The 136,753-nt window shown below is 42.4% G+C and overlaps 6 protein-coding genes across 8 annotated transcripts; 4 read left to right on the forward strand and 2 right to left on the reverse strand.

Moving 5' to 3' along the window:
- Window positions 1-50,383: 50,383 nt before the first annotated feature.
- agtr1b (angiotensin II receptor, type 1b) lies at window positions 50,384-56,909 on the forward strand. Its single transcript, XM_041961654.1, has 2 exons — window positions 50,384-50,565; window positions 54,788-56,909. Exon 2 carries the CDS (start codon window positions 54,894-54,896, stop codon window positions 55,983-55,985), a length of 1,092 nt encoding a protein of 363 aa, XP_041817588.1. The 5' UTR covers window positions 50,384-50,565; window positions 54,788-54,893; the 3' UTR covers window positions 55,986-56,909.
- Window positions 56,910-57,270: 361 nt separating this feature from the next.
- Window positions 57,271-62,239, forward strand: cpb1 (carboxypeptidase B1 (tissue)). The gene is made up of 11 exons (XM_041961216.1): window positions 57,271-57,326; window positions 58,057-58,132; window positions 58,466-58,590; window positions 58,746-58,845; window positions 58,931-59,032; window positions 59,146-59,250; window positions 59,334-59,444; window positions 59,580-59,670; window positions 60,197-60,399; window positions 61,535-61,619; window positions 61,931-62,239. The coding sequence occupies exons 1-11, from the start codon at window positions 57,271-57,273 to the stop codon at window positions 62,116-62,118; spliced, it is 1,242 nt and encodes a 413-aa protein (XP_041817150.1). The 3' UTR covers window positions 62,119-62,239.
- Window positions 62,240-63,590: 1,351 nt separating this feature from the next.
- On the forward strand, window positions 63,591-74,206 carry gyg1b (glycogenin 1b). The gene is made up of 7 exons (XM_041961217.1): window positions 63,591-63,718; window positions 65,301-65,436; window positions 65,563-65,737; window positions 65,839-66,001; window positions 70,631-70,757; window positions 72,185-72,401; window positions 73,234-74,206. Exons 1-7 carry the CDS (start codon window positions 63,712-63,714, stop codon window positions 73,381-73,383), a joined length of 975 nt encoding a protein of 324 aa, XP_041817151.1. The 5' UTR covers window positions 63,591-63,711; the 3' UTR covers window positions 73,384-74,206.
- Window positions 74,207-75,177: 971 nt separating this feature from the next.
- On the forward strand, window positions 75,178-78,502 carry bdh1 (3-hydroxybutyrate dehydrogenase, type 1). Its single transcript, XM_041961339.1, has 5 exons — window positions 75,178-75,495; window positions 75,837-75,947; window positions 76,202-76,343; window positions 76,454-76,606; window positions 77,218-78,502. Exons 1-5 carry the CDS (start codon window positions 75,283-75,285, stop codon window positions 77,682-77,684), a joined length of 1,086 nt encoding a protein of 361 aa, XP_041817273.1. The 5' UTR covers window positions 75,178-75,282; the 3' UTR covers window positions 77,685-78,502.
- An 887-nt stretch (window positions 78,503-79,389) lies between these two features.
- nck1b (NCK adaptor protein 1b) lies at window positions 79,390-107,869 on the reverse strand. 3 transcript variants are annotated; one of them, XM_041961336.1, is made up of 5 exons: window positions 107,678-107,869; window positions 95,783-95,835; window positions 94,969-95,209; window positions 83,612-84,366; window positions 79,390-83,065 (listed from the first exon to the last, which is right to left on the reverse strand). In XM_041961336.1, the coding sequence occupies exons 3-5, from the start codon at window positions 95,192-95,194 to the stop codon at window positions 82,865-82,867; spliced, it is 1,182 nt and encodes a 393-aa protein (XP_041817270.1). In that variant the 5' UTR covers window positions 95,195-95,209; window positions 95,783-95,835; window positions 107,678-107,869; the 3' UTR covers window positions 79,390-82,864. The 3 variants fall into 3 exon arrangements, with proteins under 3 accessions (XP_041817270.1, XP_041817271.1, XP_041817272.1); XM_041961337.1 differs by lacking the exons at window positions 94,969-95,209; window positions 95,783-95,835; window positions 107,678-107,869 and adding an exon at window positions 94,520-94,584; XM_041961338.1 differs by lacking the exons at window positions 94,969-95,209; window positions 95,783-95,835; window positions 107,678-107,869 and adding an exon at window positions 91,939-92,040.
- A 2,593-nt stretch (window positions 107,870-110,462) lies between these two features.
- slc35g2b (solute carrier family 35 member G2b) lies at window positions 110,463-113,128 on the reverse strand. Its single transcript, XM_041961805.1, has 2 exons — window positions 113,013-113,128; window positions 110,463-111,761 (listed from the first exon to the last, which is right to left on the reverse strand). The coding sequence occupies exon 2, from the start codon at window positions 111,732-111,734 to the stop codon at window positions 110,484-110,486; it is 1,251 nt and encodes a 416-aa protein (XP_041817739.1). The 5' UTR covers window positions 111,735-111,761; window positions 113,013-113,128; the 3' UTR covers window positions 110,463-110,483.
- Window positions 113,129-136,753: the final 23,625 nt, after the last annotated feature.

A 136,753-nucleotide genomic window follows, 5' to 3' on the forward strand; every position in this document is an offset into this window, starting at 1 on the left:
AGCATGGGTTCGTATACTGTACAGTGATGTGCTCCTTTGACAAATATCCACACTTAATTTCTTATTTTTTTTAATTTCCCCTTTTATATTTAAAATAACAGAGCTGGACATGGTAGTAGTCACTAGTGGCGAGTTTCCTGTAAACCAGCCTTTATTTAGATATAACTAACATTTATTAAAACTTTTAAACCCTTCAGATGCCAAACTGTCCCTAGATGAGCAGTGAATATACAGAGCAGCATCTATGTGTGTATTCATTTCAGGTTGTAAACAGTAGTCTCTGACACTGGGTTGTTATCGAGTTGTGGCCCCCGGCGTAGGATTGATCCACTTCAGTCCAGCAGCAGGGGGGCGGGAGCTCTGGAGGGGCTCAGCAGGGCTCCAAATCAATAAGGTTAATAGATGTGGGGGCCACGCAGTCAGAGGTGTGCAGCCTGGCATTTTCGGTGCCAATGAGGAAAATTCCTGATGACGAGGTGTCTCTTTTGGAGGCTGCATTAATGTCAGTCTGATTACCTGGAGCCAGGATGTCAGATACAGTGGGTTAGCGGAGCCTTGTTCCCTGGCCATTAACTGGAATTAGCTTTACAAGGAGACCCTTCAGATTGGAGACTTTAACTTGCCACCTCTTCATCCGTAGTCCATTGAGAACAAATTGCCAACCCCCTCCCTCCTTCCCTCCTGACTCTATTCTTTCACTCTGATTTCTATAATGCCAACAGTTTCATAATCACTTGATGAGTAATTTCCTCTCATTTGGGATTTGGAGAGAGAGGTTTCATTAAGAAGTTTCTTTTCTTTTTTTTCCCCCTCCCGCGCTCATTTTTACGCTATTCCTCACATCACATTTAAGAGAGGAGAGGGTTTGGGGGGGGGGGGGGGGGGGGGAGATGATGGCATAGTACAAAAATTGAACGTTAAACAGAGTAAAGATGAAAAGAGAGTGTGGCTAAAATATTGTTTAACAGGCAAAATGGAAATGAAAGCTTTCGACTGTCGGATTTGCTCTACCACACTTGCTGCTGGATTTGGCGTTTGCCATATTACAGCCTCTCCTTCAGGAACTAAACTGAATTTCCTCCTATTATTTATTTCAGGGACAATGAGCTAACAGTTCACAGTAAGTCTTTTGTAAATTTTCCTCACACAGAAAGTTTGTGCTTAGCTTTCCCACACTGTGATACCCACTAGACTATTAAGATTTCTGAATAGGGCCCTTCAGTTTCTCGCAGACTTACAGCAGAGTTTGAATGGCGAAAATGCAAATGAGGCGCTTGCTGATCTATTCTCTCAGTACCTGGCTAATGTCTATACAGAAAACCAAGTGTCTGAGTGTGTGTGTGAGTGTGTGTGTGCATGTGTGTGTGTGCATGAGGATATACAGAAAGGTGGAGGCTGGGCAGTGCCACACCTGCAATTAGCCATGCACCTGCATCATCTGAATTAAAGTGTGCAGGCAGAAGTCATGCTGGCTTCACTACCCTCAGCCCCCCTAAACAAAACACTGAAGTCATTTGCAATAAAAGAATCAGTTGTCTCCTTTCCCCCCCTTTCAAAAGGTCCCTTTGCATAGGAAATCAGTTGTCTCTCCCTCCATGGACATCATGCAGTGTGGGCTCCCATGGAAATGAGTTTTGGCATTGTTGTGCCGAGGCACTCCCCCTCTAATAAATTGAGGAGGATTAAGGGAGAAGAATGTAATAAAGGATAGTCATTTCATCATGACAGCCATTTTTCGAGGGGGGTTGGGGCAGCGAGAGATTTAAAGGATAATCAGCCCTGGGTTTATTTCCATAACATGCATTACAATCTGCTTCTTTGAACTTTGCTGCCACTTAGGTTACTAGATTTGTAGGAGGAAAAAGAAAGAAAAGCATTATTATCAAATGTTTAGTGTTTGAGGCTTGAGTGACATATTAGAGACATCTGAGTGAGTTATTAAACCGTTATGGCTCTTGGAGATTATAACACATTAATCTAAGCACTTTGAAGCGTGTGTGTGTTTCTACAGTGGAAATATTAGCATACATTTTGGCTCGTAAAATGAGGCCGTCGTCGCAAATCATATTTAAGAAAGAGTCTTGCATGTTCTCACTTTGAAACTTACTGCTGGTCCTTCCCTCGACTCTTATTCAAATGCAAAGGAATATCATGTTCAAATGAAAAGGAACCTCAAGTGGCCAAAACATTTTGTTTAGTCTGATCACGCTGCCAAATTTCTCCACGCATGGTTTTAGTTTTTATTGATCATGAAGTCAGCTTCCACCCTGCCCCTCCTGACTGTTTGTTTAGTCTCTGTATGTGATTGGAAACACTTCAGAAAGGGTGACCAGCAGCAGGTGAAGGGGTGCCTGAGCTTTGAAGTCTGTGCTCCTTATTGATCCTGTGCATATTCTAAAAATCAAAGAAGGCATCAAAGGCATAGCTAAACTCTTAAAGACTCTGCACGCACCAAAAAAGGGCACCAATGACAGCGTGAACAAGCAAAGCAGGTGGTGGCTGCCGGTCGGAGCAATCACCCCTCCAACCCCCGTCACGCCCCAGACAGACTGCTGAAGGCTTCTATTTTAATGTTGGACAGCAGTATGGCTCCCACTTTGACTGGCACTTGTCTCTCATTAGAGGAAGGAAGAGCAGCTTGGGGAAATCTTCAGTTCAAATTAATTAGTCTGCTAAGCCAACACACTGCAGACACTTGGCTGCAAAGGATAAATGATTGGAATATAACATTTGGGGCAATTAGTAGACACAGATACTTTAGACAACATGATTCATCCCATCATACTAATACTATAAATTATAAAAGGTGCTAATCTTCATTGAGTAACATTGTGGGAGTGAAAATGATTGGAGTCTGACCGATATATCAGCTGGGGCGACATCTCAGCCATTGTTTTATCACAGAGAACTCTGTATGAGTGTATACGAGGCTAGATGATTAACTAGAATAACAAGAAAGTGCAGTGCAGAGATGCCAGACACCAAACTTAGAAAGAGTGCTGGCATTATAAAGTTTGCCCTCCACAGAGTACTATGACCAAGATCTTCAACAGAAAGGTTTATATATATTTTATATGCATGTAAAAAAATTTGAGCATCCACAGATAGATTTTTATCATATTTTTTAAACTCTGAAGTATTGATATTGGTGTCAGATGTACAAAATAAATCATTTTGTACTGCTGTAACTGGTGCAGGGTATGACTTATAAATAGAATAGAATTAAAACAGAAATATGTTTCATGAAGGACTATCAGCTCCATTTTCTTGCTGCTGTCTAGTCAGTTCTTTTAATCAGTCAAGTGTTTGTCATGTTTCTACATGCTACAAACACAGCTAAAAACAGAGTTTAGTCTGAAATTGTGTAACACAGTGTCAGCTAGACCTAGCTTTACGGTAACCAATCTCTGTGACAGCAGACAGTCCACGGAGCCATCAACACAGTCAATGACTCCGCTATTGGCAGAATTGATGACACAAAAGCAACTAGGTGCAGGCTGCAATTGGAACATCTCTCTGAAACTCCGGGATAAATCCACACTCCTTCAGCCTCCAGCCCCCCTCTGATGTATGCCTGTCCTCTGCTCTCCTTGGGTGCACATGGGAGTTATTTGAGCCTTTCTGGGACCAGCGGGAAGCGGCGCTGCCACACCGGCTCACTGTTGGATTACCCCCATTGCGTGAGTCTTTGGCCTCTTTCCTCTCGTGACGACACAGGGTCGAGTTCACGAGGCGCTGATTTAACTCATTCACCGCAGTCCACTGCCACTAGCCACATGCCTGCCAGCCCAGAGACTCCAACACAACACTAAGTGCTCCTGAATTGAGGAGACAAAATGCCTCTTTGACTCGATTCACAAAGATTGAAATTTTTTTTGGAGGGGGATGATGGGTTGATTTACGCCTAACGCTCTCCAGGGAGTTAATCCAAAAGAAATCTAGCCTGAAGCACTTTGAGGTCTTGTTTATATCTACTGTAAATGTGTATCTTACATATTGTGCCTTGTTTGCTTTCCTTTAAATGAGGTTTGGCTTTGAATACATTTGTAGTGCTTTTTACGGCTAGGTCCACACTAATACGTTTTCATTTCAAAGTGAAAACAATCTCCGTCCAGACGAGCGTTTCAGGTTCAGAGCATCTGAAAACACATATCACCTACCAATCACGCAAACTGGGCATGCAAAAGCTGGTGTTTGCAGTTTGCCTCATGCACACATGAGCAGGACTAGCATGATAAAATGCAGAATTTAACTGCACAACAGCGGCTAGCATAGACAACAATGACAGCAACCAAGTTAGCAATAAAAAGTGTGCTTTCAAAATAAAGCCTGTTGAGATACATTTCAGGTGGCAATCCCAGTTTGGCTAGCTTTTGGCACCAAAACCATTTGGTTGAAATAACTACTTCCTTAAAAAAAATCAATGCTGACTCTTGGTTACACTTGGGAATCGTACCCCAGTCTCCTTAGTGAAAGTCCTGTGTTTGACCCATCCACCCTAACACTGGGCTGTGAAGTCAGTTAAGTGCCAATGTGAGTAATCAAACCAGTCGTTTTGAATTAGAATATGTAGAAATGCAAACCAGCTACAGAAATGTATGTCTGGACTCACTGCAAAACATTGTAAAAATAAAACTTTTCTTGTACTAAATCAAATATTTTTGCTGTTGGAAAACTATCTTCCTAATTGCATGTGGATTATCTATCTCGTTTCACGGGATATTGTCACTGAGCTCAAGAGGGAAAAAAAACGCTTATCCTGCCTTTTCTCAAGAGACTTAACAATAATGCATACAATGAACCTACTGACCCTTGAAACCCTTTTTTGTAGTCAGTGTGAGGATGTCGTATTTTTATTGGCTGTGTTTCTTAAGTGCTCTGATTGCTGTAAGAAGCCTGTACAGCAAATGTCTTTGGCCTCCCTAACTGAGGCATCCCGTCAACTGAACAGAGGCGTCCCACTGACATCCCAGGAGACACAACTTGAGTAATGTTCTCACATTAACAGGGCAAACAAGGGATACTCTTTACATCTGGACTATTAATTCAAGATCCTGCAGCGTTCTGGCTGCACATCAAGATGGATCTCATGTGATGTAATTTTCCAGACGTGGTTACGATGTCAGTTACAGCAGATAATACAAGATGAGTTTAATTTCTAATGTTTTTCTTTTGCAAACTTTCAGCACTGCTGGTTGGGTAAAGATCAGAGAAAGCATCACTAATTCATTAGCAGGACAAGTGAACATCGGCTATGGGTGCGGTAGGATGTTTCCTGTGCTTTGGTGTTTGTGATCCGTGTCATGTAATTAAAGCCCAAACAAACCAAGTCAACTTTTTTTGCACACTGATTGACATCATTTCAGAAAATTGATGTCAAGTCAGAAAAAGTTCCAAATGAGCTGCGCATTTAAACTTTGTTTGACATAAAACATTCACTCTAACATATTTTTATTTCTTGACATACTTTCTTCCGCAGTGTTTCGGCGAGGGACAATCAGAACATTTAGAAAAGGGTGTGAAAAAGTCTGCTGCCTGTGGCCAAAAGAATGAACTATGGCAGACTGGAGATTGTGAATAGGCCTTTTACAGGTCACAGAATCCATTCAGCCCACTGACATTGTTATTATCTGACCGTCATAGATGGGCCTAATTAATATTCTAATCATAGGCCTCTGGAACATTGTAAACAAAATTATCCACTGAGTACCATTTGCTTATTCAGTTGCTCGTTGACTCTTAGTGAGAAACAAGCACTGTGGGGGAAATTAACACTAAGTAAAAGCTAACTTAAAGACAAGCAAATGCTCTTTTCATAGGCGAAAATTCTCATTTAATCTCTGCTATGTTTTTGATGTAAGTGAATAAAAAGTAAGGAGAAAAATATTTAACACTAAATAGAGTTCAAGGAAACAAATATGGAGGATTTTTGGCTTGATATGGGAATTCTACAGTATTAGTTATGTTCTTAGTAGATATCTTAAGTAGGTAAATGAATAAATACCAAGTTTGAGGTCTCGTTATCTACCTCTCTCTTTATTAAGTCATTTGTCCTACCTAATCAAGCTCAACTGAACAATGACAGGCAGCGCCTTCGTTATCTGTCACTACCAAATTGTATTTGAATGTGCCTATTTAGATTAATCAGACTTGATAAAGACCTACAAGCAGTTGAAACTTCTATATGTAAGTTGTAATATCTCATTAAATGCAGTTTTTAAGTGTCTCACAAGGCTTCAAAACTTCTTGTATATACCCAGGACGTGCAGAAAAGCTCACTTTTTCAGCTAAAAGTGAAGGATGAGCAGATAGTTTCATGTTCTCTTCCTTTCAGAAGTGTCTTATGGTAAGAAACCAAGCATTTACGTGGATTAATGCACATATCAACCACATTTAAATATCATTTCTGTGTTGGTGTCCCATGTTGGAACTGTTGCTTATGAAGTGCCTACAAAAGCCATGCTGCACATGTCCATCATTATTGTTCCCTGTCAACTTAGAGATCTCTCTCCGTGGGGTGTTGGGAGAGTTATGGAGTGTCGTGACGAAGAAGACCTGGAGTTGACAGACATCTTTTCGGGGCACACGGTCTCATGACGGAGCTCCTTCAGATGGGAAAGTGAACAGACTGAAATGCTAATTTCCACACGATGATAAATCTGCAGTATGAAATTGTCGGTACAGAGCCCACTCGCCCTGAGGCTGTGCGTTATTGCTTTATTCTATTAGTCAGTTATTACCAGCAATCACAGTCAACCCCCACTGCCCCCCGCACACAAAGCCCCTTTTACATTACATTTATCAGGCGTTGTACAAACGTTGAAAACATATGACGGCAGCCCTCAGAGCTGTGTTTCCTCCAGGGCTGGGGGGTGGGGGGCTATGCTGAGGGAGGGGACCTCCAGCTGGCCCATAGTGCATCTGTTCTCACTGGGCTGGGCGGCAGTGACACCATGAGGGCCACTTACATTATTCTCCATCGAGCTCTCACACATCCTCCTGTATAGATTCTAGTTTCTAACTCCTGTTCAGGTTTAAGGAGCCAACTCTGTTGAAGGCTCAGAGTCAAGTGTTCACAGTGAAGTGTGAACGGTGCTGTCGAATAAATGTTTCTGCTAACGCCTGTGTGATGTAGCTAATCACCTGACTGTACACTTCTAATTGTGCTACCTCTTTGGCCAGATGTTCAGCCCCGTGCCCTCTCTCCACTCCCTCATATGGGAGCAGCAGCCTGAGGCTATTTACATCGCTATCTGTGGAGTAATTACCATACTGTTTTATATAATGCCAAGGCAATCATAGGGTGATAACATGCAATTAAGCAGTGTTCTCTGATTCGTACGTAGGCAATCTTGTATCTCTCCAGCCCTGAAGATAAAGTGCCCATCTCAAAATGTCAGATTGTAGTGGGGCTTAATCTGATTATTTTCAATTAATATGCATGTCTCTCTATCCTGGGATTGCCGCCGTTATTGACATTGATAAATTGAGCTCATTTCGATCTGAATTTGGACCAGAGACACTCCATTTGGCTAAATGTCACCTGTTATACTCCACTCCTTCTTTGTTTTCTTCAGGCTACCACTGAACTCATCGCATTCAGATTAATTTTAGGATTAGGGAAGTCTTGAAAGGAGCAACATCGAGGAGGTGTTGGGATATAATTGTTTGTCGTGTCATTTCTCCACCTTGCAAATCCCCTTCGAGTCCTGTTGGAAGGGAGCAGGCAGCCGTGGATGACAGGTGCCAGGGGGCCGAGGTGTTTATAGTGTCGCCCATGAGAGTGGTGTCGGACTGGGCCTCGAGAGACAGCGCCGTCTGCCTGTCTTACCCAAGGAGCTCTGCATTACAGCTTCACAATCTCAGCTTCAAGGCTTGTGAATGTCAGGGAGGCTTGCAGAAGAGCTCTGTACAAATTCTTTGATTTTTTTTTTTCTGTTTGCAGTTGAATATACATTTATTTTGGAAGACATCTAATTTTCTGAGCATTAAAAATAAAAAGAGGTCTGATCTGTTCTAGTGAGCAGGCTGCTCAAACGGGTAGGCAGCTCCGTCACATTTGAGCAGATTCTTCCATCTAGCCTGAGGGAGCGTGGTGCTCACCGTTTGAAGATTAAAACATCCACTGTCATTTCCTGCTCCAGTGGTTGCTTTCCCAAGAAGAGTGGAGATATGAATTGTATTTTCCACCCCCTTCAGAGCTGATTATCGAGAGCCAGCCTTTCAGTGGCCTCCATGTTTCATGGTGGTCTCAGGAACAAGCCACCAAAGAGGCGGAATCGGAGGGGTGCAGATCAGCTGTGTGTTGTATTTGTGTAAGCCATTGTTCCAACCAAATACAAAAGGTGAAGCATGGCTAAATCCTTTCTGCTTCCTTGTGCAGTTCTTGTGTGTGTGTGCGCACAGCCGCGTCCACATGTCTCCCTTAACACGCATGTGCCAGGGTCTGTTTTTATGTGTGTTGGTCTCTTGGCGCTTCTCTGAATGTGGCTGTTGGTATGTTTAGACCCTCCATTTAGTCTTCCCCTTAGCCCATCAGTGCGTTGTCAGCAGCCTGTCCAGTCCGGAGAATGGCCCGGGATAGGACTAGGTGCCGTGGTGGGGGGCTCTAATAGAGCCATCAGTCAAGTGCCTGTCCAGCCGACCATACCGCGGGGCGTTAGCGTTAATGCTGAGGCACATGGCGTAAGCGCTGAGGAGCAGGGCCGTTTGTCAAAGTGCATCCAATGTGAAGGAAGTTGTTAGTTAAGTGTGTTCACACGGCTGCATGGCTATCCCACTGGAACATGTTCTGTGGCCGCTGTTTCTCCTCCTTTTCTTATGCTAGTGGTATTTCAGGGATTATTTTTAATAGTGCGGCGTTTCACAAGAAATGTAATGCAATTGTTTAATTGTTGAAACACAATAGCCACTGAAAGCATTTGTCAGTTAATTGAACTGAAAGCATTTGTCAGTTAATTGAACTGAAAGCATTTGTCAGTTAATTGAAAAATAATTGGCCAACTGACTCAAGTCAAAATGTGAAACATTTGCTGTTCCAATGTGAGAATTTTCTTCTTCTCTCTGTTTTATATCTTTTAAAAACCATTTTGGATCATTGGAAAAAAAACAAGCAGTATGAGGACGTTACCTTGACCTCTGGAAAACACAATTTACCGACATTGTTTAGTCCATATGATTAATCAGTAGAGCAAGACTGATAAATATCAGCTGATATTATTATATTACATCATTGTTATATTAATACATAACTTACCAATGCTGTTTGTTCATGTTAAAAACACTATTGGTCAATATAACGTTTTTTTATTTCACAATTATCTATATCAATATTGGCTCTAACCGTTAATTTGGCCTGTTACAAACTTAACCCAGCTATTTTTCAAACTCAAAAACGTATTTTTTGCTCTAGTGATACCAGGAAGTTTCCAAAGAAGCCAAACTGGCTGAATTTTGGGTAGATGTGTACAAAATGATGCACAAGGCATCTCATAGTATCTTCATTTGAAGGAGCCATAGAAAACAGTGCTCAACAAGAACTGGAACAAGCCAATACAAAATATGTATGATACTGTCAGACACTATGTGAATAAGATGATTTTAACAACCATAAAATCACTAACTGTGAAACCAAAGGGCTAAAATGGATGTTAAGGGCTTCATCAATGAAAAGAATCATTATTATAACACAATAACAATCAGAGCTACTTTACAGAGTAGCAGATTTCCAATGCAAGTGGCTTTAGCCTAAGACCTCTCCTGCTATTTTAAGAGGTTGGCCCAAACTCTGCGTGTGTGTGTGTGTGTGTCTGTGTGTGTGTGTGTCTGTGTGCAAGCCACTTCCTGTGTGACCTTCTGGAGTGTGAGAGGAGCCACAGTGAGACACACACCGACTCTGCATGGAGCAACAGCCAGCACTGCCCACTCTGCATCATCAGATCAGCATATCGCTCCAGTTCTGCTGCATCACACATCACCCCTCGCCACATTATTTGGCTATTTCTGCATGCCATTTTAACCCTGACATGGCCTTCTGCTGCCGCTTCTCCCTCTCTAATAGCTGTGTGCATCCTAAATCCTGTCAATGATCAGTACCACTGTTAAATAAACAAATAAACCACCACGATTTGTCACCAAGCAGATATGAAAATGCCTTTATTTTAGATCTGAGAACAGTGATAAAACCCAGAGCATCAGTATATCATTTTCACCTTTATTATTGTTTTTCTACAAATACAGACTTTCAGTAATTAGTATGTGAACCATGTGTTGTTGTGTGTGAACCACATACTATATATTTATATCATAACCTCCACTTAGACACCTTGTTTGACACCATTTCCAAAAGCACATACTCATATTCCACAGATTTGGTAGTTTTAAAATAGAACACAATTCAAATATATAACTGAGCTCATTAGCATAAAAAAACATGTTTTCTGATAAATTGCACGTTTGCACCTTGGGAAGCTGTACTGAAAAAGAAGCGGTTCAGTTCTTCCTGGAAAATATTTCTGACACATTGTACGGTGCATCAAGACACTTCTTTGAGAGGAGAACGTTGCCTCGGGCTGAAATTGAAATGGTTCAGCTGTTTCCAATACAACAGCCCTCTTTTAGCAAAAACAGAAGTCGAGATGTATAGATAGCACATGTTGGAGCATATAGATCTTATTTTCACATGGGACTTGCTGCTTGTTTAGAGAATCTCTGATCAAAGCCACCCCTCCTGAGAATGGCTTTATTAGATTTCACACCTTCCCCCTAGGAGCCGGGGAAAAACACAAAGCATACTTTCCTGCATCAATAAATATTCATTTTTCCCTCAGATCAGTCCCTTTTCAAGTTTGTCATTACATTGCAAGACATTATGGTTTATCAGGTCAGGGTGATGATGGTTTTGACACAAGTAGTTAATATATAAGCCCATATGTCCCTCCACCCATGCACAAAAAGAAAGCTCTACCTTCCCGGTGATGAACTGCAGCCTCATCAGCATAACGACGGAGGAGGAAAAGCAACACCATCTTTTAATTGGCTGGGATTAAGTTTGGATTGAGAAGACTTTTTGGTTGAATGAGATCTGGGCTCGCTGCCAAATGAATAGAAAATGGTGTTCTCTTCCTCTCGACTGGCCATGGCACTCCCTCGTCATTAGGAGGGGAGTACATGTGAGCCATTCCAGATTTGATTTTAATAATGCCAATGTCTTCATTTTGCCTCCCAGCCTCTTTAAATTGTGGGTTTTGGGTAAATGCAATACACCCCCCCGCCCTCCCCTACACATTTAGGAACTTAGATAAAACCACCTCTCAGTTCTTTTGATTCCACACTCAAGGAGTGTCAGGTGTGTCTGGCAGGAGTGTTTGAGGGCAATCCTCTGAAATTGAGGAATTGTATTAGCTTCCATGAAATAGAGCTTGCTTTCACTGAGGGGTGTTGAAACAGAGCGAGCCTCCCTCTGCCTTGTGATGATGTTATATCTCTTTGTTATGATAAAGGTGCTTCAGTGTTTTGGTTTTAAGATTGCTTTTAAATAAGACCTACTTAGTAATTCAACACCATCCTTATTGCCATTTACTGTAACACAGATATCCTGGTGTGTGGGTCCTACCCTTGATCCAACCCTTGGCTTTAAAAAACATATTAAAATCTAGGTTACATGCTGAAATTTGAACATTTGGGGCTGTACTGTGAGACAGAGATGTGGGGATTCCTGCGTTACTTTTATCTACTAACTGATTTATTATTCTACCTGCCTGCACAGGGATTACTGCTGGAAAATAAAAACTAAACCCTTTGCATTATATCTCTCCTTGTTTTATATAAGATAAATGTATTTTCTCATTGTCCCTGATTTGCATTGTACATAAACGCTACATAGCATTTGACAGATAGTGCCACAATGTCCCTGTTTCACCTTTGTCGAGTGCTGCTATTGTCAGCACGCAAACAAACAGGCAGAGTGCTGTTTCCTGCTCTCCCCAAATGAACCGTCTGGCCTGGGAGCCAGCTGAAGCCAGAGGTTAGCGCTCCCATTTTCCTCCCTCCTCGTCACATCACCATGACAACGGATATAGAAATCACACTGTCTCCTGGGAAGAAAGCCTGGGTGACACCACACAGTGGCACTTTTGTGGTACATGAGGAGAGCAGGGTTCATTTAGGCGAGCCGGTCAAGGATGAGTATTCAGCCTTCTGAAGAGGAAAGATCAGGCTGGACAGAGACAAGAAGGGGGGGGGCTTGGTCAAAGAGCTGTGATGCAGCTCCAACTGCTGAATTCACCAGCCGGAAAGAGAAAGGTGACTGACTCATTTATTCCTAAAATAGCCAACAAGCCTGTCAAGAGCAAAGGCTTGTCTGAGGGTCTTTAAAGACCCCCACAAAAGTCTGATGTTTTACTTCCGTTTTCTACATATTTTGCTTCACTTGTGATATTTGCAACTTAAATCATTCAAAAAAGCTCTATTTAGCTTTTAATCATTCTTTTCCTTAACTTCCATCAAGGGTTGCATAAGACATGAGAGGCCTCTACTGGCTGCTGAGGTCCTAACATCTGTCACATGAGTGGGAAGCAAACCACATCCTGCACAGGGGGACTATGACATCAGAGGTATTTGGAGGAAGTAGCTACTGTACAATAAGAACAGTGACGTCTGAAATCCAAGCGCAGCAGAGCATAGACTGACTTATAGCTGAGAAGCTTATTAAAATTCAATGCACACACGTTGTTTGATGGATTAAGAACTGAAAAAGTCTTCCTCCTCTCTGTGTTTAAGAGCATGTGTCTAAATCCGTTCAATAAACCAGTCAAAGTCTTCACACTGCTCGCCGAACAATAAAAATCGATACCATTAAACACTTCTTTAAGAAACCTTAAGTGTTTCCCCAGAGGCCTTGTCGGTTTCTATGTATCATATCTTTTTACAGTCTCTTGTCAATAAAACATTCGGAGGATCTTAAATTCTTCATTACATCTCTGAGCCAGAGGTCTCCACACGTCTTTTTTTTCTCCCACTCGCCAAACGTTTTGAAGATTCAGGTAACTCGTAGATCAATAGACTATATTCTTCGAGGAGCGAACGTACCTTTCATGCAGCGCTAACTTGTTTCTTCCTGCGCCCCAGGTGTCCGGAGCGTCCGTCCAATCAGGGGATCCCATAAGAAGCGGCCCGCCCGACCACAAGCCTGATCATTCGCTTCCTGAATGCATTCCAATTCCTTCACAGGCGTATAAGCAATTTTTACAGTAGTTAAGCAGAGGTGGAACTGCTTCACATAATCTCGCTTAGACCGTCTCCACTGTCGGCCCAGTGACAAATCGTGTTAAATCCCAGGCTGAGCTCAAGCACAAAGTGGAATAAGCTTTTTTTCTTTTTTGTGGCAATAAACATCCGAGTACGGACAGCGAAAACACTCCTGTGATCAGTGTTATCCATCCTTTCAGTGCACCAAAACATCCTCTACCCAGCAAGCGGCAGCTTGTGGTAATGGACGTTTAATTTGAGCCTGTTTTCCCTGGCCTTTTCACCAAATGTAACCAAACCATAATTCACAGCTTAAACAGCATGTCCTGACAGCATTTACAGCATATTCTGCTGGATTTCATCAGTGACGTTAGGCTGTGGTCTCAAGCTATTAGGGGTCTGGTTTGGTGTGATGGCTTGAGGGTGTCAGCAGGTCAGTTAACCATTAACCAAGATGGGTTGTTTACCTTTTTTTCCCCTCTTTTACTAACATCTAACCACTAGTTTCCACACCTAACTTGACATTAACTTGACTCTAGGGAGCTGCCTCAATTGCTTAACCTTACACTGACCATGACAAAGTAGCCCTTTCAAACTAGCCAACAGGCTTACTTCCACTGCAAATAACAATGCTGTGGCGAGAAAGGCACTCAAGCCCGGAAAACACACACAATTACACAAAACACAAACATAGCGTGAAAGTGACAACATCACATAATAAGACTTTTACACATGCAGTGGAGTTTCTAAATTAATACATAAATATTTATCTTTTTTATTTGTGTAGAATTTATGGTTTATTCTTCGTCTTGTACATCTCATCGTATCATTCAGTCTCATTTATTTGCACTTTTTGGCTAAATGCTGATCTGCATTTTGTTGTACTAAGGCAGTGCAATAACAATTCAGCTGAATCTAATCCAGTCATTATCGACTCATCTACCCATTATTTTTTCAATTAATCTGCTAATCGTTTCATCAGAAAATAGCAAGAGAAAGGCCATCACCATTTCCCACAGTCCCAGGGGACGTCTTCAAATTGCTTGTTTTGTCCAACCAAGAGTAGGGCTGAACGATAATGCAAAGAAAAAACAAAAAACCAAAACATATTGCAGTCATTCAGCTGAAATGGTCATTATTGCATTTAATTTCCACTTACAAAAAAATACTGAAATGAAAATGTGAAGTTTTGGGGTCTTTACATTTGGAGATTATGATCTGTAGGCCGCTGCATCTCTGTAGCACCACCCCGCTTCATTTGTAATGCTATGTTTTGACGTAAGACTGCGATTTTAATATTTCAATTCCTTGTTCAGTACCAACCAACAGTCTAATGCATGGTCAATATACACTGATGTAACAAAGTGAAAAGCAGCAAATCCTCACATTTAGAGGCTGGAGCGAGACAATATTTACCATTCTGACTTGATAATTAATTTTAACTATTAATCAATTACTAAACCTGTAGTCAATTAATTTTCTTTTGACTAATTGTTTCAGCTGTAACCTGTAACTTTAAAACTGCCATTTGACTGAAACTATGTAAGAACAGCAATATGAAGTATAAATGAGGAAGACCCTAATAAACAAGAGACCCTGCTGAAGCTAACCCAAACCCTTAACGGGCGACTGCAAAAGATATTTCAAACCTCTGAACCCAGAGTTGTGTTGTGATGCTGTGTGTACCCACACACTTTGTTTTTTCACGGCTGGGACTGACTCTTGACGCATCTTGGTCTTGGGGCCCTCTGAAGACCGTGGCATGCATCCCACCCCCTGCCTCATCGCCCATCCTCTCCCCCTCCCCCTTCACCCCATCCTGTTTGAGCTTCATCAAAGCAAAAGTAGCTCAAGGATTGCTAATGCTTCAGATGGTAGCACTAGTCCTAACAACCCTGAGGTTGAGGAATTCTTTGCGCCAGACTAAGGTCATTTTTGCCCCCCCATTCTCTCCCCCCGTCTCTCCCTCACTTTCTCTCTCCATCTAACCCCCTCTCTCCCCCAAAATGCTTTTCTCTATTAATCAGAGCTCACAGCTCAAACTGGTCTTCAACTTCCTCCCCAATCCTCGCTAAGCCTGTCATTTCTGGCTATTATTTACTTTAATGGGCTTTGGCTGATCCCTGGCGAAGCCTTGGATCTGAGAATAATGCGGCTGAGGGTAGCAGGCCCAGACGCAAGCGCGGGGCTGCCTGTAGATTAGCTATGGCAGATGGGCTTTACAGGGGCTTCCTGTGAGCAGGAGTGTTGATTGAGAGGGCATAATGAGAGAGGTGGTGTCCTCACAATGGACCCAGCCACCTCGCTGCACCTCTTGCGTCCAAACAACCTCCGAGCCCCTCAGCGCTCTCTCCCTCTGTCTCCCTCCCTTCCTCCCTCTCTTGGTCTCTCCCTCTCTCTCTCTCTCTCTCTGCTGTGTGGAAGTCGGGAGTGCAGAAACAAGCACAAAAGCAACTGTAAATAACCATGAATGTTAATCCAGCATTAATTGGTTCCCTCTTAAACTGGGTGTGCACTCTCACAGGCTGGGCTCCTCCGCGGGTCATTAAAGGCAAAGACCCCTTCTCATTGTTTACTTAACTAGCTTCTTCTATATTTCAAGAGACAGACTAATAAAATTGAGCATGGCTACAGTATCAAGACGACCTCGCTTGATTGTGTTTTGTCTGAAAGAGAGAGTGTACAATCTTAGCTGTGTGGGTTTCTCACATCACCCAAACGTCCTGTAAAAAGTCTCCTCAACCCCCCCACCCCCCCACCCCCCCTCAGAAGTTTCTATTTTAACACTTTGTCCACACTTCAAAATGTAGATAAAACCACAGCAGCATCATTGTTGTCTGGACTTGCTGCTCTCACCTGTTTCTCCACACACTGCAGTGTTGACACTGGGCCCCAGGCCACACTGGGGCAAACACTCTGTGGAAAACCCCGCAGTAGTCCCGGGGTCAAGTTTGTATACAAGAGTTTAAATTTTGTTGCGTCCGACTCTCTCTGTCTCCAGCTCTGGAAGTTTCCACACAAGGGCCACTACACAATCCACAGACTCCAATTATCCCCTTCCTCTGAGCGCCTTAAGCAAGTTTTTCTAAACTCCTTTCACTTCGCTCTTGTCAAGCAATGAAAGAAAAACTAACCACCATGTCAAGAGAACTCAGCTGCCTAGCAACAGGGCCACAGTTTAATTCTGATTTGCTTCAGGTTTTGAGTAATGGGAATTGACAATGTTAAGCCAGTCACAAGTGTTGTTTGTCACCTCTGAAATGCAAACAAAAATGCATTGTTTTTCCAAAGTATTGAGCATGATTGATGTTTAGAGACCACAATGGCATCATTCATTTCTCCCTTGTGTTTTTGCCAGGATTGATGTCATATCTTTTCATGGCAAGTTAAAGGTTTTGAAGGAGCATGAAAATGCACAGCTTTTCATCTCGCAGCAGACGGCAGCGCGGCGCATGCATTCTTATAACTGGTGAAGTTTAATGATTCTATTCAGCCTCCGCTCATCTCACCCAGAAATAATTTAATAAGAAACTTTAGCCTTTAGAAGTCTCTGTGTCGTGTCACAATAGTCGCAGGACGGACAAAAGACAACCTGAATACAACAAAGAGAAAGTCCTGAATGTGAAAGCCTTTGATACCCTCCATTTATTTGTTCTGTGACTTTTTGTGGGATTTGTATTTCATGACAGACTTTGATGGTAAAATATTTGGATTTACAGCTTAGCACTTGGTTATGCGAGTGTCAAGAGAAAATAAGTAAAGAGATGTGATTTCTCTGTTTTAAATTTGGGTTTAGAGTAGGAAAAAAGTTCAGAAATGTTCACATAAAAGCTATCTGCTTTGTATTTTGTGTACGAACTGTACTATTTATGTTTATTTACATTTATTATTTTATCACATATGCTACTATATACTGTACTTACACTGAATGCAACTGCAGATTTTTGGGAGACGATTTCTTGCTTTACTTTTTGACAGAGCAGCTCAACTGTATCAAATCAACAAAAATCTTTTTGTGTTATTGATAGAAGAAGAAAACAAATCATTTTGTGTCATAAAATTGCTCTTTCAATCTTTTTTCAGAATACACTGCTTGAAAGTTAGTGATTTTTACAGACTAAATTCTTCTTATTTAAAGCACTAAAAGCATTTTAAATCCACCACATCGGCAATGATTCTTCTGTAATTCAGAGCATTTTGGATAGTCCTCTGTGTCCTACGCTCAAGCTTTTTTTTCCACAGCACTGTGCTTGATTGTATGATTTGGGAGCTGGTAATTTCTTCTGCTCCAAGGAGCATTTTTCAAAGGCGCAAATGACACAATAAGAAAGCCATCCATCACAAAGGAAAATTAGTGTAGAAATAAATGGCAGTCTTTGCTCTCGCTCCTCTGTGTCCCATGTGAAGCTCGGATGAATATTGAGGCAGACAGCAGAGAATAGTCAACAATAACCTCAGTGACATCAAAGGCCCAGACAGTGGTACTGGGGAAGCCCACAGAGGGCCTAAGACAAAATAAACAGTGGCTATGTCAAAGCCCACATATCTCCACCTCGAACTCCCCCTTCAGACGTGTTAGTGGTGCAGGTCTTTTGCGTCCATGCCGCTGTGTTTCTACTGCCATCTGCAACAGATTGTAAAGCTTAATCTTTGCTGCAAATAATTTTCTCCCACCCGGGGATAGCACTGGCCCCAGTGATAATGCGCCATCTTATCCATAACAGACAATAGGAAAGACTTAATTTTCTTAATTGTGAAAAACCTCACTGTTCGTGTGTCTCGCATGGGTTGCCATCTCAAAGGACGTTTCTTCATATGGAAACTGTAATCTCTTACAAGCATTTAGGCTCTCCTTTATATTCATGTTGTATGAAGTGATAATGTATGTAACATCAGAGCAGAAGTCATGCATAGGGCGCATGTAATTTCACAAGCTCACATCACAACTGCTTCTACATCGCTTCTACATTTCTGTCTCAGCGATCACAATACATGCTTCCATATTTAACATGTGGGAGCATGTTTATCCTTTGATCAAACATACATAATTTTGTTAAAAGGTCTTGCAGTGATCAATGATATCATTTAATGCAACAGTACAAGGAAATGTGGCGGGATGATGAAATGTTACAAGTCTGTCATCAGTTAAACAAAAAAGAAAATGTATATCCCAACAAATGCATATCCATACGCCACAGTCGAGAAGTCTCTGCTCATTTAGAATCATCAACATGCTGAAATAATCAAGAACTACACCACCACAACAAATAGTGCTTGGTGTGAAAAACATATCTGATGTCTCTCAGGTTCTGACATTGTCTGAAATGTCTTCCTGCATCCATAACAAATGGCTTTCAGCGCTCATGCCATCTGTCCTTAATGAGTCCATTTTCTCTCCAAGCCATTTCCATACTGTATTGTGCATTGCCTTACATGCATTTGCATAATTGTTCAAAGATTTTGCGCCAAAATAGATATCCATGCTGAGAGTGAGTGTGAGAGGATGAAGCCGGAGAAGAAAAGAGAGGGAGAGAAAGAAGGCAGAGTGAAGATGTTTGTGAAATAATGTGCAGGGAAAATCCATTTTTTTCCCCTCCTCTAAGCCCTGCAGTAACCTAATCAGGAGTTGCTTTATCTGCTAATCCACATTTAAACTTTAACCTGTAGGGGGGCTCTTTGTGTTACTTAATGTAAGCATAAAAGCAGAGGCCGGCCTGAATGACTAATCAGATCCATCATACATTGTAAACCAAATAGCTTTTCCAAAAGGAAATCAGAATTACCGTGACTTCCATCTAAGGAGAAGCAGGGTAAACTTTAAATGAAACAATGGCCATATAACAGAATGGTGGAGTGGAATAAATTAGCGTTCAAAAGGTAACTTCTTAATCAGCTCAGCTGTCGAAGCCTGACAGAAACGGGGATGTTGGGTCATTTGGTAAATGTAGGCATGGAAGGGGCAAACCTCAAGATGCAGATGGGCAGCTGCTAATGGAGCCAAGTTCAAAAGGGAAATGCAAAGACAGGCAAATAAACAGGAACAAATGCTGGCAATTTAATAAAAAGTAATTTGACGGAAATCTTCGCAGGCCCACAGGACATGCTGCAGCTAAGATGATAAATGACAGTCATGACAGGTGACATATTAGGCTTTTAATATTTCAGTATATAAAGAGAATTAGAAGTTTGAGCTCAAAGCAGGACGTAAATGAGATCATCCAACAACAATGGTTAATTCATTGCAGTGTTTGAAATGTATCAGCTGCTGGCTTTCGTTCGCAGAGAAACGCCAGCTGAACAGAAGAGGGATGCTAAAATCTTGTTTTTGTGCTTAAAAAAAAAACCTTTTTTACAACAGGGGTTCATCTGATAACCAGTAGAAAAACAAAATGAAACATATATAAAAGCATTTGTTTAATGTTTCTTAATCAGCATACACTATGAATATTCATAAAGGCTGCGAAACAATGCATTATTTACCATGACACAAATACTCCTCGTTGGATTCTGAAGTCAATTACCTGTCACAACTGCTACATGCTAAATGGTGCGATTCACGTGAGAGATCAAGAGAAATGGTGATTTTTTTCCCCCCTTTTCACAGCATTAAACATCTGTTGACAGAGTTCACGTTTACTCCTGTGGGACTAGCACTTAAATTTGTTTTCCTTCAATCTTACATTACACTGTGTCAAGACACTAAACTGGTGTCTGAGGCACACATATGGAGCTTCAGATATAACGTACACCATATTTAAATAAATGCAGTGGTGCTAAAAGATGTCGTCTTTGCACCTAAACCTATATAAAAAAAATAATGTTTTTCATTTTATTGTATTATTCTTTGGGAACAGGCTGTACTATTTATATCTATGTAAAAACTGGACTGGTAATGCTCTCCAATTACAATCCTTTTTTTTGCTTTTATCCACCATTAACAGTAAAATGCTACTCTTGGGTTCAACGCAGAGAGAGAGGATTTAAAAAAAAAAGAATAGCATGTCACTTTCCCTTTATCGATGTATCTGACTATATAATTTTCTCTCCATTAGAGACTGGGACATGCTTCTGTATCAACATTATCATATCACACAGTAAGGCATGCCGTCAGCCCATTTCATGATCCTCTTTCTGTCCCTCCTCAAAAAAACAAAATCATCCAAATCATCATAATGATGGACCTTCAGTATAATCTTACAGAAATCCCTTAAAAAAAAGAAAATTGTTACAAATTACAAGCTCTAAGAAGGAGTGGATTTAACACCTTTTCTCTTAAACTAACAAACTTGTGCAGCGTTTAGAGTTTTTCAGCAGTTTAACTTAAAAAGAGAGTATGCAAGTATAATAACACAGGCCTTCGCTAAAAAACGCACTACGTACATATAGCTGTATGGATAGTCCAAACACTAGCATAGGTAATTAGCTCACTGTATGAGAGAGGCTGAAAGCTGGGGGATGCACTCAAGGTGATTATCATTTTCATTTTAATAAAAGGTAGCTGCTCCCATGGTATGTATGTGTACAGTCTATTTACGAATCATGCCTGCTCCTCGGATACTAAATAAGACCACGCCACTGCAAGATTGTGCTGTGGTCTCTGTGCAGGAAGCTATGCATTCTCGCTTCCCAAGGTCTGAGCACGTGAAGGGGGCTACGTGTCCTCTGCTTCACTTCTGCTGTTATTGTCTTGTTTCTGCCAAGGTCCCAAAGCTCTTCTGTAGGATCTAACTCCATCTAGTGGCCCAGCGGGCTCCTTTCAGCATGCGCAGCACCCCAAACCACAGTCAACCTATAGCTGTGTGCACACACTGCTTCACCTCCTGCAGCTTCTAAATGGTTTCAAAAATACACTTACAGGACACGTCCATATGTGTGCAATCAACTGTTCTTTGCATCTTTAGAAAATATTTTGTATTTTTGTTCTTTCTTTCAATAGAAATAGCCACTGAGGTCATGCTTATCCACGACCAGTCTGCCAGAGGCTGGGGGTAATAAAACAATTTTTCGGAGCCAACACTCGGAGCCTAATAATAAAAAGAAGCCATCTCAAGGGACATGTAATCTTTGTAAAGCTCATTATTACCATAATACCACAATAAAGTTGTCTCTGTCATATTAATGTTACCCACTTTTTTTTAATTTTTTTTTTTAGAATCCTAATGAAGTTGTCCGGTCCGTTTTCATTTAGCAGATTACGATATGTAAAGAAACAATAAGGGAGGCCAAGGCTTTGCGAATGTAATCACGCAATTTACCACCACTCTCAGGTCTTATATGACAGGTCAATTTCCACACTTATTAAGCCTCTGACACACTTGAAATAATCGTATTAGCGTTTTTTGGGGAAATTAGCCCAATTTCTGGGAGACATTCTTGAATCGACGTAATAGACTCTTATGCGTAACTTGTGATGTCTCTATTGCTGCTCAGCACCAGGCAGGGGGTGGAAAGGCCGGTCCTTACTTTAGCTATCAGTCAAACCCTTCTCTCTGCTTGGCCTGCTATATACACTGCACTTTAAGTTCCTTTATGAACATTTCTAATCAAGGACATGGTGCTAAACGAGTTAATTTGCCCTGGAATATTTTAACACTTCGAGCAGCTCCCTGCGGAGGGGGTCAAAGGCAAGCCTGAGACCTCTACTCTACAGCTGAGACCGAAAACAACTTCCCCACTTGTTTTTCACCCGCTATGTTTAACACGCCTGACATTTTGCCTTGGTGCCATTGGTAAACATTGCCAAAGTAGCAAGCACAAAACTTGTGGTGTCATAACTCACCACCGCAAAATGAGGCCGCTCACTGGGAGCGGTGGAAAGAAGAAACACAAGGCACTCTGCTCATCGCCCCCCTCCAGTGAGGAATGCACACACTGCAGACCGGTTTCTAGTTGGGGTACGCCACATCCTGGTACTTTTATCTTTAACCCCTGACCCCTGGCACATCTGGAAACATAGTTGGACTCAAACATGGGGAAGTTTTCTTTTCTCTTTGCTCAAAGCGATTATGGAAGAGAAGCTTTTAAGTTTTGCTGCGACACAGCAGACAAGGCTTTCTCAGAGCAGGGGCGTTTAATGGCGGCACCAGCTATGAACTCTGGGATACTGACCATTTGAGCAGTACAGTGAGCAAGCATGGGACACGGAGATGGTAAGAAAACACGATTGTTCTTTTTGGCTGGGTGGCTTTCAAGACTTGGAAGCAGATAAACATCTCAGCTGGAGCTGGACGCCTTTGATGTTTGACGATGATGATCTGGACGCCGAGCTGGAGCCAATGCAAACATGCCACGCTGGATATTTAGAAGTAACGCACAGAGACACCTTTTCTTCTTTGGATGAACTGTTTCCAATCAGCTATTTATTAGTCCTTTTATTACACAGCCGGTTTTTGCTAAGTGGCATAAGGTGGAAAATTCTGATGTTTCTTGCTGGGTGTTTCATTGTTTCTCAGAGACAGACCTTGTCTGTGCATCCTCTGCACACATAACAGTACACATTGTCATCCTTGTGCAAAATCAACTCCTTATCGTGGCTGCGATTGGGCCTCTTTTTGACAGCGTGAGTCAGCTTGAGGCTTTCTCAGGGATACAAACAAATAATATTCCCCTCTGCTAGCCTTCTCTGAATCAAAGCAGCAATCAAGGGGGATATAATTAGTAGAATATATGCAGGTATTGATTAGCCGTTTATTATCTGTACCAAGAGTGTCTGTCAGTATCATCTACTGAGGAGGTGGACATTTCAGAATAGAAGAAATGATTTGTTCATCAATCTGTCTTTTGGGATTTGTCAGCGTGGCTATGATTTGATCATTGAAATACTCCCGCAGAGATTGGTAACCTCTTTAGATTTTATGATCATTGTTATTTCAGTATTGTTTTTTTGGGGGGGTTAGGGCTGCGGTAATCCGGCCGTTTAGTATCGCTGACATTTACTGGAGCAACGGTTTTATGTGCCACCGCCTTCTGCTCCACGTCCAGCCACAGCTGCTTTCGTAATTCTGTATAAACGAGTATTTCAGAGATAACACCGGATCTCACAGTGATATGGAAAGGCAAGAGTGGGAAAGACAGGGCTATAATAAAGAGTCTAGATAGAAATATGGACTATAGGGAATTCTTTCATCAGTCCAGTGCTTGTCTCAGAGGAAATCTGTGAATTTTAAATTCTCCAAAGAAGCATTTTATACTGATCTTTCACTTTCTCTTGGGAATAAAAGGTATCTCTAAGGAAAATCCTCCATCCTCATCTGCCCTTTCAAGCATGAACAGACATAAATTGTTCACATTTATATATTTATTCATGTTTCTTCCCTGACTAATCTTCCACAACTTTGAACATGGCACCAAAAAGCAAGTGCGACATTTCAGTTGTCAATCCGTAGGTTTTAAAGAAATAAACTTTGAAAACAACGACGTCTTTCTTCTAAAATAAATAAATGTATTTAATGAGATATGAAATGCGTAGAAATGTCTTCTCACTGCACGGTTAATTGCAGCTTGTCACCCTAAAGCATTCAGTGATATATTGCGCATACACACAGAAAAGATTCTGTGTTTTCAGTGCATGACTTTTTATATCACATTTATGCTTTCGCAGTGTTTTCAAAATGTATACAGTGTCAGTATTGTCTGTTCAGTAATCTAAATATGTATAATCGTATTAATCATCAAAAGTTTAATATGTAGGTTTACATCATTCAGCATCACAGACACCAAATCATGCCCAGGGTTATTGTATTGCAGGAAAATAAAAGCTTCTCTTCCTTGAGAAAAGTGTGCAAGTTCCAAGTAAGGCAATCGCCGCCGCTGTTTACATCAAAAATTCACCAATAAAGTCAGTGTGGCGTAAAAAGAGGCCATATTTTTACATCTGTGGCCCTCGCTGAGCGACGCTGCACAGGGAAGACCATTTCACACATCTTACTACCCCGTGGTTTCCTGGCTTACAGTGTCAGAGTCCATGTTCTCCACATTTTCCTGTATGCTCTGCCTCGTTAACTTTTACTCAGACCTGACAGTGTGAAAAGACATTTTGCTTTGTTGTTCTTAATTGTTATCTGGCCAACTTTGTTTCCCAATTTCCTTTTTTTTTTTTTTTTTTTTTTTTACAGAAAGCAAAAAGAAGTTAGAGAACCTAAGTTGCATTCACCAGCCAATGTCTGAACATGCATGCTCCGTGAGAAGAAAAAGGAATGACCAGTATGTCCAAATGATTTGGAAAGCAATTGTAAAACATTTGATTGCTCATGCATGTCTTGGCTGTCAAGTGTTTACTATAAAAGAAAGTGCCAAACGCCGAATTCTGACCTCTGAGAGAGCAATGGAGAGAAAATGTGATTGAATGTGGCAAAAAAAAAAAAAAAAGACGACAGAAGTGCCAACTTCACAGCCACTCGCCCTTTCACATTAGACTTGTGTGCTCTATCAGAGGGAACACATCAGCAGCCATCAGAGGCCGGTTCACCATGCAAGACAAGAAATCCAGTAAAGAGTCTGGGAGGCAACAGATTAGAGGAGGTCACATCATGCTAATGAGAGTCATTACTATCACATGATAGCCAAATAAACTAATTGCCAGCTTATTTACGAGACAGAGTGTCCTAAATCAAAAGGTTAATTACATCTGAGACAGAGTCCTTCACTGGAAATTGACCTTTAGATTTTCTGTTTCTTGCTCTTTTTCTTTTCCCGTCCTCTTTCCTCTTTTCTGTACAAGATACAAAAGGCCATATCCAGATAGAGTTGCCTGCTTATTTCTTGATAAGCTTCAGGCGCAGACCCTTGCCTATTACTTTTTTGTGTTTTCCCAGGAAGTGCCTGGCTGCATAATTAGCAAACATCATCAGACAAGACTTGGTGCCACCAAGGACTTTATTTTTCCTGAAGTTTCTGCGCCCCGAAGCTTTCCCCCAGCCACCAAAGAATGTTTGTTCTTCTTGAAATTAGATGGGTTTAATTGCTGTGGAACAACAGCAAAACATCCACCACCCACCCCCCCAACTCCAAACACGCACACATGAACACACTCATACATAAAAAGTCTAAGATCAGGCTGGCTAATTATGCTAATAGCCAATTGTTCAACCATGGTGATATGTTTACTGAGGGAGTTGATGTGTTTCCTTTTGCTTCGTCATAAGCAGCCTGTCTACGGGTCCTCTGTGAGATCGCTGCACCTGAAGGCAAGAGGACTGTGCCCTCATCCATCCTGCCTAACCCATTACCCTTGGACAGGAAAGAAGATAAATATTGTTGCAGATGCCTAACTCTCTGCAAATGAGATTTTTCAGGCCAGATTTATCAAGCCTTGGCGGGGTGTTTAAGGCTCCAAAACTTGGCCCTCGGCATGATAAAATGGCAGCACATGTTTCTGAATCACCCACCACAGTGTTGTTGCCAAAGGGTTATGATGATATAGTCAACTGCTTTTTTCCTGTTGTGCATCATAGCCTTTGAGGTTCTCATATTCTGCTTTCTCAAAGCCTAAGATCTTAAATAATTTGGATAGAGTGGAATGTTAATCTTTTTTGCAAAAGTGGTGCTTTTTACTACTTTGATGGCATAATATTTCTTGTTTATAGCATGCACTGAGCGACAGTCTTCATACAGAATATTGCACTGAATAGAAATTCCTTCCTGTCTCCTGTCTTCCTGGTTAAAAAAAAAAGCTGGAGGCTTCAGTCAAAGAGAAAAACTCTTCTTGATCATGTGTTGTGTGTATGTATAGCATATTATTTAGATTTGAGTGGGAAAATGAGGTTCAGCTTCTCCACAGTGAATCAAGAAGTATCTCTCACTCCAGTGTGTTGGGTGCATCTGTTCTAACGGTGTGACTTACACACAAAAAAAATCAAATATAGAAGGAACAGAAAGAGTACATATTCTCCCTTGCGTTGAAGATACAAATCATTTCCCGTCAGCATCAGAAATTCAGATTTTTTTTTAAGGATACACAGTACGCGGCCACTGCTCACACCCAAACATGCCGAGAAGGCATTGATGGGAGAAATTCATAGGGCCCGCAGTAAAAGTTGTGTATCCGAACCTGTTGCTGCCAAGCCGATGGTCTTAACGACCCTCTGTAGAGCATCCCACGGTGAAGTTCCATATTTATGTTGGCAATATATGCGAAAGAATTAGGATCGTAAAACTCTACGGCCACACAAAAGCTCTTAAGGACCGCTGTTTTGTGCGGCCGCCTTTATTTATGCAACTGCGAGCTGAAGTCAAGTTATCCGCCTTTTCTTACGCTCAAAACAATATTTCCTTTCTTGCCCACCTTCTTGCTGTAATGACTGGATAAGATTTATGGCTTCAAATATTTCTTTGCTGTGACCATCATCACTGACTAATGCGCGTTTTGTTTTACCTATTTTTCCTCCAGTGTTTTGTTTACGTTTTGGACCACTGGTAGGAACCAGACCACACAACACTACACAGCAAGCGTGTGCAACGTAGCATATCTCCTGCAGACCATCATGCCTGAAGGACACAATGAAAAGCTGAAAAGCATACCTAAACAGTTGCCTGTTCTCCTTTAAACTTACGTAGGACTCTTGATTTCTATTTGAACAAAAATAAGGATCGTTTTTGTACAAGTATAACAGCAAAATGTATCTTTGTAAATGTAGAACTGAAGGTCAACCTCTACTGTATGTGAGCTATGGAAAAAATGACCCCTGCACTGACTAATGATCCCACCATCAGTTACCTTTCAGCCTCTTGGGTGACTTGTGGCACTTAGGTGTTGAAAATGACAAAGTTCATGACCAACTAAACCATATATCATATTCAGTTTTTCTAGGGAAAGAGGAGCTCGGAAACACGCTACAGTGTATTTCTAGTTGTGCATGAGTACGCATTCCTGTGTATGAAATGTCACTCATGTCGGAATTGTATATGTGGAGAATGTACAACCTCGATTCCAAAAAAGCTGGCAAGCTGTGAAAAACATGAATAAAAACAATGCAATCATTTGCAAATGAACTGAATTCCCGAGGTCATTTAGTAACATCCTTTATCCAATCATGTGTTCACAAAGTGGTGGCCCTCGCTCCATCCTTGCTTGTGAATGACTGAGCCTTTCCAGGATGCTCCTTTCATACCCAATCATGAAACTTTCACCTGTTACCAATCAACCTGTTTACCTGTGGAACGTTCCAAACAGGTGTTTTTGGAGCGTTCCACAACTTTCCCAGTCTTTTGTTGCCCCTGTCCCAACTTGCTTGAAAGGTGTTGCTGCATCAAATTCACACATAAATAAACATAGATTTACCAAAATCAATGAAGCTGATGAGGTAAAACATTAAATATATCGTCTTTGTACTGTTTTCAATTGAGTATATGTCAAAAGAGATTCCCAAATTATCACATTCTGTTTTATTTGTTTTACACAGCAGTTGTAGCATCACAAAATGTGGTTGGAGTCTCATACAAAACGCCTTTTTTAAACCTTGTAACTTTTTCAAGGGGGTCTGGTTGTCGTCAGGGTGTCATCTCACGATATCTCTGACTGTGCAGCAGGGAGGAAAACTAAGACCGTAGTCCAAGAATACTGTAACTCTAAACTGGAAAACACTCCCTGCCCACCCCATCATCTCCACCTCCAGGGGTAGCTCTAACCAGCAGCAGCAGCAGCAGCAGCAGCAGGGGTTGCTCGTAAAATAAACACAAAATTCAGGCTGAAGACTTTACCTGCCCTTTGAGCCGCAAGAGGAAATGCAGACAGGAAGGCTGCATTTTACCTCTTTTCCCCATCTTCACTGTGGGTAGGAGAACCAATAACATAAAAAGAATATTATAATGTCAAAACCTGAAATAAAAATCACAAAATAAAACTTTTACGCACTGGAGATACACAGGATGGACACTCAATTAAAGGATGGCGTGGTGTCTCCATAAAGGTGACCTTTGACACTGCATTTCCACTCCAAATCAACACTCTGCTCACACACTCTGCTCAAGCCAACAGGGAGCCTGGAGTTTCTGCAAATGAACGATCTGTCAGGAGGCTGTTTATATCCCCTCGCCCGCTCCTTTATTTAACACTCTCGCATTAAAAGGGAAGAGCTTTTTAATTAGCTATGGACTCTCCTATTTTAATCAACTCACAAGCGGAGTCCAGCTGTGACAGCCTTGACAGGCAAAGACTGGTGACGTTCCGACTGCTGACTTTCCTTCCCGAAAAATAAAAGAGAGAGAGCGAGAAAGAGGAGACCACTGAATTTGCAATCTCGAGCAGTTTAGCGAGATAGATGGGTTTTGAATTAAAGTGTAACAGCTTGTCTCTTTCCAGCTAGAAGGCTGTTTGCAGGGACTTTTAATTGAGTTTTTTTTTTTTTTTTAGTTCTTAAATATACACAAGTTGTCATAATGTTTTGGACTTCTGCCGTCTGTATGAAACCCAATCGCCAGAATAAACATTAGCGTTGTGCATTTCTGCATATTACAGAACTGTTGAAACTTTACGTTTCTTTACATTTAAATTTAATATTTCTTTACATTTCGGTTTTCAATCTTCTGTTGTGATGATGCCAGCATTAAGGTCTGGTTAGGTTAAGGCGTACAAAACAATTGGTTAGGGTTAGGAAAAGACCATGTTTTGCCTTTCAATACCTGGTTTAGTCGCCACAAGCATGGTTCAACCAGTAGTGTGCTGCGTGGCAGTCATCTCACTGCCATGCCACGACCATCCCCTGGTCCTCCTGCACATATACATGTGCTGCTAACCTGAGCGATGTGACATTGATATTGTAGAAATGCTAACATGCAAATTTAACATTCCATGCAGAAATGAACAAAGCCGACCCTCTTTTCTGGAGAATTGATAAAGGAGACATAAGTAAAAAGTCATATATAATATATCCTGTACTTCAGGCTGTCAGTCACATCATATTAGCGCATTAAAGCATTTGTAGCATTTCACCAGAGTGGACATTGTGCCAAAATGTGCAGAATGTAGCACGTTTGGTACATTAATCAGCTTGCTTTATCAACATTATTTGCTTCATCTTCCTTCACTTCCGCCACTGACTTCTTTTCTCTCTAATCCCTGGAGTGGCTTTAAGCTCTTAAGCAAAACACAACAAACAAAGAAAGTATAACAGAGGTTCTTATTTCAGCCATTTGATGTAGCTGCCAGGCGGCCAGTGGGATGCTTTGAATTTAATTTCCTCTATTCACGATACGGCTTTTATTTACATGACAAGACTGAACAGATTGCGTTGGCCTTGGAGAAGATAAATGAAAGAAAGGGGAAAAAAAAAAACAAACTTGGACAAATTAAAGCAGATATTTGCCAAATAGCGTAATGCAATTAAAACGGAGAGAGAGCTGTCGAGTGCGTGATGTTAGTCCTCTCACTTCAACCATCAGTGACTTTTTGATCCTTTATTACACATAGGAGAGTAGCCTACTGTTAGACTATGATGTGCAATCTGCTCGCCTCTCATACTGTCATGCAAATACATTAGCTTAGAAGATGGGTCCCTCCACAGTACCCTCAGTGGACAACACTCATTAAACTAATTACACATTGAACCTAAACTGAGTGGAGCGTAATGAGGTATGTGATATTCACAAGGAACTTGTGCCACTGGGAGCATGCCAATGGAAATTTGTGATGCCACCATCCAACACCTGCCTGAAACCACACATAGTGAAAACATAATGCTTTTCAGAGCTATTTGAGTTAGTAATTAGTTTAATTTGGGCTATCTGGGCCGCTGAAGGCCGAATCACTCCGAATCCAAAACCTCCTGGATATTAATTTCAAGCAATTTCATGGGGAAAATGAACACTTTTTGACTACAACCGTTTTGATTTTGAAGGAAAACTTCAACCTTTGGGAAACATTTTGGGTTCCTGAGAGTGAAAGAAGAAGATGGATACCACTGTAATTCTTGTACGCTCAACATGAAGCTACAGCCAGCAGTCTGTTAGCTTAGCCTAGCATAAGGACTAGAAACAGCTAGCATGGCTCTGTCCAAAGGTGAAGAAAACCTACATATCAGCAACTGTAAAGCTCAGTAATTAACATGTCATATTGCAATTGTTACGTTGATTTTTTTTTTTACCTTGTACAGAGAACAGCTAGCTGTTTCTGCCTGCTGCCAGGCTAAGCTAACTGTCACCTGGCTGCAGCCTTATATTTCATATCATTATCGTAGTATCATAAGTCTTTTCATCTAATTCTCTGCAAGAAACCCTACTATATAAAATGTCAAACTTTAAAGATCACAACCTTTTCTCAAATCTCACCATAAAAATGACAGTTTTAAAGTCTCAGAGTAGTAATACCATAATATACATGTGCATATAATGAACATTGTAGCTTCTGCTTGTGGGACTTTGGACTTTGATTTCTGTCTCTTTCTTGGTAAATGGTGAATCAAAGCTGTTAGTCACTGGTTTATGCATTTACTGTAACTGAACTTTTCATGAGCAGAACATAAAAGAATGGAGAATCAGTATTGCTTTATTCTTAATCTAATTTAAGTTTAGACTTTGCATAGGCCTGCCCTTCCTGTGTCCAAGAGAACAGTTACAATTGGCTGTAGGCAAGGACTGTTGGTGTCCTAAACAGAGGTCAAAGGAAACTCCAGAGGGGCCAATAGGGGATTTTCAAAGGCCAATATAATAACAATTTTTTGGACAAGGACATAATATGGTGCACCTCGCCTGTGATGCAAGTGATGATTAAGATTGTCAGAGTGATGTGATGTAAAATAGTGAGGTGATGTATCACATTTGTTGTCAGTGTTCAGTTGTCCTACTGTTGAAGGGGATATTAAAATAGGCACATATGAAGCTCTTGCTTTACCCACAGCATGAAAGCAGTTTTAGTTCAGGACCAATCAAGTTTATAATTAATGCTAAGAGTAACCAGCAACACACTAGTGGCACCAGGGTTTGTGGACTGCTCCCGCTACATGCTAACGCTAAGCTCAGGACTCGGTTGGTGTACTGGTGGAATAAAACAGACTGTTGGACTTTTAATGAACAAGATTACAACTAAAGATGACAAACACCTAAACGGCACCTCTACTACAGACTAACTGTGTGCAAATTTAGTAAGTGATTTGAATGTCCCTAAAACAAGAACAGCAAGGACGGAGGTCACTTTATACCACATCTAACTAAAACTGAAGAAGTGTCTGTCTCTTAGTACGTATGAAGGTCTATCCTTTGATTTTCTCGACAACCATTCATCCAATCATCTTCAAACAGCAAGTGTGTTGTTCAAGGAAGTACAGTGTCAAGTGAAAGCTCTACACATCTACGGGACATTCCTATTAGTAATGCGTTAGCACCAGTGGAAGTACCCACTCTGCAGTGTATTCAGAGGAGACCCAAATGAAATGTTACAGCACTGTACGGCAGACTGGAAAGTTTGCCATTTCGTTCAAACATTTTAAGCATCAGTGATGCAACTTTCAGAATGAACACTTTTTGGCTTCAAGAAAATAGCCTGGCCCCAACTAGGGGTGGCACACAAGCAAGTCAGGATGAAGGAAATTAGAGTCCCTCAGCAATGCTTCCACTCCTGGTAAAACTTAGAGAAGAGTCTAGATAGAAAAGTCTGCCATATTAGACAGTGTGAGGTTTCAATTTCCTGCATTCAGGAGGAGCCAAGCGATGACACACACATACAGGGTCGGTCCCTCCCACCACCTCCACAGCAGGCTGGTTCTGGTCCAGTGCTGTCTCAGAGGTACAGGTGATACAGGCAGAGTCAGGGTCCTGTGCTTGGGATGATGAAGCAGCATGAGTTCAAGCAGTCTTCTATACCAGGGGAGGTGCCGCTTTAGATGGAATCCATTAATTCCGGGTGCAAGAACCACTGTGGTTCTTCCAAAACCTAAGTATGGCGATTATTCTGCAGCCAAATCCTTGACCCTCTCCAAGTTACGTGATTAACCTATCCAGATATCCGTAAGAATCCTTTTGGCTAAAGTGGGGTTGTTGTTTGTGTCACAGCGTACAGGGACCTATCACACAGGTCTATGTTGTTGCAAGCTCTCACAGTCCGAGTTACCAGGGGGAACACTATGTTTAATATTCAACCGTTTCTTTGTCTCTGTCATCCAGCTGTGGGATACATGGATGCCAAAGGGCCAATTTTCCCACCGCTCAGAAGGCTAAAACAGGGAAATTTACACATAAGTACTGCTGCATGGTGAACAAATTACTGATTTACTGAACATGTAGATGCAAGTAACTGTGTGCTAACTCACAAAACCTGAAAAGAAATTGCATTATTGAAATTATGAGAAAACCTTTTCTTTCTCAGCCTTTTTCTGTTGGCTTCATCCTTATGACACCTCCACCGCTTCTGTATGTGTGTGGTGTGTGTGTGTGTGTGTGTGTGCGTGTGTGCGTGCGTGCGTGTGTGTGTGTGTGAGCATTAGTAGGAAAGCATTTAATTCTTTGTGCACTCCATGCAACCTTCTCAGAAGCATGAAGAATTAATTCATTGCTACTTTTATAAGTTGCTAATAAATTTGCACTGCTATGTTTATTACATCTCACACTGAGGAGAGGGTATCACATTTCATCTGGCAGGACCGTTTGTTAAAATGTTTTATTTCACTACAAACTCTCTAATTCTCAGGCTTTAGTTTCCGAGCCACCCTGCCTGCTTTCGTTCCCCTTTTATTTTTTTCCCTCCTCACTTCACTAAATGTATCCAGACTGGCTGTGATGGTGTGTGCTGGAAGTTTTCCATGCATCATAATTGTTTCGCTAATTTACTATGCTAATTGAGTAATTAATTCGGGAACAGGAGATTAGAAGGGGGCAAAAATACAGAAATAAATAAACAAGTAAAGCGTTGAGTGTTACCGCCGGGGCTACCGTTTTGTTCTGACATTAGGGATGCAAACTGACTCAAATACTCCAGCATGCTTGCTTCCTTTGCCCAAGGCTAGCTGGTTGATGTGCTTGGTGTGCAGGCTCAGAGTTAGCATCCCTAACTTCTCACCACGGGACTTGCAAACATTCAGCCGCTAACTGCATGCTGCGACGCATCAATTGAACTCCAGTGGTGTGGTCAAACGTAATAGTTCTCACTGCGTACACTTCCAGTGATTTAGCTGCCATTTTATTGCTGAGCACCTTAAAACTGAACGTATAAAGGACGGGGTCATTTAAGTGTCACTGTAATTTCAAGCATCCCAGTTGCGGAGAAATTTCATGAAGCAGAAAAGTAGGAAGGAGTTTAATGTGTGGGGGAGAGCTCAGCACAATGTGAGGAACATGAGGGAGAGAAAATAAATCTCGAGGCTCGTCTCAGCTTGTGCATCACTGTTGTAAAACTGTTTGACAATTTTTAACAATAAGGTCCGAAAGGTGTTCTATCACTGGCTCTTTGCATGTCTCCATCCTTTTATACTGTACAACTACAAAACACCAAATAAATCACACATTTGAACTGAGCAGGAACTGATGATGCTGTATCTCAGGATTTAGGACAGAAGAACTGCTGAAAGGAAATAGACTCTGTTTCTTCAATTCACTGAATGTCCGAGTTTGATGTAATGGAGATGAGAAACCACAAGATGGCAGCCATCCAATTCACATCTCAAATTCAACGCCTGCTTTGTTGCACACATTGAATAGCAATCTGATGTGATGTCTTCATTTTGGATAAAGATATTGATCCCCTTGTGAGAACTTGAGGGTTTTTTTTTTATTGATTTTCAGACTGGCAGATGTCCACTTAAAAAAAATGTTCATGGCTGCAATTATTGGTGCTAAATCCTAATATGCTTTTTTAATAACCCAAAGTGATAATCATTCTGTATTGCGTATTTTAATAAAGAAAAAATGCCTGAATAATTACACTACTTTACCTCTAAAAAACGTCTGTTTTCAAATGTGGCAGAGAGCGATTTTAATCTATTTTCTATGGACATGAAAGTCACAAGACTATTAGAAATGGAGGATTATCATTTTAAAGTTGCATGCTAAACTTACTGAAGAGAAAGAACTACAAAAATCAGACAAGTAAGCAAAGAGAGGCTCCCTTTCAGCTGTTAATTCATGCGTCCACCATGGGGCAGAGTTGAGACACGGGAAAGACTTCAGGAGTAGAAGTCAGTAGAGTGATACTTCACAATCAAACACAAAATCACTTCATACATCAAAATCGTGTGAATAAAATGAAAACGTGCTCTCTGAAGCTACGTAAGCTTTTACTTTTCAAACACTCCACACATGAAAAGGCCATCGACTATAAAGGTCCCATCTTTCCTCGTAGTAGCTGAAAACACACACATAAAACTGAGCGCATTGTGGCGAGGGTACGGAAAATTACAAATGTCATCAGTGGAAACATGTCCAACAGATTACGAGCTGTGACTGGAAGTGATCTAGTGTCCTGCTGCATATCTATCAAACAGCACATAACCTCCTTTCTCTAGGAACAGTGTTATTGTGTCACTGAGCTGTAATACACATCCTCTGCAGTGACATCAGCGCAGCCTGGTTACACACAGTTAACAATCGGGTGACGCCTTTGTTTCTCTGTGTTTCAGATGAGTGTCTTTAATGGATGTAAAGCTGAAATATGGTACAGTAAGGCCCTTTCAAGTGCCTGGCTTTGAAGGCCTTTTAGATGACGTCAGCAGAGTCCTCTTTATTGTTGCGTGCATGGTCTGAGCAGATGGCCTCCCGGGTGCTATATAATGGTATATATCATGGGTAAGGTATGGTAGTGTTTGACAGTTGTTGACTCTGTCTTTTAAATATTTAGGCAAGCTATGACAACGTAACTCCAAAACAGCACAATAATAACCTAGACTAATTCACTGTATTGAAACATTCCATTAATAACCATGTGTGACACCGTTTTTTGACAATATAATGTCAGCGTATCAGGATTTGGGCCTCAAATAAATAAAGAATGAAGAGGAGGAAGAGGTTGCACCCTTTTTTTTAATCCTTCTTTAATTCCTCCATAATTCCTTCTTCCTTTAATTCCCCTTTCCTTGATTTCTTTCTCTCTTGATTCCTTAAATCCTCCTTTCCTTAATTCCTTCTTTACTTGATTCCATCCTTTCTTGCTTGCTTAATGCCTTCCTTCTTTAATTCCATTACTCCTTCCTTCTCTTAATTCATTCCTTCCTCGTTTTCTTCCTCAACTCCTTCATGCTATCCTTAACTTCATTCATTTATTCATTCTACCTTTCTTTCCTTCATTCCTATCATCATCTCTAAATTCAAAAAGGCATTTTATACTGTTTTTCTATATAAGGTACACATATATACAAAGTTGATTTTCATTTGTATCCTTTTCATTATCTTTTTTATTTTTTTGCACCATCTTTTATTCTTGCCAAATGTAACAACTAAATATCCCAGATCCATAAAGTTTCATCTCATCATAACTTAAATTTTCCACCTTACTTCCTTCCTTTAGTCCTTCCTTTCTCCCTCTCTTAATCCACGTCTTCCCCAGACTCAAGGACTCAATCCTTGATTCAGGGTCACACATATCTATAGTAAGAAAATGCCTTTTTCAAATGTCTCTTGTCTCTGTTAAGATTATACCTTCAGATTGTCCTAAAAATCTAGCATGAAAACTATAGTTTAGGCAACTCTGACATACTTTAAGATAATGTGTGCAACTGTCCACTGCGACCTCCCTCATTGTGTACAGACTATTGCAGAATGGCCAGCCATGACGTAAACCAGTCATGATCATCAGCCTTTATATTGCGTGATGTGTGTGCTTTAGGCAATTACAGGATGGACTGTGCCTAAAAAGAGATACCTTAAATACCACATTTAAATCACATCTACTCAGTAAACTTAAGTCTCATTTTGAAACGTATGAGTTTCAGTTACAGTTTGTCATGCAACCTGTTGAGACATGCATGAGACATGCATATCCAGACCTCCACGCTTCCTCTGCACAAATTGTTGCACAACCTGCATGGTGGGAAACAGGCATGGGAAACTGCCTCTTTCAAAACAGACTGAACCTTGCAAACCGATGGCCAGAGAGCCCAACTTTACCGTGGAGGGAAACTGTTTAACACATGGCCTCGACTAAAGGCAGAGGTCAGGATAACAAAACCTAAACATCAGTTGCTGAGAGGAATATGGGAAGATGTCCCTCAAATGTCACTCGAACGCAATTATTGAGGGTTCCCTTTAAAGTAATTTGCCCTGGGGAGTCTAACTTATGCTATACATAATATGAAACAGATGTACGGTAAAGGAAATGACCCATGAGAGGAAGAATAACAGTTTGTCTGAATGTACAGAATCTATTAAGTTTTGCTGTTCTGGAAAATGTGAATGTGACTTTAATGGAGTTTGATACGCAGCCCATTTATTTAACGCAGACTGTGGTTAACACCCATATCTTTCATACCCACATCTTTAACTGGTTTCCTCTACTCTCAGTCCTACAGGTTGCCTCTCAACAAAGCAGATCATGAATAATAACAATCAAGAAGTCTTCAAAGAAAAACGTATATAATGGTGTAAAAATGGCTGCAGGCAACATATATTTCTAGAAAACGTGACTGAAACTCTTTGGAAGAAGATGTTGTTATGAAACCAGCCGGTCCGGGAGTGAAAAAATCAAACTTGTTGGAACTGGTTGACACAAAGAAACATGTGCAAATCCGTGCCAAAGAAAAAATGTTGGCTAGAAGTTCCTAGAAATTCTAAACATATCATACAGGAAAACAGTAACTCATACTGTTCGTTCTGTTGTTTTTAGTGAATGTTAAATCAGCACGCTTTGTCAGTCAAAGGGTGATCCCCAAAGCCGAGCCAAACTCAAAAACAATGCAAAAAATTATTTATGCAGTAATCAGCGGTATTACTCTCCCTCGTCTGCCTTGTTACAGCTTTTAATGGGTGTGAGTCATTGTAAATGATCATTGTTAGCGCTTTTGTCCTTTCTCTGATGTAATTAAGCAGGCGACAGAGACTAAAGGCTAATGACCATCGTCTGTCGTGCAGAAGGTCAGCGACAAACTAAACCCAGATATGAGGAAAAAGTGAGAAAGTGTGTGTGGAAGACAAAAGTGTGTGTGCATGTGTGCGTGTGTGTGTGTGTGTGCACGCGACAATCTGAACAGCAGGGCAGATGCACTTGGGGACTGATGTACCACGGTGTCTCATATCCAAATCTATATGGCCCTTTTAATCCAATGAAAAATGAGAAGTGTGCTGTAACTTTGTTAGAAGTGGGTAATGCAGCCAGGGGAAATGGAACAGGGGCCAGGTTTGCAGGCCTCCTCCACATTCAGTGTAAGAGCTAACCTGATTTGCACTGTGCTAGCTCTGAGACCAATATCTGCCTGCATCACCCAAAGCCCATCAGGAGTGATTAAATAAACATGATGGACAGTTTTCTGAGAACCTATTAACTGTGACGTCTGTTTAGCATGTGCTTGTCTTCACAAGCGTGTCCTATTACTGCCAAATTTGGCGTTTTACACTCTGAAGGTGTGACCCTCGCATCCACATGACCACGGGTTATTTACTTAGTCTTAAAAAACTAAATAGATACTGTTCATGAGCTAAATCATTTCAGATAAAGAGAAATAGACACAGTGCATTTGATACTAATATATAGAATATAGAAGAGACTGGAAACTATAAAAATAAGATGAGCGGTTTCTATCAGGTATGATGAAGACCCACATGCTATCCATCTGTGGTCTGGCTCCAAGTAACTGACATGAGGCTCCATGTGGAAACTGGACTTCATCAATCAGTCTCACTGGCATCAGTAAGTAATAATTTTCAAATTAACAGGATGACTGAAAGAGTTTAGGCTCTCAAAAGTTTGGAAGGAACACAGATTCAGCGGTTTCCTCAGCATGACTGGTGCATCTCACCTGTCAAAGAAGGATTACGCGTGCGAGTGTGTATTAATATGCTGTGCAGAGACGAGTCCAAGCATCCGTAACAAAGTTGGTGTATTATTTCAGTCAGGAACGCAATGATTCATCTTTTGCCATGAAAAAATCTGGAAATACTGTGTTCCAGTGTGCAGTTTAGTAATATTTTTCTTAATTCTACCATAACCCCTGCTGCAGATTAATCTTTATTAAAGACAACAGTGCCATCTTATAAAAGAGAGTACTATTTCCCCTATGTGAGGCTATCAGCAGCTTATTGCTGTGATAATTGTGGCCATTGAGACAATTAAATATCTAAATGCCTGTTTGGGAAAGAAACCAAACCAAGATTTTGAATCTCCAAGCAGCATGTCCTTAATAAATAGTCACTACAAGACATACAACAGTGTGATTGGGTGTGAAAAAAACAAAGGTTATGTGTAAATATTCACTTTATTATATTATAGAAACAAAGACATTTTTGTCCACAGTTTATACAGAGACAGTTATATCTATGTAAACGAAATCACAGTCAATGATACAAATCAATCAACAAGGCCTACAGTTCAGCTTCCGACTATTACCATCATTTTAAAATCAAAACAATGATTAAGCCATATTGATCCAAAGTGTTTTCAATTAGGACATTACTGAAGATGTAATCCAATAAGACCCAATGAGCACATTACTTTCATATTGAATCAGCTGAGGAAACTGTTATATATTGCCATGTTTTTCTTTTAAAAAAAGAGAGCTCTGATAACCATATGACGAAAAATGGAATTTTACCTGCATCTAACACTTAAATTTACACTTCAACTTATTTGGTTCAAATTTTTCAATTTATCTACCAATTATTTTCTTGTTTAATCATTTGTTCTATGAAATGTAGGAAATAGTGAAAAATGTCCAACACAGCTATTAAAACCCCAAAATTAGGTCTTGTCCAAGCGTACAAAACCCAAATATGTACGTTTTTCTATCGGACAAGACATAGAAGAGCAGCAAATACTCATAATTGGTAAACTGGAACCAGGTTATGTCTTGCTAGAAAAATGGCTAAAATATTCTCATACATTATCACAATCTTTGCCATTTAATTTTCTGCTGATTAATGGATTGATCGACTAATAATTTCAGCTCTGGATAGAGTTTGTGCATAAAATCAGAAAACAGAGTCTCCCTTAGAAAAAAAGCTGGTGTTAGCCCACGTGTCTTGGAAGATTTCAATGTTCCGGACATGTGGGAGAAATCCCAGTCAAATATTTTCTGTGTTGTTTACTAAGCTTAAAAAACAATTGTTAGGCAGCGTACATAAAGAATGATATCATGGTTTCAGAAAATCTCGGTAAGGGTTGACACCTCAACAGGTGTTCCTGATAAAGACCAGATAACAGACACTAGAAAATGCATTTCCTATAACATTTTTTTTTTAAATTGCTAAGCATCGCTGAAAGTGCAGAAATATGAAATAAAATTAGCTGAAAAACCTTCAAGCACAAATGCATTGCGTTGCACTGCTGTAGCTGAAAAGTACAACTGGCAGAAATGGAAGCTGAACTGCTTTAACCTGCAGAAGCAGAGAGCTGTAATACATTACTAGAAAAGCTGGAAGCTAAACTGTAACACTGTCGAAGCTGGAAGTAGAAATGAATGGCACTGCACTGCAGGAAAACCTGGCAGATGAAATGTAACCTTACCACCAGTATTGAATACATATGAAGGGCTATTTTTACCTGCCTGTGCACATGTGTTTATGTGTGTTTATGATTCGAGGACAAGATGGGGTCGCACGCAGGGTGTTGATGTGGACAGTTTCCAACAACAGTCGTGTGACCACTTACCCAGTTCCTCCCGTCCTTAGCCTAACTCCACTCCTCAGTGATTAATTAGGAAAGTGAGTGGAGTTAGTCTATCAGCAGGCTGAGGGAGAGGACGAAAATATTTACAGAGCTCCCCGGAAGGGAATTCATTAGGAGCTGACTCGTGGTGAGTCGCCTCCTCTCTCCTCATGCCGACACAGAGTGGGAGTGCTCTTGACCCTTTAATGTCAAGTCATGTGGTAACTGAGTTAACATGCCACAATGACGGCGACAATACAGACATCAGGCAGAAAATATGATGCTCATTTACTTATGGATTTAATCCTGCCAAATACAAGACGAGTCAAACAAAGCACATACAGTAATTGGAATTAAACGGCCTCAGAACACAAAAGGCTGAACTTACGGCATTAAATATCCAAGGAACCAAAGCATAATCCCACTGAGACAACAAGATTCAAGCTATCGTGGGCACATTAAGCACTCTCTCCTCTCAAGGGTAAAAACATCAACCCACACAGTCTTGGGAAATTGGTAGGCATCAGTCTTTTGGCAAATGCTTCTCACTTTGCTGTATGCTGATTGGCAGGAGATGCCCCGCTGCTGTGTTATTTCCTCTAGCTGTACTCCACCTCCCATCCACTCCAGCTCGCTCAGCAGGGGTTAACTGACCTCAGACACACACAGTAAGAGCACCCATGGGGCAGCTGAATGCCTCTGTGATTATCAGGGGACTAACAAAGTACAAGCGTCTTATGAGCAATTTAGGAACACTGGAAAAAATGGGAGCAAATAGGTTTCTTTTTGAACTATTCACTAGCATCTACGGCTAAATGATTTACACAGATAACACAATTGCTTGACGAGTTGATGTTCAATGAAGTCAGCCAAGAAACCATTCACGATTACTGACAAATCGATGGGACAATGGGACAACTATGATTCATCAACTCATCAATCATGCTGCTAAATCTCTATTAAATACTTTTCATATTTCCCTGTGCTTATATTAGCTCTGTTAAGCCTGTTGCCATGATGTATCAGTCATTAGTCAAAATGATGGTCATTGGCACTGAAAACATTTTGGCTCCAACTGAAGAATTCTTTGGCTTAATGTTTGACCAAGTTTTTCACTGAGTGGAGGGGCAGTTACAGACAGTGGTTCCTATACTGTGTCCTTGCAGAAATTATTCTGTTTTCTCTTGGTGCCTCAAAAAATATTTTTGATCATTCATTTCAATGCAACCGGTTAACCCCTTCCCTTATATAAAACCACACTGCTGAAGGTGGGTGTTGTAGATGTTGCTTGCAAGAAACAACCAAACTGCGTTGAAGTGCATGTCCAACTATGTCTGAAGGCAAAAGCGTTCATAGCTGTTTCAGATTTTTCTGTCCAACAACACAGGTGAGAAAGGCGTGGGTGGAAGATTAGTATCCATCTGAATCCCTGTGGTTCTCCAGAGACTCGTGTTCTCTGTGTCACACCCACTTTTGGGAGAACCATATGAAATCCCTGAATGATATGCTTAGATTCCATCTGAAATTATCCCATGTCAAAATCACACTGATACTCTAACTGTAATTTCTCTGAGCCTCAAAGTATCCGAATACAAACAGAAAACAAAATTAGAAACCAGTATGAGCTCCTCCTTCCCAGGGACTATGTGCTGATTACAAGAACTGGGTGCCATCCACTAACTGGCACTCCTCTAAAACAAGGCCAAGGCAAACTCCCGAAGCAAGGCCACCTCAGCAGAAAGCGCTGGGAATGGGCAGGAATACAGAAACTGCTGCTCTTCAGTAGAAAACAGGCAGACACATCAGGGACTCAAAGGAATTCTGATTAATTTAGAAGGTACATGACTAAGGACAAGTACTGGATTTTCTAACGTGCCTGTTATCTGCATCTCAGTGCACAAAAACAGGACGGGGGGGTGGACAGAAGACTGCTCGAGCTGGCTGGAACAAAGTTCTTGACCTGTTTCTTACTTTAGGTCAAGTGAACTCAGTGTCCCAGAGTACGCAGCAAACATGCAGGAACCTGATGACGAAGAGAGCGATGACTGAAGTATGCAAGTTAAGGCCATTTAGAGTCTGGTTTCCAGATTACAAATTGTTGTTTGTATTCAATGTCACCAGTAGAGCTCAGCTAAGAATTATGTTACAGCAAAACAGTATGCGCTTGTAAAAGGTTAATGCCGCCATTTACTGAGTCATGGTCCTTATAACACACAGGGGATGAAGATCTAAAGAGGAATTACAGGAAAATATATCAGTAGTACTTCTTTGAAGTTTATTACGGTACAGAGAATCAAAGCAGAGCACGGAGCAATCATAATCTTTAGGTTTCTCTTTAAAGCCAATAATTTCATGGCTTGTCGCTTGTGCATGATTTTCATAGCTTCCCATCATCTCTCCATCCAGATTTTCTAAATGTTTCGACAGGTTATTACATCAACTGAATTCTGTAAATGTTTAACTGGGTACTGAGCCTTTCGCATGTCTGCTTTATGACTGAGCTGATTCCCTAACTACCAACGGGATATTTATAAAGGATTGTCATGTATTTTTGCAACATTTTGGAGAATATATACTCTTACATACTCTTCCCAGAGCAAGTAATAAAGCTTACCATGTTTTGTTTTAAATGCATTATATACGGCTCCAATTACAAATCATGTTATAACAAAAGGAAGCCTGTTTATTTGTGATATGACACAGCCTTCAAAGACTGAACCACCTCCCTCCAAACACATCTGTCAAAGCCTAATCTGTTTGTTACTACAGAAATGAGGACATGACAAAACATCGCCAACATGGCGCGAGTCACCCTCTTCCCGGAGGACGGGGGTGTTTACGGATAGAGGGCCTTAGGGCTATTGACTCAGCTGAGCCCAAACTCCCCAGCAGCCCCAGAGAGTAACAACATGGCCGGAGGGGATTTTAATAGGGACGTGGGTACAAGCTGAGATACTGTACGCAGCCTCTGTGAGTATAAACTCACACACAGATGCATTTGAAAAGCACAACTTAGTGTCCAGATGTGATTTAGTTAATGTTTAGAATTAATACTTGTTTTAGTTTTGCATTTACTTTGGGTTGACATTACTTAAAAAAAACCCTTGATAATGTTTCCCAGCCTGGTTATGGGTCTTTTACAAGACACGGGATCATGGGTGAGAAAGAAAACTCAATGGCGTTCACATGCTGTTTATGTAAGGAAAGCCTGGCTGGGGATAAGAACAGGTTCCAGACCCTTCATACGCCAGCATGTGCGTGAAACTTTTCTGTCTTACGCTCACAAGTTCACATGCAGACAGAGCAGTTTAAGAGCAATAATGAGCATTTGGCTCAACACACACAGATGCTGACAGCCCACTGCTACCACATAAAAACATTAGAAAAGAAACTATTAGAATGAAATTCAAATTTATTTGTTTACACTCTTGCAATCTTTGTCTGAGATGTCTGAATGTCATGACAAATCACTTTAATAAACAGAACAAAGCCGTCAAAGGAACAAACTCACTTCCTTGCTTGAGGGCAACATTACCTCTTCCTCCATTACCTTAGTCTATAATGCTCCAGTGGCTGAGCAGATAGTACCTTAAGGAAGCAACACAGGTCTGCATGACAGCTCTCTGTTATTAAATTCAAATGTCATCCTATACAGATAAACCTCACAGGACGGGAGGGAAGTACAAATGCCTTTTTTTTAAATCCACCATAGATCTAATAAGGGGCTTAAAATATTCATGGGAGAGGTTACACTGAAGGAGAAGTAGCAAGCCTCCCTCAGCATCCCCCCTCAATATTTTCCCATCCCTCCCTGTGTGCAGATGTAAAAAGGCAACCTTGAGGAGCCCAGACCTAAACAATGTGATCTCTTAGAGGCCCATTACAGGCCTTCCCACCACTTTCCTCCCAATCTCTTGGACGCTTCCTGTTTGTGTAAAAGATTTGTTGTCTTTGACATATCTGGTCTTTTGCTCCAATCAAGAGGAGTGTGGCAGCCACATAATTTTACATCTCCAGAGTCAGCCTCTGGGTCAGTAATTTCCGTGACGTTAAGCAGGAATAGAAGCCAGGGGTCAAGGGTCAATTCAAAACCAGCATGCTTACAGGTTGTACACGTATTCCTGGCTCCTAACAACTAAAAAACTACATACAAACAAACACAGTTTGTGAAAAAAAAAAACACTTTCTGTTCTGTTACTCTTTGTCCACATCCCTCTCGTCCTCCCACACAAACACAGTTTTTTGAATTAGGCTCATACGGGCGACAGCGCTAACAAGGCAGGTCCATTCAGTGTGAGAGATGCAGTAAATATTTTCTGAGCCTTGACTGCACCAGAGGGATGGTGCTATAGCTGTCCTTGACACCTACGCGGCACACCGAGAAAATAAAAGCCTTGTTAAAGTCACATTGGACGGGTCCCTTGTGGGCCATCTGAGGGTGATATATGTAGTCCTGGATGTTTAGGACTGTCAGGAGCCCAGAAATTAGTTCTGTACAGATGGATGTTTGTTATGTCTATATAAAGCATGAGAGTGTTGAGTGTCCACTAGATATAATACATGTTATAAGACTTTCTGGTGGCTTACCGGAGTCTAGCCTTCCTGCCAGATCATCTGCACTACAAGGAAAAATATCTTTGTGAGAGATTTTTTAGCCTTTAACATCCAAGACCAGATGTAAATCAGTACAGTATTTGCCATTGAACCACCAGGCTCCCCTCTATGAACATCAGGCTTAAACACAAGGCTCATACGTTTTATTTATCATAATATTATAATCATCGCAACATAAATGTTTATCTTAATTAGGGTGTCTAACTAAGCTGATATATCCTATATAGATAAGATATATCTTAATTAACATCTGTATGTCTTAATTAACATCTGTATGTCAGCATGTTAATCAATATATGCTATTCTTTTTTAAGGTTTAGCATTTAAAAACCTGTTGTTGTTTTTTTTTTTTTCAAGTAACATAGATTTAAATGGAAAAACGCTCCAAATTTGAATCCTTTGTGTACAGCATTAAAATGGCTGATATGGGTGGTTTAGTGAGCCGACTGACATGACTGGGATTTATTATGTGAATGCAGAGTTGATGTTTGGCATCTGGACTCCGACCTCATCACTCCCTGCAAGCATTCACCAAGTTCAACACAGCAGGAATTGGGGAGCAATGATAATAAACTTTCCTCCTCACAGGAGAACTTAGGCTCTGCATGTGAGGGTGGAGCGTGTGAAATGCAACATGTATATGAACAGCGATGGAAGCAACAGACAACACTTATTGCAGGCGTTTGAAAGCAGAGTTTGCAAATAAGCTGCACAACAGTGGGTAGAGCAACTGAGCAGCATCGTCTCTTCTTCAGAAATGCTATGCAGCACTCATGCAGCGAATGACCATGTAAGATTAAGGTGGCAATAAATAGAGGCGAGTAGTAGCAGAGAAAAACTACAAACATTACTTACTAGAAGAAGAATATGAGAAGGAAAAGATAAGAATAAAGCAAGCTGTCACATAAAATAGTTGAAATATTTCTCTGGCTCTTAGACAAATATGTTAGGCCCCAATGAAACCAGAATACGTATGTGAAAAGGCTGTCCGCAAGACAACAATAAATCACAAGTACAATACACCTTTTCAGCATCTCAGACACTCAAGCTAGCATTGAGACAAGAAACCATCCCAAAACAACAGCAAGAAGTAGGGAGGGAGGATGATGCAGCACCAATTTAGCAAACAGCTCTCACAATAACCAGCACAAGCGTCCTCATTGAGAAAGCAACATAATTCAGGAGCGAAAACAAAAGCCAAATTCAACAAAAAAACAACAAATAAAATCACATTTCAGATCACATTTCAGATCAGTGCAAACACTACATGGCAGCAGCAGCAAAAGCCAGAACACAGGCCACAAACAGACGGTCAGCCAAACACACAAACAAAATCACAATATAAGCTTTATATAAGGAGAAGCAGCAGGTTCTTACCTTGTTGAAGAGTCACATCAGAACCAAACCTCCACATCAGAGACAGAAAACTGCACTTCCGGTTTGAAGTTCAGGTTCGAGGGCGACGAAGAAACGACGAGGACTGGGTTTACTTAATGGACCAGAAGCAGCAGGCAAGTATTTCCATAGAAAAGACGTCCTGGAGCAAGGGTGATAGCAAGTATGCCGGTGAGTTAGCTCATGAAATGCTACATTAATAAGAGCAACAGGCAGCTAGCTAGCGGCAAATGTTTGTAGCAGAGTTAGCATCTTCACGTTATTGCCAGAGCAACAGACGCCAGTTTGAACAGGCCGCCGTAACGTGAACGGGTGCGTTCAGGGTATGTAGGAGCAAATATAGTTGTGGAACATAACGCAGTAACTTACACTTACCCAAGTACTGTACATAAGTACAAATTTGAGTCGTATTTTCTTTTCATGCAACTTTCTACTTCCACTCCACCACATTTATTGTCCTTTTAACTCCATTTCATTTATATGACAGCTTTAGTTACTTTCCAAGTTGAGATTTTTGCGTACAAAACATATGAACAGCTTATGAAATGCAATGTTTTGTTATACACTAAAGTACACAACAGTATATACAAGTACAGCATTTAGGCAGTATGAGGGTGTTGTTTGGTTGAATAAGTTAGTCTAGTCTGCCTGATTTATTGATCCTTTTTCTGACTGAGGTTTGTGCAAATTAGAATCTATGTCCCCGACCATGGCTCTGAAATATCAGTAGTCTGACTGTGCTGTGTATTGATTAATCCATGGTGCTGTCTGTGGTGCTGAGGTAGCAGACACATTTGTTATTGCACCTTTTGTGACCTTCTGTCGCCTGTGTCTTGGATCTGTAATGTTCTGTAAACTATGTACTATAAGCATTCAATTCTATACTATATTATAGTCTATATACACTGTGGGTCATTTCTTGGTTCCAGCTGCACAAATGTGAACATTTTCTGCTTTTACTTGTAAATAGTTTAATAATTTTGATTGATTTTGAATAATTTTGTGGTCTGGGCTGTAAGTTGTACAAAACATTGTACAGACAACATTGTGAAGGTTCTGGGTGATTGTGATGGCATTTCTCACCATTTTCAGACCTTTTCTAAACTAACCAATCAATCGATTAATGGAGAAAATAACTCAGTGCATTTTGATAATTCAATCAGCCGATAGCAATAATCTAATGATATAAAATAATATCACAGTCACAGCTCTTCCCAGCCATTTTTAAGCATTGAGTACTGTTACTTTTAATACTTAAAGCACATTTTTCTGATTATACTTACATTGTTTTACTTAAGTGACATTTTCAATGCATGACTTTTACTTGTAACAGAATATTTTCACAGTATGGTATTTTACTTAAGTAAAGGATCTGAATACTTTCTCCACCGCTGGCGATACCTTAAAAGGTGAAGTTGCAATGACTAGTGGGAGTAGAAATCTTTAGTGTTAATAGTTCCACCTGTGTTTTTCCTGCTGTGATGAGTCAAAATGTCTGCGGTTGTGAAACGGGTTTATGAAAACAATTTATTTGGGAACGATGAGGAAAAGAGTTTCATGGTGAGATTTAAAACATGTGCAAGTACAAGACGAACAGACTTTTGAAGTAAAGCTGGCAAAGCTCCTAAAAACAACATCCAAAATATCTTGCTCTGCAAACTCTGGCAGTTTGGTAAAGTCTAATTTGCGTTTTTCAACAGAAACTAATGATAATCATGTGAGGAAACAAATATATTCTTGATGATTTTACTTTAATGAAATTCAGCCTGGCCTCTTGTGACCAGATAAAAATGCAAATTAATTCACGGGTGGAGTTTTGATGGAAACCATGCAGTGCTAACCTGTGACCTGCATAATATATTAATACAGGAACAAGAGATGAGTCAGCTACCTGTCACTCAGTGCTGGTCAGCAGTTTACGGTCGGAGCTCACTCTTCAGACCTCACAGAGTATTGTCTTTCTTCAGCAGGTGGGTATGTGATGGTTTGGCATTTTAGCGCCTGTGTTGTTCTGGTGTAAAAGGTCCGCCGTTCCCCGCAGTGCTCCGGGCTACCAGTAATTACCTCGGACATCAATTCATTCTACTACAGCTTAAGTGCTAACACAGCTAATCTTGTTAGAGTGATTTGATTAGCAAGAACATCGGCCACTATCACACCTCCAGGGTATGAGCACTTGAGATGAAGCCTTGTCTTCTTTTATGGCCTTACTCACCCAGAAATGATGTATAGATAGATAGATAAATGACCTCTTTCTTCGGATTTTATAGTTGCAGATTCCTAATTGTTGCACAACATGAATTTAGAAATAATCTTGGAAAGACCATTTATGTGTTGTTTTAGAGTGAACTATGGAGTTCATTTTCAGGACATGGAGTTTTACTTTGTAAACGCCCCGACCACAACCTGAAATAAACATCACCCATCCATTCTAAAAAGGTTCAGTCCCACAGGAAATTTCATTTCCCACCTAATCTTCTCCCTGCAGATCTCCATTTTTAAATCATCAACATCTGTTTCTGCTTGCACTCGAGGAGTGTAAATCAATGTTGTAGCGCCGGGTGTTGCAACAACATCCTGTCCCTGCTGAGAATTATTTGTTTTGTGGAAAATACAGTGCAGATTCAGAGCTGATACATAACTCTGTCCTCACTTCCTGAGGGGTCTCGTGGGTCAGATTTAAATTGTCGATAATTGTTGTGGTAGCCAGACCAAGGCTGCCCAGGTGATTTGATACCGTACGGGTGCTCACCGCTGTGACAGGATACGCAACAATATAACGCTCTCCTAATGGCTGATTCTTATCATTCACAGTAACTGAAGACGTAATGGAGCCTGATCATAATCCACTGGAGGTGTAAATGGCTTTGTTGCTGTGTTTCAGACAAAGTGATATACTGTCCTCCTCTCTGCAGCCTGCACTCTGGTGCATGTCATGTATTTTCAGAAACCTCTCCAGATCTCTGTACCTGCTGCTTTTTGACCCTGTGTGACCTCCAAGACGGTGCAAGCCATAGAAAGCTCGGTAAATGTGCTCATTCTCAAATGACTGGGTCACACATGAGCAAGCAAAAGCCACCAAACAGGACCTCCACTTAGCCCAAAATGTTTGTTTTTCCTTTCTTTCCTTGTTTGCCTTCGGACCAGGTGATGTCCTTCTTTGCCGTCAACCCTGCGGACACTGAAACTGAGGGGATTTAGGAGATGACAGGCACGCCGTCTCATCCGTCACTATCCATCTCCGTGACTGTTGCGATAGCTGCTTTGGACTGAGGCGGAGAGGTGAGGATGTGACCCACTTCTCAACACCTGTCAAGACCTTGAGAAAGAGAAGAATAGTGAGAAAGACAAATAACTTCAGTGCTTAGGTGTGTCTGATGGATGTTTGCCAAAAATAGAAATTCTTATTACAGCTGGATTACACAACCGTAAAGTGTGCAGGCTTCAAATTCCAATCAAAGTCTATAATCGCATGAAATTAATCTTTGCAGCACATTTTTACTAGTCACATTCATCAGCAATCACACTTAAATAGCCTCGACAAAGCCAGCTTGACCACGGGGAGTTGTCAGCTCGGTCACCCTGACACACATGCACACCCTGACTGCATATGTTCACACACTGACAATATATCCACTTCTTTAGCAAAAAAGAAAAAGCAGTTTGACAAATGAGTGACGGGAAATGTGCTAAGGAAGCCCAGCAAGAAGCGAAAGAAAAGCAGTAACCCAACTCTCTAGCTCCACCCCGCCAGTTTCCCCCTTACTCCTAGCCCCCGATCCAAGCCAAGGGCGAGCTTGTGGCAGCTATTAATACAGTGTGTCGACAGGCCCAATCACAATCAGAGCCTGGCCATTCCTTTCATGCTGTGCAGAGGACAAGGGACGGGGGACTGTCATGGCATGAGAGATGATCGCTAGTGGGGTGGATAGGTGCTCGAGATATTAAAGTGAGGTTAACCATAGTGCTGCCAATGCGAATGTGCATGCACTTGTGTGTGTGTGTGTGGTTAATTAAACTGAAACGCCAAATTGAGCACCCTCAAAAGATTGTGCAACAGGCCTAGATTTGGCGCTTTAATCAGCTCCACCTGTCAGAAGCGGCACTCAATTTCACATGAAAGCAAAAACGAGTGATTAAAAACAGACATTAAGAGGGAGAGAGGAGAGATGGTGCTTGGGGAGTAGGGTGGAATGAGGAGGAGGGGGAGGGGGAGGAGGAGGCGGCGAGGAGAGGTGCTATTGTGTAAGATCTTGTGTGTGTGTGTATGTGTCTGTGTTTTTGTTTGTGTGTGCGCAGGCTGTTGGCCACAGAGAGAGATGGGCTAGGACAATACATAGCTCCAATATAATTCATTCATCTTTGTTGTGTGTGTGTGTGCGAGCGCGAGAGAGAGAGAGAGAGAGAGAGAGAGAGAGAGAGAGAGTAGTGGGGGGGTGATGGGTGAGAGTGTTTGTGTGTCAGGCGGTATTCCTGCTCGTCTCGCTCCACCAGTTAAGTTAAATCAGAGGCAGCCACTGGCACACTGCGGTGGTCTCTCTGTGTCTCTGCCTGTCCTGCTCTGAAAGCATCAGCAGCCTCCTGCTTCTGCACCACAGGTAAGAGCTCACGTTACTTCATTCACAGGAAGGTGTTTTACCAACTTTTAAAAAGAACTGTTTTAGTCTGTAAACTCTGTAAAATGAAACTTTCTGCTCTCGTTGGAGAAACAAATCTGAACTTGTTACAGCTGCTTTTAGGGGTTCCTAATGTTCCAACACCGGCGCAAAAAGGTTTCAGTTTCTGTAAACGTTTATCTCATGAGCTCTTTATTGAAAATAGCTGGTATTGCCTTGGGATCCCACGTAATGTAGAGAATGCAAAGAACAAAATGTTGGGTGCATTCACTGACTTGATCGGCACTACCTGTTGTTGCTGTTTGTTCAAGTTGTTCATGTGAAAGTCCTGTGTGTGCAGAGCCTTTAAATGACCCGCTGTAGCTGGGGGTAGGCATGGGAGGAATCCAGGATCAAACAAGCTATACGAAGAGAGGGACGGGGTCTTATTGTGAAGTTTCCATCGTCTCATATTCCCTTAGAGAATTAGATCCACTTCCTGACAAACAGTAGCTGTGCGCCCCCGAAAAGTCCTCACTTACAGAGAATTTAATCTCAGGACAGGAGGGAAAAAGGGGAGCAGCAAGGAAAGGTGACTGAAAGCAGGTGAAATGTAATTTTCCACATTGTCAGTGAGAGACAGGTGTAAATCTGCTGAAGAGAAGAGAAACAGAGTGATGGACGGGAGAATGAGCATGTTGAGGAAGAGAGGAAAGCAGGCTTCCCCCTTTGGTTCCTCAGAGTGAGGTCTGCTCAGCATCATGCTCTTTGTATGGGTTCCACTTCTACAGGTACTCACCTCCTGTAATCACCTCTTCTAAACCATCCTGATGACTGAAAACAAGTGGGAGAGAACAGGATTTATAATCTGTTTTGTTATTGTAATTGAAAATAGCGGTGCCATGTTTTATCAAATACAGCACAGGAAGTGATGGGAAGCTTTAAAGGCTGACGTTTGTGCTGTTTAATTGCGCAAGTCACATGAAAGCACCGTTTTATAAACAGAAAATGCAGACATGGCTTCTGAAGCCAATATTTCCATTAGCCCCTTTCCTGCAAGCACAAGTCAAGTCCTCATTTAGGTCATGGACACTGTCACTGTATGTCTCTCTCCCTCTCTCTCTCTCTCTCTCTCTCTCTCACTCTCTCACACACACACGTTTCAACCCAAATCTTTATTAACAGTTATGTATGAAATGCACATACTTTAAATGCAGAATTGCATGGTTTGATGCATTTAAAAAATCCAATCATCTAATGGCACCTCCACACGTAACAGGTTAGAGTTTCTTTAGCCGTCAGTAAGTTTACTCTTGGTCAAGTTTCCTACTTCAAGAACTCTTCAGCTGAAGTGATGCCCTTGTAAGTTGAGATAGAGGAGGAAGTGAGTTGTGGGAGGCCACAGTTGAGGTGTGCTAGACTTTTAGACACCCATATTATTACTTTACTAGGAGTAATTGTGACAAATTAAGCTGCGTTGCCATTTGTTGGTGGTGTGTAGCTAGGTCTTAAATTTAAAGATGCAGGATGCAAAAAGGTGAGTTTGCGACAAGGGGAAGCACCCGTTGTAACACCCTTTTGACCGAACAGGCCTAAAACGAGGCCTAAACGAGCGGATGATCATGAGGTGGGCGGCTGAGGTGGTGTGTTTCTCGTAAGATGAGCCTCACTTCATAATGGGCTGATATAAATCATTAACTCCATCAAGCAGACATTTTAGTGGCTCTCTCTATGGGCAGCCAGATGGTGGTGCTCATGTCAGAGCAGCCGGGCGCTCAGGCCGAGGGCAGCCTCAGATAGCTCTGTTGATGGGAACCGCGATTCGCTCCACGCTCAGTCCAACTTGGCCAGCCTGGACTTTTCTAGGTTTAACTTTATAAGGAATTCCCATGATCTCAGGAAGAGGTTGCATTTAAATACCCCTGAAATAGGATTAGAAATGGAATGTCGCCACTACAGTGCCATTCAGGAGTCAGCCTCTGCACCATGGAGCAAAAATGTCCCCAAACTTCCTCCAAATCCTGATTTTATCGTCATTGTAAGCAGCTGTGTGTTTGCAAACACAGCGCGCAGGGCCCCGCAGTCCATTGTGGTGCCCGAGAGGATGCAGCTTGCTCATGGACCTTGTGAAGTGGGTGTTTACCTTCCTGTCTGTGGTCACCCAGGGTTTATGGCTGTCATCCAGTAATGTGCCATCTCACTCTGAACGATATCTCACTGGACACAGCCGCACTAAATCACCTGCTTCCGATTCGCCTTCTGTCTGTGCCACCTCACCTTTAGTATGAGGCTCACTTACATATATAGGCAGCAATAACTTTCACCCGTGTCTATATTCACCCCCCACGAACGCCCCCTCGCCTTGAGCATCTCCCTCACGGAAAAGTACTGGCGGTTAAAACGCAAACCGTAGGAATAACGGTTAAAGGTCTGTGGTGTCGAATTTCTCCCATATTTCCACTTGCGGTCGTGAGAAATCTTCTTCGCATCAAGAGATCGTCTTAAACGCTTTTAAATCCCTAAACTGTGTAACTGATACGTGTTTTGTTGCTCTCCTCTGTATAGTTTAAATTTACAGCCACCCACTGTTATAATCATTAAAGAAAGAAAACACATGTACAGTAAATCCAAGAAATGACATCTGTGCTGGTGCTTTACCCTGCCTACTACACCAGAGTCTGTGCAGGAAACTCACAGAGATATTTCATTATTCTGTTGCCCTTGGCACCCACACATCTTCCACACTCAACAATCCCCACATCTGCAACCGATATGGCTGTTGCTTTAGCGCACTGAGGGTTTTTTTTTCAAGGAATTCATCCACTGAAACCTGGTGGAAAATGTGGGGATCTTTGACTTGGAGATAAAATAGCTCGACAGCACTGGAAGGGCTCAGACTGTCTTAATGCCAACCAGAGACAATAGGAATGCAGATAGGTAAGATTTGTTTAGTTGGAGTCCACAGTGGCTGTAAGAGCAACAGCAGCAGCTGCAAAAGCAAAACTGCCATTTTTGAAGATTTTGCAAATAAATATAAATTTGGACCAGCTGAGGTAAAACTAAATGTATCAACACCTTTTCCACCCTCTTCCCTTGACTGTGTCAGCTGTGACATGGAAAGAGAGTAATATCTTAATGCTAGAATGCCATCTTGTGGCAAGACACCTGCTAAGTCACACTGCTAATCAGAGGATTTCCATTTCTATTGTGGCAGCTTACACAGTGGTCTTATACAGCCATAAATGTGCTGTTTTATTAGCTGTATGTGCTATTTTCCCACTTCTGACCTCCAAATTCAGTTTTCCTTTTTGGCATCTGTTTGGTTTAATGTAACCACAAACATGTTGTGATTTTCCTGTAATGAGCAGCAGAACCTATTTTTGCAGCCGTAATAATAGTATACATCAGGCTTATGCTAATATTATTACATCAGCCCCACTAATGATGCTCGCTAAGCTATTCTATTAAACATAAAGACTCTCAACAAAGGGGAGGATTTGTTTTTTCCTCCCATTCCACTGGTACAAATGGAGCAAAAAGTAGCCCAGAGGCAAATTTTCCGCAGCATGCAGGTTTGATTTTCTCACAGAGCAAAGTTTCCCCGAATCCCTGCTGTCCTGTTTGTTTAGGTGTGTGCTGATTAGAAGTTCTCACGCTGGGTACAATGTATCTCTGCACACCAAGGGTTTGAAACGTGACATGTCTTTTACAGTGACTGGAGCCTCAACCCTCTCTCTCTCTCTCCTCCCCGCTCCCGCACTACCTCTCTGTTTAATGGCGTTGTTATCCAAGCTCGCACTTTGCCATGCAGTCTTCATTAACACAGGTCGTAACACAAGGCATAAATGTTCTGCTTCCGGGTGCTGACAGTCCACCCAGATGGACGGACCATTTGATAAACACAGTACAGTTTTACTGTTGCCATTCATTAGCCGAGAGACGATTTAAAGGAGAAGGGAGAACGCAGACTGTCTGAATAATGATGTTTCAAAGGGCATTTTTGGAATATTGAATAACAAAGAACATCTGTTTTTCATGGCTCCTTATTTTACAGAAATAACATAAAGTGTCAGGATGGCTTTAATGTGCAGGTCTTTAATGAGTTGGTGTAGGGTGAGCACTTTCATGGGTGCTCGTGTGGATTAGCGTTTATGGGCCATGCCAGCGGTAATGACGGCTCTTCCCCGAGACTGCCTGTGACATTTTTGTTGTGTTTCTTTTATAGGACTCGCTGAGGCCCTCGCCCAAGGCCTGTATCAGTCACCACAGACGCACCCTGCCGACAGGGCCCCCTGTTTAAAAGTCCCGGGATCTGGCACTAAAAAGGGAAAATGCAGAATATAACGGCAGGAGCGACAGAAGGGATCGATCTGACATGCGGCATGTCTGGGAGCCATGAATTCATCTTCACCCTGGTACCCATCGTCTACGGCTGTAACTTTGTCATCGGCATCGTGGGAAACAGCATGGTGGTGGCTGTCATCTACTGCTACATGAAGCTCAAGACGGTGGCCAACATTTTCGTGCTCAATCTCGCCATTTCTGATCTCACCTTCCTCATCACTCTGCCCATGTGGGCCACCTTCACCGCCACAGGCTACCACTGGCCCTTCGGAGGATTCCTCTGCAAGGCCAGCGCAGGGCTGGTGATTTTCAACCTCTACACCAGCATCTTCTTCCTCACAGCGCTCAGCATCGACCGTTACCTTGCCATCGTCCTCCCGGTGCGATCGCGCCGGTTCCGCACCGTGGTGTATGCGCGCATCACCTGTGTGGTGATCTGGCTTTTTGCCTTTGTGCTCAGTGTGCCCACAGCGCTGACCAGAGATGTCCACAACATCACAAACTCTAACACCACGGTGTGTGGCATTCTGCACCCAAACATTGAAAACGACAAGAGGTTGAAGGAGCTCCTGCTGGCCATCAGCCTGATGAAAAGCCTGCTGGGCTTCCTGGTGCCCTTCATTATCATCATCACATGTTACTGCCTCATCGGCCGGGCGCTGCTGGGGGCGAGGCACATCCAGAAAAGCTCTCGTTCTCGCGATGACGAGGTACTGCGCATGCTTGCCGCGGCTGTCCTGGCATTCTTCCTTTGCTGGGCGCCCCATCAGGTGTTCCACTTAATGCAGGTGCTCACCCAGCTGATACTGGTGGAGAACTGTGCCATCCTGGAAATCATTGACACCGCCATGCCCTTCACCATCTGCATTGCCTATTTCAACAGCTGCGTGAACCCGATTGTGTACGGCTTCGTTGGGCACAACTTTCGCCGAAACTTACTGCGCCTGTTGCGTTGCTCGCCGGGCGGAGCGACAGGGCCTCACCCGAGCATCAGCTCCAAGATGAGCGCCCTCTCTTTTCGTGCCTCTGAGGCCCTGAGCCTCACGGCCAAAAGTAAAGCCTCCTCTGACGTTAAGTGAGGACAACCTAAAGAAAGAGGGTACGAGTTCACTCTCCCCGCTCTTTTGGTCTGTGGTTAAGGGGCCGGGGATGGAGACATTCCAAGCTTTTTAAAACCCCAACTGTATTACCAAGCACTGAACCATGCAGAATGGTTGAAATGTTGTATTCATGTCCCTCTGTAAGTATGTCCAAGAGACATTCACTACCTTGTGCAATGCTTATCTGCAGAATAATTATTCATAAGCCATCACATGTGACACAGCACTCACACTCACCACAGAAATGTGGTGAAGTATAAAATAAAATCCAGGACTGACTATATCAATGGAGTATTGTCCTGTTAGAAAAGACTATCCATAGTTACAGATTGCTTATCGCTTATATATTTATCCAAGATATGCATGTACTGCAGGATTTTGTGCCCACCTCAGGAAACAGTGCAGTAATATGTTGTCCAGTGATAACCATTCTGTGTGCTCAGCAGGTCGTTCGCCAGTTGGAACAGTGATAAAGTGCTCGGCGAAGATGCCACAGCTTAAAAAAAAAATTAAAAAAATCATAATCCACCATGCATGCTCTGCTAGCAGCTGTATACATGGAACAGTTGGAAAAGTGTAGCAAAAATGTGATGTGAGTTTATAACGGTTAACAACATATTTGACTGATAACTAGTGCCTGTATGCTATATGTGGTAATGTCAAAGGATGTGCTCCTTGTAATGTACTATAAATGTTGCATAATAAGAATGAAATGCTGAAACGTTGCCTTCTCTGGGAGTCACATGCTGTATAAGAGTGCTCCACAAACACTCCAGGTAGGGTGATCATTGTCAGTATCTCTGTTGGTTGTCTTTGTGGTATTTATACATGTTGATAGATTTTTTCCCCTACTCTGTAAGTGTACAATTTGTGAACATATGAATAAAAATGAAACAATCCACAGTCCGAAGTTGATTTTTCTTATCACCTCATGATTGAAAGAGTCAAAGAATCCTCACTAGTCATGAAAACATGCTGCTAGTGACCACACCATCCAGAAATAGCATCTGATCTGAGATTAAGTAACTATGAGGAATCTAAATCAAGTGATCCGGCCTCACAGAAGCTGTATCATCTGTTAATCATTACAAATCAAGCCGCCCTTGTTCCTGCACGTAGCGCCCAAAAGTAACAGGTGCACAGGACGACATCTTTTTGGGGAGGGTGTGTGACATGTTGCTGCATCACAGATGGGGATTGGTGGATGGGCGGCAGGTAGGGGTTATAAGTGCTGCTGAGCGGTGACATCAGCCTCACTGCCAACATGAGGGTCTTCCTGCTTTTTGGATTGGTGGCTGTTGCCCTGGCTGACTTCGAGGGGTAAATCTCTAGTCTTTGTTAGAGCAAAAATACATATATACAGAGAGAGATCTATCAGCTACGTATTCCTGTAAAAATGTTTGCAGTGCAACGACACACTGTACTATGACTTGTGGTCTGTTTGCAATGTATTAAAGGATATATTTAACTAATTTTTACCATGCTACTACTGTAAAGGTTAGCATACATTCTGGTTCAGTGTAATTAGCCTGCCATCAATTGAAAGTATGTGCCATTGAATATTTGTGGACAGCACTTGTGCAAAGTGGTAACATTTCAAGTACTAATTTGAGGTACTTCTACTTTACTTGAGCATTTCCAGTTAATGCAACACTGGACTTCTACTCCACTACATCTCAAGGGCAAATATACTTGAGTTGAATTTAAATGTGAATGTTTGTTATAAACCGAGGGGTCAAATGTTCCTTTATGGGTTGAGAAAATGTTCTCTTAAAATAAATAAATCTATTTAAAAACTTTCTTGGACAAGCTGGAAGCTGCGCCATCAGGAAGCTGAAAACAGGGCGGCTTGTCTGTGCTCGTGAGAAGTTGACTTTTTACAGATCTGTGGTTCTCAAAGGACAGCGACGATACAAACATATGATGATTTTGTAGAATATGATGCATTGCTGTAGATTACACTGCCCAGCAGTATATAAAGTAGTGGCTATTGCAGAACTGTGGCTGTTGCACTGTGTTTCTGATCACTCTGGCTTGGTTCTTTCACTAGAGAGAAAGTCTTCCGTCTGAAGCCTGTGCTTGATGAGCATGTGACCATCATTAAGCAGCTGGCGAGGAGCATCGAGGTGCCTTGTTGCCTTTTCTCACACACTGACACTCACACTTATAATGCTATATCACTCACTATGGAGTTCATTTGATTTGTTAATGGTGGAAAAGGCTGAATTTGACATATTTTTGGGGGTCATTCGGATAATTCACTTAATACTCATTCAGACATGCAAACAGTATCTTCCTGAACGCTTACATCTAGTACTGTCTACACTAACTGCCTGGCATCACATTTTCACTTCAGAGCTTTATCCAGCTCATCACACTTTGTCAAATGAGAGACTGAAATGATTTCATATCTGAAAAGCTCAACATGCTCATGTGTTTGGCTCTGGCGCCACCTGCAGGTTGATTTCTGGAGGCCCGACAGCCCTGAGCTCGTGACCATCGACATTGACGTCGACATCCGCGTGCCTGCCATCTACCTTGATATGGTGTACACCATCCTGCAGCAGAATGACATAGAGCATGAGTAAGTCATGAGACAAAGATGCAAAATAAAAGCATTTATCTGATTTCCCCTTGATCAGCACTCGCGAAATAAAAACATCTTTTTTTTTTTTTTTTTTCTTTTTTTTTTTTTACATATGATGCTTTAACCTTTTTTTAAAAAAAATCCCTCTTCAGGGTCCTTATTGAGGATGTGCAGGCTGCTGTTCACGCCCAGGTTGACAACAAGCCCTCTCCCAGAGCCCACAGCTACACCAAGTACAACACCTGGGACGTGGTAAGAGACTAAAAACACCACCAGCCACATTCTCTACCCTGAGTGGACTGTTTCCTCTTCTTATTTGTTCCCCCTTTGATTTCAGATCCAGTCCTGGATCAGCTCCATTTCCTCCTCCAACCCAAGTCTGATCAGCAGGCAGGTGATTGGAAACACCTACGAGGGACGCCCCATGACCATTCTCAAGGTATGCCAGGACTCATCTGCAATATCAATGCGTTGCGCTGAAGATTTTGAGATATATATATATACCAAAAATTACATTTAGCAAATGTTTGTGATTACTTTTAACAACCACAGCTCGGTCAGAAGTCCAGCGCCAACAAGCCTGCTATCTTCCTGGACTGTGGCATCCACGCTAGAGAGTGGATCTCTCCCGCTTTCTGCCAGTGGTTTGTCAAGGAGGTAAGGAAGACACTGGATGGACATGACAAGCATTTACACAGAGGCTTCCACAGAGTCCAGAACTGTTCTCCAATCTTCCTCAGGCTCTGTCCACCTATGGCAATGACGCTCAGATGACCAGCCTGCTCAACGACATGGATGTCTTTGTTCTGCCCGTCTTTAACATTGATGGCTACGACTACACCCACAAGAGCGTATGTTACAACCTCAAGCCAAAGTTCATAGTCTGGCCTAAGAGAGACCGTGCTGTCCTGTTTATCTTGAAGAATTCGTTGCTTTGTTTAAATACATGTCTGACATGTTTATTTTGTCCACTTTGGTGACTTTAGAACAGGATGTGGAGGAAAACTCGCTCCAAGAGATCTGGATCCAACTGCTTTGGAGCTGATCCTAACAGGAACTTTGATGCCGGGTGGTGCTGTAAGTGTAACATGTACACGGCTGTATCATAAAGGGGCACTGAAGCCATGTTATATCGCACTTCCATACAGATGAGGGGGACTTATGTGAAACAGAGTGGACAAAACTGTGCAGCAGAGGCCAAGACATCTTGACTTTTAGTGCCTCGAATAAGTTCCCAAAATCACACTATATTTCCCATGATGCAACTTGGTAGCAGATTTCATTAGACTAGTAAACAGCCACTTTAAAAAAAATCTTTTAAATCCACACTTACATGCTTTCTGTTATAAATGTGTGTTCTCATGCTGATGACCCCCAGATGACATCGCTATGACGTCGTCAGGGTTATTTTCTCTAACTTTAGGAAAAACCCTTCAGAGCCCCAGAAGACATTAAATCACTGTATTCACACTCTGTAGAGTTCTCCTCATGAGACATATTTTGCACTCAATGTGTACAATGCAGCTTTAACCATAGTCACGATGCATTTGAAGATATGTACTGTGTTAATTTCTGGTTTTCAACTTTGTAATTTTAACTGCAGCCATGGGAGCCTCCAACAACCCCTGCAGCGACACCTTCTGTGGGTACACTCCCGAGTCTGAGATCGAGGTCAAGAATGTTGCCGACTTTATCCGCAAGAACAGGTCCATCATCAAGGGCTACCTCACCATCCACTCCTACTCCCAGCTGCTGCTGTTCCCCTACTCCTACACCTACGACCTGGCTGCCGACCACAGTGAGCTGGTAAGTCGTCATCATCACAAATATACGGACATGCAGCGGAGTAAAGACTCATTAACTAACATGCTCGGTCAATCACAGTGACTTCATAATTATTCATCATGACAGTGTAGAGGAGTGTCATTATATGGATTATATTGGCAGCAGATTTGGGAATTTCTAAATTTGTGAAAGCTTTTAAATTACATTGCATCTATGGAGGAGTTATGTTCACAAGATGCAGACTGTACAGCACGAAAACTGTCTTTGTGTCTCTGGGAGCATTCGCCGTGAAGTGTGCGTCTCAATTCAAAGAATAGCAGCAACTCAAATCGTTCAGAATAAAGAATTCCAAAAGCTTAAGCAAGAAGTCAAACCAGTCCCATTATGACTCTTATCTAAAGGCCACTCTTAGCTGCTGCTAATCATTTACTCCCTGCTCGTGCACCTCATTCTCATGGCTCTTTTACCTCTCACCGGGGCGTCCGGGGGCTGCATAGTTAACACTCACACCCCTGCTCCAGCTCTCGCATTAACTGAGGCACATCACACGTCTCTGCCTCTCTATTACTCACTTGTAATTTAGGCTCTCTTCTGACACTTTACAGAACAAAAGAACTCTGGGGATCTGTCATAACTCATCTGTTCTGTCAGAAATATCATTTCCTGCTTGCGTATTTCTCCAGGGGTTTCATTTCCTGTTGGAACTCGCTGGAGCTGTTTCTGTAATATCAGTAAAAAGGTTTTGTTTGAACGAGTGCAGCGGATGGTGGATGCTTCAGGGCAAAAAACATATATTTACTATTTACTACCAGCTGTATTTTAATCGTTATTTGGTTCTGTTTAGTGTTGCTCCTTTATCAGATACTGTCTTTTGCTCTAATCCTCGAACATTTAACTTTTAAAAGGATGGGTAACTCAGTTTTACAGTTACAAAAGTGGAATTTATAAGCAATAAAACGCACCATTGTTCAATTCATTACACTCAGGTGTTCTGCTCATAGAGCCTGGTACGACTAGCAGCTTATGGTGACTAATGTAAGCTAAAGATAGCTAGCTTTAGAGAGATTACTCTTTGTGAATGACACATGTTTGGGCTCAGATTTACCAAAGTTTTCAATATTATATATGAACATTGTGTTTCTTCTTTGTATTGTAGATGAAGGTTGCTGAGGGGGCCTCTACTGCTCTGCGTAGTCTGTATGGTACTCGCTACACCAGTGGACCCGGTGCTACAACCATCTGTGAGTACAGTGAATATTCCAGCTGCATTTTGTCTCCATGGGGAAACAGTGTATTGAGAGGAAACTTGCTAGTCTATTTTCTGCCTATAATAACATGCATTATGATGTGCTCACAATTCACAAAGCTCTTTTGGAGACCTGGCCTCTAGAGGCAACAAAGGGCACTGTCTTATCATGAGAAAGAGCTATTTCTAGCAGACAAATGGTTTTTTTGGCCCTCAGAAGAAGCATTTGTATGAAAACACATCCAGGCCGTCCCTGGTCATCAGCATGTCCTGCTCTGAATCATTCCCCCCCTTATCTGCCCTCAGACCCCGCTGCTGGAGGCTCCGATGACTGGGCCTACGACCTGGGAGTGAAGTATTCCTTCACCTTCGAGTTGCGCGACACTGGTCGTTATGGCTTCCTGCTGCCCGAGTCTCAGATCAAGCCCACATGCGAGGAGACCATGCTGGCCGTCAAGTACATTGCCTCCTACGTGCAGAAGAACCTCTATTAAAGAGCGGAACTGCCAGGACCCCTGCCAACTCAGCTCCTCTGTACCAGCCCCCAGCCCCTCCAATCTCTCAGCCATCTCTAGCCCGTATCCATGGATACGGGCACCTCCTGCCATGTTTCCTCGCTGTGCTTGACAGAATGTCAAGATGAGTGCAAACAATAAAATCAATGATCCATCCCCACATGCTGAATCAATTTTTTATGTGTATTTGATAACATAGTGTCTGATGGACTGAGCCTTTGTCATTTGTATGAAAATATAAAACAGTGATGTATGGTGAATAAAATAGTGCTTACACTTTACAGTCCATCACTAATAGGCCAGAAAAGCTGCTTTCATGGCCCAAGAAAACATAGTGAGGCACTGAAATTTAACCAACACAAACCATCAAGAATGTTGGCTTGAGCAATCCAGCATCTACACGCTTAAACTCGACAAAGAAAGCAGGCGAGAAACAAAAGTGGCCTGTAATTTACTGTATCAGCCCCTTTGAACCCCGGTGATCCCTCTTGTTGAGCTGGCGTTGTTCCAGTGGTGGAGGCTGAACGGGTGGGGGTATCAGCCTTTTAAGGATTTTAGTCGAGCAGCACAGTACGTGACAGCCACAGAGTACTCCTTGGCAGCGTCTCCACTCGGCCAAGCATCTGCCCGAGTGGAGAAAATAAAGGAGCCAGAGATCAGTGGGGAATCGAACTGCACTGGCACACATTTCTGAAGCAGAAGGTGAGAAACTTCAATTTCAGTGGCTGCTTTTGTCAATATTTGTAAGTTAAAAGTTAAATATTATTCGTAGGATTTTGTCCCGCAACTATGACAGGCTAGGCTTCCCGATGTGTGTGTATTTTTCCAACAATCAGTAGTGCAGTTACAGGAATATTCCATTACATTTGCATTTAAAGATGATACATACAGAGAACAAATAGGTACAATCCCTAAAACCACCGCTACACCAGCTGATCTGAGTAGCTGCCCTCAGACCACTAAAAATAATTCCCTATTGTGTGATACAGTACAGGAGGACCAGGGGCCTCCACTCCTGCTATGCTCGCCTTGTTCCGCAAGATGGCGACAAAACACCAAACGTGCGCGACAGAACATCTTGTTCCTGATCTCAGCGGCTCATTACAGCATCATCACCGTCTGCGCATTGTCATCACCAGAGAAGATGACACCAGCCGAGGGAGCCACATGGCGGATGTCTGAAAGGTCAAGGCTGCAGAATGTAAAACTGTGTCTGACTAAGTTGTTGATAAGTTGTTGTCTCCTCCACCTTGAGATCAGCTGCAAAAAAGCAAACAAAGAAAAAACTGAAGGAGTGCAAAAAGAGGAGGAAGGCAGAAATATCAAATGCTAATTGTGCATTTATTTATGTTGAATGCCTGAATCAGTGGAGGGCTGAACTCCATGAACCTCCGAGGGGTGTGGTGGCTCATGCGGGGAGCAGGTGGGTGTGCGGCGGCCGTCACGTGACGCTGCGTCTGGCTCCTGTCACACTGGTATAAATCCACCTCTGTATATTTAGTCGGTCCTTTCCTCCACGCCGAGCCGCCGTCAAGTCCGGGCTACAGAGTAGCTTCGACTCCTTCTCAAGCCATGGCAGGTACGTGACATTTCAACCTTTCACTACGCGTTTTAACGCCGAGGAGCCACGCTCACGCGCTCTCCGAGAAGTTTTAAAAGCAGTCTCGCGGACCGTGTTGTGTTTGAGTGTAGCTGCGGTGAAAGCGGCTCTCTGTCGGTGAACTTGCTCGTCTGTTGTTCGCCTCTCGGCCGGAGGTGAGCCGACTGAAAGTACATTCTGTCTCCAATCTGCGCCTCGCCGTCTGTCAGAGAGCAGCTGACTTCAAAGCTGTCAGCCATGGCTGAAACATGATTACCACATGTGTCATTTGACCACAAGTTCGCCACTTGTCATGTTGTTAGTGCAGAGTCCCTCGTCATGTGAAGCAAGTCTAAGAACTACTAAATCTGGCTATGATTGGTTTATATTCTCTCCATGTGACAACTTTTAAAGAATGAAATAACAGCAAAATGAACTTTTTTTTCCAGCTATTCTAACACTGTGCTACTGTATGCCATGATTCTGCAGAACTCCCTCTCTTGGTACAGTCTTCCTGGGGTAAATGGAAGTGGGATGTGTGCAGCCTGTGCAGAACATTCACTGAATCTCCATGTAGGCTGTGGTTGAAATAATTGCTTTTTTTTCTTCCTTTAACTTGATTCATCATGTGTTTCATGTTAGGCTACAACACTGCAGAACTGGTTGTACCAATTGAAAAGGGGGTGTGAGAGGAAGGAGGTGTGGCGCTGCCTGCAGCCAGTGAGATGGAGCAACTTTTCCTGGCAGCTGATGGGCAATGCTGCCCTCTAAACTGGCTCATAATGATAGAAAAACACAATTTTATACAGACTGTACATACTGTCTTGCTTTTTTTTGCCCATTAGTGCAGCACCAAGAGGTTCATATACAATCCAAATGGGATTCATGTTGGCCCACATGCTGCAGTCACACAGCCTCTCCAGCGGCCTCGCTGACTTCGTCATCCCAAAATTTATAGGTCCTCTCACAGGCTGGTCATTGTTCTGAAACATGACTTGGCAGGTAGCTGATAGATTTTCCTCCCCGCTGTTGGAGGTGGTGGCATAGAGTAGGCACCACGCTGCAAATAAAATTCACCTTAATGAGACAATTAATCTGCTGCTGGCTACTTGTAGTCTTATTATTCTTGAAACAAGTGAGAAATCTTGCATTGAGGCCAGATATTGTTAGTGATCTGAAATTCAGTTACAATATAATTTAATTGCAGAAAAACTTTCAGCTATTTAAAGACAGTCAAATAATAATGGCTTTGTGTTAGACTCAACATTTATGCCCGCTGTGCTTCGTCTCAGCTTGCACTCACTTGCAGTTTGCACTTACTGTGCTTATGCCATTATTTGACTTGCATATCGTCATTTCACCCTGGATTTTAATTTAAATATTTGGGCAAATGTGTGATCTCACTGAGCAGAGGGAGCAAATCCTGTCAATCAATCTTCAAACAGGACATACTTGTCTAAAACGAGAGAAGTCTGCCATCAAATACGTTGAATTACATGATATCGAGTGCATGGATCTAGTGTCTAAGAGTGGAATCACCTTTGTCAAATCTGAATCTGTAATGTCTTCCTGTCCCCTGCAGACCAGGCTTTTGTGACGTTGGCCACCAATGACAAATATGCTCGCGGAGCCATGGTTTTGGGCAAGTCCCTCCGCAACCACAATACATCCAAGAAGCTGGTGGCGCTCATTGGTCCACAAGTGACAAAGGCTTTCCAGTAAGAAACCTAACCTCCAACCAGTGGGACGTCATTTCTGAATCCCACCCGACAGCGTTCGTGTAAGTCTTGTTCTCTACCTGGGCTGTTGATGGTCATTCATTCTGTAGCACTGTGACTCTTCAGGTCCGTGCTGGAGAGGATCTTTGACGAGGTGAAGGTGGTGGACGTGCTAGACAGCGGCGACACGGCACACCTGGCCATGATGAAGAGGCCCGATCTGGGCATCACCTTCACCAAACTCCACTGCTGGACTCTCACACATTACTCCAAATGTGTCTTCATGGACGCAGACACACTGGTGAGGCCAGCCGTGCATTTCTGTGTCGCGAGGATGTGTCGATGTTGTGCCGCGGCCGCATGTGTGGACATATTGTTCTGTGTTTGTTTCTGCATCTCTAGGTGCTCTCAAATATAGATGAGCTGTTTGACAGAGAGGAGCTGTCAGCTGCTCCCGACCCCGGCTGGCCTGACTGCTTCAATTCCGGTGTGTTTGTTTTTTGTCCTTCCATGGAGACTTACGGCAAACTGCTTCAGTATTGTACAGAACACGGCAGCTTTGATGGTAAGTCAACAAGAACACGTTGTGATGCTTTGAGTTTATGCTGAAACAGAGTGTTATATTGTAAATGGTAGCACAAAATATAACCCCCAATAAAACAATCTCATTTTTTTAACATTAGGATGAGCCATGCTAGCTGTTTCCCCCAGCTTCCAGTCTTTATGCTAAGCTAAGCTAACCATCTCCTTGCTGTAACTTCACATGTAACAGGCATCTACTATAAAGGAGTGGTATCAATTTTGTCATCTAACTCATAAGACAGCAAATAAATGCATTTCCAAAAATATATTTCCTGCTATTCCGGTTACTCAATATGCCCACTATCAGCTGTCCTTTGAACTTATTTCTGCATGTTGGTGTTCGATAAAAATGTCTCATTCACAAGTTTCCCTCACATTTTATTGCCAGATGCATTGCATGAATTTCGGTGTCTAGTTTTGCCAAACCAGATATGGTTCACCACCACCGTCCTGCTCAAACATTTAGGCTTTGACCAGCTCTGAGTAACATTTGAGTTCTTGGTAACGTGATGTTAAACCGAGCTTGTTTATCTTTTGCTCTAAGTAAGGCCTTTATCGAGCCCGGTGCCCGGACACAAGGCCCTCCTGTCACAGACCGTCTAGCTCTGCTGAGTTATTCTCAGGGGCTCGCCGGGGCGGGTGGAGGTTAAATTTGAGAGGCCCTGTTTTTGCACAGAGCGCCGGTTGACATTCAGCTCTTCTCCGTGAGGCGTACTGTAACTGAATTGTGGTCGTTGTTTTGGCTCCATATCAGGTTTACTGAGCAGCTCAAATCAGCGGCTGAAAAGATCGTCGCTCCATGCTTGTAGGGTGCTGAGGTTCTCATTTACTGCAAGTTTTGCAGGTCGTTCTAAAAGGTGTCCAGAAAACATTTCACCGCGGCAGAACATTCACTCATGGTGAGGTTGTGTTTAAGTATACAATTGCATCACTTCAGTCGAACTTCGGATACGCCTCCTAAAACCTTTGTGCGATGCTGTGTTGATCAGCTGTCATACAAAACCAGAACCAGGGACTTGATAACTCAAATAACATATACATATTCTTACATATCATACATGTGTTAATGGATTACTTTTTTGTCTATCTTGAGGCTTTGAACTTGTCACGTTATTGATACCAATACGAGTTGAAGGAGAGAAGTTATCCACACGTCACGCAGGTGCGAGATGATCAGAAAACGCCTGCACACTCACTCCACGCCACAAAATCTTTGACAACGATTCGATCCCACTTGGATCTTCCTCCAGTCAGACTCGAAACGTCATTATTAAACTTTTGTTTAGGCAGGTCACATACAAAAGTCATGTAGAGACATTTTTTGCTAAATAGCCTAAATACGTTATAAATGAATTGAAGCCCAGATAAAGAGACTTGTGGTTGATAAATAAACGTGTCAGTGCTCTCTGCTGGACAAACTGAGTAATCGCAACACTGTTTTAAAATGACCTCCAAACATATCTTTGGCAATCCTCTATTGTAATTTAAAGATTGCAAAGTTATCTTCGCATTTGTTTTCATAGCTTTTAACCACATATCTCATAATCACGTGGTAGGGGTTACATGATGACAGCATGATGAAAACCGAGATAAAGAGGTCGTCGAAAGCCCTCGAAAAAGATGGAAATTATCGTATGGTCACTTTAGGAGTTATGATCTTTAGTGCTCATGATAAGGGTGTGATAGGCTCAGATCACACCTGTTTATATATCTGTTGGGCTCTAATCAAACTCCTTGTATGCTCCGGCTGCTGTGACCTCAAACGCTACTAAAGCAACGAGTTGCGAGGTAAACAAAACAGGATGCAGCTCCAAAGCAGGGCTCGGCGAGCCGGGGCTTGTCCTTGTTAGCAGCGGCGGGCATTTTTACCGTTAAATGGCAGGCTGTTATCCCTTGTGATGCTGTGAAAGAGATTCCATCAGGGAGAGTTCATTGGAAAACCCAATTAGTTTGCTCCGTCGTGGCCAAATCTTTCAAGTGCCGACTCTTTCTGGCTGCCACGAGCGTTTGTTGGCATGAAGTTTTCCATCACAATGACAGCCTCAGACAAAAGATAGTATTGTCTTTATTTTTTTCCAGGAAAACTCCTCTTTGTCAATAATAACTCACTTGATTAAGTGTCATTTGATTTTATATTTTCACATCCAGTATTTCAGTGTGATGCCAGTCTGAATGCCTGATGGCATGCTAATGAATGAAGCTACCTTATTTATAGCTGTGGATGGGCTCTTCGTGTGCACTGGGGCATAAGTTGAAACTGCTCTGACCTTTAGCATTTCACTTCCACTCTACTGTAAGGACAACATGTGCACGTGCAGCTCAGTCTTCTCTGCAGTCATATTGGAAAAATAGCCGAGGAAAGACAACAGGAAAATGATTTCTGTGGTCCAACCCAGAGGCTCTATCTCCTCATCTGTAGCTCCAGTGTTGTCCGCTGCCAACACAAACTGGCAGGGTTCGATGCGCATTCTTGCTGAGCTCTGCTCATCCCCTCAAAATGAAGATCTTCGGCTCCATATTGAGTTTTGAAATCCCCAGTGGAGGTTGTGGGTTCGGACAAACAGCAGCTATGTGTGTTATTTTAAACTGCGGCAGTCTGCGGTTTCACAGGCCGTACAGTCCTGTGCTTTTCAACAGCTACTTGTGAAAGTTCTATTAAAGGCCAACATCTCACCTTGTGCTGGTGTCAGTCCAGTGACTTACTATGTGGCTAGTAGGTGAAGCAATACAGCATGAATAGTCAATGAGCTTGAGTCATGTTTTCGCTCGGTTTCAGCTCTCTGGCTGGTCAGTTGCAGACTTGATGATGTAACACAGGCGACGTTCACTGAAAAAACGGTTTTAATAAAGGCTCAGTTCAGACCTGGTTGTATACTTGAAGTGTACCTGACCCACTTAACGTCTAATGTGTCCCCACATCCCAAACTGTTCTCTGAATACTGTGTTTACGTAAGCCGCCGCCATGACAGTGCCCCACTTCTAAATTAGCCAAATTGAGCGAGGGCGAGTGGCTGCCCAGCCCTCCAGCCAGGCCCCGAGGACCTGAGGCAAACTTTAAAAACAAGCTAACCCAGAGGGCAACGATAATTCAAGTCACCAGCAAATATTGGTAAACTGGTAAATATTGTGCAAACATAGGAAGTGAGTCTAGAACTGGTCAAGTCATGATTTAAGACAAGAATGAATCTGTCCAGACAGTCGAGGCTTAAAGACGCAACGCAACAACAGGCAGGTGTGAATTCATTTGATGACGTCATTGTTTCATGGACGCACAGAAACTCAGTTTTGAAAAATCTGTACTTCAGAAAGCAAAAAAGTGGTTTTAGTGATCTGAAACGCTGCTTGCATGTGAACAAGAGGCCAAATGTAAAGGAAAATATTCGTTTTGCAAAATGTCCACATACTTGTAGACCAGGCTGTACACATCCAGGGTGCACCCATACAGGTGTTTCCACTTCAGACTTCACTTCTTCTCGTGCATGGGTGAGTGCAGTTTGTGTGCAGGTTGTGTGCAGGTTGTGTGCAGGTTGTGTGCAGGTTGTGTGCAGGTTGTGCTTGACTGATCAATCACCCTGTGCTGCATGTCTGAGCAGGAGCATATCAGCTAATATCATATCAAAATGTTCGAAATGTCCATTCACTGAACTTGAATTTTGACTTTGAGAGGGTTTCAAGCTGCACAAAACAATATACCTATTTCAACAATGGAACAGTTCTTCTTAGGTTAGCAAGTTAGCAACTAGCAGGTGAACACAGTGGAGCATTTAGCTGCTATTGAGCAACACTAAAGGGATGGTAAATACTGGAGTCAGGTTTCTCAGATGGCGTGAAACGCGACTCCAGATGAACGCTAACGTTGCTCAATTCGACTGGACGTGTAAATGGGCAACTGTTTCACATTTGTCGCATCAGCTTTTCAAGGTGATAATGACATAGTTGTGTTTACAGCATGTTCTGTACATCATGTCTCTTTAACTCTGTGCAGCTACTGTGAGCACTATAAATCTACACTGTGCACACACACCCAGGGATAAAATCCAGTGTGGGGAACTCACAGGTCTTCCTGTCTTCTAGCGAGTCATATCGCTTCATTTAAATAAAAAACAAAAAACATAGCTTGTAAAGGAGGAAATCCAGCTCTGCGCCCTGAATGTGTGGGATCATTAAGCTCGTCTGTGCTGATCTCAGCAGACTGCTGACTAATGTAAGGCCAAGCGGAAAGGCTAATTACTCTGGCTGTCACAGGTGGGCAGATCATTTGACTGCACTCTCACTCAGCTCTTCCTTTGAAAAGCTCTACCCAGTCATACACTGAACCTTTCAAAGCACTTTGGAAGCTGCGTTTGGAAGATAAGCTTGATTTTGTGTTATGCCACCAACAGTTTCTCACAGTGGCCTCGCTCCTAATGCAAATTAGACAAGAAAAACACCCCTACTCTCTCTTTTGACCTTATATTAACATCTGAAGTTTACCAGTTTGAGTGGATCACCTCTCAACCTCTACAGAGTTTTAACCACATCTGAAACTGTAGATTTGTACAGATGCTACCTGATGAGAAATACAGCGTTAGACTGATATAATGTCAGATTTCTTTCCTCCTCTCTGTCGCAGGAGGAGACCAAGGTGTCTTGAATGGCTTCTTCAGCGATTGGGCAACAGCTGACATATCCAAACACCTCCCCTTCATCTACAACCTCAGCAGCATAGCCATCTACACTTACCTTCCAGCATTCAAGCAGTAAGTGTCCCTCTACTGAGGAGGTCACATTAAAAAACAAAACAAAACAAAACATTCACACATTAGTTAGAGATGTAATTTTGTGTGTTTAGTGTGTTTCTGCTGTTTAAGCTCCTGCAGTGTGCACTTCCACAACACAGTTGTACTATCCTCCAGCAGCGGGTCTGTCACTGTGACTTGTGTCAAGTCTTGCGTATGGGATGCGAAGCCAAGGTGTAAGCAGATCCGAGATCACATGAAGGTGTAGTCACATCGTGACGTGACATCGGGTTACGAGCGAGATGAGAAAATTCCAGCGGCTGGAGAGCCAGGCCTCAGCGCTGGGTTGGATATCCATCGCTGAGCTCCCAACAGCTGAAACCAAATCCTAAAATAGAGCAGTGTATTTAAAGACCTTTTATGTTCACCTCCAGGACTGGTCATTGTGCACTCCGTCTTAAGCCCCCCCGCCCGTCCTTACCGCCTCGATAAACCTCTCTCCTCATAGAAACAAACCTCATCGACAAGCTCTTGGGTTTTGTATTTCCTGGGATCCAAATCAGGATGACAGGGGGGATAAACATGCATGTACTCGTTGGTAGTTGTCAGTAATAGTAGTGCTTCAGATGTGTGGCACCACAAAACAAGCCTCCAGGGCCACATTCATATTTATATATGTGTGTATGTATATAAGCAGTTTTGGCAACATTTGTAAAAGCCACTATTTAAGATGATGTAGTACAAGAGAAGCAAGATACTACTACTACTACTACTACTACTACTACAGGAACTGCAACCTTGAACCTCTTTTTAAAATGACAGTTTTATGTTGTGATTTTCTAAAACTGTTAATTTTCTAAAAATGTACTTCTGCTTGCTGACAACATGGAGACTTTGTGCAGACTGCAGCTGTAGATGCCTGTGATTTCCGCAATACAGAAAACATTGACGGAATCGCACAGTTTAAAAGTGGGCAAACAGACCGGGCACCAGCATTAGTCGAAGTTAGCCTGTAGCATTTTCGATTCCGACATTCATCTGTAAAACAGAAAAGAAACTTCAACACGTGAATATACTTTTCTTAAAGCAAGACCGTGTAGCTTCATAACACGTTGCTCCTCTCACAAATGAAAAGTTGAATGCAAAGGCAATGAAACGTGCAATTTCTCACTCCAGTACTCTGCTGCTAAAGCCTAGCCTGGTCTGGTATGACCACTAGCTGATGGTGGCTAATGTTAGCTAACTTTAGGTAAATATTGTTGTACAGCAGACATGACTGAGTCACCTTGCTAACGACTCTTCTTCACTTGTTACTGTTCCAATATCTTAGAATTTTAGCTAAATCAGTTTGGCTAAACGGTAGTTTATCATTTAGTTACATAGTGTTGCTTTAAATGTATTTTGATAAAAATGTAATTCAAAATCTAATTTACTATTTCTTATTCCAGCTATGGTGGCAATGCCAAGGTGGTCCATTTCCTAGGAAAGACCAAGCCATGGAGTTACACTTTTGACCCCAAAGCCAAACAGATCGCAGGGAGTGTGCACGAGGCCACCACACACCCCACCTTCCTCCTGGACTGGTGGACCCTGTACTCCAGCGCCGTGGTGCCCATGCTGCAGGAGCAGCACGGAGACCAGCCTTTCCAATCCGGATGTGTGGAGGTGAATGACCACGTTTGCCTTAACGAACCTGCAATCCTGCATTTACACTGCAAGCTACGTGTTACATCAGGCTTTATAATGTCACACCATGGCTTTACATTTATATGACTAGTTTGCAAGAAGAATCATAGAATTACATCAGAGCTGCAGCTTGACATCACATTCACGGTCAAGCGTACAAGCCAATGGAAACTTGCAGCCAATCGAACGGCTTCCTCAGGATTTCCAAAGTGTGATGACATAACCAACTTTTTCACACTAAACAAGGTTTCCTGGTCATCCAGCTCTATAAAAATAAGAATTTGTTCATTGTGGTGCTTGCAACGTTAATGCAGGAAAATATAGTTTGTTTAGAAATGCACTGTACCATAATTATACCATATTTATGTATTTTGCTGTCACATAGGTGTTATTTTCTTACTTTTAATTTATTTTACTTTAACCTTTTTTATTTTCTTTTGCTCCAATTCTGGATGATATACCTCTATTCTCTCTCCCTATTTATCTCACAAAGTTCCAGCACAGTGACACGGTCACTTTTGAGAGTGGACAGGTATGGTGTTGTGATGGTGTTGTTTGTTTTTTTGTTTTTTGTTTTTCCCAATAACAGTTTGTTGGCACCTGGTTTAATGCTTCTACTGCTCTTCCTCTAAAATCAGAGCTTTTGCCTGTGTTTGCCTGTGGCCATTAATTTGGAAAGGCTACGTATGGCGAGTTCAATGCTTTCATAAAGCAGGATGTGTTCTGTGCAGTCCATGTGTCTTGTCAGACATTATCTCTTCCCCTGCTCCTTGTTTCACTGTTGTGCATTGTTTTATGCTTTTTTGCTCAGGATAAGAGCCACTCTCTACATGCACAAGCGCTCGAACCCCAGCTGTCCTCAGAAGAACGGAAGCAGAAATGGGAGCAAGGTCAGGCAGACTACATGGGAATGGACTCATTTGACAATATCAAGAGAAAGCTTGACACTTTTCTCAAATAAAGAAGCAATGAAACGGGATGTCAAAAGATCACTCGCAGTTTAACAAACTATCACCACACGTCTCTCGAGAAGATACTGTAAGACAGGTTGCATTCTTCCTTCCTACCTGTTACTCAACCAGAAATGAGTTGAGTCTCTCCCACCACCAGCACGACCCCCTCCACACTCCAAAGACAGCCCCGTTTTAAATGGGAAAGAAAAAGTTAAATATTATGAGCGGCTTTAATTGTCTATGCAAGACTGTGATCATTCAGTTTACCCTCCCACAGGCTCTGCTACACTGTGACGAAGATCAGGAAAAATAAATTCAGTTTTGTTGAAGATACTTGCATTAGAAATGTTGCAATACTTTTTTATGCCAATGCTCTCTTTGTGAAAAGGAAAGGCAACAAGAGTTGGACTGGGCCTTTTGTACGTGTGTCTAAGAGTAGCAGTCATACATGAACATTCTTCATTTTCCTTTCTTTCTTTTTTTTTTTTTTACTATGCAGTCATCTAGCAGTCTTCTGAGTATTAATATTTCTTTGATTGTTGATTGCTCGTGCTTTTGAGTTGATAAGACCTCTGTTTAACATAGATATAAAAACATGTTTACAGCACTTCTAAGGCTAAAATGGTCATTTAGCCACACATATAACTAGATCCGTAGTGCCTTAGTGTCTTGCTCTCTCTCTATTGTCATCAGCCTGTCTGTTCTTGACTGCCAGCTTTTCTGTAGATGACTAGATTTTTAACTTGTGTTTTATTTGACCAGGATGTTGGCTGTACCACAGAGTCTTTCATCTGGACATATTAAAAACATCATTAAAAGTCTTGGATTCGCTCAGGTGTTTTTGCGTCAACATCTGTGATGTACCGCTGCAGTATGTCCATTTATATTTTTGTGTAAAATTAGGTTGTAATGACTCAGAGAGGATCCAGGGCAATGATACAAAATGCAGTCAGTCATGAAAATAAAGTGTGACATATTAGGAAAAGACTATTGAAATTCACAAGCTATCCAGTCATTAAAGCCCACCTTCAACATCAAAATGATACACACATTAATGCATCAATAATTGTAATCCAGTAATATAATACAATACTTTGTTCTGTAATGGGCCATTCTCCATGATGAGTACTTTTACGTTTGGTACTTAAAGTGTACTTTCATGCTAATGTTTTTCTACTTTTACTCTTTTACTGGTAACCTTTCTACGTTTTTGTTTTCTTCTAAGCACTTCTTCCACCTGTGGGTGTATATATATATATATATATATATATATATATATATATATATATATATATATATATATATATATATATATATATATATATATATATATATATATAGTTAGTACATCTGCATGACTGACCTTATTTTAATCCCTTTCCCGTCAGACCATGACTCAAAGAAGAAGAGGAAGACAAGAAATTTAACTGCTGACCACTTCCGGTTTCGCTTGACCTCGATTAAGTCTATTAACTTTTAAGAAATTGACAAAAAATGCTTTCATATATCTTATTTTGCAGCAGAAGCTGACTCCTTAAATGTAACAGTTGCACACTGCCGACGCTAGCTCCTATTAGCATGTTTTGTGGAGCGTTCCGGATGAACGACACAAGTAACGTTACGGACAGCCGTTAACAGCTAGCCAGCTTATCTAAGGCTACAAGTTTTAGTTTTACTCAGACAGAAAATAAATAACAAGGTGTGCTGACAAAAGTTTTAGTAACATGTTCGCAAACAACAACCGAACTCGTACAAGTTTTGTGCCGGTGACTCTCTGAGAACACAGTTTCCCTTGACTTGAACGCAGCCCGGGGACTTCGGTGATCTGATACGGGGGGCGTGTCGTGACCCCGCGGTGGGTGATGCAGACCGCTTCGCCAGGAAAGTAAACACACCATTCCGTCAAGATGGCCCCGCTGCCCGTGTTCCGAGTGGCGCTCCTGGTGTCGTTTTCGGTGTTTCTGACGGTTGTGTTGGGTTTGGGGCTGCCGGCTCTGCTGAACGCAGCGATGAGGATGTTGGGATTACCGGAGACGAGTGTCACCGAGTGCATTGTTATGCTGTATTTACTTTTTGTGCTGTATGTTGCGACGCCCCGGATTCCCAGAGGACTGGTGGAGGTAATGTTCCAGTATTCCCAACGCGAAATGAACATTTGTGCTGTATATAGATGACGGTATGTGATCCTGTAACACAGTTTAGAGGGATGCAACCACAGGAGTTATGCTACTGCATGCAAAATGCGTATTAGTTAAAGTAATTGCTGTATATAGTGAAATGGTGCTGTTTTGAATGTTCACGTTGTGCTAAATGAAGACAACTTTTAATTCCTTTAATGTTTCCTTGTGGAATAATTCTTGTTATTGCATGCATGTAATTAAGCTTTTTGTTCCTTCACAGCTTTTTATATCTTTTGGGGAAAGTTAGAAAAGCCTTTACTAAACTGTGCCTCTCTCTGCAGGTGAAGCAGAAGGCTGTGCTGGTTACAGGTTGTGACAGTGGATTTGGTCATGCACTTGCCAAACATCTGCACAAGCTTGGCTTCACCGTCTTCGCTGGATGCCTTCTTAAGGTACAGATAAAACATGCAGTGACCACTCATTTATCACGACAGCCCTGCAACGCCCTCATGAAAGCCAGAATGAGCTGCTCCTGCTGAAAGGTGAAGGCGCTGAGTCAACTCCACGGCCTGCAATCGCAGTGTGCTCTCAGTTTCCGTGCAAATGTGTGACTGTAACATGTTAGTCACACATTTAGATTTGAGTGCGTGCATTTAATTTTGATGTCATGTTTCGGTGTAAACGAGGAGGCATGTAATCCCTGCAGGATAAAGGCGGAGAGGGTGCGAACAAACTGGAGGAATTTCATTCAGATCGCATGAAGGTGGTCCAGCTGGATGTCTGCAGTGACGAGCAGGTGAACCAGGCTGTGGAATATATCAAAGACAACCTGGCTGACGCAGAAAGAGGTAAATAACCCTGTGCCTGTGTTCACTAACTCAGTCTAAAGAAGGTCAGCATGTGTGTTCATTCACAGACTTTTTACCTCTCGGACAATCTGTCACTACTCTTGACCCAGGTCTGTGGGCTGTGGTGAACAACGCTGGAGTGTCAACGTTTGGAGAAGTAGAGTTTACGTCCATGGACACCTACAAGCAGGTGTCAGAGGTCAACCTGTGGGGCACGATCAGGGTCACCAAAGCTGTTCTGCCATTAATCCGCAAGGCCAAAGGTCAGCAGCTGGAGAATAACACTGCACACTACACATTAATACATGGTGACATATAAACTTGAGAATGTAAAAGTTAGTTAAGAGAGTAAAATATTGTTGAAATTGACAGTGTCAAGCTGTTAAAGGGACCAGCACCTTGGATTTGACATTTTTCCCAGTTTCTTGATGAGGGATTATAAGAATTCTTAGAATTCCTGTTAGAACTAAAAACATTCATCCAACCAGTAAGTTTTTAGCTTCTGTGTCGCACTTTTCATAACAAAGTGCTTCAGCAAGAAACACAAGAAACATCTAAAATAAATAAATACAATATAATATTACCCAGTCATGCTGGTTGTCTAAAAGTCACTTTAAACAGGTGTGTTTGTAGCAGGAGTGCTGTGGACTGTGTCTGGTCGTTCTTCCACAGCTCAGGTGCAATAACATCTCAATAGTGTTTTAAAGTGGAGGCTTACCAGGATTTGAGTTTGAAGCTTTTGCACTTGTTTATCAGTGGTGATGCTGCATTAACTTGTCATTGTATCACACTATTCGTGCAAAGAGAAATATCCTCAGATTCTTGCTTGCTGGAGAACATATAACCCTGACTGTGCTGTTGCCCACGTCTGCAGGCCGTGTTGTGAACCTGGCCAGCATGTACGGGAGGATGGGAAATGTCATGCGGTCGCCTTATTGTGTGTCCAAATACGGCGTGGAAGCTTTTTCTGATTGCCTTCGCTATGAGATGAAAGCCTGGGGAGTAAAAGTGTCCGTAGTCGAACCGGGGAACTTCATCGTGGCCACTGGCATCCTGACCCGTGACATTGTGGCCAGCACGGCCAATAAGCTCTGGAGTGAGGCACCCTCGCACGTGAAGGAGGATTATGGGAAATCCCACTTCCAGCACTACATGGCTCTGATGCGTTCTTACTGCAACAGCGGGCAGAAGGATGTGGCCCCTGTTCTGGAAGACATCACCGACGCCGTCATGTCCAAGCGTCCTTACACACGATACAACCCCATGGAGCCTCACTGGTGGATCAGGGTGCAGCTCATGACCCATCTGCCCAGCGCCATATCCGACTTCCTGTACTTTTAAACGGGAAGTTGTGCAAGCGCCCTCCGTTTCAAACCCTTCGGATCACAGATAGCAGCATATTCCTCAACTATGTAGCACTACGCAGATCTACAAACTCACCCTCGGGGGGGGTCTCTGCTATGCATTCCTCAGCACTTGCAATCACTCACTGATCAAACAGTTTTTTTTAAAACTCCCAAGTGCACTTTTTGTATGTCAAACAGAAACCATAACTATCTATACAGATATATTCCGTGATAAGTAGTAACTACTTTGTGTTGGATATCTGCAGGGCTATGACACTCGTAGCTATAAATACTGCGTCATTATTGCTTGTGTTTCTATTTAGAAAAAAAAAATTTTGGATTGTGTTTGTCCCCTTATATCTTTTCTTTTTATTTCCCTATGATACTTGTAATGTTTTGCCTTATGGGAATCTTTTGGTGCCCCACTGGTACGAGGACCAAAGCTGGTAGAGCTCAAGAGAAGGCCCCTGCTGGTCTGTTGTGGCTGACGCCGGAACAAGCCAAGGTCGGCTACTGTAAGACCGTGGTGAGATTTGGCTCGACTCGCCCCAAAGTTACGTAACAACCAACACAAGCCCACTTTGTCTCACATGCGGCATGAGATCCTGCGTGCCACTTCGACAGTGAGGTTGATTGATGTGGTTAATGGGCATGATTGAACGCGAAGGCCCCTCCCGTCCCACCCTCCTTGGTGGAAAAGCATTTTGTACAAAGAATAATGTGAATGAATAGAGCATTTTATTTTGCAAAATACTACAATCGCACTTTCATTTTCTTCTAAGAATGATTTGAAATAAAGTGACCAAAATGCGATGCTGTTTCATTGGTGTGATTAGAGGCAGGCCTGGGTGGCGCCGGTGCTTGCAATGATACAAATGGCCACCAAGTGGCACACATGCATCATACAAAACTACCGCTGCCGTCCTCATGCATGAATCATCTGCTGTCTATCAGATAATTTCCTAGTGTAAGCTGCATGATAATCACATTACAGCAAAGGTGAAACACAGAGAGGAAAAGTCTGCCCAGTTCTCATACAGTTAGGAGAATCACGCACCAGGTCGAGTCCAGAAAACATTTAGCCAGCTGCTGTATTTTATAATTCAGTAAAATACAGCTTCAAGTAAAATTGAAAGTGGAAGTATGAACATTTAAAGACTCATTCAAACACTGTGGCAGATAAAAACAAGACGTTATCATTTTTTGTATCGTTTATTACATCTTTTGAACACTCTAATAAACTCTTCTAAATTATTACACCTGAAGACGATCTCCCCTCCATAAAAACAGTATTAAGAGCATGACATTAAATTTCACAGCACTGCCTTTATCATTCCACAGCATGGATCTGTTTTCTTCACTCTCTCATACAGAAAAAAAAAAAAGTAAAATAAAATAAAAGCTTCGTGAGACAAAGAACACCATAGAAATGTAAGCAGCACAAAAGCACCAAAGTATAACACGGGGGTCATTTGTTCGGATATCATCAAGACATCGATCTGAAAAGAGCGGCGGCGATCTCGGGCTTGTTTAGCGGTCAAGGAGCGAAGAGTTCTCCATCATGAAAAACAGTTTGATACACGATATCTTGATAATATCTGTCACAACTGACGTCAATGTCTTTTTAAGCAGATTTAAAATCAGTTCTGTACAGCTACAGGGCTCTGCTCATGCGGCCTCCGTTGGTGTAGAATGAAAAAGATCCTAGTTCATAACATCTATGCAGGGAGATACTGTAGTTCTGTATTTGAATATCAAGTAAAACATTTAAGTATTGAGGGTTTTTTTTTTGTTTTTGCTTTTTTACATATTTAAGTGGCTAAACTGCAAAAGTGAATGTCTTACACTAGTCTTATATGAAATGCATACAGACATAAAAAAAAAACTATCTCCTTGGAAACCATGACAGTTTCTTCACAACCAACAATATGTGATGCCGTTACTTGAGGTGCTCATAACATGAGATTCAGGTCATGATTGCATCACACCTGGGGTTACGTTTCTGAATGAAGATCAGCACATACTTTATACTGTACATGTAGGCAGTCACTGTTCAATTAAGAAGTTATACTTGATGAGATCAGCAAAGGTAAGGTCACTTGAAACTACACACAAAATCACCTAGTGGACATTTTATGCGCGACAAAAGAAAAAAAAAAAGTTAGACAATGACATGAGAGCTCAGTGAGGAAATACCCTTCAGTGTAAGGATGTTTTCAGACGTCGCCCATCGGTCAGACTCAGCTGACGCACATGCAAAGCTTTAACCAATAACTCAATAGCACGCAGCGGTGACAAGAGAAGTGGGAAGAACAAGATAAAGAATAAAAAAAAAAAAAAAAGGGACGCTAAACCTTTGGTTGACAGAAAGCTGTGAAGGCACATTAAAATCTCCTCCTAAATCCTTCAAACTGGGGCACATTGCATTGGTGTTTGTCACTTTAATGCTGCGTAATGTCGCAGATGCTGTAAAACTGGAAGTCAGGGAGGAAATTTCACAAAAGAAAAAAAACAACACTTGGTTACTACTGTGGGCAAACACTTTCTCACATGAAGTGTGAGAAAAGATGGCACCGATACAACAGCCAGGGACTGGACCTAAGAAATGACACGTTTGACAGGCCTCATCTGGCGACTGTTGACTCCAACCACAAGGGGGAGGGGGGGGAGTGAAGGAGAAGGAATACAGGCACAAATGTCCTACACCACTTTGAAATTATGTTTACAGGTTAGATTGAAATAAACCAAAGCACTCAAGCCACGCTGAGGAACAATCCTGTGATGAACATTTTGAACCATGCAGACGTACAATTTATCAGGCATCAAACAGGATCTCTCTCATCCTGACAGGAGCTCCTCTGAACCCTGGAATGTTTTTGTACTGTTTCATAAAATGGAATCTCAAATTAAGATCTCAAATCGTCCTGCAGGTGGACAATAAACTCTGGCCATTTTAACCCCTCATGAATTAAACTGAAAGTTGTTTGTATTTCATCTCCAGAGCAGAGAGAAGCTGTCACACAGCTCTTGTATGAGTATGTCTGTTAATCACCTGGGGAACGGAGAGGAAAAAAAAGAAGTTCACACCCATGCTCTTTGTGGCATGATTGACTTTTTCATGCTTGGCTTGGCTCGACCTTAAAAGGCCCTCCCAAAATACTGCCATCCAAAAAAAAAAAAAAAAATCCTTTATTCTCTATTATGATACATCAGCGTTGGCCTCCGTTCATTTCCCCGCCCGTGTACGCCTGGGAGCGCTAATCCAGATACTCCATTCAGTGGAAGATTCAGATTCTCCGAGTCTCCTCCCCAGATCCTACTTTTGTTTTTTAGGGTCCGTTTTTCCATTCCTCCTCTATGAAATCCCTCTTCCTCCCTCCCTCCCTCTCTTTCTCTGTGCTCGGGTCCAACTGGTCACAGCTGGAGAACTCATCATCGCAAGCGTCGTGATCATCGTCATCATCCCCCTTGAGCCCACTGCCGCAGCGGCTCCCTGCCAGCGCCGCTGCGGCTTTGATTGCAGGCGCTGGCGCGAGCTGCTCTTCGAACACTACTTGGTCCATTTTCACTCAACGTATACCCACTCACTAGAGACCCGTACTGTAAATACACCCCATGTGCTTGGTGCACTGTTTTCTAACTTGACACTGACCGTACATTTGGAAAAACAAGCTGGATTCCTCAAACCGGGAGACTTCTTCCCATGAACATGAATGCAGATATCGAGCATTTAAACCATTTTGCTTTACTTTTACCAGACTTTAGCCGTTCTGAAAATCCTTGCTGTCTATGCGCCGCAAGCACACTAACATAACCCCTGGGTGACCCTTCACTCCTCCATTCCCTCCAGTGATCACTAATTCAGGAGCAGTGACATCACCCTCTGGATTGCCTGGACCGCTCCTCCATTTCCCCTCCCAGCTGCACTGCTGTGAGCGCATAACCCCCCCCCCCCCCACACACACACACGCCAAACCCCACCCGCCACTGGCCTCCTTCCTCCTCATCCGCAGAGAAACGTCCCCTTTGGCAACACAGGGAGGACGCATCAGCTGTCAGTCACACTCCAGCAGCAGCAGGAGGGGGAGGGGGTCTGCTGTGCACTGAGGAAGTCATCCAGACTACGAGGGAAAATACTTCTTGACTCGTCACATGACCTCTAGACATATGGATTAAACCCCCCTCCCCATCATCACTTGTGCGGACTGTCAATCTCTCCTCTGGGAGATACAGTAAAAGGTGTGAGGACACTATTCTGTTTGCGTGCATGCATGCAAAGTCACGGGATCTCGAGCCCCCCCCGCAGTCTGCGATGCCTCGGCTTCGTAACATTCACATGATATGGATACAGCAATGTGTGAGACAAGCAGTTCCGCCGTACGAAAAGAAAGCTGAACAACTAGTTTGACCTTGCACAAGAAGAGGAATCCTCCAAAAACAGGCGCGTGCGAGTGTGACATTCCAATCTCTGCGAGCATGATCCTAACAGAACTGTATCAATAAATATATTTTGGTCACTTAATTTTTATTCATGATTAGCAGTTAGCAAAAGTTGCGGATTAGTGAGTCCACAACCATAAAGAACGAATTAAGACAGACAACACAGAAAATGAGTTGCAATGTAGACCTCTACAGGCTAGACTCTGAATTTGCTAACATCTGAGCTATGCCTCATACGGGTGGATGCTGTGTACTGAATACAGTTTAAAAAAAATCATCACATTTTAAAAAGAAACTGTTAAAAGGATTATATATTATCAACAAAACAAAAAAAAAGGAAACTAAATGCAACTCTAATAGTAAAGGTGGAAATACATGGCATTGCCTATGACCTAACACATCTGGATAATTTAAAATAGGCGACCAAGAGGTCTGTAGTCAACTCTCAGGAGTCCATAGTCTTTTTGTCTCCCCTTTCCATTCCTCCGTGTCTCTCCCATGCTTTTTCCATACCTCCTCTTGGAATGCTCACAAATCGGGCATTTAAGTCCTGATGATGTGTTAAGTCCTCAGGCTGGGAGTTTAAATGTTAGTGTGTGTTCTGGCATAAGTATCTGTATGTGTCTATATATACTGTATATATGGATGCAGTTAACGATGTATAGGTGTGTGTGTTTGTGTTTGTGTGTGTGTGTGTGTGTGTGTGTGTGTGTGGGTGCGTCCGACACAGAGGGATCAGGAGGCAGCCAGGGCCTTGATCAGGTACAGTTTGTCTCCCTGCTCACTGGTGAAGATGGGGGCCTTTTTGTAGTGTTCAACAAGCTCCTCCATAGAGTTGAACTTGCGCTGTCCAATGCAGTAAAGGTTTTCCTTCAGCTGCACTTTGAAATGCTTGTTCTTGCTCTGCGCCTTCAGGGAGATGGAGAAGTCGTTTGGCTGCGGAAAGAAAAGAAAACACACGGTTTTATTATCAGTGGTCAGACGGGCGCCTTCAGACGACGATTGTGTAGATTTATCGTATGTCGCACTGTGCGAGATGGGTCAAAGAAAATCTTGGTTGTCGTGTGTCAGACTGTGCAGAATCAGTTTGAGACACGCGAGATCGATCGTAGTGCTGTGATGTAAACAGTGAGACAGTAAACAAGCTTTGGCTGAAGTGCTGACACTTGTATGCATGTTTTTTTTCTTGAGCTTTATTTAAAACTGCCACTCAAGAAACGTCTCGCTGACCAGTGTATGACAGCGTCATTTCACGTGGCATTCTGATTGGCTGGTTTGTAGACTTGGCTTATAGCTGCAGCTAAATTGTGAGAATTTCGTCGGTCTGTGGGTGTGGTCTCGCTGTACAATCTAGGACCACCATTCTGGACTGAGGAGCAGAGCTTTTGCCAGTTTCTCTGTCAGCTGCACAGTGTAAAGGAGCCTGAATGCTGTAAATCAACAAATCAAAGACTGTCTGACGAGCAGGTGAAGGCTACTGACCGATGACTCGCTGTCTCGGATGAGGAAGTCTCCCTCTATGCCTCTCTGGTTGAGGGCCACCTCCGCCTGGTGACGCGTCACCTTTCCGTAGTACCACTCCTTCCCCGCGAAGCGCCCGCTGCCTGAGGGCGAGATGTAGTCACAGTCGGGCGTGGGCGGCCCGGCGGGCCCTGCTGCGGGTTTATGGGAGGTGGAGTCCAGCACAGTGACGTAGTTTTTAGGCACCAAGCCCAGCTGTCCGTCGGCTTTGCGACACTTCCACCACTCCGGGTCGTTCTCGGGCTTCTCCACGACCTCCATCACCTCGCCCTTCTCAAAGTTTAGCTCCTCGTCGTTGCCTGAGCTGAAAGGGTAGAGCGCCTGGACCGTGTGCAGCACTCTGTTCCCGTTCGTGGTGCTGTTCATCACGGCCGCCAGCTTCTCCGTTAGCGATCCGGCCGGGTCTCCGAGCCCGCCCATGCCCCCTCCCCCCGCCGTCCCGTCCACGTCCTCCGTCACGTAGTTAGACGGAAACCAGCCAGAGCGTCCGCTGTAGCTGCCTCGCCACCAGCCGTCGCTGCACTTCTCCATCACCACCACCCGCGTGCCTTTCACCAGCGACAGCTCGTCCTCGCGCTCTGCTGTGTAGCTGAACTTGACCAGGGCGGGTAGGTTGAGGTCGTACAACCGCTCGCCGTTGTCTGCATACATGTCTGTGTCTGCGTTGGAGGCTGTGTCTCTCATCCCCCCCTTTCTGCTCTTCACCTTCCCAATTCCTAGAGAAAATAATCAAGGACAGGTGTAAGAGTTTACAGAGAAGACGTCATCATCGTCCACACTAACATTAAGTCAGGAACTGAATAACAAGGCAGCTGACACACAGGCCCTTTAGGTCTTCTTGTGTAAATTAACTTAAAAGTCAACATTTTACTAAAACACAAGTCCCTGGAATTTCACTTTTCACATCCTTCCACTCATGTGGAACAAGTCTCAACAGAAAAACAAAAACCACACAAACGCGCACACACACACACACACACACACACACACACACACACACACACACACACACACACACACACACACACACACACACACACACACACACACACACACACACACACACACACACACACACACCCATTAAAACCCAGAAAAATACCAGCCAGCGATAATAAGCATCAGGGGTTGTGCTGAAATACAGGGAGGGCTGGTAAGTAGGGCTAAAAATCATTCCTTTTCCACATTACAGTGCCCTAACCCCCACACGGCAAATCCAAATACATTCTTGGGGATTAGGTCTAGGTGCTGAGGAAACAAAAAAGCAATGCTGGTGTGGCTGAAAAAAAAATCTGAGTGGGATGAAAACTTGTTTTGGCATGGGCCTATAAATTCTGTGGAAGCTAAAAAATGTACACTACTCTATCAGATTACTGCCACCTAACAATGAAAAGAATTACTTTATACACCTGCCTTGAACTGAAAAGGGGTCAGCCACATTTCATTGCTGCTAATCACATTGCGCTAATCACCTCAGCTGACCCGACACCTGCGGCCTTGCTTGCACAGCAGCTGGATGCCAACCAACCATCTCATTTCTGCCAACACTCTTTCTAGCTCTCCTTCCTCCCCTCTGTCCACACAAACTCTCCACTCCTCCATCCTTCCCAACCCCCATTACGATCCAAGCACCCCACAGAGCTGACCGCTAGACTTTAGCGCAGAGCAGGGATGATTAAAAAGTGCATATTAAACAAGACTTTATCGACTGTGGTCTAGCAGAGAAGTAGCTTTTCCCTTTCTGTTTGCAGGCTAAATGTCAGCCAGTCAAACGGGGAATGACCACAGGGTGAATTTTATCATGAATGCAGTCAAACCTTTTGGCATTCAGTGGCACCATCACTAAACAGCCCAGAGGCTAACAGAAGGGGGATTACCAGGGCCCTTTAGCCTTTTCCTGGGTTATGGAGCCCGGAGGCCGAGCTTTGGCAGGCCTGTGGTCATCGTCTTACTGGACAGGAATTTCCACTTGGCAGCCTGGCATGCTAACAGTTGTATGACATGTGTAGCTAGCAGTGGACGCAGTGGTGAGATCACACCTTCTTCCAACTTTCCAAGAGACCAGAAAGCAGCTCTAATACTAACCTCTCAATATATTATTTGCAGGAACAAGAAAGCAACAGTCCACCTTTTTGCTAGTTCTCACAAAGTTAATATGGCGTCACTGTTATTATGACAGCTCTCTGGACTGACTGATGATGGAGGCAAGCCAGACTAAAGGTGAGGCAAACACTGATAGCAGACACAGTGAGCAGACTAAAGTAGTGACCTTTTCTGATTACGTTTGCAAGGCTATTGCTTGCATAACACAAAGTCAGCTAGGTGAAATTACACAGGGAGGCAGGGTGTAGTCTCCAGGGCTGTTGGGAGGATCGTGTGTGTGTTTACCGAGCGAGGAACGTGACTAATTTGTCACAACGCCATACTGAATCTGTTTCACCACAGACAAAACTGTTACCGAAAAGTGTCCGTGACTCAGGGAGTGCAGACAAATTTCATGGTAGTGCTGAGAGTCCAACGTCAAAATTGCTTCCAGGTAGACCCTGTTATTAGTCACACACACTGTACATAACTACAGACTCCAGACAGGGTGTTAAGAGCTGGTGTCTGTACGTGGAGGTTAGGACCAGTTATGCCTCTGTGCACTGCAAGAAACTCGAAGGGAGAACTCCAAAAAGACAAGATCAAAACATCTATATCTCTTAAAATCTCTATGTACAGACACATATATCACATATGGACAAAACAGCCAAATGAGAGAAGGCCACACACACACACACACACACACACACACACACACAAGTATGAAGTGTCTTTGGTCCTCATAAAAGCACACATGCCAACACAAACGGTTCAGTCGTCTTCAATGTTTAAAATGACACAAAAGTGACAGAGACAGAATCTACAGCTAAAATATCACATGCTGGGGGAGAAAACATGTTCGTGCAGGTGCAAGCCCCAGGATGTATTCTGCACTGTTGGAAATGACCCAGTTAGCTCCGAACAAAGGTTAGGGGTCAACCCTGCATAAATAAAGTATTTTTTAGCTCCAGCTGAGAGCAGAGACAACCAAGAGCTTAATATTTTATCTCTCTGGCCAGGTAGAACAGCCCTTATCAGTGTCCCTTGTCAGGGATTTGATTCGCTGCTTCCTGCTCCAGTCACACGAACACTTTGCATTAAAAAAGCACAGAACCAAAGACCAGTGTATTTGACTAGATGCTCAATCTACGCCAGTGCAATAAAAGGAAGTTGGGATTTGCCTGCACATCTATAGGTAGACGATACTGGGAGAAGATAAGGGTTACTGAGGGCATATGCTTCTCTACGGGCCCATCTGTCATGCAGGTTAATTACCGAGAATTCAGTGGTGTGGCAGCAAAGAACAACTGCGAGTTTGTGCTTCCTTTTACAGCTAAGCCCGGTGACTGATGTTTGCCACACACTTCCTTGATATTCTGCCATGTTTGAGAGTTCAATGAAGCTGAACTTGGTGCACCTCTACAAGGTGTCTCCAGTGGCCTTCTGGTATTGACAAGAGGCTGAATGTTTGTAGGAAACACGTTTGACTGCAAACAACAACACAGGATGAGTTGATGAGCTGATGAATGGGCAGCAAAGGGCGCATGTAACAAGCTCAAAATGCCAAACCACATATCTGATAAAAGCCTGGAGAACTAGCTGAATATATTTTAATGCAATATTCTTACTATAATGTCAGTGTATATACTATTTTATTTGAATGTGCATGCTCTAGGGTACCCATTGCCTTGTAAAAAACACAAAATGCCCTGCATAGGGTATAAAAGTTACACAGTTATAATGACTGGGCAGTCTGAGGTCAAGCACTTCAGACAGGACTCATGGCTGTTGTGACGGACACGTCACTGGTTATTTGGCCTGAAGCTGGAAATCTTTAATTATGGGACAGACCATCTTAGCAGGCCACAGTGCTGTCCAGACCTGCCACCATTACCACAACCCAACCATGTGAGCATGAGTAGAACTGAATGAAACAGTAAATAGGCAGTCAATTTGCCAATTTGGTGCCAAAATATATAATATAATATATAATAATAATATAGTATCATGAAAAAGGTCACGAATCCTGCACACCAACAAAATAGTTCCAACTAACTCATAGCTCCACAATGACTGGCATATACGTATACAGTAATAGTAGACGGTAGAAGGTGAAAAACTAAAAATACAGGGTTTTGCCCCCACAGCTGACTGCTCCCCTAACTCCTCCCTAGCTGAGGGAAGCACAGTCCTCATGCTCGATCTCTCCACCTTGACCCTGAACACTGTCAACTGCATGAACTTTGCATGTGTGTGCAGATGTGGTGGCTGAGCGCTTCCTCTGAAACCCGCAAACTGTGCCGCTGCCTCTGCTGCTACCTGGGAAGGGTCTTCGACAGAGGGGGAAACTAAGTAGTGCTGTGCGCTGGAAACTTTTCTGTTTCGAACGTCAGCTGCTTTTTCCTGTGCATTTCCTGAGAGAAGGATGCGGAGGAAGGACATCACGTTGCGTCAGACGACAGTAAATCACTGCAAACAATGACAAAAGGCCTTAACACACATATGTTAAACCCCTCTGAAAACTTCACTTTTTGTTTACAGATGAGGTGCACCGGCAGGAGGAGAAGAAAGTGCCTGGAGGAGTTTGTTTGGCTACCAGTGACAGACAGGAACTAGTTTTGTTTTTTAACTCTGGCCTCCCTTCGCTGGCTGGCCGTCCATTGTCCGCCAAGGCCCTTTCGACCCCTCGGCTTCCCTCCATTCCAGGGCTCTTCCTCTGTTGCTGACAACACCCCGCGTCAGGCTGTCTGACAGTGTCTGAACATCCCCGCACTTGAACAGAACACGATCACTGGGGACAAGTTCAGCAGCAGCGAAATGGCTCATAAAAACAAATCCTAATATTTTAAGCGAGTCCCCATACTAATCCTAAATTGCAATTACAGCACGGTTGTCTAATTACCACGTAGCAAAGCCATGCCTTCACTGCTGAGACTGCAGGCGCTCAGAAAGTGCTCTGTGTGTCCATGGCAATTCAAAGTCTGACAGCAATGTGTCACTGGCAGTCACCAGACATGTGATGCAACACAGCAACCCTCAGCCATATGGTCCAGAGACTAACACATTAAATGTAATGACACCACGAGCACTCAGAAAGACTGAGTCAAACAAGCTAAAAGGGAAGGCACGCAAGAGTGAGTTGGCGTATTCTTCGACGGGGATGGGTCGGGGCTGCCTTTTAAGACGACGGCTTCAATCAAGCTGCTGCCATGGCTGACTGATAGCTGCACAGGAAACGTGCAAAGCTCTTTCAACTTCAGCCGTCGGAGACTTCAAAAGCAGGCAGCCATCAGCGCCTGTGATGGAGCGGAGGGAGGGACGGCGGCTCGGCGCTCCATTTGGTTTTTACAGCATTACTGTCAGAGGCTACGTCGAGTAGAACCCTTCCTGACACTGCAACAAACAGGCGGCTGTATTAATCCCAGCAATTATTGACTCTGTTTCTGAAATCCTACTGGTTGTGAATCTGTGTACTTATGCATCACTGCAGCAACACTGGAACGATTACCTCACTCTCAAACTGATTTTGTCGCATTTCTATTTGCAAAAATATAAAAATGGACAGCAAGTTTTTATCAGTGGACATTTTTTCCTAAACCTTTTCTCTGGTGACCCATATTTTATCATGTGTTCCCCTTCCTTGAGCGTATTTTAGCTCAATAACACAAGATTTACTTAACTTCATCCTTTTGTACGACTGCATTAATTTGCTACTCCAGTAAAGCAACAGATGTCATGACAACGACTGTTTTACTGTGTTGAATCATGAAAAATAGCTTTTAAAACAACTGCAAGGAAGGTAACCTGAGAGATAATTATAAGCTTTTGTTGCCCTTTCAAAAATCAGTCTAATAACCAGGGCTGAGCGTCGTTTGCAATGTTTTCACACAAGTGCTAAGTTGATACCTGATGAGTTTTGGTACCTTTTTTTTTTTTTTTTTTAACAAAAAACAAAGCTTGCAAATGTTGTCTGAGTAACAGTGTGTAGTGAGTAAGATTGCGATGCTGGCATCACATATCTGGACTGTCTCATAATACTATTTACTTTTTTCTTCATTTCATTCAGTAATAAAAAAGTAGTGAGGTTTGATAGCCAGCTCTACTTATGACATGGGCTTACTGGTACACAGACCCAACACAAACCGGCTCGGTTTTTAACAGGAGGTTGTTGCTCTCCACCCAAACCCATCAAAAGTAGGAAATGAGATCATTAGCTAAAGCAATTTGTTATTTGGTGGAAAATGAATCTGTGACTCTGACAATTGATAAACTGTTTCAGTATTTTTTAAGCAAAAATTCACATTCCAGCTTTTCAATTGGGAATATTTTCTGTTTCTTTTTAATATATGATGGTAAACTGAATATCTACCCAAAGACATTGAGTTTGCTATAATTAGTCCAACAAATAAAAAAGCATCAAATCGTCACAACTGAAGAGCTGGAACACGAAATGTTTGGCATTTTAGCTTAAAAATAAAACAACTAAAACCATTATTCAATTATATCAAAACATGACAATCAACTAATCGCTGCAGCTCTTCTATACACCAAACAATTCATCAGTTGATCAAGAAAATAATCTGTGTATGAATCGATACACAGAAAACAATCATCAGTATAATAACAGACATGGCGAACTGTGCTGTAGACGTTACCACTGTTCTTCACTAACATGCTTACAGCGCTGATTTTCAACAAACCCAGACCACTGCTCACTTCCTCTTGAGCAATCCCTTAATGGCAGAAGACACAGGAAAACAAAGAGGGGTGGACAGCCTTACGAGACAAAAACATGTCAGAGCCAAATGACGCTGACGACTCTGCCGCCAGTCTCTTAATTATGATTGTGTCTTTTGCTTTTCTGCTCGGAGGAAACAGCGAGCGGTGGTTTGGAGGAAAGAAGCGGGAGTTGGAAAGCAGGACTGAGGGACAGAGACTGACTGCCACAGAGTCCAACAGACAGACCCCCGCACAATGATTCAACTTCCTTCTAACTTCTCACTTCCTCTCTGGCCCGCACTCCTCCATAGCTCAGGGAGAAATGTGGCTCAAATTAGAGTTTCCGCTCGCTGGGGAGGCTGAGAAACAGGAAAACAGAGGGAGGGGAAAGAGTGAGAGAGAGAGGAGACTAACAGCTCTCCGTTTACACAAGCAAAAGGTTTGTTAGCTCATCTCTGTGTTCTTCTCAGCCTTTTAGGCTCTCTGGATTCTTTAGACTACAAGCAAGGCCAGGCAGCGGACACACACACACACACACACAAGTAGGGATGATAGGCCCAGACAGGAGATACCACTCAACAGTTACAAGGTGAGATTACAACATGGGTGTGCGCCAGGGTGTTATGAAAAAGTGTGTCAGTGTGGCTGTAAAGTATCCACGGCCCACGGAGCTGCCGAGGTAATGACATTCCTCTGATAACCGAGCGAGGTGTAAGAGATGGGCGCCCGGGACCCATCAATCAGCAGAGACCCCTTCCTCCTCTCTGCACAATGACTACAGTGTTCTACATGAGCACCCCGCGTCCCTTCAACTGTAGCTCATGACTGGCGGTGGGGTGGAGGGTGGGGACCCTCCCAGAAAGAGCGAGCTTGCCCTGAGGGTAGCATAAAAGAAAACAGACTATGTCTTGAAGATATTCCTGAACAGGGTGGAGAGGGAGGAGGGGGGGTCTTGAAGCATGATAATGTAATCCAGCGAGTTGCAGCCCCCTCATTTGGACAAACGCTAGAAAAAAGTAGGATTACTGTGTGTATATATGTGTGTGTGAGAGAGTGTGTTTAAAAGAAAGAGACAGAGAGGGATTGCTGAGGCAATTACAGGCTTCAGCTCAGCAGAAGGCTTTTCAAAAAGCATATCCACCCAGTCTTTGCAGCCGCTCACACAGACACAGCCTCAAAAGCTGTTAAGACACCCTCTCTCCCTGCCCTGCCAGCACAACATGTTAGCACAAAAATTCTCTAATTCTCTAATTATGACACGTTCATTTGGCTAACCTGAAGCTGAAACTGACTTGCAAACAAAAGTGAAAAATCAAAAAGGGAAGACGAAAGAAAAACCTGACAACCGCTCCTGCAGTCAGAAGAGAGAGAAAAGAAGCACTCAAACTTCAGACAAAAGCCCTCTACACCTCTTGTAATACAACAAACAAGTCAGAAACAACTTTTTAAAAAGGAACTACAGAAGACGAGGAAAGTTAAAAACTCACGAAAGAAATGTTTGAATAGGTTAGCCATGTCCATTTTGGGCTCGCTGTCTCTCCCTCTCTCTCTGTCTCTTTCCCGGCCCCTGCTCCCTTCCCACTGCAGCTGTAGAGTTATTCCATGTGAACACCCAGAGAGCTGGGCGGATAGCAGAGGAGGGCGGCCCACTCCGTGACCATGTGGCCGGGCTCGGCCAATGAGAGCGCGAGACAGAGAGGCCTCCGGTTCAGCTCTAGAAGGCAGAGTACAGAGGCCTCATGGAAAGGGGAAGAAGGAGGGAGAGGGGAGGGGGGATGAAACTCAGACTCGGAGAAAGAAAAAGAGATGAAACAAGAGAGATGTATGGAAAGTGAAGGAGCTACCCCATCAGCGTTCAGCAGCAGGGTGGTATTTATAAGAGGGTTGTGATCTCTAAGAAAATACACTCAGTAGGGATCTGTGGGGACGCTGCAACGGCTGAGTGAGTCAGTGAGTGCTCAGTGTCACATGACTGCAGTTGTTTGTAGAGACACACTCATAACTACAACAAACCCAGGAAACATGAGTCCTCAAACTCAGAAACACAGGCACGCGCACACACACGCACACCAAAACACAGCCATCTGCAGACGGATCATACCCTCGCACATTCTTTCAAACGATGACACCACTCCACACCCAGCAACGGGCCTGTTTCAAAAAGAGGGAGAGAGAGGAAAAAAAAAGGAAAGACGGATAGATTTTTCCTCCCCCCATAACATATGAAAGTGTGGTCATCAGGCTGCGTCTCTTATTGCTCTCCCACACACACATACAAGAAAAACACAACCTCCCACAGTCTGCCAGTTAAAATGTCTAAAATCTACTTATAGATCATAAAAAAGAAGAAACGAAGGTGAAGTATTTACAAGCTTTCTATGATTGTATTAGTGTTTAACGAGGCTCACTTTTGCCTTAACTCGTGTTTTACATTCGGCTGCGTTTTATTGGGTTTATGTGTGAGACCTGAGCCTGTGTGTGTGTGTGTCTCACTCTTGCAGCTGTTCACCTGAGGTTATTTGATCAATGGATGTAGTGACAGGTGGGAAGTTGTTGGGAGGCTCATAGCTGTGAAGCATGACAACACATATCCCTGCCCAACCACACACACAAATATACAGGCGGACTGATAAGCCTACACACGAAAACACACTGCACAGTCTAAAAGTGCAGCAGTTAAACAATGTACATGCTTGAGTCAAGCAATAACAAACGGGGAAATTCTTGTAAATTAAAGTCACCATCATCAGGAAGATGATTAAAAGTGCAAAAAAAATGAATGTGCTGTATGTAAACAAACAGCTACACTAAAGAGGCCTCTTTCTGTTGTTATATCATATTTCATCAGAGCAGTTCAGCACACAGCGCTGTCCAAATGTGTCTCTTCTCACAACACTCACACATTTAAAAAAAAAAAAAAAACACTGCGCAGCTTACAGGAAGACGCTGTTCACGTGTCCAACAGATAAGTGCTTTGCAAACACTGCAGTGTGTGATACAGTTCTAAACTGATGACACACTTCTGGTTAGCACTACCCAGAACAGGCCCGTTCTTTGGGTCCTCTGTGCAAGGAAACACCACTTTCGGGTGCAGGGCTTCCTCGCACAGATCGCCCCACGCAGCAGTACATCATCATCACCGCACCAAACATGAGCAAAGGAGATAAAGCTTTCTGTTTCATTAGTCACACAAGTGTGGTTTGATGTCCTGTTTTGTGAAATGGGCCTATCAACAGCAGGTGCCCTGCTTTGGCTTTTTTTGTTTCACAAAAATAAAACTACAATGAAAAAGTTTATAAAGTGCTATATCAATATAAGAAGCCTTTATAAAACAGGTCAAGTTAAATTAAGGTTGATATCATGGAGGCATGTTTTAGTGTGCCTTTAAGCCTCAGTGGCAAATGCTGGCGTACAACCTTTAACCTAATCTAATGAGATCTGGTCCAAACATGTCCAAAGTATATCAACAAACATGGTTATCCCATCATGCTCTTAATTGAGAGACTGATGTCTGCAAAACAAGCTGGAGATGAGAGTGTGAAAAGCATCAGAAAGTGAAGATAAGACCATCGCATTTTACAAAAACACATAAGAGAAATGATGAAAAAGTCAAATCATTGGCAAGAGGATTGAAAGTGGCTGTGTTCCAGACTGGATGCCAGTGGTCAGAGTGTATATCCCAAATTATCATGAATATCTGTCATCGAGAAGAATTAAGCTAAGACAAATGGTAACCTTGGCTTACATACGCAGTTACATTTGGCTTGTTCCAGGCAGCACAAGGCCCTTGGCGAGTGGCAGAGCCCAGAAATATTACTGCTGCGTTGAGAGAGCAGCCAACACCTGTGCCATATCAATTCTGGTCGTGATAAAAGGGCAGGAGGACACCCTCTGTTGCCGCTGCTCACACACAAACAGTGTAGCTATTATATAGATTTTGTTCACACAAAACAAGCTAGATTGCTTTTTTGTGGCACAGTTCTAAAACAAAAAAACTAATCTAACTTCCTTTGCATTTGTTCCTAAACTCCAAAAAAACATTTGAAATCAAATATATTACTGTCTTACCTGTGGAAATGCTTCGAGGTAAAATGGAAAAAATGGCACCGTACATTAGACGCTACACTACAGACACTCCACTCAGATACTAAAGCTTCAGTCTAAGTGCGCTGTGAAAAGAAAGTAGCTCTCAGCATTACAACCAATCAGACATCAGCCTGAGACCATCTTCCTGTAGAGGCTGCAGTGCATTAGATGCCACAACAATGTGGTCAAGAACAAACTGAGGTTAAGTGCTGACCTAGATAAAGGATGTTCACTGATTCTACTCCTTTTAGGTTGAGCAACAAGAGCCAATTGTGCATGAAACACAAACCAAGTGGCTCAATCAGACAGACGTCTGAAGATACATGTTGACAGTGCAAATACCTATGCAGGTTGAGTGGCATCTTGCTTATTGAACCATCACATTGAACTCAATACATGCAAACTGAAGGGACGATAACTGGATTTTTTACCAAGTGTGTCTTTGAGATTCTTGACAATAGAAGCTTTCCTGGCACTGTTTTTCCTCTCCACATAGTTGGACGGCACAAAGCCTGTTTTGTTAGTGGCATTTCGAACCCTCCACCAGGACTTGGAGTCGTCAAGGAGCCAGAGGCGCTCGTTTTTCTTGATGTCCAGCTCTTGGTCCTGCTGGGCCATGTAGTCGAACTTGGCGATGACAATCACCTCTTCCGTCATCTTGCACTAGGTGCACTGGTGGAGGGGGAGGAGAGGACAAAGAACGGACGTCAGAGTGGCCAGAGTGAATGTTCTACATTACAGAAATTTCCAACTAATTGATCGGCAATGTCTTTCTATTGAACAATCTACAGTCTTATCTGTGCCAGTGTTGGCTAATGAGCAACAGTAGTGGTGATAAAGTTAGCTTCAATTTCGACCACATAAAATACCGAGGACAGCACCACGGCACTATAGCATTCTGCGACAGTGAAACAGTACAGGGTTTCCCCCAGGAAATTGGTAAGCAAAGTTGGTGGGCAATGGTGACATTTTTTTCATGTACTTCTGCAATACTGACAATATGCATTCAATTACATAAACATAAGTGAGAAAAACCTGGAGCCCCATTTTCAAAGAACCTCCCTTTGAACCAACACATCTCACATATTTATGGGCCAAGATAATCTGTTCCATCTCCAGCTGCCCAGCCTTCACATACATTTTATTCCCCAACTGTGCAGTTTGCTCCAGATACAATGATTAGGTACAGTCAGAGACACACTGAAAGTAAATTTAGAAACTGTGGTTGGAAATAAATAGCTGTACCTGTGCTGCATCAAAGCTGACAACTTCAAGGGCTCTCACACGTCTCTGGTGACCTGGGAAAAAAACAGACAATGCAAGAGAATTAAAAATCAAGCTTGTCAAAATTTGCCCACAGACTTCTAAATTGTGTTTCTATTTAAGTGACTTGAAAGTCACTGTTCATGGACAGCATTATCCAAATATACTGGCCAGAAGAAATGGCAGCTACCATTTCCACAGTTTAGTCTCTTCAGACATAATTTCCCCCCACCAATTGTACTCTAGAAATAACAGATGTAAATGACTATTCTTTTCAGTCTTCAACACTACAAGCTGCCAGAGAGCACAGAGCCAATCTCCCAGTATCCACATTCTTCATAAATTTACAGAGGGGATGATTTCCTCTCAGAAGCATTCCAACGATTGTCTATTGTGTCAGCCATCAAACATGAACCTGAGAGCCAGGAAGATGGCAAAGATTACTGTAACAGGGAAGTGAAAACGAGGGGCAGTGTGCGTCAGCAGTGTGGCTTCATCAGGGAGTAAAACTCTCTGTGAGCACTAATGATGTAGGATACTGCTTTAAATTTAGCACAAGCCTATAAATATTCCTAAGTGTGCGGCCTATGCAAATGCTGTGATTATATGATCCACATTACAAGCAAGGCTCCATTGTTTGCGAAGTTGCTTATCACAAGAACTTTCAAGTTCCCCGGCCATTTCAGAATTATCATTTGGGAGTACTGTGATCCACAATCAAAACTTGTTTGTGTTCAACAATGAGCACATTCACAACCAACCGGTCTTATGACCTATGTAGCCACGAGCACAGCTAGGCTATGCTTAGATTAATACTGCACTGAGGGAGCGAGGCACTACTGAAGAGGCTGCTTGGCTGCTCTGATGTCATGGGAGTGGATGGAGTTTCACCTTTAGCCCCCCAACCAACTTCAGGGACCAGACACTGACCTCATTGATCGAGAGCTCTTGGGTTTTTTACTTGAAGCAGTAATGTCTAGGTTTCAGCTGCAGCTGGCCTTGAGATAGGCCCCCGAACCTGATCTTAGGCAAACATAAGGTGTCAAGCTAATTTACAGCATGATTAGCCAAGAGTAGTGAAATACACAGTAAATAAGCATAGGATGAGAAGAACTTCTTCATTGGATGAAGGGTGAATGCAAGCATGACAATACCTTTAAAGGTAAAATGTATAATGTAAAGATCCAAAATCTGGAGTGTTGTTGACTTTGTTTACCAAAACACATTTAGGGTGTCTGCTGTGGTTTTATGTCATGGCATGCTATTGCCTGCTCCTTTTCCATCTCTAATTAAATTAATGAACACTGGGAGACATGTTAGGGAGCGGCACACAAAAACAAAGAGCTGATTTACTCTCCTCGAGTGCTGTCTCTTTTCACCAAGACAAAGGCAACAACCTCTCCACTCCCTGGGCTGGGCTGGATAACTGTCTGCCAAAGAGGCTGACGAGTGTGTATATGTGCTCCTTCTCCATTTACGACACACCCCCCCACCCTTACTATCTTTTTTCCACTTTATACTCTCCCTACTAGCACATGAAAGATTCATCAATGTAGGACTTTCCCTTTCCCAGCTATCTCCCACTTTCAGAAAGCATGCTGCATCCCAGTCTCGCTTCTTTTAACTGCCATCACCCCCCACGTCTGGAGCGGCTGAGCACTAAGTGCACATTAACACCGCAGTGACTTACGATAGTGCAGATGTGAGGGAGGATCAAAAAGTTGGGCGACAGATGCTCTGAGCTAATCGCACTGCTCCAGTCTGAGCCAAGGCCACACGACACTCCAAAGCACTAAACACGAGGTCAGACAGGTCAAACTGCTCAAATGGTGTCATATCCACACTGAATCTCAGTTTACCCTGCTGCCTGGCAGAGTTAACAGGTATCTGATCCGCCGCCAACGCCCACACCCACTCACATTAAATAAGCAACTCTGATTTTTGTACTTCCATTTGTTTTAACTTTATTTCTCATACATAACCGATACTTCTCTTAAATCAAACAAGTTATTAAAACATTGCAGTTTCATATGTTTGCTGTTAAAGCCAGCACGCTAGAACCAGATTCTGAGGAGCCTTGAGTTAAAAATGCATCTGATCCAGATTTAAAATCACAAAAACAAGTTCAGAGCCGTCCTCCTATCATAATATCAGTTTGATCAGTGACATCAGCATCTGCAAGTTTGTCTGCTATGTGATATTTTTAACATTTGAAGAAAAAAAAATGCTGTTGAGTGATCATGCAGAAAGGCATCCAGAGAGGGAGAATTATCCAGGATTTTAAGGGTAAAAAGGACACAGTTTCCAATATGGAAATTATGAAAAGATTGTGACAGATGTAGTGGCGTAATGAATAACTGCTCCCCCATCAAATAGCATAGGACCTCTGTGAGGAGTAACTAGTTGTATAGATGTTTTGTAGAAGCATGTCTAATTCTGAAAATAACTTGGCACCAAACATAAAGCAAAAACAGAATCTGTAAGCACGAGCTTTGCGGTTGTCAACAAGGGTGACCAGACCACATGGATGGTAGACAGGTGGTCAAATATGGTAGTCAGTGGTAACTGCGGGGTTTTCCCAGCTAACTGTGGCTACGATGCCATGCAATATTCAAAAACTGACATGATGATGGGAAAGAATGCTCCTAATTGATATTTTGTTTTTTGATTATCAAAAAAGTAAAGCAATTGAAGGTAGCTGCTTCATAATAACAGTTTCCAAGAGGTTCACAAGCAGTCTGATGCAGGCGGCAGCAGCAGCAGCAGAAGGTATTCCATTTGCATTTATAATATCTTAAAGCAGCTGACTTCATTACAGCTTCTGTAACACAGCAAGTGAGTGACCCGCCTACTGATTATTATGGTACTACTATTAATTAAAAGCAGTATGTTTGATTAGAGCTGCAATTTATTATTATTTTCATCATACCAGAAGCTCTGGATTACGTTTTTGAGACATTTACTGCTTACTCTACAAAATGTCAAAATTTCGCAATGACAATTGCGAAAAACACCCATCACAATTCTCAAGAGGCCAGCGTGACCTCCTCTATTGCTTATTTTGTCCAATCAACAGTCCAAAAACAAAAGATATCTTACTTGCAATGATATAAATAAAGCAAAAGCAGCCTTAAATTAAACAATCAATCATAATTGGTGGTGATTAGTTTTAATGTACACTAGAATAATCGTCATTTGAGTCATTTTTAAGGTTTTACCTGCAAATCAAGTCGATGTTGAAAAAAGCCGTCAATCCACTGGCAACATGCAGTGTTGTGAGCCTATTTGTGTCATGCAACTACACAGTACAGTTAACTCCTAAATACCAAGCTGATAGAGGCCCATCTTATCTACTGCCATAGCAGCAGCTGTAGGCCAGTGGCAGGTCAGGAAGTGTTGCTATCAGTAATACACTCATGTTCTCAAGAGCGCAAACACTGGTCACAACTGTTAACAATCAGCAAAAGGCCTCCAACTCAAATCTGGCACGGTTATTTTCATAAATAAAAAGCACACAGTGGTGATTTTCTACTTAGATTTTTTAAAAATACTATTTTGCAAGTCAGTACAATTTAGAAGACGCTAAGCAGCACTGTAAACCAAAAACCACAACAACTGCACATCAATGGTGTAATAGCGATGCAGGGAGCAACTATAACTAGCAGCGAGTTACTATGAAACAACAATGACACGCGTTCACCACATCCTGCACTCTACAGCTGCTGCTACAACCCTTATATCGCTGTAGGGAAAAAAAAAAAACACATGTCGTGATCTAGTCAGAGAGCACACCCAGCGGCTTATTTGGTAATGCATGATATAGGGTCACGACACTAGACATATGCATAAGAAGGTAAGAACTGGAATGATTACTGCACATTAGAGCAGTGTGGATTCCAGTGAATGGCTCTGACTTTATTAACAGACATCAGAGTGTTGTTTTTAAAATGAAGTTACAAAAACTGGATATTGTGCAATCTAAACAAGCTTAAGACAACAATTATGGATTCTTGTCTCTCTTTTCAGTGGGAGCAAATAGTGTACCACTGCTCGACAGGATTGCTGAGGCACTGAGACAGCAACAGCATGAGCTCACAGAGGCAGACAGAGTAACCTAATCCCTGTGACAGCCTGCTAAAATCACAGCCTCTGCTGCCTTCTGGAATGTGCTCTGTATGCTCACTGCTCACTCAGCCCCTCTGGCACTGCTGCACTTCCTCCAACTTACACCAAAACTCACATTTTGGCCACAGGGGGCTGGCCGGCTTCGCCAGCGGACAGTGCAGGAACGACGACAGGCAGATGAATACGAGCTTGTGCTCTTTTTTTTCGCATCGAACCACGGCATCTAAAACCCATGAGACTGCATCTCATCCCAGCTGTCCTAGATTCTCTCAAAACAAAACAGCAGCATAGCAGCAAAGGGTCATGGGAGACTTGGCAGGCCAGCTGTGAGACAGGAAGTGTGGACACAAGGGTGACCGGATGATGGGAAAGTGATGCAATTTGACAGAGTGCAGGCTTGACCTCGGAGTTTAGATGAGTTCAGATAACTTATCTCTGCTTTGCATTGGTGCATGTAATGTACCTCAATTAAGAGATGAGAGATCAAGTTCTGTTGCTGGGAGAAAATATGATGTTCCCTATTGGAAAACCATATTGTTCTAGTATCATATTAAAATATAATTAAGGGCAGGGGGGTCTCTAGTGTTTTGGACTCAGGATATAGGATCATGACTGTGTGAAAGCAGTTGGTTATCCACCCCTCGGGATCACCCTCAGCAGTTGAGAATGGCCTAAAATAGACCAGGTCTCATGTCCTTTGAGAATTGCCAGAGATTTACTCTCATAGCAACAACTAACACCAAAAGTTTCAAGCTGTCTTTTAGTCCCGCTTCACATCAAAAGGCTCCCTCTGTAAGAAGCATACACAAACGCCACTGTTTGAAATACGTTGCATGGCAATTTAGCCACAAAATGCAATGTCTCATGCTAAATCTAACCCAGCCACTTTGACTTATTGTTCAGAGAAATTATTTAAAAAGACAAGAGCAGTATTTATGAAGCTGAGGGGAATCTTATCCAAATGATAACACATGACCAACTATCTTTTATTGCTCTCATGCACACATGAACTTTAATCACAGGCTGACAGATGAATTCAGATATATTTGGCATCCATTCATAACAGATGATATTCATTTCTAAATTTGTCAATCATTACAGAATGATCATAATATAAGCCTTATACATAATCATTGGCCAAATGTGTTTTCACTTCCCCATTTTCACTTCCCAGTTTATTACGGCTGCATAGTCTTCACTTCACAAATGCAAGGCTGTATGTTACCATCTAGCCCCAGGGATGGCCCTGGTGAAGTGACTTGCCATTTGTGGCTGGAAAACAGGAGCATGAACACACAGCATGAAGCAGCTGCTAAAAACCCAATTTTAGGTAAATGCCTTTGTGAACGTAGTCATCCCAAAGTCCTTTTTTTGTCTCCTTTATTTTTAGAATGGGGAGACCAGATCAACATAAAGAGGGATGACACAAACATGAGACCAAAGTGGTGGCTTCACGGTGGGGCCATAGCAAATAGCTTCAAGGCTTCAAAGCTTCATTCATAATGTTGATATTCAAATTCTAAATCAACATTCAAATGATGCAGAGGTTTTCTTTTTCTATTCTAGTCTATTCGCTCTGTTTAAACCCAGTATTACTGCACAGCTGCAGATAAAGATTAGGCTATACTACCATTATTAGTATTGCTATGGCTGCTTAGGATTGTTTCCAACTTCTATGATCAAATTTCCAATAACTCCAGAGTCAAAGTCCAAAGTCAAAATTTATTAAAAAATAGATAGGTGTTATCAATTCCATAATTCACAATATGTTTTTATCTGCAAATATGTTTTTAATGTACATTTGCTGGCGTTTAGCCTTTCAAAGACAATATTTTCACTGCCTTTAAAAAACTGTTTGTCCTCCCGCTTGCTGCACTGAAAGGGAGGCATGCACCTGTATTAATGGGGCTGTGCAGCAGTAATTTGACAGCACCATTAATTACATATACATAACTACAGTAGTTGGAGGATCATATCATGTATGTGCATGTTCTTGGCATTGCATTAAGACACACAATTGCCAGTTTGGAAGCATTTTAAGACTAACTTGTTTAATCAAATGAAAAATGCAAATTGACGATTTTGTTAAAGGATTTACACATTTTTTTTAGGGTGATGACTTTATAAAATGTGATGACAAAAACCTCAATAAAAGCTCTGAATGTAAAGACAGTACTTTCAGTACAGCTGTACTTCACAGAATCTCTTACTGGGGCCCTTGCTGAAAGAAAAAAAAGAAACCAACATTGTCACAATAAAACCTATCAGCGATCTGCATTAGCCCTGAAAAGCCAGATCAAAAAACACCTATCATAAACCACAACAAATACATAACCAAAGTGCTTGTTGGAAACCTACAGGCTAAATTTAGAAGACCACTGCATCTTCTAGTATTTGAAGAAATACATTCAATGTAAGCCAGACTCACACATTATCTAATTACCTTCCAGTATTTACACTAAATGAGATTAATGTATTCAACAGCAGCAGCCTATCAGCATGAAAACACTTACAGTAAATCCTCACTGTTAGGAAATACCTAGCAGAACATAATACCTCACTGTAAGAAAGGATCTACTTCCTCAGACCCCACCTACATCAGCAGAGCCTACACATCCGCATCCACACCCTGCTTGTTGCTGTTGATGCCAGTTGTTGCTCTGGGTGGTCTATTTGCCGACAGCCACCAGGTCCAATGATGGCCACATCCAAGCAATCTGGGATCAAGGCAACAGCAAAATAAACCTCCAGGTTACCTCACCAACTCTGAGAGCTCCAGGGGATTTCCCAATGACTAATCCAAGTTTACAAAGCAAAAGGATTCCTAACATCAAGTACTTCAGTACAATGAAGTTGTTTGTGGTTTGGTTTTGTGTGGTGTCAGGCTACTTAAAACTACTAGTAGCATTAAGGAGTCAGTAAAAGAGATGATCCACATAAAATCTAAATCAGGCTACACAATGTGCTGTTGCTGTATACCTCATTGCAACTGTAGCCTTCTGGAAAAAGCTATTGTTGCAGTCAAAATAGCAGATCATTTGTAAACCGCAAGATAATAATCCCAGACAGCCTGTGTCAAAGAGGTGAAATGGATACACTGGTTTCCTCTTAGTCTTTGCACATCCTGGCAAATATGAGCCCTAGGGTGCTGTCACAATAGGACTAAACAAGCCACTTGGGACACAAGTCTGCGAGGGCCACGTGTTGGGACTTGTGTATAAGCATCTTGAGCGCAGGAGGCATTCCAGATTCCATGGAGATGCCACAGAAATCTGGGGTCTGCACAAATCAACGAGATCAGCGAGATGTTTGATAGGAGAGGGACAAGAGAGAAAACATTTTCCACAGAAACCCTCACCTCTGAGAAACAGCCTACACACATTTTAAACACTGGGAGCACTGTGCATGAGGAAACCGGGGCTTCTTGTAGAATATTGTCTAATATATAGAATATGCTAATTTTACTGAAAGCCACAACTTGTACTGTCAGAAAATGATGACCGTGTCAAACAAGACAATGGCTCAACTTTTTGTATTTGGCTTGTATTTTGCTCTTTTGTTGACGGTGTGACTTTGATCGTTGTCTTTTTATTGTTCTTATTTTGTACAGACACAAGGCAGACTAGTGGTTGCTAGTGTAGTTGCGAGTATAGCGTTAGTTGATAAAACAAATATATCCACTATCAATGACTGGCCATGGCCTTGGTGAGTTTTTGTTTTTATGTCAATTTTGAATTACTTGTGTTTTACGATGAGTTAAGGCAATTAAGTTTATCTTAGTTTGGTAAAAGAGAGAAATTCAGATGAAATACGGTAAAAAAAACAGGTGTAAGAATATTTCTTTTCTTGCCATTTTGTGAGTTTATTGATTGCACACATTGTTATTAACTCATCTAAAGGAACAAACTGAGATCAATGGGTTGGAAGCCACAAATGACTGAACCAATTTTACTGGGATGGTCATATCTTTGCACAAGCAAAAACCTGTGCAATCAAAATCATTTGTAAGATGAACTGATTGATGATTAATCACGTTATGTAATGGCAACTGCTTGATTAAATACTTTAATAATCAGAGTCTGGCTCTCGGACGTATTTCTGGCATGTCTGAAGTTTTGATCCATCGCTACAAAATGTAGGGCACTTGTTTTAAACTAATTTAATTACTGGAGTGGTATTTTATATGCTGTGGCTAAAACTGTAGTCTTGACTGAGACTGCTGTCATATAAAACACAGAGTGAATATTGTGTGCAGCTTCCAGCCATCTGTGGCTTCACATATTTTTTTTTCCCTTTTTACTTTCCAGTCAAAGTAGAAATGCACAAAGTAATACTGATTTCTCTCTTTTTGGCAGCATTGTTGATTATGCAACAACGTTTGAAAAAAACTTTATAGAAAATGTCACTGGACAAAACCAACATGGCCATCATGATTACGTTCAGCCTGAGCAGATTGATCCATACAGCAAGAGCATAAAAGTCGCAGCTGGCTGTGCAGAGACTTCGGCTCTGAAGTGTGCTGTCACATTATGCAGTCCAAACTACAACCCCCACTCCAAAAAAGTCCCCAACGTGTTTGAAACGTGTTGCTGCAATCAAAATCAGAGTAAGCAAATGTTTATGAGTTGTTGATGAGGTCAAACACGACAAATACTGTCTTTGTACGGTTTTCAATTGAGTATGTGTGAAAAATGATTAGCAAATTTTCAAATTCAGTTTTATTACGTTTTTACGTAATGTCCCAACTTTTCTGGAATCTGCGTTGCATTTACCAAAATGATGGTTCTTAAGATGTTTAATTAAAATACTGCCTTATAATGCAGCTATATGAAGGACCATTTGAAGGTTTGAATGGTTCTTCACATGCACACTGATTTTAAGTCCTCAGAGGTGCTTAGAGGTTCCCAACATTGTGGAAGACTGAAGCAGATCTGTAGGCTAAACACCTACTGTTGGTTTAACACATTCACACAGAACATCTTGGAGGTGGGGAGACAAAACTAAAGCTGTGCCTCAAAAGTCTACTTAAATCAAGAAAGAAATTTACACTTCTAAGAACACATTTTGACACATTGCTTGTTTAGTCATGGATACACAACAGCGTCTGTCATCACAATAACAGCCGCAAATGCAAGTACACACATCCTCATTTTCACACTGCCAAACCACTGAAAGAAAACCCCGAACCATAATGAACTAATAGAGAAAAACACCACTGAAACTGCACATTACTTTTCTGCTAAATGAGGAAGCCAAATGACTTGCTCCAAATGAGAAATGATGGTGAAGATCTTGACCGCACATTGTTTTACAGAAGTGGGGAGAAATGTGACCAAACTTTGCACCGTCAACTGTGTGGTGTCTGATGACTGAGCTTTTGCTCGCATGAACAGATTTAACAGATATAATTTTTTAAAAATCTTTTCAGATCTACTTGACTCTGATAGCAGTACAGTACAGCAGGAGTGCACTTGCCATTCTTCCCTTTCTTGCTCCTGTCCTTGAACTCCTTTGTCCAACAGGTGATCTTGGTTAACATATAGAAAGTACCTTTGTTACTGACGGTTCAAACATTCAAGCACGCATGGGCAGTCAAAGGAAACATGTCAAACAGAAAAAGAAAATGAGGAAATGGAAAACAGTCTATGCAATAACTGAGAATAGGGAGATACCATATAAGATATAAGACAGAAGAGACAAAATTACGAGAAAAAAAATCCCGTTTCTCAATTTTAATAGAACTCTGACGATACTTAATAGACTTGATTCCTGGGCTTGTCATTTGACCAGGGAAATTTTCAGCCACATTAGTTTTTTGGCAATCATGAAAATGCACAGTTGGCATTTTCCCCTAGGCTGTGGGGACAGATTTGGTTGCTTGAGGCCACTGAGAAAGAGGTGAGGGCAGGATCTTATATGAAAACAGCTCATCACTGCATATCCATAAGCTTATGCTGTCATAACATTCAAACAAGGTCGCTGTTGGAGGGTATCTGAGTCAACAGGAGCTATAAATAGGACACAGATAAAGTTTATAGGGCCAAATCACTGCAATATCAACATGCATCGCTGAAAGCTTTACTGCATGTGAATTCATGACCTAGGAGAAGATGGATGCAAATGTGCTCCATAGGTCTCCTAATAGCCATTTTCACATCTTACAAATTGGCCTCAACGCCCAAGAGAAATATAATACCAGCCTTCAAACAAATCATGCTGGTAAGCAGGTCTCCACAATCTTTCTCCCTGCAAACTGTGGCTATCCTCCCTCTGTCTCCCACTGAGAACAGAGCACCAGCAGACCAAATGTCTCTCGCCCCCCTCTCACCTCCCTGAAACCTTAATGAGAGACTGTGAAGAGGTCTGTCAGTGTGTGACAATAATTACAGAAACTATACGATTCAGCAGCTGCAAAAGACCCCCCTCCCTTTGGCTTTCAGAAAGACACAAATGCTGCCCCCCTTAAATCCTTAAATCATTCGGCTCTAACCAACCACATATCTTCAAATTCATATCTGATATGCTAACAAATTAAGATAAAACACACAAGCCATATTAACCTGCTGAAGTTTTGGAGCAGGCCACACAAACATAAGTCACAAGAGCTTGCCAACAATTATACAGCCTTATCGCCCATTGTGCTACCGAAGCATGACATTTAGTCTGGCTTTGGTTGTGCAAAGTAGAAACAATGTTAGGAGATAAACAGAGGGTGCAATTATCTAAAATCTTGCCCCAAAACAGAAATGGTTTCACTTACACAGAACATTTGCCCATTACTGGTCTGCCTAGGTAGATGAAAGTTCCCAGACATTTTCCTACTAGTATGCTAGTTTTGCTCTTTGAATCAGAGAGAAAATGAATCAGCAATAATTTTGATAATTGATTTGTTGAGTAAAACCACACACTCTGCGGTGCCAGCTTCTCCAATGTGAAGATTTGCTGTTTTCTTGTGTTTTATATCACTGTAAACAGATTGTCTTTGGGTTTGTGACTGTTCAGCCAATACAAGATATCTGAAGCCATCACCCTGGACTCCTCTGAAATAAATGGAGAAATGGAGGCTGCCTACAATAAACATTCATGTGTGCACAATCACAGCTAACTGGCTTTTTAACACAAGTCCATCGTGACCATGACCAAGCTGGGTCCAATCAGCGCACAACACCCAACTACTTCAACTTGAGTACTAGTTAACATTGCATACATAACGCAAGCATAAGAGAACACAACGAGACAACGTGAATGCAGTAAATTAGAAGACACACAGTGGCTGCCGTTAAGGCGTCTTCTCCGTTTCCAGTTTCAGAAATAAAAGCGTTAACGTGGTGCACTGCGAGGTCTGATGTGTAGCCACATTTAAAGGTTGTGCAGCAGTTTTATCTGAGCTTTAATCTTACAACTTAAGCTTGACAGCGTGTCACGGTATATAACTTGGCTAACGTTAACCAAAGAAAATTCACAAAAAAATTCGTTCAGTGGCTACAAATATCTCGGTTACAGGCAAACTAGCCGTTAGCCAGCTGGGTAACAGTATGTTGGCCATGTTGGCAAGGAGACAGACTGGTTTTTGTCTGGGTTAACAGTTAGCTGTTAGCCGACGTGAGTTATAACGTTACTCGGCGAATTCAAGGGTAGCAGGAGCTAGCCTGTAGCTCTCGTGAGGAACGTTAGTGCGGTAGCCTGGACCAGATAGCTTCACCGTCAGTGGCAGCCCAGATTCATACCCTGCTCAGTCATACCACGTCTTACCCGACTGCCGATGGCCACTTCTTCTGATCTCCTTTAGGAATAATTCAACGTGTGGAAGCGTCACACAGACTGGAACTGGATGCACACGAATGATATCCAGAGTCCGAGCTAGCAGCCAGTTAATTTTCCACTCCAACAAGCTAGCCTAGCTGATGAGACGCTGTGCCCCGTTGGAATAGCATTTCTATATCAAAGCATGTCATTGCTCAGCAGCACAGCTAGGCATGCTAGCAGCAGCCTCACAAGCTGTTCAGACTCCAGGTTCCTCCCACTCGCATCCAATTGGCTGCAGGGAAGTAGAGTCTCTATTGATTGGATAGCGGCGCTGTCAGTCAATCCCATTGCAGCTGCTGATGTTTGGCGTTTTCATAAGTATCCATCATGTTTTTCGTTTCATGAGGCAACAGTCAACCTAATCACTACTATAAAAGAAGCATATGAATGACGTGAGAGAGACAGGAGATATTTTATTACTCTGTACTTATATTTTACTTATTGTTTAATTTGGCTGAGAATCAGCTGTCCAAAAAGAAAAGTTATATTCAATGCCTTTAAAGTGTTGAGTGCTTAGGCATCATTCTGTAAAATTTAGTCATAATTTGCACTTTTTGCAACTTCATTTTGAATTAACAATTCCAAAGGAAAGGAAAGATATAAATGTGTGGTCTATCAGCTGATAGAAAAGTTAACTCCAGCTTGTTTTTTCTAATTCATGATGAATGTTGGCTGCAGCTGTTGATATGCTGTCTGTACTTGAACAAGAATGGCTTTATTTGATGAATAGCTAAATTCAATAATTGGAAAGTCTGATGTTTTTGGGCCTTTCATAAAAAGTGCTCAGTCATCTGTACTGTGCAGCACACATACAGACACACATAAATATAATAAATCATCATTAGATTCCATTCAGGCTCCTCCTGGGAAATGATGGCACTTCTAATAAACATGTCTGTGGTGAACAGGGTTGCAGAGTAATTTGGAAGGTTGTGCAGCTCGCTGCAGGATGCAATCTGTTTCCTGCTCAAACAGATGGGCCTCCTCCACATGTATTCTACTTTCTGCACCCAAAACCCATCTCAAAACAAGAGCATGGTACAACACATACAAATGGATACTAAAGCAACTGTATCTCAGTTTATTCACCTTTTTAGTTTGAAAAATAAACTCAGCTCCCAACCACAGTGTTTTAAAAGAAAGTGTTACATGACAAACAGAACATGCTTTTCAAAGTAAAAGACAATTTCACGTTATTATGTCTTTATGGTTGTTGTAAATGAATGAAGCCTGTGGTTTACTCACCATTTTATTTACTGTGACATCACTAATAGTAGATTGTCATCACACAGAGTGTTTTCATTTCAGCAACACGTCTGCCATGTGCATGGTCATAACCACAAGGCCAATTATTTCCAGCTTCAATAGAAATATGTTAAACATTCAACAGAATTTCATTAATTTCTAACACTTCATCAGGAAATACTGTGTGTACAATCATCCACACGTTCGTCCAGTAACTCTTCTTCTGCCTCTGCTTGCTAAATGAAAGGGCTTCAATTAGGTATTATTTGTTTAAATTGCTTTGATGCAATGGCAGCCCTTAGCTGAATATTGTTAACCACTGGATGCACCACTAATTACCTTTTTTAACGCAGTGAAGTATTACTTCAGCTAACTCTGATTGAGTGAAATGGATTGTGACTGCCACCTGCTGGGCTGCTAATGAAACATCCACTTTGTGTCAGTTTTGTACCGCAGCATGCAACATGTCCTCTTTTGTCTGCTGTGCATCATCATCATGTTTTTATTTCATTCCACCACTTTGCTTTGCCTCTGGGGACCAATTGCCATGGTGTGGCTTTCCACACAGAAAAAGGAAGCATCGCTGGTGAGCTCCGGAATCGTCCGCTACAGAAAAAAGCACATGCTGTTAAAGGGGGCCTTAATCCAATACGGTGCACCTGCCTCTGGGCATTAGTTTGAAATGCCTCTGAAAGTAAACAGAAGCAGCGTCCAGGGACGTAATCACTAGTGAAGCAGCTGCTGGGGCCACAACATAGGTGAGAGGCAGCACAAAAGCACTAAAAGGTGCAGTTTGTGAGCAACATAATGCTTGGGGAGAATACTATATGCTTCTAGTGTCTTGTGCACAAAATAATGTTTGATCTCCCATAAGATCGAAAAGTGTCTTTGAAAATTAAGTTTATATTGTGTATGACAAGGCCTCTATCCCTTTACAATGCCATTTTATTTGATCAATTACACCATCTTGGTGAGCAACAGATTAATGCTAAGAAAAGCAATGCCAGTTATTTTATGAAACGTGGGTGGTATTTATTTTTTATTCTTTCATTCCTTGAATGTAGTACGAACGATTTCTGGGCTGACATTTACACAGTGCGACAAGTGTGGCAGTGTGACAACAGAGGGATACACCACACCTCGCTGATGTCATTATCATAAAAGGTGCATATCAATTAAATGATCATCTTACACTGCCACTCACAAGACCAGATCCAAAATGATTCAAAATGTTAAATCACAAAAATTAAACTGACTCTTGTTTTGTTTTTTTTAGCTGACATTTTGGTCTTTGACACAATTTGACATTAAAGCAGTATTATCGGGGAGAAACGGTCACCATAGTACATTTCTCTTTTTATTTCACACACAAATATTAAGACATTAGTTACACAACTGGCACCCTTCCAACAACACAACAATGCAAAATCATCAGATGAAGATCCAGACATTCTTTAAATTGCACAACCAAGCAACACTGTAAACAAACAGACTGACATATCAGAACTCATTTGATGGGCGAGTCTAGGATCTCTTGATAATCCTGCCGAATGGCTCTGCTCACCCTGTACAGCTTGACTCCTGTCAGGGTGAACACACTGATCATGATGACCAGGCCTCCGATGACGTCGTAGACGGACGGGATCATCCTCAGAACGATGAGCTGGAGGAACATGGCGACCACGATCTCTAGGTGCTGCACGGTGCTAACTAAGGCTGGATGAAACTTGTTTAGAGCATAGTAGACTCCGAGGAACGCCACGGTGGAGCAGATACAGATCCCAATTAAATAGCCCCAGGTCTCCCCATCCAGAGGAATGATGGGCTCCTGCATGATAAACATGGTGGAGGCACCCCACACAGTGCCCGTCCAGCCGAAGGTGAAGAGTGCCGTCCACATGCTGACGCGCTCCTTGATGGCTCTGTAGACGATCATGGAGAGGGCAGCAGTCAAGCCAGCCATCACAGTCATTGTGTAGCCAAAGGCCTCCTTCCAAAACCCCAGCCTGGACTTCTCCTCATCTGCTACGTTTGGCACCATGACCAGGCACAGACCGAACACGCTTCCCACCACTGTGACCACATCTGTGTAGCCCAGCCTCTCATCCAGCAACAGGAAGGCCAGTATAGCACTGAAGACAGTGGTGGAGGCACGCCACATGATGGTGCCATTACTGGGTGGTACTATGGCAAAGGAGGTGTAGGCGCAGGTGATTGAGATTACGTTGCACACACCGTAGAAGAAGAGACGCAGCCGGTAGCCCTTAGGACCAAAGGGGGCCTCGTGGTAGTAGAAGACCACCAAGATGGACAGCACTTGGATCACGGAGCGGATGAAGAGCAGCTCGAGGGAGGGCACTTTAGAGCGGTCGGCTGCTAAACGAGTAATCAACGCCACGCAACCGTGGGCCACCGCTGCCCCAAACAAGGCCATCCAGGTCACCCTGGAGGCCAACACATTCGCCTCGCCGAAGCTGGCCAGCTGGCCCCCGACCCCCTTGTCTTTTTGCACATTTGGCGGCTTAGGCTGGGTCTCCATGGTTCCAAAGAAAGTCCTGCCACCTTTGCTGTCTGACACCAGTCTCTTTCCCACATTAGCCTCCGCGAAGGCGCCAAAGTCCTCAAAAGAGGGTGCGTCATCGTACCCCTCATCGCCAGGCTGGGGGAAGTGAGTGGCATATTTCACTGTCACTGTGTCTGGGTGAATCTTAACCCGCTTTTTGGATCCGTACTGCAGTGAGGATGAAGATACGTCCATGTTTCTTTATTTGTCACAGGGGGAAATCTGAAAAATGAGATAAAAATTGTCGCAGTGTTAAAAAATAATTTCAAATATTGTTTATCCTGTGGTCTGATTTTCATTCCCTAATTAGTCAAAACAGAGCTTTTCTAAAACAGAGACGGGTGTTTGCATAATTCATCACTTGCTTTCTCAGCATCCATGCCTCACACCCGCAAACACACAGAAAGTACACACATATTGGCACACTCACACACACACACATGCATGCACACAGATAAAACACACACTTGCCGCCCCTGTTTCTCTTACCTTTGTGCTCTGCCTAGCCTTACACTTACACTGTTGTGTTACTTCTATATATATATCCCATGTGAGCTCCTATAAGCCAGGCAGCAAACATTCTGAGGCTGATGCAGTCTGATGGGGATGAAATTACATAACAGGAAACCACAGAGGGGATGATACATGAATGTGGGCCACTTATGAGATGAATGGAGTTGCACACCGCAAATTTGCCAACCCTGGAAGAAAGGACTGTGTGAAAGGGTTAAATGGCGCTGAGGAGTTTGAATGGTTCCTTCAGCCAAGAGAGATTTCTCATGTTTCCTTTGAACAAGATTTGGATTAAGATTGAGAGTACAAATGTTGTCAGAAAAACAGTTATTTACGTCTATATGTGCATAGAAAAGAAAAAAAGTATAAATATCAGTAATAATAATAATATTACTAGTGCTAAATCTTTTCAAGGTTTATTGCTGCTACATTCATTGTTATTTCCTTAAAACAGAGCCTGGATGAAAACCACAAGGGGGCAGATAGATACTCTTATTCGCTTTCTCTCCTCCTCCTCCATCCTTTTAAGATATATGTCGATATATCTTGATCCTTTGGTCAATAAACGATGGTACTATTATGTGAGCTCGCGGGATAATAATGCAGAATGAAAGATTTTGAGTTTTTGAGTCTGAAAAGACGAATTAAAGCAATGCTGCGACCACTTAAAGCCGATTTAACGACGGGATCACACCAAAACCAGTCAAAAATATTATTTTCGGACATTAGATGCAGAAAAGCAGGAATAAAAATCCTAATTTCTCTTTAAGGACTAACATTTAGTTTGTCATGAACATGACCAAAAATATAGTTTAATACAGGCAAAACTGCCACAAAGAGCGTGAATTTGCAGCCGTCTTGACATTAATCCTTATCCACTGACATTTTAAAGGATTGCATTCATTTTTTTGCATTGTAGTACCAGCTGAGCAGCAAGAAAAACATCAGCAGATATCTTACCTTTTGTTCTTTGAATAGTTCCTATTGATGCATAAACCCGGGTTTGTATCATAAATGAAGATCCCCTTTGATTTCTTGACGCTTACATTCGGTCAGCTGCCATTTCCCCATCTTCCCCCTCGAGTGGAGCGCCTCCTGAAGATGCGTGCTGCTCGTCTGTTCTCCACGCTGTCGACGGACGCTGCTTCTGCTGCTGATGAAGCCGGAGCTGCTGTTGCTGAGGGTGATGATGATGATGATGATGATGATGAAGCTGAAGCGGAGGGAAAGAGCCGAGGAGAGAAGCAACTGTCACAGCCAGTGGTTTCTCCTCCTCCTCCCCAAGACTGCTCCCCACCTAGACCCGCTCATGTTCGTCATCTCTCAGAAGTGAAAACGGGACGTGCGTCGGCCAGTCATCATCATCATCATCATGTTCACAAGATTAAAACCCATCCACTTTAAGAGGAAGGTCTGACTTTCCTCTCTGGAGTAATTAGGCTGTGATAAAGGAAACAGAGCTGCATCCGTGCTCTGCCTTGCAGCCCTCACATGCATCTCTTTAACTGCACTTTGTGTGACACACAGTGTCATTAAGGCGTAGCTCAAGTTTAAAAGATGGGGTTTGCCCCCCTGCTACATTGCTGATTTATTTGCAGCATCTTTATTTGGCTCTGGATGATTCCTTTTATTTGGCATGGAGCTTGAAGTGATTGGGATTCCCTTAACCCTCTCTGGGAGCCTCTCATTAGCACCAAGAGGACTCTCATGAGACCGGTGGTTTTCTCTCCTGTGCAGCACTCATTTCACTACTTCTTCCCAGCCAGCCCATGAACGGTACATTTCTGTCTGTCTTTAGGAAGATCGCTTTCACACGCTAAATGCAACGATCCATCTTGCAAAAAAAAAAAAAAAGGGAGCCAAATGCACTGAATACTGATGTAAAACCATCTCAAATGAAAGTAAAGGGTGGGCGGTGTATGCTGATGAAAGGCAGGCATACATTTACGGTCCATTCAGGATGGGGGAAGTTGAAAGCACTAAAATTAGATTGTTTAGTTTAACCCTCAGGCAGTGCAACAGGAACCTCAGCTGGTAATATAGATCATACTGCCACTAGCTGCCGATGCCTCTGTAACATGACTGTGACATGAAGAGCACCATGAAATGTGATTTGTGATGCTGCGCCAATTAACTATGTGTCAACATTTACTTTTAGCTATTCACAGTCGCCATAAACCACAGCAGACAGCAGAGACCGTAAATTTAAGGGATTCAATTGACCTATTAAGGCTGTAATAATTGATGTATACGACTATGACATATATCTTATGAACAAATCAAAAGAAAGCCTGATTTGTCTGTGTTGAAGGATTATTATTATTATTATCAGTATTAGAATTATTGGCAAGTGTCCAAAGCTGTTGCATTAAAGGAATAGTTCAACATTTTGGGAAATACTCTTAATTGCTTTCTTGGTGAGCTCTCATGCATCTTAGCTTAGCATAAAGACTGGAAACAAGGGGAAACAGCTACCCTGGCTCTATCCAAAGGTTAAACAATTGCCTTCTAGCACCTTTAAAGCTCACTAATTAAAATGTTTTAACTCATTAACGTATAGGTGGCTGATTCCCTGAGCCTCCAGGCTTTATGTTAAGCTAAGATAGCCCACATAACCAATGCACAGACATGAGAAAGGCATCAATCATTACCTCTTAGACATCTAAGAGGAAGAATATGACTAGATTTATCTGCCAAAATGTCAAACTGTTCCTTTCAAATCTTTCTATTGGTTAATTGGTTGAGAACATCTGTTCTTCCTGTAATCTTTGCTGCTTTTTTTTTTTTTTGTCTGAATCTACGGGAACACCTCAATTTTCCACAACACGTGACTTTCAAAGTGACTACTGGGGTGTGTATGAAGCTGTAACTGCTTAAGCATCCAGTATCTGTGCCACAGGAATAAACGGAGGGATGGAAAAAAACAAAACAGCATAAACTCTAAACTGCCTCACAGCTCATTGAACCACAGAGGCAATAGCTCCATGTCTCTTCATTTCACCGTCCACGGTGCGTTCAGTAATCTCGCCATTAGAAATTCATGGAGGTTTTTTCATGATTTACTCGAAGAAAAATTCAGACTGTTGAAGAAGAGTGCAAGGAAGGGAAATGCTGGAGGTTTTTTTTATTATCTCACTTAGAATGAATCTGCTCTGTTAAATATCTCTGGGGGATAGCGACACGTTAAGCTGCCCTAATCCTGACGACTCATTTTATGTCAGGCAGCTTTATCAGAGGCTCTGCTGGCAAATGCTTTCCTTGAAATAAACATATGTAGAAAGTATTGTTTATCATCCATCATCTCATGCCATATTTTTACATAAAAGTATCTTGTATACCTCCTATTGCCTGAGCTCGTTAGCTAGATGAGTGGACAAGGACAATTTAAAACAGCTGTGAGCGCATAATGAAGACTAATTACTGAGGATAGTGGGTCAAGTTTGTTATTATGCTCAGTGGTGCAGCAAGTTCCAGTGTAACTTCTCTGCATCACACCAGATTTAAAGTCTATTAAAATCCAGCGAACATAAACGAGAATTTGAGAATTTGTGAGAAGGAACAACACAGCACTTGTATGACATGTGGTTAATGAGTGGGAAAATCTCAAGTCATGTGCAATACTTTGTCCTTTTTCTGTAAGTGGCATTACGCATGCATGAGGTTGATTACTACAAAGCAACACCAAGATTAAATGTTTTCTGTTTGAAAATGAAAAGGCAGAAGCCAGAAATGGAGCTCTATGGTTCGTCTAATTAATTTCTGTTTCAGAGCCTGTATTGTTTGAAAACAGAAATTAGAAAGGGCACCCGGCTGATTTTATGATCGCTCATACTGTGGATTTTTGTTAGGTTGACATTTTAAGCAATTTCCATAACTGCAAGGTATTTTCTTGCTTTCATGCATTTCTATGGTGGCTAAAGCTCTGGAGCCTAGTTACTGAAAGGAGCAAAAGGTTTAATTCCTTACCTGCCCGTGCAGCCATCAGCTCATAGTTCTCTTAATCTTTTCTTCATTTTCTTTTTTTTTCTGTTTTGGGAGCATATTAGAGAAAATGCAAGAACATTGAGGGGTGTTTGAGATTGATCACCTGTGTTTTTTTCCCCTCTAAAAGGCTTTCACGGTGCACATGTGGCTGATTTATCTTCCGTCTGGAGCTAAGCAGTTATATCTCGGTTTTATTGGCGAAAGAGCAGAAAAACTTCTGTCCCTTCCATTGGTGCACTGACTGACAGGCTTATAGAGCAATTTAAGGAACTGGAGAAGATGTTGACAGCAGGGTTGCCACTGACATGAAACAAATAAAGTGGAATAAATGGAAGATGGTGGCTTAAATAGGCAATTTGTGTGTGGGTGGTGAGAGAATAGATGTGGTTCTTGATTTGGTCACCTTTAGGGTAAACAAAGCCATAGTGAATATGATCAAACATACCTGACAATCTACATGCATATTTTGACACACAGTATTTACCAATTATGAAGTGCACATTAACAGTAATTGTAGCTTGTGTATCTGCTGTTGAAAGGTCCCCTTAGTTACTCTGGAAGCTGTTAGACTTTCACTTTGTCTGAAAATGTTCAGCCAGCTGTCAAGGACCAAGCCAAACTTTTTCCAACGTGATGCTACCTGCAAACATTGCTCTGAGAATAGCTTGTCCCCGCTGGCAAGGTATCTGCACTCGTCTTTCTATTTGCTGAACCCAAAAAACAAATAGGGCCTCATACATCTATGAATCATAAATGGGCCAACTCAGCAGTTTGTTCTAAATCGAGCCTTTTTAATTATGTATGAGCAGAGAGGATTCCCAGTTTGGTAAAGAGGAGCTTCCTGTCTGGTTTTAATATTCTCTTCCTCACTAACCAAAGAAGAAAACAAGAGAAAAAACTAAATAATTGTTACCAGTAGTCATAAAATGTAAAGAAGCAACTGGTCACAGACATTAATTATTAACGTATGTTATCATAGATCACACAATATGATGTATAACTTTCCTTTTATCTTTAATATAGACACCAATGTCTGCAGCCATGGCAGCACCTCTGTCAGGCTATACTTTGAGCTAAGTGCTTAACATGTGCTACTTAGCACTAAAGACATCGTACAGCTAAGGCTGCTGGGAAAGTCAGCATTATAATGCACACAGTGACATGTTAATCTTTTTAAGGGTATAATGTTTACCACGATGGTCACCAGCTCAGTTTAGCGTATTAGCCTGCTAACATTTGCCAAGTTATCACTAAACAATCCTAAACAAGCCAGTAGCTGTTGAGATATTTCAGTCTCTCAGGTCAAAGTGGTGGACCAACTGACTGCTGCTAGCATGGCTAAAAATACAGTGAAGAGAAATAACTCTATGTATTATTTCATCAAGTAACTCTACAATTATAGGTGAGGAACCCTGCTCACCACAATATGTGCTCAGACATCCCAAAGCCTCCATCAGCTTTTTGGAGGCAGGCAACCAAAGATTAAGCAGAAAACTATGAGGAACATAGAGCAAAGGAACCATCATAGTTACTGTATCACGAAGACTCAATGTATGACTCAAAAGAAACCCTTATACCACATATGTCTCACCTTACTACAGCCGAGCATACACCAGAGGACGACAGCACATGGAGGAGTTAATTGACCACATGGTGCTTCTGCTTCAGTCTGACAACACAATGATGAGGAGTACATTCTGTACCTCGGAAGATTATTGCTCACAATTCTGCCGATTCAATAAGACTTTGTGTAATCACAGGACATTGTCCAGATGTACTTTGAAATAAAATGAGGTTATCATGCGCAGTAACCAGCAATAAAATCCTACACTTACCCAAAAACATTAAGACTGTGACCAGCTTATTATTAAGGAGAAAGCAGTTCAGACTTTTTCAGCGTCCCCTTCAACCCCCTGATCAAACTTGTACTCACTGTAGCAGAAGATGAGTTTTAACACATTTTTTTTTTTCGCTTACTGTGATATTATCAGCTCCTCAGAGCTGCAGAGCTTGGCATAATTGGATCCTGAACCTCCAGCAGTTGTCGATTTCTTGTCTTTCTTTTTTTAGCCGGTTTGCTGTGCCTGTGAGGACTCAGTCGTCGGTAAAGCTTATAATTTCTTTTTGAGGGAATTCTGAATAAGAGCACCATTTAGGGGAAATGTGGTGTGGTCTGTCATTACCTTCAGATGTCTCACAGCTAGCTTGTGGCTGTACCTTGAGACTTTGAATAGCAGGATTGAGTGCGAGCAGCAGATGGGTCACTTTAAATTTGCCTCATTCATTTTCTGTGGGTAACTCACCTGAGGAAAGGTGTCTCATATTTCAAGCGTGTGTTTGAATAGAAGCGTGTACGCTTTAATGTTTGTGTGTTTGACTGCATAACCATAAAGACATCTGATGTGTACACTGGATGCATGCATGCAATGTATGTTTTCTCCGTAAATATGACGCAGATGCTGCATCTTTATTCATACTAGCATCAACCTCTGCAGACAAAGGTGGTTTAAAATCAGCCCAGTTGTTAAACATAAGTGACATTCTTTTTAGGCTGTTATATATTTTTTCATAGATCTGAGTCAGCTTATTTGACATTTTGGGAAATATGCTTATTTGCTTGCTTACAGGGAGGGACATGAGAAGGCTGATGGCCCTCTCATACAATAAAAGTTAAGCTAACACCTGCAGCTGGTTGGCTTAGCTTAGCACAAACGCTGAAAACAGGACAAACAGCTAGCCTGCCTTTGCTAATAATCCAAGTAACTGGAATGTGATGAGATGAGATAAAACAAACAGCAATTACAGACTGCTTAATTTCAGCAAGGCCTGTAGCTAATTTAGCAGCTAGCTAGGACAGTATGACTACAAGACGGTAGGCAAACTGTTATAAAAGTTACATTACGTACCTTTTGAGAAACTGTTTTTCAGTATGGAGTTAGTTTTGGGGTACACACATTCTTAGTGCATGTATTATATAGAGGCACATAATGTAATTTGCTAGACATTAGCTGGTTTAGAAGCTAGCCAGGAAACCGGCTAAAAGCTTGCAGACTCACGGGACAATATCACATATTGTAGCTGAAAAACTTTTATTTTAAAATATTTTAAAAGGTAAGACTGGATTTTATGCTCAAGGACACAAAGACGCAGTTAAACAGTTAATTCCCTAACCAGCAGGCTGAAAATTACACATGCAGGCAGCAGATCAGAGGGAACACTTAGACATGTGAACATGATAAAGGGTTAGGTCTTACACTCCCATCACTATATGACAAATGAATCTGACAGGTGACACGCTGTATGAGCAGGTGCAGCACACTGCCTTCAGCACCTTTTTGCATGTGATTCGAGGTGGAAGGCGTTTGCTGAAATGTCAGGCTCGGTGAGAGAGAGAGAGTCCTGGAGTTACAGCAGGTGTATGCTGTTTACTGTACAGCTGTAAAAGCATCATATGATAATGTACACATAGAGGTTACTACATCTCTGCGCCCGTTTAAGAGACGGTATTTCTATGTTAGTGCACTGGAGGCCCTTTAGGCTACCACATCTGAGGGAAAATATTTCTGTAGTGATACTGTACTAGAAAACAACATTCTGTTCTTCTTCTCTATTCAAAAATAACATCTGAAACAGAAGCATCCAGTAGCATCCAGTTTCGCCCCAGGTGCTTTACCCTTACCTAGAGTCTATGATTAAGACATGGCCATATCTGGTTTTGATTAGCCTATGCCTCAACCCCTTCAGACTTCTGCCAGAGACTGGCCCGCGAGGGTACAGCAGCCTTTGTGTGTGTCGACTGTGTGTGTGCTGATCCATAACACATGTGACACTTTTGACTAGACGCCACCTCTCAGGAGAATTACCTTTTCTTTCATCTGTCCAACCATTAAAATGATACATCTCCTTTGATCCTCGAATCTCAAATAAACGTTCTGCTCAATTTACCAGAGTTACAATTAACCAAACATCTTAATGGATCATTATGCTGTCGTGGATGCTGCTGTTGTTCCAAGTCCTGTCCATTCACCAGGATAGCTAGACAGAGAGAGATAAAGACTGCTGACAGCATGCAAGCACAAGAGGTAGCTGTGTTGTGTTTTTGCCACCACAGTGCAGCAGCTATAAAAGCATGTTTTAAAGTCGGGAAGCATCTATCATGCTCTTATGGAGAGCACGAAGGATGCGTCAGTCAAATTATGAGGTGCAAAATGAGCCAAACTGCGACTGCATGAATCACACTCTCACTGTGAGAGAGAGCACTGCGGGCTGTAGTCGCTGCAGAATCACAGAACAATAACAACACTGATCAAAGTGCCTCACGACAGTAGGTGCTGCAAAAGCTGTAGTGTGATGTCGTAAGTCCACAACTCACACCTGCAGTTCAAATTAGATGCAGCTACATCAATAGACGTATTGATTAGAAAGCCAGCAGTTGGCTGGAGAAGGTGTGTCTGTATCCAATACACAAATCAGATGCCAGTAGAAACATGGAAAGTGCCTAAAATAAAACAAAAACATTGGGAATTTTTAGCTCTAACCTCCAAAAATTGATTTTTAAATAAAGAGTGTAGCTGTGCTTGAAACTCAATTAATCAATTAGCTGATTGATAGAAAATTGATTTGGAGGCATTTTCCAAACAGCAACATCAAATTTCTCTTCTTTTGTGCTGTTTTTCAGACCATCAAGCAAAAAAAGCAAGCCATCAAATTTGACTCTGACATTTTTCCACCGATTCTACAGATCAATCAATAACGGAAATAATCATTGTTTGCAACCCGAGCATACCACTTCTTTGTAATACGTTAACTCTCTGTCCATTATGCATTTGCTCACTGTCTAAATGTTCTGTTAGAAAGTGGCACTCACATTCATTTGAATTCTTGACATGGAGGAAGAAAAAAAAACAGTGAAATCGATGTGAATAACATGCAAATGCATTTGACAGGAACACTTCACACACCAGACAGCAGGCAGCTCTTTAGTCAGAGACATTATGAGAATATTTCTGCCTAGCTGCTTCATCTAAAGGTGAGGGATCATGAGACGGTGCTGTCTGAAACTCCCTTATAACATTATAGTTTTCCATTCTCTTGATCATTTTAAACCACTTTGACCCAGACATGACATTTAGCACATCACTGGAGGATGTAGATATTACAAACTTTTTGTTCAGATGCCATGAGTCAGTTTCAAAGGCCACAGACACCTGAGGGGTATTATCCCTCCTATTATTCCTGCTATAAAGGCCTAGTGGGAGAGAAAATACAATAGAGTGATACTGGAAACTGATTATATTTCACTTTTCTGGGTGAAGAAGTGAATTTCTCATCGTAACAATGACTCACTTTACTCCTCAATTTGTGCTTCCTAGCATAAAATCTGCCATCTACCACAGCCGCTGCATGTATTCATACCACTTTCGTGTTCTGAATTAATTTCAGTTCAGGGGAGACTTAGATCAGCACAGCGAATCCTTGTAAGCTCCTAGCTTTATTTGGTATCACAAATGAAATACTAGTATCACCATACTATAGTCCTTGTACAAAACCGCGAAAGAGGAAAATGGATCAATAACATATTCTGTTTTACACCTCCAATGTCTCACTGAAAGTCCACTGAAGCCACCACCACCACCACCACCAGGGCCTGAATAAAATCAATCTCAAACAACAGCAAATGGGAATCACATTGACTGCTGCACCTGCGAATAAATGTGCCCTTCAAAGTCCTTTGTGGAACCACTCGTCTGCTACAAAACAAGCTGTACAGTAACGGATGCATTTATCATATTCAATACTGATGCGGTTTCTAATTGGACAGCAGACTGAGAGGCAGGATTTTATGACATGTGATGACTCCTTTCCCAGGCTGGCCTATCACTGCTGTGACAGCGCTGTGATGCACACCAGCAATTACTGATTATGAGAGGAGTCCAATCCATTATTTGATAGAGAATTAATCATCATCTGCATCATGAGTGTTGTCTAAAGATGGAGTAGTAGGGGGGTAAATCAGCCAAAGCCTGATGTACCTTATTCCTTGCAACCATTGAGCTCCATTGTTTTTAAACTTTTAGCTAGACTAAAATTTTGCAGCCACGCTAGCGGCTATGCTAGACTGCCCTCACGCACAGTAAAGCTTTGAGTGAAATGCTAACATCAGTATGCTAACATTCTCACAACAACAATGCTAACATGCTGTTCAGCATCTTAGCATGTTAGCATGCTAACATTTGACGATTAGCACTGAACATGAATCTCATGGGAATGCCTGTTTTGCAGGTTTTTGGTCAGAAACCAGAGATTTAGAGGAACTACAGTTTTGACGTGGTGATGGCAATGGAACAGTCAAGAGGAGGACCATAGTTAAAACCACCAATGTGAACCTCACGTTGGTGCAAGAGGGAAAGGCAGAAAATCATTACCCTGGCTAGGCTTCATCCTCAGGGGATGACAGCCATTGTACTTTATTTCTCACATACACCGTCCTCGTGCTGTCAACAATACTTGCACTAATCCACAGCTGAAAATAGTTCCTAATAAATGCACTATTTACTCCCCTTTGAGTAATGTTAGCTAAAAACTACAGTGCTCAGCTATTTCAGAAAATTGCTGTGCCTTTAAAGAAATGAAACTACGGGGTATATATTAAAGATTCAGTGGGAATGAATGGGCTCAGTGCTGCATGCCACAGACAGTGTAGGTGAGTCAGAAAGTACTGATAAAAAACATAACTCATTGTTGGTTTTCATCTTTTCATGGGATTTGCTGACAATAAGAAGAACACAGAATAGCACCAGACTTATCCATTAAATCTGTCACTGAGAACAACTTTGCCTCTCTCTCTATAAGCCCCCATTTCTAAGGCCATTTGTCGTCAGGAAAAAACACAGAGAGGGCTGTAGTACGCCATTTCTTTATTGCGCTTGACTACACGTATTTTCAGTTCAGCTTTTAAATTCACCAAGACTGCCTGCTTTTTCCATTACGCCCACAAAGTGCCTCCTTGAAGCGGCCATCAACATGTTCTCTCAGTGTATTAGACAATGAGGCGGGGCAGTTTAGTTTGATTTTGCTTGAGGGGAACATTTTCTTCAAACAGTCCTTGTCACCAGATACCACAGAGTATTGATTAGAGCAGTCAGGTCACCCCATTAAATTTATCTCCACAAACAGAGTCGATATGACGTGAAACCCGTTGCTAAGCTAATTTTACTGAAAAGGTTGACAAGAATCAGATAATGACAATGAGTACTGGACATAAAGGATATAGCATAAGAGGGTCAGTGCAAACAGCAACGTTTCAATCAGGAATGGCAGGAACATATAACATCTGTTTTATGAGGGATGCCGATAGCACAGGCTAACACACAGTAATAAAATTCAGCCACAAATGTTATCACTATGTCAAGCCAAAACAGGTTATAATAGCCCTGTGCCCTAATGCATTTTAATCAGTGAACGACGTCATGAGATGAAGGACATAAATCATACTGAATAAATGTTAGTGGTTAATAAAGAACTAGATAACAGCACGGTTTTTCTGCACACAGTGCAAGAAAATGTTGGACAAGGAAGTTTCAGCATGTTATACAAAAAGTTTCAAGCTGCATTTTATAATAAAGGTGTCACTGTAAAGTCTTCATCAATATCTGTACATTATATGAGTCTGAATAAATTCATCTTGGAGCCCACTAGTAATATATGTTTTTTCCCCCTGCAGGCTGAACTTAAGGGCCAGCACAGCACACTGCAGTTTATCATTGTTCCCATGCCCCTGGCTCAGAACCAGCAGAAAACCTCATCGACCCACAGAACAAGATATAGACCAGTATTGACTGGCTACCTCTCCTGGTGGCCATTATTTTTACTGCCTTGTTACCAGATGGAGCTGGTCAGCACTGGCACACAAAACAACCTCACGCACCTCCTTTGTGTGAACAGATGGACCGTGAGGAGATGGGCGATATCACATGGCGCGAGAATACAAAAACATGAAAGAGGGAGGTTCGTTGACTGTGCGCAGCTAGGCAGTAAGATGACTGTCAGTGATCAGGTCACGGCCTGTTGAGTTGCACACATCTAAGATAACAGGAAAGACTGGACTGCTGGACTTTCATCAGTCACACTCTAGAGGTGGAAACAGATAAATTAGCTACACCTCTGTGCTGCTGGTTGTGATTTTCTGCTTCTTTTTATGAGTTCTTGAAAACAGACATAGTAACCTTTCTTGGAGCATTTTAAACTTTTGACCACTCATTAACCCTTCATAGTTCTCTGACAACAAATCTGAATGAATTTCGTGATTCCTTGACCTCTCTTCTGCCATGAAATGTGGTGAAGACATTTATGTTCTCCACAGGAAGAACTGTAATATCTCTCCTGACTTTTCATCCAGACCAAAAGGCCAAAATTTTAAATTCCACTACTTTGTTCTGTGACCAATACTTGTGAAACGAATGGCATTCCCATCAGCCTCAGCTGTAGTTTGTGTTTCATTTCAATTAGCATGCGTTAGCACATGTTAGCACTTAGCTGAGAGCACACTTCAGCTTAAGTAGAGCTTTACAGAGCTGCCAGCACGGCTGTAGACTCTTAGTCTTGTTTACAGAAATCTGACTGATTGCCATCTTTTCCAGGAGCCCGGCCTAACCAGTACTTGTTAGCACTTCTTCAAGTTTTTTTTTCTTTAACACTCGCTCACAGGCTGTGGTCCGCTCTCCACAGGAAAGGGTGTGGTTTTTAACGTGTGGATTAGTTCCTTCCCACTCACTTTTTTATCAGGGGATGGTCCAGTGGTTGGGGTTAGAGGTACAGAGGTGTCTTAATCTGAGTGTTTATTTTCAGCAGCACAGATGCTATTCATTGATCATATTATAGGAATACTACATGCAGCAGTGTGTCTCTATGATCCTCTTGCTCTCCTGCCACTACACATTGCTGCTTTTCACTTTGATCACGAAAGTAATGCCACTCTAGACTATACAGGGTAAGATATAGTAGAGGATTGACAGTGTGTGATTTAGAGAATATAGATCCAAGATGAAACTGACAGAAGGGTGAGACTGAGAGAAAAAGGCACACTTACAAATGTGTCTGCTATCTCAGCACCACAGACAGCACCATGAATTTATCAATACATGATATTTCAGAGCCATGGTCGGGGACATAGATTCTAACTTAGACAAACCTCAGTCAGATAAAGTATCAATGAGGCAGGCAGACTAAACTAACAAGCTTTGGCTGCACTCTCCCTGCTACCAGGAGACGGAGAGGAGGGATACCATCTTAACAAGGGGGATGCATTTTGGTCATTTTGCTAACAAGGATCATTGCATCCCCCCTCATATCACCTACACAGCCTGGAGCACTATCTGCCTGACCCCGTTATCTCTGTGAAAGTGATTTTTAAAGAGGCATAGCAAGAAGAAGGTCTTTTACACTAACAGATGGACCTCCGACAGTAGGAGAGACACTGCTGCTGGAGTCATTGTTAGAGCCAGCGTACCAATGTCTGCTGTGGTGAGAGAATTTGTTGATTTATCCATCACTTCATCCCAAAATGGCCTCATTAAAGGGGTTTCTTCCTTGGCAGAGACATTTCTCCTCATACCGACTCACAACACAAAGAAGTGTTGGGCTTTACTCTAGAGGTTTTTGAAGTACTGCCTGCTCTCATTTCTGGCACACCTCCTCTTGGCACCACAAAGGACCTGAGCACATGTTAAACTGAGACAGATCTACGGCTTACCAAATGTTCTCATCCTGTTTCTCTGGCTCTTATCCTCTCTCTCTTTTCCCTCCCTGAGGATCTGGCCTGGGGGATCCTATTTATGTGACCAGGCAGCTGTCAACAGGGCCGCCTGGCAGACTGCAGAGGAGACTGAAATGTGAAATGCTATTTCTAGGACTCCACAGAATACAAAAATGAAGCTCAGGAGAGAACAAGTCATGCCACATACTGAACTGCGTCAACGTGCAATGGATATGCAATCAGGTCACGCTGCTTTATTTTGCCTTCCCCAACATGCCACCTTAACCCTCTGAGAATATCAGTTGCCACATCCTCTTCTTCTTCTCCAGCACATCTATTTTCTAATTTTGTGCTTTGATTGTATCAAAAACATATAATAAAGAAGCAGTGGGAGGTGTGTGTGTGTGTGTGTGTGTGTGCCGCCGTGTGCAGTATTGTGTTTACAGATGTGTTTGTGAGAGAGACAGGGACACAGCGAGGAAATCAAGGGAGGGAGAGAGAGCAAGAAAGGGAGAAAAAAGAGGCGCATGAGAGAGGGGGAACAGATAGATCGCCGCGACAAAATGAGGCATGAGTCATTTCAGTGGTGACGTAGATGGATGGGTCAGGTAAGCAGCACGCGTGTCATGCAATCACTGACCCAGAGGCTGCAGACAGGCAGAGAGTGTGCAACATTATTCCAGCTATAAAAAGCAAGAATCCTAGATCGATAACTGCCATAACTCTCAGTGTTATGTCATTTTTATGGTATGTTTTACTGGGTGTTTGATGTGGCGTTATGTTCCCTCAGCAGGATTTATTTCTCTCTAAGTCTCTGAAAGTATTTAGTTGTTGAAGACTTACTTTCTTCACTTTCATCACCTTCCTTCCAGTAAAATAAAACAAAACAACGTGCATGCTACCTGCCCGGCACCAGACAGCACACAAAGTTAGCAACTAGCTAAAAGGAAAGCTAATATTTGTGGAGAGAAGCACAGCTCCAAATGAAAGCAAATGTTGCTTCGTATCTGATAGATGTTTAAATAGCAGTTGTTGGCTTGTTAACCATATCAACCAGAAAGTGACAATAAACCAATGTTGTGTTTACAGCTTGTTGTGCTGCCTCACATAGTCCTTTTCCATACAGATGTGCTGGCTTGGCTTGACTTGGTGGGTCACCCCAGCGTGGCAGCGATTTGCATCTCCAATACAACAGGTCTGTCCACTTGAAGGTGTGTCTATAACTTGTGACGTGCTTGAGTTGACGGCGTTTAAAAGCATCCACTCTTCAGCACTGCGCATCAGTTGTTTGCTTTTTTGAGCACAACTAAAGCTGAGGATCTGCTATGTCTGGAAATAGCAGTGGAGGCTATTTAAACACGACGCTGAATTGTCCCTAAATGATGACAAAGGCCCTGATGTCACCGCAACCTGCAAGGAGGCACTCAGACATGGTGACCTGCATCCAGAGATGATCCATCTTGGGTGCAATTCGGCACAAATGGGTTGTACAGGTAATAGAAATCAAAATCAGTGTGGCGTGGTTTGACTGACAGGGAAAAATGAATAAATACATGTTGAACCCTACATGATGAAATGACACTTTAGACATAGTGTGCTTCCATTTCATGGCAACAACTTAAGGAAGGCCCTTTCCTTTTTCAACATGTTAAAAAAAACGCTTGTACAAAGCAAGGTCGATAAAGAAATGGTTGCCCAGATTGGTTTGGAGGAATCGACTGGCCTGCACAGAAGCCCAATGCAACAGCTTTGGGATAAACTGGAACACCAATTTAGAGCCAGGCCTTAGATTGATGGCGTGTCCACATTGTTTTGGCCACACAGCCTAGATAGAAATATCAGCCGAAAAATGTTTATGACCCCTCTTTAAGAAAATACCCCATAGTATCGCTTCCACACAGTCGGGATCACTGTTTAAGTTTCAGTACATTTTCATCAATCCTCGCCTCAGATCTTCAGGGATTAAAGGAAAAAAAAAAAGTGAATGGGTAAAAAATGGAAAAAGAAATGAGATTTTAAATGCAGCTGACTCATTCACTGGATTCAATGTACCGAATCACAGAGCTAAGATGATTATAACTGTGCTCCTCTGCAGAGCAATTATTGTTGTGTGTAAAGTCTCATCAGGATCTTCTCCTGTAGATCACACAGTCATGGATTAGAGTCTTTAAATCCACATATGCTGGCATTAACACTTTTGTTTGGCTCTTTTTTAGCAGTGACACAGGCAAAAATATCCATTTGGATTTCTTGTAAATTTCAAAACACTTTTGCAATGTTACGTATCCTCCTACAATGTCCACATTAGTCAAAATAGGAGCAATTTCTAATAAGTTGACTCTTTATATGCAACTGACAGCTGGGACTGGAGAACATGACAGCGTGTCGATGGCTATTCTCACACCTGTGATGGTAAAAGCGTGATTCAAAATGCCAGTTTTGTGGAATAAGGCTGACCTTTTACAGCATTTCTTACAGGAGCGTGTTCATATTCATCTTTTTTATGAATCAGATAGAAAAAGATGGTCCAATGTAAGAGAATGAGGGGTGCAAAATGAAACCCATGTAATTAAATGAGGCTAAATGATAAAAATGTCAATAAAATGTCAGGCTTTTATCTCTTTGATTTGGTTTAGCTACCACACCACATTTTTTAACTTTTGTATTTCATACATTTCTTCATTGTTTGGGCCACAGATATGGATTACCGACTATCTGCGTCTGTGTTTGCATTGTGTGGCGGCGAACGAACATTAGAGTCATTTTAATATTAAATCAACAGGCAAGATAAAAGGCTGCTTTGCGCACACTGAATAGCAGATGGAGATAAAATCCCCTGACAGCAGCCTGAGAGCAATGTTAACAGAGAAGGCAAATCCAATCACAGGACCAATTAACATGAGGGACCTATTTTATAGACCACAACCTCCAGACCTTAGGATGTGATATCTGTATTTGGTTACTGTGTGTAAGGGTGAAATATCAAAAGCAGCCTAAATAGTTCAGTTGTATTACAAATGCCTTCAATATTGTCTCTGATCCAGTTTTAAGTGTCTCAGATGATCATATTTGGCTCATCAGAAAGTCATGTGTGTTGACTGTGTCTCAAAAAAGCCTTTTTGCATCTTCTAAAAGGAAAATGATCTCCCCACACTTAGAATATTTCAGCTAATTTTACCAAAATGGTACTTTGAAAGCATCTTTAAAGGAATGGTTCAACATACACTTATTTGTTTCCTTGCCAAACTTCAGATGAGAATATTGATACCACTCACATGTCTGCATGATAAATATGACAGCAGCCAGTTATCTTAGCGTAGCATAATGACTGGAAACAGGAAGAAACAGCTACGGAAGCCTGGCTCTGTCTGCACTGTCTGAAAATAATGCAATCTGCCTACCAGCACCTCTAAAGCTCACTAATTAACACACAACATCTTACTTGTTTAATCCATACAAATCTGTTCCTGAGTGAGCTTTAGAGGTGCAGGTGGGTGGATTTTGTTACCTTTGCACAGAGCCAGTCAAGCTGTTTCAGCCTGTTTCCAGTGTTTATGTTAAGCTAAGCTAAGCAAGCTGAGAGTGGTATCCTCTAACTCTTGGCAAGGCAACACATAAGTGTATTTGGGGTTTCGCATTTTTCCTGCGATAGTACACAAGCATTCAGCCATAATCCACAGAGAGTTTCCAACACACCATTTTGGAGGATTTCGAGCCCTCTGAGTCTGCAGCTACTCGTGCTCCATTTTTAACCATGCACGGTTTTTGATGCGGCATCGAGCATCCCACCGCTGAGGAACATGCAGAAGTAAGACCACTGCATTCTGCCAGAAGCCATTAGATGAAAGCAAATGGATCCTACTTAGCCTTTTCGATCAATTGATTGTTTCTGACTGGAGAGCAGGCAGTTCTTAGAGGTTGTGAAGGGGTCAGCAGAGAAGGGAAGCGAGGTAACCTCAGTGCGATGGCAAATGTGGTCAAGCATGGAATTAGAAATGTAATACAATGTTCTTCTAATAAAGCAGCACATGCAGTAGAGTTTGGCACTGTTTTGCAGGTTATACACTAAACTCTTTTGTTTTTGGGGGGTCTAGTTTGAAAACATAAAGCATTTTAAAGATATGTTGTCTTAACCTTGATGTTGGAATTTGCTTGTGGGGATGGTGGAACAGAGGTGGTATTTTTGAGAAAAGAAGTAACGGATCATTTTATTTTTCCAGCTCGCAGACAGACAAGAGCTGATTTTTGTTAATCCGCTCTCTTGTTAGTGAAATTTGTTCCACAGCATTGTGTGAATGTGCCGCACTGTCTGCATCCATTCTTGCTACGTCAAATTAAACAGATGGTGTCTGACGGAGGTACGAACATATCACAGCGCTGTAGCTGCTACAGAGGGTTACATATTAAGAGCTGTAACCACGGGTGCAGATTTTCTTGCCACATCTCTTACAGGAATTGCATGCTGCCTGAAATGTCACGATGGGAATCTAGGGCAGGGAAATAGCAATTGAAAGGAAGAGGAGAATCAGCAACTGCCAGCTGGCTTACTTCAGGGCACACGGCTGAAGTCACGCCTACATGATGAGCCACATTAAGGGGTTACTGGAAAAATAAAGCTTTGATCGCTGCTCCCTGCACACCAGGAACACCTATAGGTTCATCCCTGCCTCTCTCCCACTGTTGACATTTAAGAACGCTGTGCACTCTGCAGCCACAGCTTAGTATAGCTGGCCCCTCAAAAATCAATTGCTAAATCAATCATACCAGGAATAGGAAATAAGTGGAGGTGGTGCATAAAAATGCAATGTTAAGAAAAAGAGACACTGAATTTTCAGACGTCTTGCAACACCCTGTAATTATGTCCTTCATGCTAATTTCCAGTTGCCATAGGGACAGAGACAATGCAATCAATTAAACCGCATGTGTTGGTCTGCTGGAGACTAAAAAAGTTCACATAATTATTCAACAGATTAATTGAAGAACACAAAAAAAGATTACATATTATAGTGTTTTTGCAGCAGAAAGCTGAACTGCAAACACACAGTGAGTTGTTTTCTTTTTTCTTTTTTTTACGTTTTACATAAGATGCATAAAGATATATATATATATATATATACTTCTACATAACTTTCAAGCCTGAAAGTATGACAGGTAGAAAGACTAATTTAGATGACAGGGAGTGATCTGGTTAATGCATAGGGATTAATTAACCTCTTCTCCGTTATTACAGCTGTCCATATGATTAAAACCTTGTCCACAGAGGCGTGTGCAGTGCACGCAGGGAACACAATGTACTGAGCAGAAATTAGCGTCTAAATCAGTGAAGCACTTCCTCCCGTGCTTCGTGTCTTCATCCACATGTTTCTGTGACACATGTGTCTGCAGGCGGGGCTGAAACGCTGAAGAGGCCACACTCACATTGTTAGAGGACACTAGATGACCACTGTGGAAACTTGCCATCAGCGCACTGAGAGCCTCCCACACGCAAACACACACACACACACACACACACGCACGCACGCACACAGATCCAGATACATGCACATACGCAATGCTCCCTCCGACTCTTGCGTCTGACGGGCCAGTGTTGACAGTAGGAGCCGCTGATGACTCACCACCAGATAAGTGATCAGCCGGCCCCCTCTGAGTCACATGAGTGTTCTGATCTCCATTTATCACAGTCATTGTAGTCACAGGTGGAGGCAGCGGCCTGAACCCACCTGCCATCCTCTGTTTGCCTCTGGCTAGGTAAATAAAGTCTTCATTTCATGTGTTGGCTTTGAGCTAAAAGACAGACGTCTCCACCTTCGCCCATCCCCGCGGACTCAGAAAGCTGAATTACACTATCTGCCAATGCAATGCCTGCCCATTCATGCAATCACAGTAATTATGATAAATCGCTAATGCCATCAACTGATAGCCGTTCACGCAAACTCTAATAGCAATTTAATGACCTGCATAACAAACGACCCCTTGTTTGGTGCTACATTCAAGGGCACATTAGCAGTGTGGATGCAGGATGAATTAGCCAGCTCTTGACAGAAGCCAGACCATTTAAAAGCAGGAGGAAGAGGAACGTAAGGCTTTCACACAGCAGGAAAAAAGCACAGGGCCCATTTTCTGTCCACCCCCCCCGTTCTGCAAAGTAATTACAAAAAAAAGGGACTCTCGAGGGGAAGCTGGGTGTGTGTGCAGCTCAGCTGTTGGAGAATGTGGCACTGGCCTAACCTGATAACAGAACATTTTCACTTCAGCACACATGCAGTGCATATTCCACCCACACATAAAAATTTCCACTGGGTTACTCTTACTTTGGCCATTGTTTGCAATGGGCTCTCTTGTGTGTGTCCCCCTTCAATTTTCACCCCCCTCCCGACTCTGTTTGAATATTATTACGCTCTCCATGTCTGGGGGCTCGGGTTTTGTCGAAATAATGTGTACACAGAGGCACAGTGCTGAGGCTCAGCAGCAAAGGCTCGCTCTATCAGCCTTTAGATGTTTACATAAGCAGCACTTGCCTACAGATACTCCAACGTTAGTCATGTATGAGTCTGAAATTAGGTTTTTGATATATTCTGCTTTTTGTCTTGTTGTATCTGAACAGTCTTGGGGTCAGATTATCAATCAAAACCAGTGTATGTTGTAGAACAGACAGGAGCATTACATACTGCATGAGTGTGAAGGTAATCAGTGAAATGTGCTCTTTTCAGACCTTCAGTGTTTAGATTCACAGAAGAAGAGGCAGAAAAGCATATTTTCACCTCCCCTCTCCCCACATCTATGTGCACACCTCCGACAGCTGTACTCCATAATTTCCTACATTTTCTTTTATCTCTCTGCACCACCATTCCCTCTAATCCCACTCTCCATGAGATGGTGCCTCCATTTTGCTCTGAAAATAACACAGTTCATTGCCCTCCACCATACTGGCAGCGCCACAACCACTCTATCAGGTAGTTCACTGCTATTTTTCTGGCTTGACACAAGGACACGAGCTGAGCGACGCGCACGCTGTATTGTCGAATTCGGGCTCTCGTCTGTTTATGAACACACAGACATGGAGAACGGAGCCAAAGCTCATTGACGGTGGTACAACTGGAAATTAGTGCTGGAGCGGTTTGTGCACACAGATAATAAATCACGTGACTGAGCGTTTTACTCATGGACAGAGAGAGATTGGTACACTCGTATTCCGGCTGAAAACGCACTGAGAGCAGGATCTGGCAAATATCTTTTGGTTGAATGTGCTCTGGAACACTGACATCAGTGGTAGGATTTATGCAAAATAAGAGGGCATAATAATATGTCTGCAGCACTGCAGCTGTGATGTTTGGAAACTGCAGGAAGGCTGTGCCACAGTTTCACAGCCTTACCTAACAATAGCTTTTACTAGACGACAAAAACATTACAGCATTCAAGCCAATCCTGCAGAATTCAGTTCTTCATGCTTTATGGGTTCTTTAGTGAATAGCATGCTATATCGTGTGTGTGTTTATATATGTTGACTCGGGAGGGCCAAAGCCAGGCATGCACTGCCCTGTGGGGTGGATGGTTAACTGGTGAATGAGGTTAACACAAAGAGACAGCTCCCTATCGGGTCAAAACCAAGCCTGGGTAGTGGTGGGAATGTCACAGCAAATATGTCAGAGACACAGGAAAACAGCAGGGAACATGCTGAGCTGTGTTTCCACATCCACTCGTATTCATTGTGAGAGGCAGAGCCAAACCTTTATCCTTCTGTCTCATCTGCTGCTTCTCCCCAGAGCAAAGTGCTTCCTGATCAGTCCGACAAAAAAGTGAGAAAACTGGGAGCGAAAATCCGCTGCCCACTCTCTGAAGTTGCAGCAGCTTGACATTTTTTGAGCAATCTGTGCGTAATACAGGGAAAACGCTGCCAGAACAAATCTGCTTTTTCTTGTTCGTGTTCGGCCGTGATGAAAGCAGCAGCTTTGCAGCGGTAATGCAGCAGCGGTATTTCTTCTTAATGTCACCATATAATTTCGAAGGGACGCCTCCAGGACACAATGGGCATAAAAACTTTGCTTCCAAACTATTTGGAAAAGAAATGTAATGAGCATCTACCAGAAGCTCAACAAGCTCATGAATGTTATGAACAAATTAATGGAAGCACCTGAGGGACCGCAAGATATTGGATGATAATTGAAGGAGCAAGCTGATTTGGCTGCTTATAAATCACAGACAAAAAAGATGGCGCACATAAAAGTGAAGGTGGTTTTTCAGGTTTGATTGGGAGATTGGGAGCCACAGTAGCAGATGGGTGCAGACTTGACATCAGCAGGGTCATCCTGACAGTAGAACAATGTGTGCTGTCGTGTGTGGCCAGCTCCTCACCCCTGCTGAATGGCAATTAGTATTGGAAATAAAGCAGGACAGCCTCTCTTGACCTCCCTTTTTCTCCTGCTGCATCCTATTTGCCTTATCTCTCGTTCTCTTGTCACCAGGAAACCGGCACAAATTGCACGAGATTGACTTTGGGCAATTTTGCAGCCTTTGATAGGAGGAAAGGAAAAGGTGTTAGAGAGGGAGAGGTGGCAAAGATCCCAGACAGAGATGAAGCTAAAAGATCAGGGATACCTGCTTCTTAGATAAAATAATTAAACTGGATGGTTTTTGTATTGTTTTTTACTCCAGGGATATCTCAGCTATTGGATGGATTGACAAGGAATTTTGTAAAGACATTCATGGTCCCCAGAAAATTAATCCTACTGACTTAGAAAAGTCAGAGTCTATCTTTTTGCTTTCCTGATGAACGAACTCTTGTGTTCATCAAGGCAGAGGAAGCACGCCACAAAACCTACCTGACCCTGACCCCACCTAGGAAAGAGGCAGGGGTCAGCAATCAGCGCTGGCTTTCTTTGACCATGATGTGATCCAACCTTAATCTTAATGAGTCTGGTTCTAAAAGATGTCTGACTTTGACAGCGTAGACCACTTTCTGCATCCCATCTCCAACATCAGTCAACACATAGTTCCTTTTACACAGAACCACAATCTTTCCCTTAATTTAACCAACTAGCTTTGGTTGCCTAAATGTAATCAAACATTAATCATAGATGACACATAACACACTCTGATGGGTGCAAACGTTGTATTGACATTGAGCATGAACTGCAGTGTCCTGGTTTGTGTTCAGCCAGGGACCTTTGAAGCATATCATTCCCCTTATTTCCTGTCATCTCTCTACGGTCAGCTGTTTAGCAAAGACATCAAATGGCACAAAAACAAGACCTATTTTGTCATTTAGGAATCCCTCGCGGACCAGCAGCACTGTCCCTCAGTTGGCTTTCTAACGTTCAGTACACGTGTAAGCAAGCTAAGGCAACAGCACAATATTGTAGACTGCCAATTCCTATAAGTCACAGCATGTGTTTCAGAATAATTTCAGAGCACAGCAATAAAGGATAGAAGCAAACATATAGCCAGCTGATAATCACTGCAACTCAAAAAGATGAATACAACGTCCTAATGAATTCAGGCCCTTCAGAGTGACAGTCCTTCTTCATGAATGCATGTCATTACAGCCTGCACATTTGTCGTCTAACACAGACGGGCACTTATTGATATTATTCCCAGGCTCTGGCATGCACACTGTGAAGAACACTGCACGGCACTAGTACGAAAACGCAGCCCCCAGCACTTCCAAATATAGGGTACGTCGCGCCAAGATATCTGTGATTAGGGTGGGAAGGTGACACAAACAGAAAATAGAAGCTTGTGAGTGTGGAGGGGCTTTGTGCCCACACATATGAACCGAGAAATGGCTGTTTATAGCGTTTGATCCCACTCATACAAGCTATAAACATGCCAATGAACCGCTACATTTCATTGAGTATCCACACATGCCAATCTGACTGTTTTTAACACAAGAGTCAGCCCTGATCGTTCGCATCATCCAGAGGAGAAAAAGCAAGATGCAGCTCTGTGTGGAGACGTGTGACCACTATGGTTAAAGCAATTGCTCCCTCGTTTTTCAAAGCTCTCTTCAGACATATCTCTGCACCTTTTTCATCCTTTCCCTCCATCCATAATACCCCCCCTCCCTCCCTCTTTCTCCGTAGTTATTCTATTTCACAATTTGTCATGCTGCAACGACAGGCTGAGGCAACGGGCACTATGCTGGTGCCTGTGAGCCGAGCCTCGCAGAGGGTGAGATAAAGCTAAGCTGACAAGTGGGTTCAGCTGCGTCACAGTGTCCTTTGAAACAGTCTCAGAAAACGGAGAAATGAAAGCAGGGCATGTTCCTCCAGAGGTGGCCCCCTTACACTTCACCTCTTGGCTCCTCTTGGCGCGCAGCTGCTGGCTTTTGCCTCAGGCTACTTCTTCAAATAATGCTATCTTCATGCTGCAAAGGCACCATAAAAGGAATATTCACCCAGAGGTCATGCACAAAAACAAAAATAAACATCACCCAGCTCCATGCTGAGTTCATTTGAAGCTTGAGGTTTGAATTTTTCTGCAAAATTTCAACATAGCTTCAATTTAATTTCAGCGTGTAGGCAAAGGAGCCAAAGCTACTGAGCTGCTGCATATTCATCTGAGAAATATAATCCCTCATTTAACACACACACAGGTGTGCCAGAGGAAGGCTACCTTACGAGCACTGCTCACTCTCTGGTGGATAAAGACAAATCCATCTCCCGCTCGTCTTTCTTCCCCCACACAGTCTTTTCTTTCCCTGAATGCCCATCCCCCCTCTTCAACTGAGGAGGGCCCTGGTAAATAATTGAGCCAGATTCCCGCTGCTACTGTAGCTTCTCTGCTTATTTTTATTTTTGCATTTTCTGGGTCTCGATGATATTTGGTTATTCTGGTATATAGATGTTGAAGACACATTGTGATGTACGTTATGATAAATGGTTGGTGCTGCTCATGTAGAAGTCAGAAGACAAGAATCCTTGAGTTCAAATAGCAAAAAGAAATAGAAACATGGGCCTCTTCATCA

Source organism: Chelmon rostratus, chromosome 20 (genome assembly GCF_017976325.1).
Source record: "Chelmon rostratus isolate fCheRos1 chromosome 20, fCheRos1.pri, whole genome shotgun sequence".
In the NCBI taxonomy this organism is placed as follows: Eukaryota; Metazoa; Chordata; class Actinopteri; order Chaetodontiformes; family Chaetodontidae; genus Chelmon; species Chelmon rostratus.

What these genes read in the sequence shown, in the direction of transcription:
- agtr1b (XM_041961654.1), top strand. Translation starts at nt 54,894, where the DNA reads ATGCAGAATATAACGGCAGGAGCGACAGAAGGGATCGATCTGACATGC.
- cpb1 (XM_041961216.1), top strand. Translation starts at nt 57,271, where the DNA reads ATGAGGGTCTTCCTGCTTTTTGGATTGGTGGCTGTTGCCCTGGCTGAC. An exon ending in CAGAATGACATAGAGCATGA is followed by an intron (nt 58,591 to 58,745) that starts GTAAGTCATGAG and finishes ATCCCTCTTCAG; the next exon opens with GGTCCTTATTGAGGATGTGC. An exon ending in CTTTGATGCCGGGTGGTGCT is followed by an intron (nt 59,671 to 60,196) that starts GTAAGTGTAACA and finishes TTTTAACTGCAG; the next exon opens with CCATGGGAGCCTCCAACAAC.
- gyg1b (XM_041961217.1), top strand. An exon ending in TCATGGACGCAGACACACTG is followed by an intron (nt 65,738 to 65,838) that starts GTGAGGCCAGCC and finishes CTGCATCTCTAG; the next exon opens with GTGCTCTCAAATATAGATGA. An exon ending in TACCTTCCAGCATTCAAGCA is followed by an intron (nt 70,758 to 72,184) that starts GTAAGTGTCCCT and finishes TTCTTATTCCAG; the next exon opens with CTATGGTGGCAATGCCAAGG.
- bdh1 (XM_041961339.1), top strand. Translation starts at nt 75,283, where the DNA reads ATGGCCCCGCTGCCCGTGTTCCGAGTGGCGCTCCTGGTGTCGTTTTCG. An exon ending in TTCCCAGAGGACTGGTGGAG is followed by an intron (nt 75,496 to 75,836) that starts GTAATGTTCCAG and finishes CTCTCTCTGCAG; the next exon opens with GTGAAGCAGAAGGCTGTGCT. An exon ending in TCGCTGGATGCCTTCTTAAG is followed by an intron (nt 75,948 to 76,201) that starts GTACAGATAAAA and finishes TAATCCCTGCAG; the next exon opens with GATAAAGGCGGAGAGGGTGC.
- nck1b (XM_041961336.1), bottom strand. Translation starts at nt 95,194, where the DNA reads ATGACGGAAGAGGTGATTGTCATCGCCAAGTTCGACTACATGGCCCAG. An exon ending in GAATCTCAAAGACACACTTG is followed by an intron (nt 84,367 to 94,968) that starts GTAAAAAATCCA and finishes TATTTTCTCTAG; the next exon opens with GAATTGGGAAGGTGAAGAGC. An exon ending in TCCGAGACAGCGAGTCATCG is followed by an intron (nt 83,066 to 83,611) that starts GTCAGTAGCCTT and finishes TTCTTTCCGCAG; the next exon opens with CCAAACGACTTCTCCATCTC.
- slc35g2b (XM_041961805.1), bottom strand. Translation starts at nt 111,734, where the DNA reads ATGGACGTATCTTCATCCTCACTGCAGTACGGATCCAAAAAGCGGGTT.